Source organism: Oncorhynchus clarkii, chromosome 3 (genome assembly GCF_045791955.1).
Source record: "Oncorhynchus clarkii lewisi isolate Uvic-CL-2024 chromosome 3, UVic_Ocla_1.0, whole genome shotgun sequence".
NCBI classification, from domain to species: Eukaryota; Metazoa; Chordata; class Actinopteri; order Salmoniformes; family Salmonidae; genus Oncorhynchus; species Oncorhynchus clarkii.
Window position 1 is genome coordinate 70509981 of NC_092149.1, and position 141725 is coordinate 70651705.

General features: G+C 44.2%; 9 protein-coding genes and 1 non-coding gene across 17 annotated transcripts; 2 read left to right on the forward strand and 8 right to left on the reverse strand.

Annotated features, from left to right (window-relative positions):
• Positions 1 to 1278: 1278 nt before the first annotated feature.
• LOC139403004 (large tumor suppressor kinase 2) lies at positions 1279 to 23486 on the reverse strand. Of its 2 annotated transcripts, XM_071146794.1 has the most exons (10): positions 23278 to 23486; positions 18778 to 18902; positions 18259 to 18666; positions 7306 to 7438; positions 5167 to 6689; positions 4544 to 4786; positions 4073 to 4412; positions 3778 to 3960; positions 1950 to 2056; positions 1279 to 1825 (listed from the first exon to the last, which is right to left on the reverse strand). In XM_071146794.1, exons 3-10 carry the CDS (start codon positions 18613 to 18615, stop codon positions 1304 to 1306), a joined length of 3408 nt encoding a protein of 1135 aa, XP_071002895.1. In that variant the 5' UTR covers positions 18616 to 18666; positions 18778 to 18902; positions 23278 to 23486; the 3' UTR covers positions 1279 to 1303. The 2 variants fall into 2 exon arrangements, with proteins under 2 accessions (XP_071002895.1, XP_071002894.1); XM_071146793.1 differs by having other exon boundaries at positions 18259 to 18902.
• Positions 23487 to 43186: 19700 nt separating this feature from the next.
• LOC139406111 (spindle and kinetochore associated complex subunit 3) lies at positions 43187 to 47380 on the reverse strand. Its single transcript, XM_071148586.1, has 10 exons — positions 47137 to 47380; positions 46959 to 47023; positions 46672 to 46843; positions 45603 to 46047; positions 45138 to 45429; positions 44833 to 45015; positions 44526 to 44711; positions 44244 to 44335; positions 43969 to 44099; positions 43187 to 43763 (listed from the first exon to the last, which is right to left on the reverse strand). Exons 1-10 carry the CDS (start codon positions 47240 to 47242, stop codon positions 43597 to 43599), a joined length of 1839 nt encoding a protein of 612 aa, XP_071004687.1. The 5' UTR covers positions 47243 to 47380; the 3' UTR covers positions 43187 to 43596.
• Positions 47381 to 51936: 4556 nt separating this feature from the next.
• Positions 51937 to 55937, reverse strand: LOC139406112 (potassium/sodium hyperpolarization-activated cyclic nucleotide-gated channel 1-like). The gene is made up of 10 exons (XM_071148587.1): positions 55607 to 55937; positions 55166 to 55352; positions 54354 to 54458; positions 54106 to 54249; positions 53750 to 53911; positions 53568 to 53661; positions 53270 to 53397; positions 53006 to 53152; positions 52476 to 52713; positions 51937 to 52153 (listed from the first exon to the last, which is right to left on the reverse strand). Exons 1-10 carry the CDS (start codon positions 55789 to 55791, stop codon positions 51978 to 51980), a joined length of 1566 nt encoding a protein of 521 aa, XP_071004688.1. The 5' UTR covers positions 55792 to 55937; the 3' UTR covers positions 51937 to 51977.
• Positions 55938 to 59932: 3995 nt separating this feature from the next.
• LOC139403630 (cytochrome c oxidase copper chaperone-like) lies at positions 59933 to 61763 on the forward strand. The gene is made up of 4 exons (XM_071146970.1): positions 59933 to 60051; positions 60528 to 60648; positions 60761 to 60870; positions 61549 to 61763. The coding sequence occupies exons 2-3, from the start codon at positions 60536 to 60538 to the stop codon at positions 60843 to 60845; spliced, it is 198 nt and encodes a 65-aa protein (XP_071003071.1). The 5' UTR covers positions 59933 to 60051; positions 60528 to 60535; the 3' UTR covers positions 60846 to 60870; positions 61549 to 61763.
• Positions 61764 to 61975: 212 nt separating this feature from the next.
• LOC139403535 (popeye domain-containing 2-like) lies at positions 61976 to 73420 on the forward strand. Of its 4 annotated transcripts, none has more exons than XM_071146964.1 (5): positions 61976 to 62883; positions 63215 to 63701; positions 64836 to 64944; positions 65053 to 65661; positions 72538 to 73420. In XM_071146964.1, exons 2-4 carry the CDS (start codon positions 63331 to 63333, stop codon positions 65611 to 65613), a joined length of 1041 nt encoding a protein of 346 aa, XP_071003065.1. In that variant the 5' UTR covers positions 61976 to 62883; positions 63215 to 63330; the 3' UTR covers positions 65614 to 65661; positions 72538 to 73420. The 4 variants fall into 4 exon arrangements, with proteins under 4 accessions (XP_071003065.1, XP_071003064.1, XP_071003059.1 ...); XM_071146963.1 differs by having other exon boundaries at positions 61976 to 62812; XM_071146958.1 differs by having other exon boundaries at positions 61976 to 63701.
• On the reverse strand, positions 72948 to 78033 carry LOC139403519 (phospholipase A1 member A). Its single transcript, XM_071146956.1, has 11 exons — positions 77563 to 78033; positions 77145 to 77355; positions 76832 to 77009; positions 76632 to 76740; positions 76076 to 76177; positions 75815 to 75907; positions 75423 to 75578; positions 74893 to 74982; positions 74612 to 74720; positions 74302 to 74457; positions 72948 to 74190 (listed from the first exon to the last, which is right to left on the reverse strand). The coding sequence occupies exons 1-11, from the start codon at positions 77630 to 77632 to the stop codon at positions 74100 to 74102; spliced, it is 1365 nt and encodes a 454-aa protein (XP_071003057.1). The 5' UTR covers positions 77633 to 78033; the 3' UTR covers positions 72948 to 74099.
• Positions 78034 to 78438: 405 nt separating this feature from the next.
• LOC139403614 (hydroxy-delta-5-steroid dehydrogenase, 3 beta- and steroid delta-isomerase 1) lies at positions 78439 to 79963 on the reverse strand. The gene is made up of 3 exons (XM_071146969.1): positions 79793 to 79963; positions 79514 to 79678; positions 78439 to 79364 (listed from the first exon to the last, which is right to left on the reverse strand). Exons 1-3 carry the CDS (start codon positions 79941 to 79943, stop codon positions 78556 to 78558), a joined length of 1125 nt encoding a protein of 374 aa, XP_071003070.1. The 5' UTR covers positions 79944 to 79963; the 3' UTR covers positions 78439 to 78555.
• Positions 79964 to 80914: 951 nt separating this feature from the next.
• On the reverse strand, positions 80915 to 95244 carry LOC139403493 (kelch-like protein 9). Of its 2 annotated transcripts, none has more exons than XM_071146954.1 (9): positions 95043 to 95244; positions 94394 to 94447; positions 93572 to 93911; positions 92803 to 92935; positions 87555 to 87751; positions 86399 to 87221; positions 86162 to 86275; positions 83331 to 83539; positions 80915 to 82855 (listed from the first exon to the last, which is right to left on the reverse strand). In XM_071146954.1, the coding sequence occupies exons 1-9, from the start codon at positions 95096 to 95098 to the stop codon at positions 82568 to 82570; spliced, it is 2214 nt and encodes a 737-aa protein (XP_071003055.1). In that variant the 5' UTR covers positions 95099 to 95244; the 3' UTR covers positions 80915 to 82567. The 2 variants fall into 2 exon arrangements, with proteins under 2 accessions (XP_071003055.1, XP_071003056.1); XM_071146955.1 differs by having other exon boundaries at positions 94394 to 94473; positions 95043 to 95126.
• Positions 95245 to 95987: 743 nt separating this feature from the next.
• LOC139403578 (2-Hydroxyacid oxidase 2-like) lies at positions 95988 to 112529 on the reverse strand. Of its 3 annotated transcripts, none has more exons than XM_071146968.1 (9): positions 112458 to 112529; positions 111314 to 111374; positions 99102 to 99254; positions 98808 to 98959; positions 98401 to 98690; positions 97839 to 98057; positions 97466 to 97624; positions 97309 to 97378; positions 95988 to 96944 (listed from the first exon to the last, which is right to left on the reverse strand). In XM_071146968.1, exons 2-9 carry the CDS (start codon positions 111331 to 111333, stop codon positions 96886 to 96888), a joined length of 1122 nt encoding a protein of 373 aa, XP_071003069.1. In that variant the 5' UTR covers positions 111334 to 111374; positions 112458 to 112529; the 3' UTR covers positions 95988 to 96885. The 3 variants fall into 3 exon arrangements, with proteins under 3 accessions (XP_071003069.1, XP_071003068.1, XP_071003067.1); XM_071146967.1 differs by having other exon boundaries at positions 98407 to 98690; positions 99102 to 99272; XM_071146966.1 differs by having other exon boundaries at positions 99102 to 99272.
• Positions 104497 to 104571, reverse strand: trnaa-ugc (transfer RNA alanine (anticodon UGC)). Its single transcript has one exon. It is a non-coding gene; the product is annotated as a tRNA-Ala (tRNA).
• Positions 112530 to 141725: the final 29196 nt, after the last annotated feature.

Genomic DNA, 141725 nt, shown 5'->3' on the forward strand with positions numbered 1-141725 from the left:
TGTTGTTGTTGCTACGAGTACTTACCCGTCACAACCATTCCCCTAGGTCTGATACTCAAAACAGAATCCTGAAGATATTTAGGGGTGAGTGGGAACAACACAAGTGGGCTTTATCCCACATCTCCTATTTGGAAAAAAAGTTAGTGTGAAGCTAAAAGGTAGGAGTCACAGCTGGGGAATGCCTAGACTGACATGTCAGACTAACTTTGAAAAATGCCGCGACTTACGCCGTGTGCACACAGGTTGCATTATTACATTGCCGTACGGTAAATTTTACGTAGTCTTCGCAATCCATGCACCGCATCATAACAAAAATAATCATGCTACACATTAGCTACATATTAGCAACTTCTTCGGTTGATTATCTACTTCCGTTCCCGATACCGCATGGCAAAGCAACAGCACAAGTTGGAAAAATCCAACACATGCATGCAACACACTACACGCAGCGACAAGCATCGCAACCGAGTCTGGCAGATGAGTCCCAGAGGTGAGAATTGCCTTCCACTGAAATTAATGGACTTCTGTCGGAACGCATACAGTTTTACACAATCGGTATGCTCAAGGCTTTAGGTGGGTTAGCTGCAGAGGACAACCCCATTGCTTCCTGCTAAATTGTGTAGTTCAACCATCCTTTAAAGTGTTCATGTGCGCATGTGAATTTGTATTTTGGTAACTTATTTTGTCACAGCTGTGTGAGAAGTGTTGCATTCTTCCCCTCTACCACCAGCTAATTCAGTCCAGACCAACCTGACGTCCAGGAAGTGTTTGTGTTAACTTCCTGGGGTAAGGCGAACCTGGAAGAAGAGATCTCTAAGACCCAAGGCGAAGGAATGGGATAGAGCACTAGGATCACCCATAGTAACGGTCCTAGTGTCAAACACTTATCTGAACACTTTTGTAAACTTCCACAGCGCAGCGGATACTTTAATTTCCATAGAATACCTATCTGTTCCTGTTCTGATTAATTTGCTTTCAGAACAGTCCTCTGGCTTCATTATCCAATCCCTAGCCCTTGTACAGTTAGTTGTTCTTGGTCCCAGATCAGGGATTCTTATTGTAGTCTTTGCTCACGCTGAAGATTCCACACAGTAGTGTCTGAATTGTTAAACAGATGTCAGGTCGTCCTATTCAGTCTCTCAAACACACACAAATATAGATGCACGCACGCACACGTACACACCCTCTGAGAAGAACAGCGGTAGATAGAAAGTTGCAAGTGTTGATTGTTGGAGAGAGAGAGAGAAGAGGGGGGGGGGGGGGGGGGGGGTAATAGTTCAGAAAGCCAACAGTCTGGGCTCTTCTACACATACACAGGCTCCCCCTGCTCTTCCTCCACCTCTTCATCTTCCTCCTCAGGGCCCATGCTGCTGGCTCTGCTACTGGTGGGAGGCCCCTGGCTGTGGCTGATCTCAGGGGGCTTGGGGTAGCGGAAGGGGCAGCCGTTGTCGTCAAAAAACCTGCGAAAGGTGAACTCGTAGAAAGCGTGCTCCGGGTGTTTCCCGTGTGGTGTGCAGAGGGTCTCCCAGGCCCGTGTGCTGTCCCCGCTGTCACTCCACGCCCCGGGACCCCCCTCCTCCTCCACCGGGTCGAAGTTGGATGTGTCCATGGGGTGGGCTATCTTGGGCCGGTAGGGGGCGGGCTGGGTGCGCAGGTTGCTGGAGAAGTCCATCTGGTCGAAGAAGGGGTGAGTCTTGATCTCGCCGGCGCCATTGCTCCCAAGACGCTCCTCAGGGGAGCAGCAGAGACGGCCGATGATGTCGACAGCCTCTGGGCTGAGCTTAACCTGCGGGGGCACCTGCAGTGTGCTCTCCCAGTTTATCACCTGAAGAAGAAAGGGAAGGGGGAGACTGTGAGGAAACAGTATGTTTCAGAGCTACAATTGATTAGTTATATCGCATTTCCACATTCTGTAGTTCAGCTGAGCCGTGAGTCGACAGACTACTAACCTTTATCTGTGTCTCGGTGGGTGTTGGGGCCAGGAAGGGTGGATGTCCCACCAGCATCTCAAAGAGGATCACTCCCACACTCCACCAGTCACACAGCTGGGTGTACCCTGCAGGGACAAGACCACAGCCGCTCACTAACAAGACCACAATGTGCTTCTTTATTTATCAAATATACAGTGCCTTGCGAAAGTATTCGGCCCCCTTGAACTTTGCGACCTTTTGCCACATTTCAGGCTTCAAACATAAAGATATAAAACTGTATTTTTTTGTGAAGAATCAACAACAAGTAGGACACAATCATGAAGTGGAACGACATTTATTGGATATTTCAAACTTTTTTAACAAATCAAAAACTGAAAAATTGGGCGTGCAAAATGATTCAGCCCCCTTAAGTTAATACTTTGTAGCGCCACCTTTTGCTGCGATTACAGCTGTAAGTCGCTTGGGGTATGTCTCTATCAGTTTTGCACATCGAGAGACTGAATTTTTTTCCCATTCCTCCTTGCAAAACAGCTCGAGCTCAGTGAGGTTGGATGGAGAGCATTTGTGAACAGCAGTTTTCAGTTCTTTCCACAGATTCTCGATTGGATTCAGGTCTGGACTTTGACTTGGCCATTCTAACACCTGGATATGTTTATTTTTGAACCATTCCATTGTAGATTTTGCTTTATGTTTTGGATCATTGTCTTGTTGGAAGACAAATCTCCGTCCCAGTCTCAGGTCTTTTGCAGACTCCATCAGGTTTTCTTCCAGAATGGTCCTGTATTTGGCTCCATCCATCTTCCCATCAATTTTAACCATCTTCCCTGTCCCTGCTGAAGAAAAGCAGGCCCAAACCATGATGCTGCCACCACCATGTTTGACAGTGGGGATGGTGTGAGCTGTGTTGCTTTTACGCCAAACATAACGTTTTGCATTGTTGCCAAAAAGTTCAATTTTGGTTTCATCTGACCAGAGCACCTTCTTCCACATGTTTGGTGTGTCTCCCAGGTGGCTTGTGGCAAACTTTAAATGACACTTTTTATGGATATCTTTAAGAAATGGCTTTCTTCTTGCCACTCTTCCATAAAGGCCAGATTTGTGCAATATACGACTGATTGTTGTCCTATGGACAGTCTCCCACCTCAGCTGTAGATCTCTGCAGTTCATCCAGTGATCATGGGCCTCTTGGCTGCATCTCTGATCAGTCTTCTCCTTGTATGAGCTGAAAGTTTAGAGGGACGGCCAGGTCTTGGTAGATTTGCAGTGGTCTGATACTCCTTCCATTTCAATATTATCGCTTGCACAGTGCTCCTTGGGATGTTTAAAGCTTGGGAAATATTTTTGTATCCAAATCCGGCTTTAAACTTCTTCACAACAGTATCTCGGACCTGCCTGGTGTGTTCCTTGTTCTTCATGATGCTCTCTGCGCTTTTAACGGACCTCTGAGACTATCACAGTGCAGGTGCATTTATACGGAGACTTGATTACACACAGGTGGATTGTATTTATCATCATTAGTCATTTAGGTCAACATTGGATCATTCAGAGATCCTCACTGAACTTCTGGAAAGAGTTTGCTGCACTGAAAGTAAAGGGGCTGAATCATTTTGCACGGCCAATTTTTCAGTTTTTGATTTGTTAAAAAAGTTTGAAATATCCAATAAATGTCGTTCCACTTCATGATTGTGTCCCACTTGTTGTTGATTCTTCACAAAAAAATACAGTTTTATATCTTTATGTTTGAAGCCTGAAATGTGGCAAAAGGTCGCAAAGTTCAAGGGGGCCGAATACTTTCGCAAGGCACTGTATGACCACTCCATTCCTTCATGTCCAGTATTGCCCTCACCTTTGCGCAGCAGCACCTCAGGGGCGATGTAGTTGGGAGTGCCCACCAGGGAGTGTGCCAGGCAGCGCTGGTGTTGCCGTGTTGCCCGCTGCTCCAGGGTCTGCAGCCGGTCGCCACAACGACAGTTGGACACGTCATCCCAAAAGTCACTGGGCTCCATGCTGTCCTGCCTGATGTGGCTCCCTGGAGAAAGGAGAGGACATTACATATCGATCATATCATATCAAGTAAAAGCTGTCTATAAAACAGCATATACACAGTGCAAAAACGTGTCCTTTGTCTTTCCCCTGCTCACCTTTCTGATAGTACTTGGAGTTGTGCGTCCAGCGGAAGCCAGTGCAGAGGCCAAAGTCGGTCAACTTGATGTGTCCGTCCAGGTCGATGAGGATGTTGTCCGGCTTGATGTCGCGGTGGATGAAGCCCATCTTGTGGACACTCTCGATGGCCAGCGTCAGCTCAGCCACGTAGAAGCATGCCAGCGGCTCAGGGAAGACGCCCATGCGGATCAGTAGGCTCATCATGTCTCCTCCGGGGATGTAGTCCATGACGAAGTAGAGGCTGTCACGGTCCTGGAACGAGTAGTACAGACGCACCACCCACTCGTTGTCTGCCTCCGCCAGGATGTCACGCTCAGCCTTAGGGATAGAAACACTTCACTGTCCAGTCTACACAACATGTAGAAATGTGTCTTTGGTGTAACAATAACGTTGAAATAACATGGAAACATCATCAGTAGCATCTCCTCAGCATGATCATTCATCTTTACCTTGACATGGGCCACCTGGTTGCGATTGAGCACGTCCTTCTTGCGCAGCGTCTTCATGGCGTACAGGGCTCCCGTGTCCACCTTGCGTGTCAGGCACACCTCGCCGAAGGCCCCGATGCCCAGTGTCTTGATCTTGACAAACATGGCCTTGTCCATTTTGGCACGGCGCAGACGGTTGTAGTTGGACTCCTTCTGGTTCAGCATCTTCCTCATCTGCTCCTGCTCGGCCTCTGATAGGCCAGCCTGGAGGAAGGGGAAGAATGTAGAAATAAAGAGGATACGTCACCCTGGTAATATCCTGTATATGTGCCTTATTACAATGATATTATATTTTATATATCTTGAAGTGTTTTATGTTTTGAATGTCTCCATTAACTGTTAATATAAGATAACAAGTCACTAATATATTACCTCACTAATAAAATGCTTTATTTTTTGTGTATTTCATAACAGTCTCAAAAGGGGGTCAAAATGACTGAACCCTGAGTAAATGTTTTTCTAAATGTTTTGGACAATGTATTGGACTGTTCTAGGTATTTAGGACAAACTAGCTGTTGTCTACAACACAGGTTCTCAGGGATAATCCTTTAGATTCATAATCTTTAGGTCTCTCCCTGTCTCACCTTGGACATCTCCTGCTCCAGCTGGAGCCTGCGGTTCAGTTTTTCCTGGTGGGTCTTCATCACATTCTCCACATGCTGCTCCATGTAGAACTTGAAGGCGAAGGGTGAGTAACTTTTAATGCGCGATTCCCTCTTCTCCTGATCACGCCCGTTCTTCCTCACCGGCACCGGCGATGTCTGGATCTGCTTCTTGTCCTTCACTGCCTTCTCTCCTTTTCCAGACTTGGCCTTCTCTTTCACCTGGCTCTCTTCTGCCTTTCCCCCTCCTCCTCCACTGCTACCGTGTGGCCTAGCAGGGGTGTTGAGGTCTGAGGCCTCCAGGGGCCCTGCCTCTGAAGAAGCCCCAGATATGAGCAGGGTTTTGGGGTAGGGAGGTGGTGGACAGCGGGGCTCCTGGGCAGGCTCCAGAGCGTAGGCCTCTTCAGGCATGTAGGCGAGGGGCTCAGATGCTTCCTGAGCGGCCAACCAGCCAGGGTGACACGGCCCCACAGCAGTCTTCGGCTCGGGCCTCATCACCCGGATGCTCTTCACCGGCTGCTGGATGGGGGGCGACGTCACCGCCGTGATGGTGTTGGGTGGACCCAGGGACGGGTCCTGCTTGCCGGGAGCTGGAGGTACCAAAGTGGGCCGGACGTTGTTGGGGGGCGCTGAGCGGTTGTTAAAGGAGTTGGTCCTGCTGGGGACTCGCACCTCTCCCCGGAAGGGCCCCTGAGGCTGGGGTTGCCTGGCTGGAGGGGCCCCCTCAGTCCCCTGGGGCCCGGCCCAGTGGTGTTGGTGCTGCTCATACAGGTCCAGGTTGAGACTGGCTCTGGAAGGCGTGAGCAGGCCCTGGGGGAGGTCAGAGAAATCTGGCCCCATGGCGGCGGCAGCTCCACCGGGCGAGCGGGACATCATGTGGACCTGGTGTGAGGTGGGGCTGGACTGCCGGGGGTGTGAATGGGGCGGTAGGTACAGGTTAGGGGGGTACCCTCCCCCGTTCTGGCCCATGGCCCCTTTAACCTGCATGTTGACGTAGTTGTCGGGCGCCAGCGGTGGCATCTTGTTCTGGAAGGATGCACTCCTCTTGATGCCGTAGCCCGAGGGCTCCATCATGTGAGGCCGGCCGTGGCCGTAGTCGTAGTGGGGTACGGGGATGGGGCCTCCTGGTGCCTGGGGCTGCAGGGTCTGGCCAGGGACGCTGTAGCCAATCATGGCCTGCTCCATGCTGCCTGGGTAGGCCTTTTGCGGGGCACCTGGGGGGTACATGGGGTTCCCTGGATTGTTCTGGGCGGCCATGGATGAAGGGTAGGCTCCAATACTGGGCGGGCGTCCCATGGGGTTAACCATGGCAGGGCCCTGTGCTGTGCCCGAGGGGGGGATCATGTAGTTCATGACAGGAGGGGCACCCATGTAGGGCCCCTCTGGCCCATAGCCAGCACCCTCATACATCGATGCCCCCATCTGGTGGTAGGGAGGCATGGCACCCTCACTTGTTCCCTCCAATGGTGGTCTGTGGTCAATTGAGTTTGGCATGCCCCCTTTGCCTGTGGACAGAAATTATAGTGGTGAGTGAGTTGTCTGGCAAGATGGCGCCGATAGAGATGGCAACTTCGCTTGAAGTCCTTATGAAACTGTTGTTTTTTTATGTATTATTTCTTACATTGTTAGCCCAGATAAACCTTGGTGGGTACTCCTTGTTATTACATACAGCCAGCAAGAACTATTGGATATCAGAGAGACGTCAACTAACCAGCACTACGACCAGGAATACCACTTTCCCAATGCGGCCATCAGATTGTTAAACAGCTGCCTACCTACAGACTTGAAATCGTTGGCCACTTTAATAAATAGAACTATCTATTCTTTACTATGTATTGCATCTTAGCCGCTCTGTCACTGCTCATCTATATATTTTGTACTTATATATTCTCATCCCATTCCTTTACTAGATTGTGTGTATTAGGTTTTGTTGTGGAATTGTTAGACATTACCTGTTAGATACTGCTGCACTGTCGGATCTAGAAGCAGAAGCATTTCGCTACACTCACAATAACATCTGCTAACCATGTGTATGTGACCAATACAATTTGAGTTCATATATTATTGCAATTTAAACTCTCTGTGCATATATTTAGAATATGTGTGCATGGGTTATGTTACCTGGCGAGGTCTGCTTGATAATCCGGACGATGAGTTCATTGCGTGGGTCCAGGTATCCCATCTTACTGATGTACTCCAGAGCAGCCTCAATGTTTCTGCTGCCCGTCTGCTTCAGAGCCCGCACCGCCATTTCCTGGTGGCAAAACAACAAATAAATGGTGTCTAACGGACATTATAAACTAGGTGGTTCGAGCCCTGAATGCTGATTGGCTGACAGACGTGGTATATCACGGGTATACCACGGTTATGACAAAATATTTATTTTTACTAATTACGTTGGTAACCAGTTGATAATAACAATAAGGCACCTCAGGGATTTGTGGTATATGGCCAATATACCACGACTAAGGGCTGTATCTGAAGAACAGCCCTTAGCCATGGTATATTGGCCATATACCACACCCCCTCGGGCCTTATTGCTTAATTAAGTAAATCAATGTGACTGATGAAGCTCGTCCATCTCATTTTGGGGAACAGATTGCATTGTCTCTATTATTTTAGAGCTAAACAGTGTATAGTGTCTTCTATTGTCATTGTCTCTTCTGCTGTAACCCACGCACACATCAGGTGACGATAAAAACAGCCCCCCAGCAGGCCTTGCACCTGCATCCTCTTCTCCTGGGGTCATGCACCAGCCACTTCCTGAGCCTGCCTCACACACACACACACACAACAACAAAGAACACAGAGAGCTGAGAACATACAACCTTTAACATTCTTTCAACATTCCAATAGTAGGCTATTTTTATGACAAGGACCTCTACAGTGATAGTTCAGCACCATACTCCAGTACTTATTTTAGTTTTTCTATAACGGTCAAGCAGGTTATCCTGATATTTTCACACTGGCTGATAGGCAGAGTACAAACAACAGCCATTCAACATCAGTGAGTGAGATGTGAAAATAAACATGACACAAGCTGTGACCGTTCTTTAACTAGGCGACAAGACACCCCATGAGGAAATATCCCTGAATAGCATAAGACGTCACTGGAAATGACCCTCAGTCAAGACAGGCATTCAGCCCACACCGCCTCCACTGGTCAGTTAGAGAACTCCAACCAAATACTTCTGCTCATCTGAAATGGCTCCTTAAGGTTGTTGTTTAAAACATATACATTAAATCAAGGAAATAAACTAAGGCCATTTTCAAAAGTGGACTGAAGTGGACTTTATACTAGTTTAAACGGTGTAATGCAGCCATTCCGTGTCCACAGATTTTGAGGCCGACCGGGTGCTTTCATTTGCAGGGAGGAAACTTAGTCAAACATAAATGTGTTTAAAAACAGGGCTGCATAGCAACAGTGGGCACATTCAACTCTCAGAGCCAGGAAACCGGAGCCACAGATATTCTACACATTCTGTGTGTGTGTGTGTGTGTGTGTGTGTGTGAGTGAGTGAGTGAGTATGTGTGTCCATCTGAGAGTGGGCCTGCCCATACGACTGAACCAAAATACACTCTTTCCCTCCCTCCCTCATAACACACACACATTTGCACACCCCTATTAGCGCTGCACACACACAACCAAATATAAACATTCATGTATGTTTATGGTCACTCTATGGTGACTGGCCTGGGCCTGTGTGTTGGATTCCACCATAGCTAAAGGAGAGTGCTGACTAGCTGCCTGGTTTCCATGCTAATGTGGAGACTTCAGTCCCTCAGAAACCTCAATCACTCTTTTCGCTCCCCCTTATCCTTTCCTAAGTTAATTTCTCTCTTGCTCACTTTCTCGCCCTTCTTCTCTGTCTATTGCTTTTCTCGCCCCCTCCCATCCCCCCTCTCCCTCTCTGCTCTGTGCCGAGACTGAAACTGGGTGGAGGCTGGCTGCTGTGGACAGCCTGGTGGTGCGTTGCGTTCCAACTCTGACCTCCAATGTCATGGTGACAGATGTTCCCAACATTCCACAAGCCAGGAAGCAAAGAATTCCAGATATTTGGAAATCTGTATTTTTCGGGGTCTGACTTTCCATTTCTAGGCTGGACACATTACATTTTCAACAATGCTTTTTTCTGATAAAATGAGTAATATAATATTACCATATGTCCCAGCTGCTTGCCGTAGTTTTGAAGTAATCATGAAAAACAGGCCTCATTTTAGGGCATTTTTCACCCTGCCAGCTACTATTAGTTCTATTGAGCACCGTGGCACCAACTCACCTTCCAAACATTCTATTCCCAGCCTATTGTTCTACGTCGCAATGCCTGCTTGTTATTGATGGCAATGAGACCTGCCCAAGTTGCTGGTAGTTAAAATGTAAACAACAACGAAAAATGACTCCTGGAACTCTGAGATATTCCCATTGTTTCCTATAGGGAAATATAGGTACAGTGGGGCAAAAAAGTATTTAGTCAGCCACCAATTGTGCAAGTTAAAAAGATGAGAGAGGCCTGTAATTTTCAGCATAGTACACTTCAACGATGACAGACAAAATGAGAAGAAAGAAAAAAAAAATCCAGAAAATCACATTGTAGGATTTTTAATGAATTTATTTGCAAATTATGGTGGAAAATAAGTATTTGGTCAATAACAAAAGTTTCTCAATACTTTGTTGTATACCCTTTGTTGGCAATGACAGAGGTCAAACGTTTTCTGTAAGTCTTCACAAGGTTTTCACACACTGTTGCTGGTATTTTGGCCAGGCCACTCCAGGACCTTGAAATGCTTCTTACGAAGCCACTCCTTCGTTGCCCGGGCGGTGTGTTTGGGATCATTGTCATGCTGAAAGACCCAGCCATGTTTCATCTTCAATGCCCTTGCTGATGGAAGGAGGTTTTCACTCAAAATCTCACGATACATGGCCCCATTCATTCTTTCCTTTACACGGATCAGTCGTCCTGGTCCCTTTGCAGAAAAACAGCCCCAAATCATGATGTTTTCACCCCCATGCCTCACAGTAGGTATGGTGTTCTTTGGATGCAACTCAGCATTCTTTGTCCTCCAAACACGACGAGTTGAGTTTTTACCAAAAAAGTTATATTTTGGTTTCATCTGACCATATGACATTCTCCCAATCTTCTTTTGGATCATCCAAATGCTCTCTAGCAAACTTCAGACGGGCCTGGACATGTACAGTGCCTTGCGAAAGTATTCGGCCCCCTTGAACTTTGCGACCTTTTGCCACATTTCAGGCTTCAAACATAGATATAAAACTGTATTTTTTTGTGAAGAATCAACAACAAGTGGGACACAATCATGAAGTGGAACGACATTTATTGGATATTTCAAACTTTTTTTACAAATCAAAAACGGAGAAATTGGGCGTGCAAAATTATTCGTCTGAATAATAATAATAATTATTCAGCCCCCTTAAGTTAATACTTTGTAGCGCCACCTTTTGCTGCGATTACAGCTGTAAGTCGCTTGGGGTATGTCTCTATCAGTTTTGCACATCGAGAGACTGAAATTCTTTCCCATTCCTCCTTGCAAAACAGCTCGAGCTCAGTGAGGTTGGATGGAGAGCATTTGTGAACAGCAGTTTTCAGTTCTTTCCACAGATTCTCGATTGGATTAAGGTCTGGACTTTGACTTGGCCATTCTAACACCTGGATATGTTTATTTTTGAACCATTCCATTGTAGATTTTGCTTTATGTTTTGGATCATTGTCTTGTTGGAAGACAAATCTCCGTCCCAGTCTCAGGTCTTTTGCAGACTCCATCAGGTTTTCTTCCAGAATGGTCCTGTATTTGGCTCCATCCATCTTCCCATCAATTTTAACCATCTTCCCTGTCCCTGCTGAAGAAAAGCAGGCCCAAACCATGATGCTGCCACCACCATGTTTGACAGTGGGGATGGTGTGTTCAAGGTGATGAGCTGTGTTGCTTTTACGCCAAACATAACGTGTTGCATTGTTGCCAAAAAGTTCAATTTTGGTTTCATCTGACCAGAGCACCTTCTTCCACATGTTTGGTGTGTCTCCCAGGTGGCTTGTGGCAAACTTTAAACTACACTTTTTATGGATATCTTTAAGAAATGGCTTTCTTCTTGCCACTCTTCCATAAAGGCCAGATTTGTGCAATATACGACTGATTGTTGTCCTATGGACAGAGTCTCCCACCTCAGCTGTAGATCTCTGCAGTTCATCCAGAGTGATCATAGGCCTCTTGGCTGCATCTCTGATCAGTCTTCTCCTTGTATGAGCTGAAAGTTTAGAGGGACGGCCAGGTCTTGGTAGATTTGCAGTGGTCTGATACTCCTTCCATTTCAATATTATCGCTTGCACAGTGCTCCTTGGGATGTTTAAAGCTTGGGAAATCTTTTTGTATCCAAATCCGGCTTTAAACTTCTTCACAACAGTATCTCGGACCTGCCTGGTGTGTTCCTTGTTCTTCATGATGCTCTCTGCGCTTTTAACGGACCTCTGAGACTATCACAGTGCAGGTGCATTTATACGGAGACTTGATTACACACAGGTGGATTGTATTTATCATCATTAGTCATTTAGGTCAACATTGGATCATTCAGAGATCCTCACTGAACTTCTGGAGAGAGTTTGCTGCACTGAAAGTAAAGGGGCTGAATCATTTTGCACGCCCAATTTTTCAGTTTTTGATTTGTTAAAAAAGTTATATCCAATAAATGTCGTTCCACTTCATGATTGTGTCCCACTTGTTGTTGATTCTTCACAAAAAAATACAGTTTTATATCTTTATGTTTGAAGCCTGAAATGTGGCAAAAGGTCGCAAAGTTCAAGGGGGCCGAATACTTTCGCAAGGCACTGTACTGGCTTAAGCAGGGGGACACGTCTGGCACTGCAGGATTTGAGTCCCTGGCGGCGTAGTGTGTTACTGATGGTAGGCTTTGTTACTTTGGTCCCAGCTCTCTGCAGGTCATTCGCTAGGTCCCCCCGTGTGGTTCTGGGATTTTTTCTCACCGTTCTTGTGATCATTTTGACCCCACGGGGTGAGATCTTGCGTGGAGCCCCAGATCGAGGGAGATTATCAGTGGTCTTGTATGTCTTCCATTTCCTAATAATTGCTCCCACAGTTGATTTCTTCAAACCAAGCTGCTTACCTATTGCAGATTCAGTCTTCCCAGCCTGGTGCAGGTCTACAATTTTGTTTCTGGTGTCCTTTGACAGCTCTTTGGTCTTGGCCATAGTGGAGTTTGGAGTGTGACTGTTTGAGGTTGTGGACAGGTGTCTTTTATACTGATAACAAGTTCAAACAGGTGCCATTAATACAGGTAACGAGTGGAGGACAGAGGAGCCTCTTAAAAGAAGAAGTTACAGGTCTGTGAGAGCCAGAAATCTTGCTTGTTTGTAGGTGACCAAATACTTATTTTCCACAATAGTTTGCAAATTAATTAATTAAAAAATCCTACAATGTGATTTTCTGGATTTTTTCTCTCTCATTTTGTGTCATATTTGAAGTGTACCTATGATGAAAATTACAGGCCTCTCATCTTTTTAAGTGGGAGAACCTGCACAATTGGTGGCTGACTAAATCATTTTTTGCCCCACTTTATATCTAGCAATGTGTATATTTAGACCATTTTAATCGTGAGAATCTCCTCTTTCTAATTATGGAAGGCTCGGCAGCGTACTCCATTGTCATTGATCGCCAGACCAGACATTTGTTCCATACTTCCTCGTTATGCAGACATAAGCACACTTGGCATCATCGAGGTGCGGATGTTTACTTTCTACACAAGGTGTTATTTTTCAGTTTCATCCTAAGAACAGATTGTAGTGGTAAAATAAAAAAGGGATACATTTTTTGGTGCCATTTAGGCCAAATGGAATTCTAAGCATCAGAAGAGGCTCTTCTTGACTCTTATGTGGCTTCCAGCTTACAATATCCTCCGCCACATTTGCACCCTTGTCATAATGGTTACAGCCACAAGCCAAGAAGTTATCCCAAACACATGCCAAAACATCTCAGACGGCACTGACAGTATGCACACACACTCAACTCTTACTCTGAGAGGAAGGCTGTTTTTTTATATTCATTTTCACTTTGACCTAATTCTGCAACACATTCCACTATGGGAAATGAAACCCATATGGGAGACCTTTAGAGAGCGGAGTCTGGATGGACAGGCCGAGAGAGAGTGACATCAATAGGCCTGTGGAACAACAGATAGCGCTCCGCCATCTTCTCCTTCTCACACACACACACACACACACACACACACACACACACACACACACACACACACACACACACACACACACACACACACACACACACACACACACACACACACACACACACACACACACACACACACACACACACACACACACACACGTCCTGTTAACCTCATCGTTAAATAAACACGGCAGCCACGTCGTTTTATATGGCGGCGGTTTAATACGCCTAGCGTGCATAAGATTTCCGTCTCCATTCCATTTCGCGGGGCCGGGCCTGCCCATAATACAGTAATACTGGAACCGCTGTACACATGAAGGAAGGAAGGTGGCAGAGGAGAGGAAAGAGCTCCTCCACACTCTGGTGGTCCTCCCTCGCTTCCCCACCAAAACATGCTGGAGGAGGAGAGGAGGTGGCGCGTCTGGTAAGAATCAGGCCAGAGGGCCCGTGGGAGTGGAGGTGGGTTGAGACCAAATGGGCCACTCACTACGGCGGCCATTACGGCTGTGGAATGTTGGGAAAACAAGGGCCCACGCTCAGTGGTCCGCTCAGTGGACACAGCCCTAGGACAAACACATACTCACAGTGACAGGTGACTGCCACATCGCTCATTGAGACACCATTACCTATAATCCATCAGTTTCAAAATCAGTAGGCAGGAAAAGAGAGAAATGTTTTGCCTGTAAAATATAAACGTGTACAATTATTTTAATTGTCAGTTTATCCTTCTGCTTGTGTCTATAAGCACAAATAAATATGTAAAGCTAATGAGAGGAGAATAAACGGAATATAGAATACAGAAAGAGAAACAGACAGAGAGATAAGAGGGGTAGCGAAAGAAAAAGTGAGAGACAGAGACACACCGACAGAGAGAGAGACAGCGAGAGAACGTGGCCAGATTGTCTGTGGCGACGCGATGGGAGCAGATGGAACTGTTCCACCCTGCTACCACTGAATCGCCACTTCCTGTTTGTATTGACAGTGCTCCCACTCTCTCTCCGGTCTGAGCCATTCAGAGGAACTAGAGGCCAAACCACACTTACTACACTGTAACTACACACTAACTACGCTATTACTACATGCTAACTACACACTAACTATACACAAACTAACTACACATTCCTAGTCCTACAGGAGCAGTAAAAATCTGTGTGTGTAATAACAAGAACAAGATCAAGATCAAGCCGTAGCAAAGGACACCTGCAAGCACACAACAGCTTTCTGATAACTCAAATCAATATGTTTATTGATGTGGCTTGCATCTCTCTCGCTCTCCCTCTCTCTCTGAAGTAACAGCTCATAATTCCACTGTGCTGGTGTCTGAGGAAGGTTTCTCAGTAGTTTGGTGCACGCGCTTGAGATAAGCATTCTTTAGATGCCGAGTGCTGCAATCCCAGGGCCTGTACTCAGGCCTGTCCTTAAGCCTTCAACCACAAAGGCATAGTACTGAGTCTGGTTATAGTGACCTGTCTCTGGCCAATCCAAGAGCTTTAAAACACAGAGTCAAAGCTGAGCCCTTTAAAAATGACCTCATCTTAGGCCAGTTATGAGTGTTTAAAGAGCGATTGAACTATGTTGCACAGTCTGATCCGTATTATTCAGAAAAACTCTGATATTTATCAATGATAGAATTAGCTTATTTTCCTGTAATAAGGCTTTCCATATCTGAACTATAGTAGTTTAGCAAAGGCTTTATTTCTTTAGGTGAAAGGTGAGCATGTATGAGCTGACATAATTTCCTGCGGAAACACTACCTGTCCTCTTCTCCCATTTCCTAACCTCTTCCTCTCTCTTTTTTCCTCTCCTATTCTCTCTCAGGTGTGAAGATGTTCACTCGCTCGTTCCGAAAGAGGATAAAGAAACCAGCGCCAAGCAGATTGTTGAATTCGACCTGATACAGTGGGGCAAAAAAGTATTTAGTCAGCCACCAATTGTGCAAGTTCTCTCACTTAAAAAGATGAGAGAGGCCTGTAATTTTCATCATAGGTACACTTCAACTATGATAGACAAAATGAGGAAAGAAATCCAGAAAATCACATTGTAGGATTTTTTATGAATTTATTTGCAAATTATGGTGGAAAATAAGTATTTGGTCACCTACAAACAAGCAAGATTTCTGGCTCTCACAGACCTGTAACTTCTTCTTTAAGAGGCTCCTCTGTCCTTCACTCGTTACCTGTATTAATGGCACCTGTTTGAACTTGTTATCAGTATAAAAGACACCTGTCCACAACCTCAAACAGTCACACTCCAAACTCCACTATGGCCAAGACCAAAGAGCTGTCAAAGGACACCAGAAACTAAATTGTAGACCTGCACCAGGCTGGGAAGACTGAATCTGCAATAGGTAAGCAGCTTGGTTTGAAGAAATCAACTGTGGGAGCAATTATTAGGAAATGGAAGACATACAAGACCACTGATAATCTCCCTCGATCTGGGGCTCCACGCAAGATCTCACCCCGTGGGGTCAAAATGATCACAAGAACGGTGAGCAAAAATCCCAGAACCACACGGGGGGACCTAGCGAATGACCTGCAGAGAGCTGGGACCAAAGTAACAAAGCCTACCATCAGTAACACACTACGCCGCCAGGGACTCAAATCCTGCAGTGCCAGACGTGTCCCCCTGCTTAAGCCAGTACATGTCCAGGCCCGTCTAAAGTTTGCTAGAGAGCATTTGGATGATCCAGAAGAAGATTGGGAGAATGTCATATGGTCAGATGAAACCAAAATATAACTTTTCGGTAAAAACTCAACTCGTCGTGTTTGGAGGACAAAGAATGCTGAGTTGCATCCAAAGAACACCATACCTACTGTGAGGCATGGGGGTGAAAACATCATGCTTTGGGGCTGTTTTTCTGCAAAGGGACCAGGACGACTGATCCGTGTAAAGGAAAGAATGAATGGGGCCATGTATCGTGAGATTTTGAGTGAAAACCTCCTTCCATCAGCAAGAACATTGAAGATGAAAAGTGGCTGGGTCTTTCAGCATGACAATGATCCCAAACACACCGCCCGGGCAACGAAGGAGTGGCTTCGTAAGAAGAATTTCAAGGTCCTAGAGTGGCCTAGCCAGTCTCCAGATCTCAACCCCATAGAAAATCTTTGGAGGGAGTTGAAAGTCCGTGTTGCCCAGCAACAGCCCCAAAACATCACTGCTCTAGAGGAGATCTGCATGGAGGAATGGGCCAAAATACCAGCAACAGTGTGTGAAAACCTTGTGAAGACTTACAGAAAACGTTTGACCTCTGTCATAGCCAACAAGGGGTTATATCCTTCCTGTTTGGCACTGTCAGGGGGTGTCATCGGATGGGGCCACAGTGTCTCCTGACCCCTCCTGTCTCAGCCTCCAGTATTTATGCTGCAGTAGTTTGTGTCGGGTGGCTAGGGTCAGTTTGTTATATCTGGAGTACTTCTCCTGTCCTATCCGGTGTCCTGTGTGAATTTAAGTATGCCCTCTCTAATTCTCTCTTTCTCTCTCTCTCTCGGAGGACCTGAGCCCTAGGACCATGCCTCATGACTACCTGACAGGATGACTCCTTGCTGTCCCCAGTCCACCTGGCCTTTCTAGGGAGTTTTTCCTAGCCACCGTGCTTCTACACCTGCATTGCTTGCTGTTTGGGGTTTTAGGCTGGGTTACTGTACAGCACTTTGAGATATCAGCTGATGTACGAAGGGCTATATAAATACATTTGACTTGTATATAACAAAGTATTGAGATAAACTTTTGTTATTGACCAAATACTAATTTTCCAGGCCTCTCTCATCTTTTCAAGTGGGAGAACTTGCACAATTGTTGGCTGACTAAATACTTTTTTGCCCCGCTGTATATCTGCTCTCCGAATTATGTAATAGAGGTCGACCGACTATGATTTTTTCAACGCCGATACCGATTATTGCAGGACCAAAAAAAGCAGATACGGATTAATCTGCCTATTTTTTGAAAATTGTTTTATTTATTTATTTGTAATAATGACAATTACAACAATACTAAATGAACAATTTTATTTTAACTTAATATAACACATCAATCAAATAAATTTAGCCTCAAATAAATAATGAAACATGTTCAATTTGGTTTAAATAATGCAAAAACAAACTTTTGGAGAAGAAAGTAAAAGTGCAATATGTGCCATGTAAAAAAGCTAACGTTTAAGCTCCTTGCTCAGAACATGAGAACAAATGAAAGCTGGTGGTTCCTTTTAACATGAGTCTTCAACATTCCCAGGTACGAAGTTTTAGGTTGAGGTTATTATAAGAATTATAGGAATATTTCTCTCTATACCATTTGTATCTCATATACCTTTGACTATTGAATGTTCTTATAGGCACTTTAGTATTGCCAGTGTAACAGTATAGCTTCCGTCCCTCTCCTCGCCCCTACCTGGGCGCGAACCAGGAACACATCGACAACAGCCACCCTCGAAGCATCGTTCCCCATCGCACCACGAAAGCCGTGGCCCTTGCAGAGCAAGGGGAACAACTACGGAACAACTACTCCAAGTCTCAGAGCGAGTGACGTTTGAAACGCTATTACCGATCATCGGCCATGATCGGTGTCCAAAAATGCAGATTACCGATTGTTATGAAAACTCGAAATCGGCCCTAATTAATCAGCCATTCCGATTAATCGGTAGACCTCTATTATGTAACCACTGTACTGTACTCTTGGCAGAGAAAGGTTGTAGTGTATCATTGAATTATTATGACAGCGAATGGGGATTTCTACCGCCACATTAGTATGTTAACCACTAACATACGTGACTATAGAGCCAGCATTCAAGCAGAGACATTAATACAGACCAGAGCAGTTTCTTCCACTTGAGAGCAAGCCCACACACACACACTCCCCAGTCCTCACCTGGTCACAGCCAGTATTGACCAGCTCCTGCAGCATCTGTCGGTTGACACCTCCAGCGGGGTGGGCAGAGCCAGAAGAGGGTCCAGTATTGTATTCAAACGGCCTGAGGGACTTGCGGATCTCCCTCAGAGCATTCTGGTAATTGTTGAACTTCTGAGGGGGCCGGGGCTGCTGCTGGCGACTGCCGGGGTCTTTGCTCTTGCTTTCGGCCCCGCGGCCCCCCTCGCCCCGGGAGCTGCCCCCGTGGAGGGCCTGGCTCATCAGCTTGGCCGGCTGCTTTAGCCCCTCCTTGATCTCCTGGAGGCGCTGGCGCGTGTTGCCCATGTACGGAGCAGCGGGGAACGTCTTGGGCCTCATGACACTCCCGTTTAAGTCTAAGGAACACACACTCAAATTCTCACCCAAAAACTGACACACACACACACACACACTAAGCTGTGCAAAAATATGTGAGTTTGAGATTTCTCTTTCTCGCTCTGTATTACTGTTTTTGTTTGTCTCTGTGTGGCTGGCTCCTACTGATAGAAATCCCACTGGCGTGCCATGGTGTTTGTGTTTTAGGGGTCACACTCCTCCTTATTCCAAGTCTTGTGAGGGGTGACAAGGGTACCCTTGCCCCAAACCGTTCTGGCTCCCATCTGCGCCTGTGGAACAAGATCAGAACAGAAAATGTTACTGAACGGTCACTGTAAGGGTACGGTGTGTGTGGTCGGGTTGTGGTCATGGTGGCATAGGGTCATATTAGTTACACATGTCTCCTCCACTGTGTGTGAAATGCTCCTGTGTGATCCAATATTAACACCCCTTTACGGTTTTATCTTCAAAACATTTTCTACATTCTATTGTGGCAGTGCTACTGTCCGTGGCAGAATATAGGAGGTATGAATGAAGTATGTCTCTGTGCACACTCATGTAGAATAAGCGGCAACAACAATGTATTATCACTGTGTAATCGTGTAACAGCTTTTGTGGTGTAAAACACCGTATTACACATTTTCAATTATGACAGTGACTAAAATACAGTTGTTTAGCTTGGACTGAGAGACCACCAGACCAGTATGCTTGGTAGGCCTTGAGGCCTGGGATAGCATTGAACAGTGGCATCCTCTTGGTCCATCTAAATCAGGACACTACTCTCACACTCTCTCTCTCTCTCATCATGGGTTGAAAAAGGCATTTTTGGGGTTTGGATGTTTGAGGCGTTTTCTGATACAATCACAGCACTCACTGTGAGTCTAGTTATCTGAAAAACAAACACATATTTGGGACGGTAGTGCCAAGCTCCACAACAAGTTGCCCAATCTCCAGAATCTTTAGCCTCAGTTCCCATTCTTGTGATGCTTTGAGGGCCACGTCCACCCATAGAGCATTCCATTCCACAAGTAACGACAAGAAAGCTCATATCATTCCATCACGGGGCAGAGAGGACCAAAATAAACAACAGAAATATGGATTTCCCCTAAAGAACAACAGACAGAGGAGGGTAGAGACACTGTCTCCTGAATGTTTAGAAAACACTAGTAGGAGCAGCTTCTGGCCAGCAGTTGGAATGGTAGTTGACATAGTACTGATGTGTACAGTGTATATTGTGTACAGATGAATCATTGATCACTCATGAACTGCACTTCTCTACCTGTATATGTCATCCTCTATGCTTGATTATGTGTTTTTATGTATGCACAGTGCCACAAACTAAATTTGCTTGCAAGGATAATAAAATTAATTTCTTATTTTATCTGACTGATTAGAGACACCTGTACTGTTAATCACACAGGATCTCCTATGAGAAACAACTGGCTCTGATGTTTGGAATGGTGGCTGCAAAAAGCATGATCCTCACAGAATGGAAGTCACCCACCTCCCCTTGCTTCAGTAGATGGCTAGCATAAATTATTAACACCATTAACTTGGAAAATATGTTTTTAGGACCACCAATTTCTTAAGGTTTGGGTTCTGTTTCTGAACCGTCTGGACAGAGACTGACTCTGACCACTGACTAGGATTCAAATATATTTGCAGAAAGTAGATATGATCAGTACAGTACATTATACAGTGCTCAGTAACACTTTATTTGGATAGTCCGGATAGTCCATTTGTAGAAAAAGACACATCTCAACTTCAACTGTTCAGAGGAGATGGTGTGAATCAGGCCTTTATGGTCAAATTTCTGGAAAGAAACCACTACTAAGGGACACCAATAATAAGAAGAGACTTGATTGGCCCAAGAAACACGAGCAATGGACATTAGACCAGTGGAAATCTCTCCTTTGGTCTAATGAGTCCAAATTTGATATTCTTGGTTCCAACCGCCATGTCTTTGTGAGATGCAGAGTAGATGAACGGATGATCTCTGTATGTATAGTTCCCACCGTAAAACATGGACAAGGAGGTGTGTGATGGTGCTTTGTTGGTGACACTGTCAGTGATTTATTTAGAATTCAAGGCACACTTAACCAGCATGGCTACCACAGCATTCTGTAGCGATAAGCCATCCCATCTGGTTTGCGCTTAGTGGGACTATCATTTGTTTTTCAACAGGACAATGACCCAACACACCTCCAGGCTGTGTAAGGGCTATTTGACCAAGAAGGAGAGTGGTGGAGTGCTGCAGATGACCTGGCCTCCACAATCACCGGACCTCAACCCAATTGAGATGGTTTGGGATGAGTTGGACCTTAGATTGAAGGAAAAGCAGCCAACATGTGCTCAGCATATGTGGGAACTCCTTCAAGACTGTTGCAAAAGCATTCCTCATGAAGCTGGTTGAGAGAATGCCAAGAGCGTGCAAAGCTGTCATCAAGGCAAAGGGTGGCTACTTTGAAGAATCTCAAATATAAAATATATTTTGATTTTTTTTTTTTTAATTGGTTAGTACATGATTCCATATGTGTTATTTCATAGTTTTGATGTCTTCACTATTATTCTACAATGTAGAAAATAGTAAAAAAAAATAAAGAAAAACCTTTGAATGAGTAGGGTGTGTACAAACCTTTGACTAGTACTGTAAATAAAACACTAACAAATTGGTAGGCCTACCTTTAATTGTTACTTCTGTAAAATGTCATTATCCTCCCTCTCATGAGGGAGAGAAATTAGAAACTATCTTAAAGATGTGGGTTTTTGTGACAAAATTACAAGGCACAAAGCAATGTTTCTTAAACTTACAGAAGGCAAATCATTTCTCCAAAACTAAATAGAAGAGTTGATATTCGTTGACAGGGGTCTTTACTTCAACATTATTGTGTGTTGATGTATGTATGATACCTTTTAAGACTATTTCTGGTAGATGTTGTCTAAGACCCCCTTTACACCTGTTTTACCAGAAATCAAAGCCTTTGCCTTTTCCTAATGTTTGGGATGGAACATGGTTGAAAAATGTAAATATAATTTAATTAATCAAAAATATACTCTTAGCTTTCATTTGACACCCAATTGGACATGCTCCTATGAACATCACGTTGGTGCTCACAGGTCCTTTTAGATGGAAATGCCCTGGCCTGTCTTTACCAATGAGGTCCTCCGTCTGCAATGCCTGATAATAATGTCTGAGTGGTTGTGGTTGGGATCCAATATTTAATTACATGTGGAGACACAAGTCACACAACGGTAACAGAAAAGTACAGAGGTCCTTTCAAACATGTAAAATATAAACACGTTAACTTGAATGCTACCATTCATCACTTAGAAGCTGTTGCTGTAGATCCAACCTAGATTTAGGTTGGAATGAAAGTATATTTATTTTGACGAGATTACTTTGATTCAAGTTATTTTAAATCAAGAAGTCAATCATGTAAACAAATACAGTCGGCTAATATCTGATCTCCTGATGCGAGATGTAGGTTTGCAATGAATGTTATACATTGATTCTATTGAAGTCAGATTCCCAGACAGTACAGACAATACTGTAATACAATAAGCCAGTATTATCAATTATCAATACTCACAATAGAGAACATCTGATCCGGTTAGAATATGACTTGTAAAATATATGCTACAGTCACAATTAAACGAATGGGCTATTCATTGTAATACCTGCATAATAGTAATTTTTTATTATCTAGCCTATATTAACATTTTTGTAACATTGTGTGCCTGTTATGTTGTTTAAAGGTAGAGCTAGAACAAGGTTCATACCTTGAACCTCGTGTGTTATTGCACACCTGAATGAAACTCATGGTTGCATCAGTGCCAATCTATTAGCCTGCTGTACTAGACGGATAATTTGGCATACACTACGCAAACTACTCTTAAACAGTTCAATTGTGGCAGTTATTTTAAGATACAGAAATAAAAATGTCAAAACGTAATTAACAATCTGTGAGAAGTTTCTGTTATTCAAAAGTTTATCAAACAGCATCATAAAAAAATCTGGACATTAAGAACAATGGTGCACATCCCACAAAAAGACAGTTGACTATTTGCAGCCCGTTTACAGAATGAGAGACCATTATGGAATTAAATAATTCACCAAACATTTAATGCAACCAGAAACATCCTAAGAATCCATATTCATCTCAAAGAAACATTTTAAAGACACATTCGTGTTTCAAAAGGTACATTATAACACTTTTAACACGTCATTTAAATATTATTTTGCCACGCTTAAGACCCCCTCCCATCCTAGGCTTTAGTGAAAACAAAACCATTGTAAAATGACATTTGTTTCAATATCCTAAACATATTGATCACGTCATGGGTTTTCTTGTCGAGGTTGTGATTAATTAGAACATTTCGAGACTGAAAAATATTGTGGGGCCTTCTCAACTTTGCGCTGGAAGTTTTATGATCTATCGGTGGATCAGAGCGCAACTCTGCAGCCTGGAGCAGCCCGACATTCCAATGTAGGGAGAATTTCAGTCCCAGCAGTCTCTTCCTCTGGCCGAAAGCTAGTCGCGTTGGAAGAAATCCGAGGCTTTATCTTCAATTTACATAAATGTCAGTACTGAAAAGAACATTTATCTTTGTGTTTTCATCAAAATAGTTAGGCTTTCCCAAAATATGATGAAGACTTGAACTTACCATGTGATAGAAGTATCATTCGGCTTTAATCCGAGAAAGAATCCAACCAAATACGCTTTTCGGGAAAACTTTATTTCCAATCCTTTGTTGCACAATCCATACGATAATGTATCGAACTTTCTCAACGGTAGGCCCGGGTAAATATCCTGAGAAGAGACTCCATTTTCCCCCAACTACAGGCAGAATTAGAATGCAGTACAAAGTTGGACACTTACTGCATTGTTAACATTCCTGGAGTCACGTGAGGGACCAATGCACGTCAGCACCGCACATATTCTAGGCGGGGCTTCCTAATAAAACTTGGCATTGATTCTTGCATCCAGCAAAAACCCTGGTTTTAATGTCTATGGCAAAACCATTGTAAAACAAAATGTGTACATTTTTAAGCAGAATCCGAACACTCAAAACTATTCAATATATATATTTTATTTTCATAGGCAAATAAACACAACCAATAACCCTTGACATCAAAGCCCAGGATGCTGACAGTTTGCCTGTCGATACTGTTAATCACTTTTTATTGATTCAAAGATTGTCTGCAATCGGTATGGACGAGGTGAAAGGTGTCCCACAGGGGTCGCTTTTTGGTCCTGTACATTTTACTGTGTATATAAACAATGTTGGTCTATCTACAAAACTTTGTGTATGCTATTGCCCCCAAGGTCGACCAGGCTGTTTCAGAGTTTCAATTTAGATGTACCAGATCTGGTACCTGGTCTTAGAAATGGCTAACTCTAGAGATCCCTTCAATCGGAGTTGGGTAGATCTGCTTTTTGGTTTTTTTGCAGGTTATGTGTGGAATGTCCAATGCACTTTAAAATTGGAGGAATTTGTGCCTCTAGGACAAGTGTCCCCAATTTTTTCTTGAGAGGATGGTCAGGCCAGAACATAATTATAAATCATTTGTAGGCCTACACTGCAAATTGACCGCAAGAAGCCCAAAAAACAGATATAGTAGTTGAAAAAAACGTTATTAAATTGGGATACGTTCACATATCCCTCTTGGGAACAGATACTTAGGAACAGATTTCCTCAATTAAAATCACTAAGTACCTGGTAATTTTATAGTCTTATGTCAAACAACAAAAATGTATATATATATATATATATACAGTGCCTTGCGAAAGTATTCGGCCCCCTTGAACTTTGCGACCTGTTGCCACATTTCAGGCTTCAAACATAAAGATATAAAACTGTATTTTTTTGTGAAGAATCAAGAACAAGTGGGACACAATCATAAAGTGGAACGACATTTATTGGATATTTCAAACTTTTTTAACAAATCAAAAACTGAAGAATTGGGCGTGCAAAATTATTCAGCCCCCTTAAGTTAATACTTTGTAGCGCCACCTTTTGCTGCGATTACAGCTGTAAGTCGCTTGGGGTATGTCTCTATGCAAAACAGCTCAAGCTCAGTGAGGTTGGATGGAGAGCATTTGTGAACAGCAGTTTTCAGTTCTTTCCACAGATTCTCAATTGGATTCAGGTCTGGACTTTGACTTGGCCATTCTAACACCTGGATATGTTTATTTTTGAACCATTCCATTGTAGATTTTGCTTTATGTTTTGGATCATTGTCTTGTTGGAAGACAAATCTCCGTCCCAGTCTCAGGTCTTTTGCAGACTCCATCAGGTTTTCTTCCAGAATGGTCCTGTATTTGGCTCCATCCATCTTCCCATCAATTTTAACCATCTTCCCTGTCCCTGCTGAAGAAAAGCAGGCACAAAACATGATGCTGCCACCACCATGTTTGACAGTGGGGATGGTGTGTTCAGGGTGATGAGCTGTGTTGCTTTTACGCCAAACATAACGTTTTGCATTGTTGCCAAAAAGTTCAATTTTGGTATCATCTGACCAGAGCACCTTCTTCCACATGTTTGGTGTGTCTCCCAGGTGGCTTGTGGCAAACTTTAAACAACACTTTTTATGGATATCTTTAAGAAATGGCTTTCTTCTTGCCACTCTTCCATAAAGGCCAGATTTGTGCAATATACGACTGATTGTTGTCCTATGGACAGAGTCTCCCACCTCAGCTGTAGATCTCTGCAGTTCATCCAGAGTGATCATGGGCCTCTTGGCTGCATCTCTGATCAGTCTTCTCCTTGTATGAGCTGAAAGTTTAGAGGGACGGCCAGGTCTTGGTAGATTTGCAGTGGTCTGATACTCCTTCCATTTCAATAGTATCACTTGCACAGTGCTCCTTGGGATGTTTAAAGCTTGGGAAATCTTTTTGTATCCAAATCCGGCTTTAAACTTCTTCACAACAGTATCTCGGACCTGCCTGGTGTGTTCCTTGTTCTTCATGATGCTCTCTGCGCTTTTAACAGACCTCTGAGACTATCACAGTGCAGGTGCATTTATACAGAGACTTGATTACACACAGGTGGATTGTATTTATCATCATTAGTCATTTAGGTCAACATTGGATCATTCAGAGATCCTCACTGAACTTCTGGAGAGAGTTTGCTGCACTGAAAGTAAAGGGGCTGAATAATTTTGCACGCCCAATTTTTCCGTTTTTGATTTGTTAAAAAAGTTTGAAATATCCAATAAATGTCGTTCCACTTCATGATTGTGTCCCAATTGTTGTTGATTCTTCACAAAAAAATAAAGTTTTATATATTTATGTTTGAAGCCTGAAATGTGGCAAAAGGTTGCAAAGTTCAAGGGGGCCGAATACTTTCGCAAGGCACTGTATATATATACAGTTGAAGTCGGAAGGTTACATACACTTAGGTTGGAGTCATTAAACCTTTTTTTAATCACATTTACGTAACCATTCAGACCCTTTACTCAGTACTTTGTTGAAGAGCTTTTGGCAGTGATTACAACCTCGAGTCTTCTTGGGTACGACACTACAAGCTTGGCACACTTGCATCTGAGGAGTTTCTCCCATTCTTCTCTGCAGATACTCTCAAGCTCTGTCAGGTTGGATGGGGAGCATCGCTGCACAGCTGTTTTCAGGCCTCTCCAGAGATGTTTGATTGTGTTCAAGTCTGGGCTCTGGCTGGGCCACTCAATGACATTCAGAGACTTGTTCCAAAGCCACTCCTGCGTTGTCTTGACTGTGTGCTTAGGGTCGTTGTCTTGCTGGAAGGTGAACATTCGCCCCAGTCTGAGGTTCTGAGCGCTCTGGAGCTGTCACATCCTGATCTGTTTCACCTGTCTTTGTGATTGTCTCCACCCCCCTCCAGGTGTCGCGCATCTTCCACATTATCTCCTGTGTATTTATACTGGTGTTCTCTGTTTATCTGTTGCCAGTTCATCTTGTTTGTCAAGTCAACCAGCGTTTTGTGTCTCAGCTCCTGCTTTTTCCAGTCTCTCTTTTTCTCGCCCTCCGGGTTTTGACCCTTGCCTGTCCTGACTCTGAGCCCGCATGCCTGACCACTCTGCCTGCCGTCCGGTACCTTTGCTCCACCTCTGGTTTACTGACCCCTGCCTGCCTTGACCTGTCTATTGCCTGGCCCTATTAGATGATTAAACCATTGTTAATTCGACGTTGTCTGCATCTGGGTCTGACCTTCATACCTGATAGTACGAACTGGCCATGACTGACCAAGCAGACCCGGGCCAGCTGCGTAACGCCATTTCCTCCCAAGGAGCCTCAATTGGTAGGCACGAGGAATTGCTTTGTGGTCTTATGGAGGGGGTCCAAACATGGCTGAACGCAATGACTGGGTGTTGGACATGCTGCTGGAGCAATTTCATGGGTTTTCTGTGGGGCAGCCTGCCACGGTGGTAACCCCACCTCCCCTCAATAACTCGGCAGTTAGCAGTGCCGCTCCACTGGCCACTCCACTTTCCCGTGAGCCCTGGTTACCTCCCCGGAAACGCTTTAATGGAGAGCCGAGCACCTGTCAGGCATTTTTAGCTCAGTGTGCCCTCAATTTCGAGCTTCAGCCCTCCTCCTTCCCCCCTTGGATAGCTCCAAGATAGCCTACCTCATCATGCTGATGTCTGGGAGTCCTCTCACCTGGGCTTCCGCCGTATGGGAACAACAGCCGGCCATGTGAGTGAGTCTGGAGGGGTTTGTGGGAGAGTTGAGGAAGGTTTTTGATGCCCCGTTCTCCAGGAAAGAAGCTGCCAGTTAGCTAATCCAGCTCCGGCAGGACGCCCGCAGAGTGGCCGACTATGCTGTGGTTTACCACACGTTGGCAGCGGAGAGTGGGTGGAACCAGGAAGCACTGTTCGACATCTTCCTGCACGGCGTCTCGGAGAAGGTTAAGGACGAACTTGCAGCTCAGGAGTTACCCACGGATCTTGACTCCCTCATCGCTTTGACCATCTGCATCGATGGGCGATTGTGGGAATGATGGATGGAGAGGAATTTAAATTTCGCTTGCACGTCCAGGGATTCCACCTCGCCTCTGAGTCATCTCGGAAGTCCCAGACGGTCCTGTTGCCAAGAGCACCCAAGGTTTCCCGACCTTCATCGAGAGTCACCGAAGACGGCAGAGGCACTGTTTCCCTAGTCTATACAACTAGGCAGAGTTGGCCTGTCGCCAGCAGAACGGTAACACAGGATCAACACAAGGAGCTGTCTGTATTGGGGGCTTTTGGTCATTTTGTGTCCTCTTTCCCGGTAAAAGACCAGGCTCACCGGTAGGAGCAAGTACTCTGGTGGGCCATATGGATAACTTTTCTGCTTCCCTTACATACCTTAAGGGAACATTTTGACATTTCGTGTATGGTTAGTGAGAAAGTCCATATTGGAAATGTACGGTCCCTTACTAGACGTCCGAAAACGTTTCTAAAATTCGCAGTCGGCGTCGGGCCGTGCGGACATTCGGTTTCCGTTTTATAAAATAATCAAATTTTGGTCAATTTTTCCGCTATCCCGGGAATTCCCACAAGAGGGCATAAGGAATCATATGGCAATTGTACTAAACATCACGAATCACGACGGGGCCTTATCTCGAAAACTGAAAATATTTTGAAGCCGAAACTTGGTGAGCGTAGGTTTGGCATAATGGGCAGTTGTCCCCGAACAAGATGGCGTCTAGGCCTCAACGGTTTTTGAGTTATGGCCATTTCTCTGGGATTAAAGGTCCAAAATGGAAATAGAGAAATTATTTTTCCACTTCACGTCAAAGTCAAGGAGCCTCCGGTGTCAATAAAAAAAGAACCAGCCATTTATCTATCGTCATTTAAGAGAAATCGTACAATGACAAATTGTGGATGTTCAAAGATAGGTGGGTTTTTTTTCCAACAGTTACAGATCCAGTTGCAGGGTGTTCATACGAATCTTTTTAAAGTGTGCTGCGGAGCTCTGCGAGATTTCTGTGATTTTCTATTTTTTTCTGAAATAACACACACATACTAAACCCTCCGTAAATAACTCAGTTCTTAACGTAAAGACTTAAAACTCAGGATTATGTAAAGGCATACCCCAATCAGGATATGAGTTTATTTATAGCTTCCTGTGCCAACCGGAAGTGCCTTAAATGGTGTCATAGTGGCTGTTTCCAAGGGTTAAAAAGGTCAGATCTTTTCAAAACTTCATATGTGTGATTAGGCAACCCACATAAACTGTAAGTCAGTCATTTCTCCCAACAGATGTCAAAGAAAAGCTCTCACACACACACACACAGCAAGGATGGAGTGACAAAGTGCGGTGCTTAAAGACACAGAGAGCAGGCAATGGCATTACCATAATCCTTAGGCCGTGCCGAGTTCAACGAGATATCCCGCTTGACTGTAGCTCGCTCGGTCTAGGCACAGCGACCATTAGAAAAGTAGGCCCAAAATGAAGCCTGCCCCACAACGTCATTTGATTTTGGGTGACAGTGAGAGAACCGTTAGGGTGAGAAGAAAAATTCCACCACAGGAATGTTCCTAAGGTCCTCCCGATCTGTGGATTCTGTAAAAGCATACCCCAATGAGGATATGTGTTGACTTATAGCTTCCTGTGCCAACCGGAAGTGCCATAATTGATGTCTCAGGGGCTGTTTCGAAGGGTTAAAAAAGTCAGATCTGTCCAAAACTTCATATATGTGATTAGGCAACCCCCATGAACTGTAAATCAGTCATTTTTCCCATAAAATTTCAAAGGAAAAATAAATCACACTAAAACACAACTTGGAAGGAGGGACGTATTGGGGTGCGTAGAGACAGACAGTGGCTGCAATAGTTAGCTTTGTTCGAGCTAAAAAAGAACCGTCAGACCTAGAGTTCCGAAACTTTAGAAACCTGTTCTAGACCTCCGGTCGATAGTGCGTGGTGAGTTAGGTGGCTCTAGAAGGTTCTCGAACCGAGAAACAGCCTCGTACATTTGCAATGACTTCAATTCATTTGGACCATTACGAAAATGACGACATTTAGAAAAGTTTCAGAGACACAAGACTAGGTGCATTGAAACCGGCTCGGCCCATAGAGACGGACCCCAATGTTTCTGTCCGATAGCTCATTCAAGGACCCCGTAGCAAGGCATGGAAAAAAGTGGATTTTCAGCACCAATTAGGGTTTTGCTCGGACACCAAATGACCTATCGAGCCGAAACTTGGGATTTGGGGTCGCCTCAGCTAGGCCAACACATAACATAAGAAATGGACCCGCAGCTAGAACGTAACTACGTGTTTTATGGTTTTTTATGGTTTGAACCGAAGGCGTTGTGAATTTTGGGCCAGCTCTGAAGTATGTAATAGTTGGCTACTAAACGAGTTGGAAAAAGTGGGTTTGGTGTCAGTTTGTATCAGTTTGGTGTCAGAATGATATCTAATTGACTGATGGACTCTTGTCCACTTCACTCTTGTCCATTTGCAATATGTTTAAACAGTGAGGTACCATCACCAAAGTGACATTCTGAAATCAACCCTAACGAGCAATTGAGATGAACCAGAATCACTGCCCAGCCATCCCGAGTTCATCGGGCCAGTCAATTTCACATTCCTGCAGGATTTTTATAGCATGACAAATTTGTGATGGTACCTGCCCATTGAACCATATTGCAAATGCACAGTGACTTTGAAAAAGTAAGAAAACATAAACAAATGGACATAATGAAATCACCATATTTGTATTTTTGGGTTACCAGTTGCACAACAATGCACGTGCATTTGCAATATGATTCTATAGTGAAAAAAACATCACCAAAGTGACATTCTGAAATCAACCCTAACGAGCGATTGAGATGAACCAGAATCACTGCCCAGCCATCCCGAGTTCATCGGGCCAGTCAATTTCACATTCCTGCAGGATTTTTATAGCATGACAAATTCGTGATGGTACCTTCCCATTGAACCATATTGCAAATGCACAGTGACTTTGAAAAAGTAAGAAAACATAAACAAATGTACATAATGAAATCATGAAAACAATGCGTATCCATCAGAATATTTTAAACAGTCCATAAAGCACTCAGGACGGCCCCCATGGATAGAGGGCCTTAGTAGGGTACTCCCATAGCGGGCATGGACAATAGGAGTCCCGGTAAATGCATTTACAACCATATTTTTTGGGGGGGCTTACCAGTTGCACAACAATGCACGTGCATTTGCAATATGATTCAATAGTGAAAAAAACATCACCAAATGGACATGATGAAATCAACACAACGAGTGATGGAAAGGAACAACTATCACTGCCCGGCCATCCTGTGTTCATCAGGCCAGTCAATTTAGCATTTCTGCAGGATTTTTGACCATGCCAAATTCGTGATGGTACATGCCCATTGAAACATATTGCAAATACACGTGCACTTGCAATATGATTCTATAGTGAAAAAACATCACCAAATGGACATGATGAAATCAACACAACGAGTGATGGAAAGGAACAACTATCACTGCCCGGCCATCCTGTGTTCATCAGGTCAGTCAATTTTGCAATTCTGCAGTATTTTTGAGCATGTCAAATTTATTTTGGCATTTGGCCAAAGAAAAAGTGACTTTTGACTTTTGACTTCCTATGAAATCATATTGCAAATGGACAAAACATATGCCTTGTGCACAAGTAAAAAAAAAAAAAAAAATGTATGATAATACAAGTTGACAAAAGTATAGTTTGAGCAAAGTATAGTTTGACTTTTGAGCATGCCAAATTCGTGATGGTAAATTCCCATTGAAACATATTGCAAATGCACGTGCATTTGAAAAGGGAAAAGGGCAGCGGTCCCAGCCGAACCCAGGGGGGGGGGCCCAGATAACTGGATGTTTGTGCCTTACACTGTCCGCTCTGCGGTCCTGGAGTGGACTCATTCCTCCAGGCTTGCCTGTCACCCGGGCTCTCGTCGGACCCTGGCCTTCGTGCGACAACTGTTTTGGTGGCCTACTATGCTTCCGGATGTTGCCGTGTTTGTCACCACCTGCACGGTCTGCGCACAGAACAAGACTCCTCGGCAGTCTCGGGCTGGTCTACTCCAACCACTGCCTGTCCCTCACCATCCTCATATCCACCGTCCCATATATCCCTGGATTTCGCCACCGGTCTTCCCCCGTCTGCGGGCAACACTGCCATCCTGACTGTGGTCGACTGATTTTCCAAAGCCGCCCACTTCATTCCTCTTCCCAAACTACCCTCGGCCAAGGAGACGACCCAGCTTATGGTGCAGCACATCTTCCAGATCCACGGACTCCCGGTGGATATGGTCTCCAACCGGGGTCCACAGTTCTCGTCCCGGTTCTGGAAGGCGTCCTGCACGCTCATTGGTTCGTCGGCTAGCCTGTCCCCCTGGATTCCACCCGCAGTCCAACAGCCAGTCGGAGCGAGCCAACCAGGACTTAGAGACGACTCTTCGCTACCTTACCACCTGGAGTCAGCAACTGGTATGGGTTGAGTACGCTCGCACCACCCTTCCTTGCTCTGCCACAGGTCTCTCGCCCTTTGAGTGTTCCTTGGGATATCAGCCTCCGCTCTTCCTCGAGCAAGAGGAGGAAGTCAGCGATCCCTCTGCCCAGATTTTCATCCCCCGCTGTTGCCGTACCTGGCAGAGAGCCCAGGCCTCTCTGTTGAAGACCACTTCCAGGTATAGGCAACAAGCGGATCGCCACCGGACACCCTGCTCCATGCTATCGGTTCGGGCAGAGGGTATGGCTCGCTATCCGGGACTTGCCCCTCCGGGTGGAGTCCCGTAAAGTTTCCCACTGTTTCATCAGCCCATTCCCCATCTCTAGAGTCATTAGCCCCACTGCTGTTTATCTTTTGTTACCCCATACCCTCCGTATTCACCCTACTTTCCATGTGTCTAGGATTAAGTCCGTGTCTCACAGCCCTTCGTTTTCTGTTTGCAGGCCCACCCCTCCTCCACGTGTCATCGATGGCCATCCAGCATACACGGTGAAACGCCTCCTGAGTGTTGGATCACGAGGGGTTTCTAGTACCTGGTTGGCTGGGAGGGTTATGGCCTGGTGGGGATGTGCTGGGTCCCCGCTAGAGACATCCTGGACCCAGCTCTCATTGCCAACTTCCACCGCCGGCACCCCGGGTGGGTAGCCTAGTGGTTAGAGTGTTGGACTAGTAACCGAAAGGTTGCAAGTTCAAATCCCCGAGCTGACAAGGTACAAATCTGTCGTTCTGCCCCTGAACAGGCAGTTAACCCACTGTTCCTAGGCCGTCATTGAACATAAGAATTTGTTCTTAACTGACTTGCCTAGTTAAATAATAATATATATTTTTTTAAAACAGGTATGAGCCCAGGCAGACGACGTCTGCATCTGGGTCTTAACTTCATACCTGATAGGAACAGGTTTTTATCAAGGATCTCTCTGTACTTTGTTCCATTAATTTTCCCTCTATCCTCTCCCAGTCCGTGCCGCTGAAAAAAGCATGAGGCTGCCACCACCATTCTTCACCGTAGGGATGGTGCTAAGTTTCTTCCAGACGTGATGCTTGGCATTCAGGCCAAATAGTTCAATCTTGGTTTCATCAGACCAGAGAATCATGTTTCTCATGGTCTGAGAGTCCTTTAGGTGCCTTTTGGCAAACTCCAAACAGTCATGTGCCTTTTACTGAGGAGTGGCTTCCGTCTCGCCACTCCACCATAAAGTCCTGACTAGTGGAGTGCTACAGAGATGGTTGTCCTTCTGGAAGGGTCTCCCATCTCCACAGAGGAACTCTGAAGTTCTGTCAGAGTGACCATCGGGTTCTTGGACACCTCCTGACCAAGGCCTTTTTTTAATTTACATGTTTTATTTATTTCACCTTTATTTAACCAGGTAGGCTAGTTGAGGTCAAGTTCTCCTTTACAACTGCGACCTGGCCAAGATAAAGCAAAGCAGTGTGACACAAACAACAACACAGAGCTACACATGGAATAAACAAACATACAGTCAATAACACAATAGAAAAAGTATATATGCAGTGTGTGCAAATGAGGTAAGATAAGGGAGGTAAGGCAATAAATAGGCCATAGTGGAGAAATAATTACAATTTAGCAATTCAACACTGGATTGATAGATGTGCAGAATACGAATGTGGAAGTAGAGATACTGGGGTGCAAAGGAGCAAAAACAAAATAACAGTATGGGGATGAGGTAGTTGGATGGGCTATTTACATATGGGCTATTTACAGATGGGCTATGTACAGGTGCAGTGATCTGTGAGCTGCTCTGACAGCTGCTGCTTAAGTTAGTGAGGGAGATATGAGTCTCCAGCTTCAGTTTTGCAATTCGTTCCAGTCACTGGCAGCAAAGAACTGGAAGGAAAGGCAGCCAAAGGAGTAATTGGCTTTGGGGGTGACCAGTGAAATATACCTGCTGGAGCGCGTGCAACGGGTGGATGCTGCTATGGTGACCAGTGAGCTGAGATAAGGCGGGGCTTTACCTAGCAAAGACTTATAGATGACCTAGAGCCAGTGGGGTTTGGACGAGTATGAAGCGAGGGCCAGCCAACGAGAGCATACAGGTCGCAGTGGTGGGTAGTATATGGGGCTTTGGTGACAAAACGGATGGCACTGTGATAGACTGCATCCAATTTGCTGAGTAGAGTGTTGGAGGATATTTTGTAAATGACATCGCCGAAGTCAATGATCAGTAGGATAGTCAGTTTTACAAGGGTATGTTTGACAACATGAGTGAAGGATGCTTTGTTGCGAAATACGAAGTCGATTTTATATTTAATTTTGGATTGGAGATGCTTAATGTGAGTCTGGAAGGAGAGTTTACAGTCTAACCAGACACCTAGGCATATAGAGTAAAAGGAGTAAAAGGAGCAGGTTTCTGGGTGCGGTAGAATAGATTCAAGGCATAATGTACAGACAAAGGTATGGTAGGATGTGAAAACAGTGGAGGTAAACCTAGGCATTGAGCGACGATGAGAGAGGTATTGTCTCTAGAGAGGTATTGTCTCCTTCACCCCCGATTGTTTAGTTTGGCCGGGCAGCCAGCTCCAGGAAGAGTCTTGGTGGTTCCAAACTTCTTCCATTTAAGAACGATGGAGGCCACTGTGTTCTTGGGGACCTTCAACCAGGGTGACTTGTTGCTCTAAAACACAGATTGATTTGGTGTTCAGTAATAAACCAGAGAGAGTGACTAAATCATTCAATATGGTTACTGGGCTGTCTGATCATAATCTGACACGTATAGCCAGAAAGCTGTCTAAGAGCAGGTTTAACCTCTCTACTGTTAGAAAGCCGGATCAACTCAGAATACCTAAGAGTGAATTAAACTATTTTGAAAAAGCAATTAAGGGAATAAACTGGAATGATCTCTTGTCCTATACAGACGTGGAAGCTGATAGTCAGGTTTTTCTATCCACAATCCAGACTACAATAAATGGCTTCCTAAAGAAAATCAAATCCAAACCTGGCCAAAAGAGCACTCTTCCTTGGCTAAATGGAGAAATCTGGAAATTGATGAAAGAACGAGATTATGCTCTAAAAATAGCCCTAAAATCTAAATTAGAGCATGACAGACGTAGGTTTACCATGTTGAGAAATAAGGTGATGAAAGAAATTAGACAGGCCAAGGCAAACTTCTTTATTAACATAATTGGTGAAGCAAAGGGAAATTCTAAATTGATATGGGAGAATCTAAAAAAGTTAACAGGGAAAGACCATAGTAGCACTGCAAAAAGACTAGAAATCATGGTGAATAACAATCTAACACAGGATGCAGTCAAAATAGCAATAGCCTTCAATTCCTACTTTATTGACTCTGTCAGGGCACTGACACAGAACCCCTCCACTTGTTTCCTGGGCCCAGTGCTAGTGAATGACACTCAACCTGTCTTCATCATAAGGGAGGTTTCTGAGTCAAAGGTGAACAAGGTGATTAGCTCACTAAAGAACTCTAAAGCCAAAGATGTGTTTGGGATGGACTCTAGCTTTCTTAAAAACTACAAAGAGTCACTCATTGGCCCCATTACTAAGGTCACCAACACATCTATTGGTCTCGGTGTGTTTCCAAGGGTATGGAAGTCGGCCATAATAACGGCCATCTTTAAATCAGGCGACCCTGCTGACGTGAGTAACTACAGGCCCATTAGTATACTACCTGTGGTGTCAAAGGTTGTTGAAAAGTGTGTAGCAGAACAACTGATTGCCCACCTCAACAACAGCCCCTTCACATTACACTCCATGCAGTTTGGCTTCAGAGCGAAACACTCCACAGAAACGGCCAACTGCTTTCTTCTGGAAAATGTGAAGTCCAATATGGACAAAGGGGGTGTTGTGGGGGCTGTGTTTCTGGACCTAAGGAAGGCTTTTGATACTGTTAACCATGAGATTCTCATCACAAAATTGTCCAAGTTAAACTTTTCCCCTGATGCCTTGAGATGGATGAAATCATACCTTGAAGGCAGAACTCAGTGTGTCAGAGTGAGCAATGAGCTGTCGCCCACTCGTAGCTATGATGTGGGCGTGCCCCAAGGGTCAATACTGGGGCCCCTCCTGTTCAGCCTGTACATTAATGATCTGCCTTCTGTCTGTACTGGGTCTGAAGTTCAAATGTATGCAGATGATACAGTGATATATGTGCATGCAAAGAGCAAACAACAAGCTGCACAAGAACTCACTACTGTAATGGTCCAGGTTACAAAGTGGCTCAGTGACTCGTGTTTGCATCTCAATGTGAAAAAAACTGTTTGCATGTTCTTCACAAAGAGGGCAACAGATGCTACTGAGCCAGATGTCTATGTGTCAGGGAGAAGCTCCAGGTGGTATCCGATTTTAAGTGCCTTGGCATCATACTTGATTCCAACCTCTCTTTTAAAAAGCATGTGAAAAAAGTAATTCAAATAACCAAATTCAACCTAGCTAATTTCCGATTTATACGAAATTGTTTGACTACAGAGGTAGCAAAACTGTACTTCGAAACTATGATACTCCCCCACTTAACATACTGCTTGACTAGTTGGGCCCAAGCTTGCTGTACAACATTAAAACCTATTCAGTCTGTCTACAAACAGGCTCTCAAAGTGCTTGATAGGAAGCCCAATAGCCATCATCATTGTCACATTCTTAGAAAGCATGAGCTCTTGAGTTGGGAAAATCTTGTGCAATACACCGACGCATGTCTTGTATTCAAGATCCTTAATGGCCTGGCTCCCCCTCCACTCAATATTTTTGTTAAACAGAAAACCCAGACATATGGCAGCAGATCCACAAGGTCTGCCATGAGAGGTGACTGTATAGTTCCCCTAAGGAAAAGCACCTTTAGTAAATCTGCATTCTCTGTGAGAGCTTCCCATGTCTGGAATACACTGCCATCAGACACACATAACTGCACCACATATCACACTTTCACAAAATGCTTGAAGACATGGCTAAAGGTCAATCAGATTTGTGAACATGGTCCCTAGCTGTGTGTTGCCGCTTTCCATGTTGTCTGTTGTCTGTAGCTTGTGAGGTGTGGAAACACTTTGTTGCTTTTATGAATTTTGTCTTGCTGCTTTTTGTTTTATGTTGCTCTGTCTGTATGCTACGTCTTGCTTGTCCTATGTTGCTCTGTATGCTATGGCTTGCTTGTCCTATGTTGCTATGTCTTGCTTGTTCTATGCTGCTATTGTCTATGTTGTAATTTTTTTTTAATAACCTGCCCAGGGACTGCGGTTGAAAATTAGCCGGCTGGCTAAAACCGGCACTTTTACTGAAACGTTGATTAATGTGCACTGTCCCTGTAAAAATAAAAAATAAACTCAAACTCAAACTCAATGCTGCAGAAATGTTTTGGTACCCTTCCTCAGATCTGTACCTCGACACAATCCTGTCTCGGAGCTCTACGGACAATTCCTTCAACCTCATCGCTTGGTTGTTGCTCTGATATGCACTGTCAACTGTGGGACCTTATATAGACAGGTGTGTGTCTTTCCAAATCATGTCCAATCAATTGAATTTACCACAGATGGACGCAAATCAACTTGTAGAAACCTGAGCTCAATTTCGAGTCAAATCGCAAAGGGTCTGAATACTTATGGAAATAAAAATGGAAATTAATCAATTTCAGAATAAGGCTGTAATGTAACAAAATATGGAAAAGTAAAGGAGTCTGAATACTTTCCGAATACACTGTGTATATATATATATAAAGTACCAGTCAAAAGTTTGAACACGCCTACTCATTCAAGATCAAGATCAACATCAACTGTTCAGAGGAGACTGCGTGAATCAGGCCTTCATGGTCGAATTGCTGCAAACAAACCACTATTAAGAAAAGAACACCAATAAGAAAAGAGACTTGCTTGGGCCAAGAAACACGAGCAATAGACATTAGACTGGTGGAAATCTGTCCTTTGGTCTGATGAGTCCAAATGTAAGATTTTTGGTTCCAACCGCCATGTCTTTGTGAGATGCAGAGTAGGTGAACGGATGATCTCCGCATGTGTGATTCCCACTGTGAAGCATGGAGGAGGAGCTGTGATGGTGTGTTTGTGCTTTGCTGGTGGCACTGTCAGTGACTTATTTAGAATTCAAGGCACACTTAAGCAGCAAGGCTTCCACAGCATTCTGCAGCGATACGCCATCCCACCTGGTTTGCGCTTAGTAGGACTATCATTTGTTTTTCAACAGGACAATGATCCAACACACCTCCAGGCTGTGTAAGGGCTATTTGACCAAGAAGGAGAGTGATGGAGTGTTGCATCAGATGATCTGGCTTTCACAATCAACCCATGGGATGAGTTGGACCACAGAGTGGAAAAGCAGCCAAAAAGTGCTCAGCATATGTGGGAACTCCTTCAAGACTGTTGGAAAAGCATTCCAGGTGAAGTTGGTTGAGTGTGCAAAGCTGCCATCATCGCTACTCTCAAATATAAAACATGTTTATTTTATATACATTTTTTTACCCCCTTTTCTCCCCAATTTTGTGGTGTCCAATTGTTAGTAATTACTATCTTGTCTCATCTCTACAACTCCGTACGGGCTCGGGAGAGACGAAGGTCGAAAGCCATGTGTCCTCCGAAACACAACCCAACCAAGCCGCACTGCTTCTTAACACAGCGTGCATCCAACCCAGAGGCCAGCCACACCAATGTGTGGGGGAAGCACCTGGTGACCTTGGTTAGCGCGCACTGCACCCGGCCCGCCACAGGAGTCGCTGGTGCGCGATGAGACAAGGATATCCCTACCGGCCAAGCCCTCCCTAACCCGGACGACGCTAGGCCAATTGTGCGTCGCCCCACGGACCTCCCGGTCGCGGCCGTCTGCGACAGAGCCTGGGCTCTGCGACAGAGCGTGAACCCAGAGTCTCTGGTGGCACAGCTAGCGCTGCGATGCAGTGCCCTACACCACTGCGCCACCAGGGAGGCCCATATAAAACATATTTTGATTTGTTTAACACTTCTATGGTTACTACATGATTCCATATGTGTTATTTCATAGTTTTGATGTCTTCATTATTATTCTACAATGTAGATAATGGTAAAAATAAAGAAAAACCCTTGAATGAGTAGGTGTTTCCAAACCTTTGACTGGTACTGCATATATTCCGTGTGTGTATATTTACACTACCGTTCAAACGTTTGGGGTCACTTGGAAATGTCCTTGTTTTTGAAAGAAAAGCAAATTTTTTTGTCCATTAAAATAACATCAAATTGATCAGAAATACAGTGTAGACATTGTTAATGTTGTAAATGACCATTGTAGCTGGAAACGGCTGATATAGACTCTTTTTTTTCCTACTGTGTTATTGACTTGTTAATTGTTTACTCCATGTGTAACTCTGTGTTGTCTGTTCACACTGCTATGCTTTATCTTGGCCAGGTTGGAGTTGCAAATGAGAACTTGTTCTCAACTAGCCTACCTGGTTAAATAAAGGTGAAATAAAAAAATAAAATAATAATTTTGAATGGAATTTCTACATAGGCATACAGAGGCCCATTATCTGCAACCATCACTCCTGTGTTCCAATGGCACGTTGTGTTAGCTAATCCAAGTTGATAATTTTAAAAGGATAATTGATCGTTAGAAAACCCCTTTGCAAATATGTTAGCACAGCTGGAAACTGTTGTTCTGATTAAAGAAGCAATAAAACTTGCCTTTTTTCCTTTGAGTATCTGGAGCATCAGCATTTGTGGGTTCGATTACAGGCTCAAAATGGCCAGAAGCAAAAAACTTTCTCCTGAAACTTCTCAGTATTCTTGTTCTGAGAAATGAAGGCGATGCGAGAAATTGCAAGAAACTGAAGATCTCGTACAGCGCTGTGTACTACTCCCTTCACAGAACAGCGCAATCTTGCTCTTATCAGAATAGGAAGGGAAGTGGGAGGGCCGGTGCACAACTGTGCAAGAGGACAAGTACATTAGAGTGTCTAGTTGGATTAACAGACGCTCCACAAGTCCTCAACTGGCAGCTTAATTAAATAGTACACGCAAAACACCAAGCTCAACATCAACAGGGAAGAGGCAACTCCGGTATGCTGGCAACTCCGGGATGCACAAAAAGTGTCAAATAATTTTTTCGAAAATGTCCTTTCTGAATTTAAAAGTAATCCTCGAAGTAATCATCTAGTTTTTCAAAAGTATCTGTAATCTGATTAAAATATTTGTGTTGGTAAAAACAGTTGTAAAACAGTTTTGTAATCCCTTACATGTAACGGATTACATGTAACCTGTTACTCCCCAACCCTGCCTATCAAGTACTTCAGAGTGTTGCTCCCCACCGACGCCCCCTGCTGGTTCAAGTCAATTCAATCATCTTTATTGTCCCGCAAAAAGCAATTGTTGCTGGGCTTAAATAATGACAGGTAGGGACCTCCCGAGTGGTCTAAGGCACTGCATTGCAGTGCTAGCTGTGCTACTAGAGATCCTGGTTTGAGTCCAGGATCTGTTTCTGGAGGCCACGACCGGGAGACCCATGGGGCGGTGCACAATTGGCCTCATTCTAGAGCTACGACATAACAGGATTTTTTTTTTTTGAGTTCCCTGCTGTCTTGAAAGCACCATAAATACAGAGAACGGCAGATTTTGATGACAAAATTTGCCCACAAAGTACCGCCACGCCAGCTGTGAGCACAGCACAACAAGGTGAGTCCAAAAATTTCTTGTATGCTGCTGCATAAATTACGTAATATGTCAGGGAGATATGTGTACTGTAGCTAAGAAAGTAATACTAAGTGTATGTTGTGTAGTAGGCTGTTAATAGCGTAGTAAGCTGTTAATGTGCCTCACCCTAATAATTTTGTCTATTTTCACCTCTTAATTTCACCTACTGTTCTGACTTGGTGGTGCACATGTAGCCTATAACCTGTTTTTGAGAAATGTAATCAGTGAATATTGTAAGAGCTTTCATTGTCTGCTTAAATGCCCCCTTTATTTATCCTACGGTTCTGACCTGGTGTACAGGGAGAACACTGTAAGAACGGCCCATGTTCTGAATTCTGTCGCTGTACATTTCAAAAGTTCTGAACAAATAGTTGTAATGAATACGTCCATCCTAGCTGACTCATTAATGTCTTAATCGAAATTACGGATTGCCTCTTATCCACGTGTCGTCCCCTTATGCTATAGTTTGTACATCTCAATTGTCAGTAGAAACCACATTTGCAAGTCAGCCATATCAGCTATGTTTTTTTTTAAAGGCAGTAAATGAGGCTGAATTAACTGTTTCGCTGCCAGACAAGGCTCTGCTGATAGCCAGGTGTAGCAGTGGTAAGGTGTTGGGACTGCTGTTGGGACTGAAGGCCCAAACAGTTTGTGGGCACCGTTTGTCACCATTATAGTGCAATTAATGTATTGTTTAGTGTTGTGTAGTGGCTTTGCTGACATGCATCCCACATTTTTGTTTTGTTTGCCCCACCAAGATTAGCATTCTTAAATTGCCACTGGACAGAACACTGAGCCAATCACAGCACAACTAGAGAACATTGCCAACACCTACGCTCAGTACACTGGGAATCGTCAAAGACACCGGGAATCTTCACTTTCAACTGATCTTCCTCAACATTTAATTCCACCTACGTTATCACTCCTTTCAACGGTGTCCAGCTCTGGAGAGCAAAATAAGTCACATTTCTTGTCCCTAATTACGTGATCTGGAGCGCCACTCCCTCTGGGCTTAAGAAACACAATAAATCATCACTAGTCCACTCCTAGTTACCTTCACCAACTCAACAGTTCCCAACCTCTTCTCCACCCAACCACCACATATGGATCAGCCAAAATGCAAGGATCCATTCTCTCCACAAATTGTACTCCCACAAGGCCAGAATCATCCTTTACATCCTCGGACCAAGGCCCGACCTCAGTGGTTCTCACTGCAGGAACTTCATCCACTCTAGTCAGGTTCCATCACTGAGCTACAGGAACACGTATCCCTCTTTTTGCACTTGACGCCAACCTTCCTCTACACACTGCTTCCCTCTAAACTCAACAGTTATCACTGCACCTGCCACTAATTCATCCTCACTCTCCATTTCCTCAAGTTCTACCACAAGTTCTGTAAAATCCCTCATTCCATATTCCCTCAACCATTCCCAGTTTCCTTTTTTCCCCTTGTCCATTATCTTCTCCTTCACCAGATCTTTCAGAAGGCCTGTGTAATCCCAAACTCCATGTTTATTCATAATATGCCCCACTTTCTTCCTTATCCTCCATCTTCTCCAAATCGCTCCCGTCCTCCAAACATTTCTCCCTGGACAACCTCTCCAACACCATCCTCCATATGGGAACATTCCTTCAAGTGAGCCCCAGATTTACACCTGGTAAGTATAACTATCGCCAGGGCTGTATTCATTCAGCCAATTCTGTTGCAAAACATTTCTTAAGCAAGCAGAATGAAACAGAGGGACCTACCTGAATGTCCAATAGAAACACATTTTAGTTGCAACTGGCAGAATGAATACACCCCAGCTGTACAGAATAGACACTAGAAAAGGTCAGTCAGAATACCTTAAATTACATTCAGAATCTGTCAAACTATTTCATTTAATTCAGGTTGGACGCCACACTGAAAGTCTTGTGAAAGGTCTAACCCTGATGCAAAAAAACCCAGAGCATATTTTGCCTTTGCTATAGTCTACACAGACCCTAAAACAACAAGGTTACAGGTAACTGATGATTGACATTCAGAGCTGCCCTGTAATATCAATGAACAGCCACAGACAACACTGTAAATATTGTTACTATTGATTTGTTTCAGGTTGAAGGATATAGGCAACGCACTGCCCGGATGGAAGGGTCCAGATGATGCCATGACCTTACAGTCCCAGCGATTTCAGATTGGAGACTACCTGGACATCACCGTCACCCCTCCTAACAGAGCAACCCCTTCTCCTGGGGCACGAGACCCTATTGATACCAGAAGGCCTGCCTGGGGTTCAACATGTCCCCCAATTGCATAGAAGTAGGAGATCAGTGTTATTTTATTTACTGACGTTTTTTTTTTTAATCATCAAATTGTTATGTAGAAATTAACCATACTACCATGTCTTCCTTTGGGATTTTTTGTAGTTTGTGTATGCATTTTATAATGCTCAATTGTCTCACTTGTTATAATTGATTGCTATATTGTTAAAAAGATCACTCAATCCTGAACTAAGCCATGTTCATAATTATGTATTTATTAGTGAGATTACACACAGACCAATTATACACATAGAAAACTACGAAAATGCTAAATCGACTGATTATTCATGCATTTTGAACAGAAGGACCTACACAATTAAAAAGACCAAGGCAAAACATATGTACAGTTCTCAAAGGTGAAAATAAAATAATGAATCAATTTTGGGCCTATTCTAGCCTGAGTGCCGGGCTGTTTCGCTAACATTTCACTCCTTGTACTCTGTCATATGCCAATGTTTAGCATGACAGCAGTGGCAAGGAGTGAATGATAGCTAAACAGACTGGCACCCAGGCCTATTCAGGGGAGTCAATACATAGGACCTCACTCAGTAGTGTTGAGCCCTTTGGGAGGTTTAAGAAGGCAGGGAATGTCATTGTACTTCAGATCAGGTCTTTGACAGGACCTTGTACATGGCGCTGGTTCCTACTCCCTGCACATGCTCCAGCCTCTTTAACTCAGTCAGACACAGGAAGTACATGGGGGCCTTGGTGCCCACCCCAGTGATCCTCTTCAGTTCCTCCATCAGAAACCATGCAGGGCCCGCATCACCACCTGAAGGAGGAGCAACAGCGTCACAATAAGATGAATTTCAGAAGGACAGTCACTTAAGTTCCTGAGAGTGGCATGGAATGCAATGAAAAAAAATGTAAACTGCACCCTGAGTGGGCATAGTTGTGTGTCTCCACTTGAGATATGAAAACATAATTTCAGTGAGTTAAGTTTTAATGGTTTACAAAAGCAGTAAGCCGTGACTAACTGTGGCCTCGCTCCTCTTTGGCACCGTTGATCTTCTGAATGGCCTGGTTGAGGCTGGACAGTGGAATCTGTCTCAGATAGCTTGGAAGACTGAGGAACTCCCTCTCGGACACCACAGCCAGACTCTGAGCCCTGGAGGAACAACACAGAGAGAGCAGAGGTATGACTAATAATTTCAAGTCAAGTAATCTATTGATATTGGGGACAGTTTAGCTTTTGAAGATAAGCTAATAATAACCATATTCTTCATTCTTTGTTGACACCGTAAGATTTTACCTGTTCCCTTTCCCTGTTGCAGTGTGGAGGGTTGAAGGCTTGAGGTGTGGCTGAACTACTGCTGTGGGGAGCTTCTTGCTCTGGGAAATAAGCTGCAAGATTAAAGAAAAACCCATCAGAACCAGTCAGCACAGTAGTTATAATTACAACGCTATCTAAAAGTTTCAAACATTCACACTTAGTAATACAGACAAAGCATTTTTCTCCACTGTCTGGACAGGGAAGGCACAGTTCCCATATCTACTCCATACTCTGAATCCCACAAGTCTCCAGTCCACTCACCTTAAAGATGTCCTGTGTGACAGAGCTTAGGTCCGGCATCTCAGGGGTGGATGGCTCGGGGTAGTCCCCTCTGACCCGTGGGGTCCCCAGGTTGAATGTCTGGGTGGGACCATCTTGATCCAGGAAAGAGAGAGGGGGCTCTCCTGACCCCATAGTCTGCTCTCCATTGGTTCCACCGCCACCCCTCTACAGTCAGGGAGATGAGACAGTGAGGCAAAATATATACACTCAAACTTAACTATACCAACATCATCAGCAACAGGGGGAAAGTAAGCACTCAAGGGCCTTTATAGCGGTTTCAGCTTACATAGGGTAGAGAGCTGCCCAGAAAAGACTCCAGGCTTGGCATCTCTGGTGTAAGTTTTTCCTCTGTACATCCAATGATTGATATCTCTGACACATTATATGACCAGGCTTGACTGGAGCCTCTATTGGAGGTTGGAAGTTCTGAGTGATCTTGGTCTTGATCTGCCTGTGTGTTTCTCTCACCCTGTAACAACATGACAGTTACTCACTATATTTGAGTGAAATTTGTAGTTTATGGTCTATGGTCTCCATAAATAGATAAAGGCATAAACAAAGACACGTTGACCAACTGACAGTAACACACACCTTTCTGGTGCTAAGGAGTCTGTTGATGTATGGTGTCTCAAATGCTGGGACCTCAGGGGTGGCTTGGTGGTTGCCAAGGCGACAGGGGGACTCTGGGTCAATCTCTCCCTGCAGAGGAGGGGACAGAGCGTGTCGCTGAGACTTTGTTATCTTCAGACCTGGGGTGCAAAATACAGGCGGCTCGGGGGACTCCATGGTAGCCAGGCTGTACATCATGGAGTTTGATGGTGGAGTGGAGAGGACATGTGCCGGTCTCTGTGACATTGCTCCCAAGCCCAAGGACACTGCTGAGCTGTTAACAAAACAGCACCATTCATAAGACTAAGAGCACAGGACATTCTACTTAAGAAGGCTGACTTATTAATTTTTGTAGGAACTTGGGTGAAACTTTGGAAGCTGTTAACCAGCCAAGTAGTGGATTTGAACGTCAATCAGATACAGACAGAACAGTATTATACTACACACCTGAGAGGCTTTGTGGGCTTCTTGCGCTGCAGGTCCATGGTGAAGTCATTGTTGAGACACACAGTGTGTTCCGTGAGGCCAAAGTCGACCATGCGGGGGGTCAGGAGGTCGTCATCTTCGTCCATACGCAAGGTGCACTTGGGCGTTTTGGGCATGGGCGGCTGCATGGCTAGGACTAGAGACGGTAGAGGGAGGGTCATCATGGGCATGGGGGCCTCAGCGCTGGAAAACACTGTTCCACCCAACACCCTCTTCAGGTGGATCTCCGACAGGCCGAAGTCAGAGAGCTGGGGGGTGCGCAAGGGGTCAATGAAGGGCGGAGGGGGCATCTTCAGAGGGGTCACTGAGGTGAGGTATCCCTCTCCTTTCTCCTGGTCCTCCTCTCCTCCCTCGGTCTCACCGTCGTCCTCTTTCTCTGAAGCTTCTGCCTCCTGGCCGCTCGACTCTGTGGGAGAGAGACAATATATCTAGATAAACCAACAGGTCAGGAGGAGAACATTCAGATAGAAATGGGCAATTCCACAGTAACATATTGATGCTGAAACTCAGATTTTACACATTAAAATGTCAAACAAAAACCAATGATTGCAAAGTTAAAAATCATACAACTACGCATAAGGACTAATTTGTGCCGTCATTCTGTTACCAAACTTTGCATCTGCACTGTTCAAGTAAATTTGTTTTTGTCAAATCTTCTGTTGAAATTGTTACAAGTCCTTTCGCATTGAACAGCCTCAATTAGTCAGGCATAGACTACAACGTGTCGAAAGCGTTCCACAGGAATGCTGGCCCATGTTGACTTGCCCATCCACCCTCTGAATGGCACACATACACAATCTCAAGGCTTAAAAATCCTTATTTAACCTCTCTTCCCCTTCATCTACACTGATTGAAGTGGCTTTAACAGGTGACATCAATAAGGGATCATAGCTTCAACCTGGTTAGTCTATGTCATAGAAAGAGCAGGTGTCCTTAATGTTTTGTACACTGAGTGCATATCAAGTAAACCAAACCAAATACTGAATGATTGACATACTACGTGAAGTGTTAAATAGAGATACTTTCCTACCTGACTGTTTCTGTGTGCTCTTAGGCGCTCTGTAGCCATATTTTTCATAGTGTCTCATCAGTCTCTGGATGTCCTCTGTGGTCCTCTGCTTCAGCACCATACACATCTTTATAAAGCTCCTCAAATCATTCTCCCCTGCCTGCTGGCGCACCAGCTGCTCCTTCACCTGGCCCTGGGCATGCAAAACAAGCCAGTTATGTAAATATCTGTATACTAATGAATCACATAGCTATATAAGTTACACAGAGCTGTTCAAACAGCTCAGCAGGTGCTAAATTGACAGTTACCTTGAGTCCCCTGACCTCGGAGTGCAGCTCTTGCAGAACTCCCACTGCACCCTCAGTGCTATGATCTGAAACACGATTTTACAGTACACAAGAATACACTAGTCACTGGTGGTGCATTGAATGACTAGACACGTTAGCCGAAATAAAATTTGCGTGGAAGTCTGTTTCATAACGTTACCTTCATCGTCGTAGTTCTGGTGTGCCTGTTGAAGACTGGCAGTTTCGGTCTCCAAATTCACGGCTAGGTTTCGCAACTTAGTGAAAAAACGTGCCGACGAGTCCATTTGTTTGCAGATATGTTTCTAAAAGTAGTATTATCTTCAACGGCAATATAATCAATTTTCGCTGTCTGTTTACGTTCATACAAGTTGAAACAGGAATATTTTTCAAATTTGGCGCCACATCCGGAACCTAACGGAAGTAGGTTTATTCAGGACTCTCAAAACCAAAGAAGAGAAAGCATCTCGAGCTAAATGCAATTCTGCCACCTGCCGTCCTTGACGACATCGATATATACAGTATCTTTTGTCAACGATATGGTCAAGAGATCATTTTAGAATAATTATGTGGTGGACTCACAAAATAATCAATAAGCAAACTTCAAAGCCAAGAGTTTGTAATACACTTCCAAAGGAACATTTTTATTTTTATTTTTTTTATTTCCCCTTTATTTAACCAGGTAGGCTAGTTGAGAACAAGTTCTCATTTGCAACTGCGACCTGGCCAAGATAAAGCATAGCAGTGTGAACAGACAACACAGAGTTACACATGGAGTAAACAATTAACAAGTCAATAACACAGTAGAAAAAAAAGAGAGTCTGTATACATTGTGTGCAAAAGGCATGAGGAGGTAGGCGAATAATTACAATTTTGCAGATTAACACTGGAGTGATAAATGATCAGATGGTCATGTACAGGTATTATATTGGTGTGCAAAAGAGCAAAAAAATAAATAAATATAAACAATATGGGGATGAGGTAGGTAAAATTGGGTGGGCTATTTCCCGATAGACTATGTACAGCTGCAACGATCGGTTAGCTGCTCAGATAGCAGATGTTTGAAGTTGGTGAGGGAGATAAAAGTCTCCAACTTCAGCAATTTTTGCAATTCGTTCCAGTCACAGGCAGCAGAGAACTGGAACGAAAGGCGGCCAAATGAGGTGTTGGCTTTAGGGATGATCAGTGAGATACACCTGCTGGAGTGCGTGCTACGGGTGGGTGTTGCCATCGTGACCAGTGAACTGAGATAAGGCGGAGCTTTACCTAGCATGGACTTGTAGATGACCTGGAGCCAGTGGGTCTGGCGACGAATATGTAGCGAGGGCCAGCCGACTAGAGCATACAGGTCCCAGTGGTGGGTGGTATGAGGTGCTTTAGTAACAAAACGGATGGCACTGTGATAAACTGCATCCAGTTTGCTGAGTAGAGTGTTGGAAGCTATTTTGTAGATGACCGCCGAAGTCGAGGATCGGTAGGATAGTCAGTTTTACTAGGGTAAGTTTGGCGGCATGAGTGAAGGAGGCTTTGTTGCGGAATAGAAAGCCGACTCTAGATTTGATTTTAGATTGGAGATGTTTGATATGAGTCTGGAAGGAGAGTTTACAGTCTAGCCAGACACCTAGGTACTTATAGATGTCCACATATTCTAGGTTACATTTGTAACATCCATGAGTAACATTTTTTCTATACCTCTTCAGTGCGACACAAACAACAACACAGAGTTACACATGGAATTTAACAAGTGTACAGTCAATAACACAATAGAAAAAAAGAAAGTCTATATACAGTGTGTGCAAATGGCGTGAGGAAGTAAGGCAATAAATAGGCCATAGTAGCAAGTAATTACAATTTAGCAAATGAACACTGGAGTGATAGATGTTCAGATGATGATGTGCAAGTAGAAATAATGGTGTGCAAAAGAGCAGAACAGTAAATAAAAACAATATGGGGATGAGTGCAGAGGAAGGTTAGAGCTGGGAGGTGGAGGGACCGTCTGACAGATGAGTAATGGAGCACAGTAATGGAGCACAGCAAGTTTACAAGTTATTCTGAATATCAAAGGTATGTACAGTGGATATGGTAAGCTGATATTATGGTTAGTTAGTAGATATTGGCCTACTGTATCAACTACAGTGGAGTATTGGCCTATAATTTGTATGCCTCTTCTTTCCTCAGCACCAGAATCAGTTGGCTGTTTCACAATGAACATATATTTATTAAGTAAATCCATCTAGTTCTAGCCATGGCAATGTTTGGCAAGGTGCTGGAGCCGGTGGGCTACATGCAGACCATGAGGACCCTTGTGGAGGGCATCTGTACCTACCTGGGTGGCAGTGCCTTAGCTGACGAGACAGACCTTGCCATGAAGAATCTGGACTACATAGACCAGGAGCTGGGTGCTGTAGGGCAGGGCCTTCTGACTGGCCAAGAGGTCCATCTCCTGGAGGACGACCTGGCCGCGGTCTACTACCAGCTGGGCGTGGCCGTCAGGGCACAGTCGGAGTTCACCAAGCGGGAGACAGAGGTGTCCTCCAGTACGTCCTGGAGCACCGGCTGGCGAGGCAGTTGACAATGCTCCACAGCAGGCTGATGGGGGTGTCGGCACTGACGGACCAGCCAATCCTGCTGGAGGAGCTGGTCCAGAGCCACAAGTCCAACCGCTGGGAGATGAGGGAGTTCTGTGTCCAGGTCAGTGGGGGTCAGGGCGTGGTCAGCCATCAGCACACAATGCCCAACAGGCAACAGTTATAATTATGTTCAACTCTCAATATCTCTAACCATTGAATGTGTAAATAATTTGCACACAGTGTATGGAGTTTAACACAATTAGACATGAAGTTCAAAGAGCAAAATTGTTTGCCTGGGAGCCATGCTTTGTCCAACTGTCAGACTAAAATAGTTTGTAAAATAGACATGAAGTTAATGGTTTTCTAGCCTGGTCCCAAATATGTTTGCGCTCTTGCCAACTCCATTGCTGTCATTGTCAAGCCAAAATTTGTTGGCATGATAGCACAAACACACTGGTACTCAGGCTAATGATTTTAACCCTAAATGTTTTACCCTAAAATAGTTACAGGTTGTGTTGTTATTCAAAATATTTTGCGATAATTGTAATGCAGTTGCATATCCAAAGCTCACCCCTATCTAGTCCAACACTTGGTACATCACACCGAAAAATTAGGTCAGATGTCTGTTTGCATTGCTCTCCTAAGCGAGCAGAAAATGTGTGTAGAGAGAAAACCTTATTTCACCTTGGTAAAAATACAACCACATCTGTTATGTTAACCTTGGATAACTTATCAGGCACAAACATAGCAGCAAAATGTATGATGCTTGATACTGATTAAATACCTGCTATTTTAGGCACTCTATGATCTTGAAGAATCATCCCAGCCACTGCTGTTGCAGCAGATTTTTCAAATCATAAATAGCTTTGTGCTATGCTTCTCCAAATGCTGATTCTACAAAATGCCGTCTGTTCAGTATAGTAGCACACCATCATCCAAATGGGCCAACACTCTACCATTTTTTGAATCTACTGAACATGAGTCATATAGTCACAGCATAGAACTTGGGTTTTGTTCTATCAGCCTCTCTTCCCTTTCCTTGCAGGTGAACTTTGTCCTGGGCACGGGTCTGCTGTGCCTCTTCACCCAGGCCTTGCTGACAGGCCGAGACCAGGCCCTGCTGATGAAGACCTGGTCTGATCACATTGGCGCCCTCTACGGGAAGATGAAGACTGATAGGGGGCGCTGTTCGGGCTACTTCCTGCAGCAGGCGGAGAAAGATGTGCGTCAGCAGCTGCAGGAGGTCATGCAGAGGCGTTCAGCCCTCGAGGAGGCAGCAGCTGGCATCTTTAAGATCCTGGAGAACAACTACGACTGGCTGCGCTGGGCTGTCATGGTGCACTCTGCCGTGGGGCCCTTGGATGAGGACGGGGGCAGGTCCGGGGGACCACTCTACAGCCCAATCACTTCCTGTCCGTGTTGTCTGAGGCACCCTGCCCTCATGTGGTGGCCTGCTACCGTGACATGCCCAGCTCGCTGGATAAGAGCCGCATCCACCAGCTGATCATGGACCTGGAGTGAAAAATCCCCAACCCGCCTCCAGATGTGTACGCCTCTATCGAGGAGGACCCGGGGAAGGCCCGATGGTACATGGCCTCTCGCATGCTGAAGAAGCTGCAGGAGGGTCTGTGCTCTGCGGTGGACATCCCCGTGGTGCCAGACAATATGGAGATGAAGTGTAACTCCCCCCAAGCATCCTACTACCTGTACGGGTACAAACACAGGCTGGCCTCGGGCACCGTGTGTGTGTTTGGATAAGAGAAAGGGGGTCTGGCTAGGCCTGCGGGCTGAGGCTCAGCTGCTGCAGTGCTACATCTGCTGAGGCTGGACACACATGAATGCACTACTTTTAAAAAACTCCAGATGTTCACAGGCAACTGAAACCATGTTTTCCTCTTTATTTCTGCTGTTTCATACCGGTAGTTTCATAACCAATTTGCCCTTGTATTATGTCTTTTTATCATTTCTTCACAATAAAGGAAATTAGAAAAACAAAAAACAGTTCTAATACTATTTCTTCACAATAAATACATTTTCAAAAACGTTTTTTTTTTTAGCATTACATGTCCCGAAATACACTCTTACTTAAAGCAACAATATCATATACTGTTTTGGATCCACCCAGAGAGGATCTAGAGTATAACTATTAGTAATCCAGACTAAGGGTTGTATGATGCACAGTTTAACAAATAAATAACAATGAAATCTTTATATATATAAAGTATAATACAATTTTAGACCAGTCTACACAATACCAAGTCTGAGCTACACAATACATAAGTGGTCACAAATCCTGGTCATGGAGAGCTCCAGGCTGCACAGGACTAAAACACCTAGTTCTACGAACAGAATAAGATGTGTTAGTGCTGGGCTGGAACATAAGCCTGCACATCCTGTACCTCTCCAGAACCAGGCTTAGTGACCACTACTGTTGATAAATGGCCGCACTGTACTAGAGATGTCGCACATATTCCTTGTCCTGCTGTGAAAACTTTTCCATGTCTCTCCTGATATCAGGGAAGCCCTGTAGAACCATCTGGAAGCGTTCTGAGGACAGGGAGAAGAGCTGGCAGGTGGTCAGAGCTTGAACCGTGGCCAAACGCTTTCCTTTGGTCATGAGGCAGGTCTCTGTAAACCAGTACGGCATAGAACAACACAATATAGATTTATTACACAGCATATCAACTAAGCCCACTGTTCCTTGTCATATCCTGCATAGTCCCAAGAGATGAAATCAGCAAAACAATGTAGAACAGGAGAATAAGAATAACAACTGTGGGGGGTTGGGTCTTTTTCAATTATGTAAGAAAACGGATGGGGGATGAGGTTTGACAATCAGAATTTCTAGATTACCCAATCTCTTGTGTGATGAATAGAATGATAGTCTGAACAAATGAATGAAGGAAAAAATGAATGATGCTGGATTGAGCTACTCGGATCTGAGCCTGACCTCCAAAGTAGTCTCCATCAGCCAGTTCCTGCGAGAAGGAGTCTGTCTCCACCAGGACCTGGCCGTGCTCGATGAAGAACATGCGGTCTCCGGGTGCATTCTGTTGGAAGATGACATCATCCTCTTGGAAGACTTCATGCTGAAACTGGAGGAGAACGGTGTTCAGGAAGTTGACGTCTCGGTTCTGGAACATGGGTACGTTGTTCAGCAGGCTCAAACACATCACTGTCAGAATCTCCTGTATCACACACACAGAGCTTTTTTTCAGATCGTTTCATAATAAAGTTCCACAAATAGAACATTGACAAACAGAAGTTCCACAAATAGACGGGCAGGTCCCACTACTAAACAAAGGTGTGATAACCAAAGGAAACCATAGGTAAGTAGAATGTAGTTACGTACTTCATGTAGTTACGTACTTATACTTATAGTGGTACAATTATGTAACTATTGTATAAGGTCTGTGTAATGTACAGTAGGACCTAAATTGTATAGAATAAAATAGAATAGAATATGATCGACTCAAGTACCTCTCTCAAAGCTGAGGAGACTGAAATTAGAAAGTTCTTTTCGTCAAACCATCTCCCCCCATATCGGGCCCCGTAGTACTTCTGGATTCGAAGTCGAAGGTCGTTAGGAAGCTTCAAGAAGGTCATGTAGTCGTCTAGATGATTCATCTGTGGATTATCAGACGTGGTGGACTTTGAATGATATGCCATGTTATGTTATCGAGTTTGAAGCCGAGTCGTCGGTGTTAAAGCCAAGGCTTTACATTTCCATTATACGTAGTATACCTTATCTTTGTAGGCCTTTGCTGCTTGGTCTACGTTGGTTATGATGGCAGCAGCGTTGGCCACCAGTACAGTGTACATTAGAGCCCCAGACAGCATACTGGTCATGACCACCCACAGCTCCACCTCATCTAGGGAGCAAAACACCCGGTACACACATAAATACAGTGTAAAACTTGGCTATTGAACTCCGGGCACTACAGTCTTGGAATAGCACGGGTCTAATATACTGTATGAGTATATATGAAAGACATGCTCTATTGTGTCAACAGAATATCAACAGGTTATCAGCAGTCCTTACTTGTTGGTGACTCGTTGGAGCCATAGGAAATTTGGATCATATGAGAGAGAGCACGAAACACTCCAAAGGAATACTTCTCACCGACCGTGGCATTCTGGAAAATATCACATTGTTTATATAGGGTGAACTAGCCCTTTAAATGCAGCCAAAACCTTACACGTCTCAGTAGGTGTGGGGCTTACCATCAGCTTCTCTTGTCTGACCCAGCAGTCAGATGGGAACTCCTCCAGCATCGGGACAAAGTACTGGATACAGCCGTTCCAGTGGCACAGCAGAAACATCATCATAAACAAAGACAGTATGCGGAAGAACAGCTGAACATACTCCAAGTTGGCATTTGAAACCTATGGAGAAAGAAACAAAGGCACTCAATTAAAGATGATTGGACTGCAAAGATAATCTAGAAGTAATGTGTACACCAATCAAAGTTATTCTCCTGTCCTTCTTTGTATTCATTTTTAGCCAACTGTATTTGTAGTACAAGGTTTGACTTTGTGGTATTTTCAGCATTGGGAGATGGTAGCATACCAGAACTTACCTTTTCAACTTCATTGAAGAAGCGGACAAGCCTGGAGACTCTGAGGAGCCTGACAAGGCTGATGATTCGGACAAACATGAGGATCCGCACCATTCTACTGGCTTTGGAACCTGAGGTGGAGGTGTCACTGTGGGATTGTAACTCCTGTCACAATAAAATACAGAAATAAAAAAATATTAAAAAAATGTATTGATCTTACAATAGACTGGAACTAATGTATAACAGCGTGATGATGGATTTATCATTACCGCAATTAATAGTATGTAGCCAATTGGGAATGCTGCAATCACATCTGGTATGAACCAACTCTTTAGATAAATCACACGGATCTTTTTGATGTCCAGTATAGCCACCTACGGAATTGAAAAACAGACAGTAGATTTTCAGTTGATTGTTATTAGTGCTTGGCAGCATTCCTCAGACAAATGAATGAATACTTCAACAATGCAACTGAAGCTAAATGTTTGGGGATTCTGGCCAAAATGAAACGAGACAGTGATGCCATCCAGAATGTACGTCAGAAGCTACTAATAGAGAAGTGCATTACTATAAATTTGACAGGGTCGTCAATTGGCCAAACTTTCAGATTAATATTTTACACCAGTTTGGCATGAAATTGAAACAGAATAAGACACAACCTGGTGCTTGATCAGCCTCTTTACATGCGTATTTCCTTATGAAATAAAAAGTGTCCACAGTCATGTTTCATCATGTTTCATCATCTGTGCACAGTGCACTTCAGAACATATTTACTAAGCATCTTGCTCCCCAGTAAAGTTTACGCCTATTATTTTCATGTGAGAATATAACACAAAAGCAACCCTAATCTGTATAAATAGTTATCTCTGAATCGTTATCTTAAAAGAAATTCAATTCGCTCCTGCAAATAACAGCTGCAGGTTTAGCACATGGGCCAGGGTTTCAATTAAGCTGTCCCTTCACATGCACTGAAACGAATACAGAAAGGGCAGATTGGGTTTGCATGCTTGTGGAAAGGGATTATACAACTATCGCAGAGTGGGTCTGGTCTGAAAATAGAGTAAAGTCAGCGCCTCATTACCTCACTGTCCTCAGAGATGATACCCATGCGAAAATTCAGAGCCACATCCATCAGAAACAGAGTGTCTGAGAAGACATTGAAACCTTCCCAGCCCACTCCACTGTACCCGTCTAAGAAAGCTATCTCCATGGGGATCCCAATCAAATTCAGGAATGTGATGGCAACCATACACATGATGTAGTAACTCCTACAAGACACAATAACAAAGGGTATGTACATGATTAAAGTCATGCACACACACATTTCTTAGAATCACTGTTAGAAACACCCTTTAGTGTTTTCTTTGGCATATACCTAAGGTCTTTGCTGTTTTTGTTAACTTTGCTGTGTTGTTCTTTGATAGACAAAAATGCCAAGACCTCCCTTAGGTCTAATTTTGTTGTGTTGTTCTAGGACAGACAAAATGCCAAGGCAGCAAAAACAGTAGCTGGAGAAGAATACCTTATGGGGCTGAATGGGTGGATGACCCAGACTCCACTCTGCAGCTGGCGTATACATTCCTTCTCCACAGCTATCTCGCTGCCGTACACAGATAGAGACTGCCTGTTCAGCTGAGGCAGAAATACAGCTTTCCAACCACAGGTGCTGGCTGTGCGTCTGCCGACAGGGGCTTGGGAGTTTTCCATGCCAGAAGGAGCACACGGTTATTCTGTTCAGCTGACTGCGCTGGCCATCCTTCTCTGGGCTGCTGAAGAGTCGAGTCTAACTTTGCTCTAAACTGACCTGTCTTTTTGGTCACAGGGTAATTTTCCATCACAGCTCCTGTGGACGGGGCTTATTGAGGCGGTGTGGTGGGAGGAGAGCGGCTGCCAGACTTTCCTCTCCCCCTCTCTCTCTCTCTCTCGCTCCCTCATCCTTTCTCTCTCTCTCCCTCCCGGCTCATCAACTATTCAGTATCTCCGCTTCATGCAAGCATGAATCAAGCCCAGTTAAAAGACAAGGCTGGATCACATTAATACTGAATACAATGGGTGGTTTTGAATATCACAATTATTGTCATCTGAACTACACAACTAGCAGGGCACAGGGTGAGGTTTAGTAATGGTAACAGTAGACTATTGAATAATTAAAATAGTAATTTAACCAGGACAATAGTTACATGTTAAAACTATAACAGCAAATTAGTTATAAATTATAGGCTAACAACTTTCTTGTTTTTTATTGGTTTTGGTATTTTAACATATTTTGTGCACACATACTTATCTGGGATGCTATCTCATGGGATCTGTGTATGTCTGTATATTACATTACAATGCTATTTCTTCTGGCTAAGCTCCCAGTAAATGCTTGATGAGGGTCAGATGAGGTCACAGTGTTGTCAGAAATGAAAGCTTACTAGTGTAACCGGTAAAAGGAATGAACTCCTGCCAATCCAATTTAAGTAAAGGTCACACAAGACAAAATTACACTCATTCCAAATAACATGGTCGATATCAATCGACTGGCCTAATGTATTTTTATGCATTCTATTTTTGATGCAACCTGAGTACCACAGGAGGTTGGTGGCACCTTAATAGGGGAGGACTGGCTCGTGGTAATGGCTGGTGCATAATTGGTGGAATGGTATCAAATACATCAAACACATGGTTTCCATGTGTTTGATGCCATTCCCTTACTCCGTTCCAGACATTACTATGAGCCGTCCTCCCCTCAGCAGCCTCCACTGCTGAGTACATCAAAAATGTATTTCAAGACATGCCACATCCAAAGTTACACTGAATTTTCTCGTGTTGGTTTGCCTTTATGAAAAAGTTATTTTAGTATACAAGAAGAATGTTGGATTTTTTTTCACATGCAGTCTTGTTTTAATCTTCCATAACAATATGAATGGATATAGCATTTTCTTCTTCAAATTGTTTTTATTATATTGTCAAAAAAATTCTAAATGTAAGAAATGAATCCACAGTTTACAATATACAGCATACCAGTATCTGTTCATTTTATTTACAAAAAATGTGTAACATTGTTTGGTTCTACATTGTTTTTTAAACTAAGTGTTAGTGAATGGTGTTGTGCGAGGCCCCTTCACTCAGTTATCTCCTCAGTTTTCCCTCTGCATATCTTTAGGTTTGGATTCACTCTGTTGTTGTGCCTCTGAAAAGAAGAAAGGTATATATTCTTTGAATGAAGAGTGAGTGTTACATTTGTTGAGACATAAAGCAGCAGAAGAGGGGCTTTAATGAAGATAAAAGGTTCTCACTCTTTAGGTCCTCTTGGCGCTATTGGGCAGTCATCTCCAGATCTTTCCTGACGTTAGGGAAGGCCTGTAGGACCTACTGGAAGCTGTCTGCGTGCAGGGATAAGAGCTGGCAGATGGTCATAGGTCACACTGTTGCCAAACGCTTCCTTTGGTCAGGAGGCAGATCTTTGTGGGACAGAGACAGACAAAGCAGTGAGTCACTGCAGTCAGACCAGACTTACATTTCAAAGCAGCTGTACCAACTTTAGACCTGGAGAGCTACAGTGTGCAGGCTTTTGTTCCAGACCTGGTTCAGCTAATCATGGTCTTCCTCTATGAAGAAAATGGAACTCTAGAGACAGACACACATGTCCAGGGATCTTCTAATCGGCATGTTTGCATGGGCAGGAGTTTTGGCACCAGGTGGTAAATTGGTTAATAGATCAATAACAAAGAGTGTTCCAAAACTATCTGGCAATAACAGCTAGTTTTCTGTTTTCTCTCCCCACTGAGAACACTCCCAGTCAGTCCTAGCAAAATTATTTATTGATAAAACTATTTTTGTCAATTTTAATGGGAAACTATTACAGTAAGATACTTAATTATTACCCAGAAATGATTTTATACTTATATACAGTACCAGACAAAAGTTTGGACACACCTACTCATTCCAGGGTTGTTCTTTATTTTTACTATTTTTTACATTGTAGAATAATAGTGAAGACATCAAAACTATGAAATAACACACATGGAATCATGTAGTAACCAAAAAAGTGTTCAACAAATCAAAATATATTTTATATTTGAGATTCTTCAAAGTAGCCGCGTTTGCCTTGATGACAGCTTTGCACACTCTTGGCATTCTCTCAACCAGCTTCATGAGGTAGTAAACTGGAATGCATTTAAATTAACAGGTGTGCCTTGTTAAAAGTTAATTTGTGGACAATCAGTTGTGTTGTGATAAGGTAGGGGTGGGTAACAGAAGATACCCCTAGTTGGTAAAAGACCAAGTCCATATTATGGCAAGACCAGTTCAAATAAGCAAAGAGAAACAACAGTCCATCATTACTTTAAGACATGAAGGTCAAGAACTTTGAAAAGTTCACACACGGCTTGTTCGACATTGCAGCCGATAGTGCAGGCAACTACCAACTGACTGATCTACAAATCACCATGCACCGTAAATAACTACTCATTTTTATTTGTAGATCATATTATTTGTCATACCCGTGGTATGATATGTTTTGTCATGTTTTGTCATACCCGTCTGATATAACACGTCTGTCAGCCAATCAGGACTCAGGGCTCGAACCACCCAGTTTATAATAGGGTCATAATACCTACCAGTCAAACAGGGAAATGGTTCGAATAGTTTTTCCAGCTTTCATTTTTCCCAAAGGGGATTTTAGAAACACTTCAAATAAGGGCTGTGTTTTGTGTAGGCTTACCCTGCCGTGACGTTTTGATAATCGTGTAAATCTCTCTTTTATCAATATATTCGGCTGTATTTACCCCCCCAATAATTATGCTATTTAGCTGGTAATGTGGCTATCATAAAGAACTCCAAATACCATGGTGATCTGGACGAGACTGCTGAAGCGACGCAAAGGTTAGAATCTCTGGATTAACAATCTAATGCTAGCTAAAAGTAATAATTAATAAATTGGCAAAATGTCTTTGACAATTCTGTTAACTGTCTTATGCCAGTTTTAAATTGACACAATACCTGTTTAGCAAAGGTCTCAGCAAGAGATGACATGCAGGAGCTTGCAGGGATTTGTAGTCTTGCATTTCTACTTCAATGCCAAGTATCATTTTCAAATATGAGAGTAAATAGAAGCTGAATATATTGATAAAAGTTACCTTGTCTGGGAGAGATTTACATGGTTATCAGAACGTCACGCCATGGTAAGCCTACACAAAACACAGACCTTATTTTAAGTACTACTAAAAGCGCCAATGGGAAAAATGAATGGTGTATAAACGATTGGAACCATTTCCCTGTTTGACCGCTAGGTTTTATGGGTATTAAGACCCCTCCACTGTGCTGCTCTATACAGTTTTGACGCTTTCCAACACAGCCATTGCAGATATAAATGCTATGGACGTGATTCCTCACTCTACATAGCATATTTATATCTGAATTTAACAAAATGTTGCGTCCTGCTGAACGCGATCCAGGTAAAGCATGTATGTGTAGCCGATGTGAAATTGCTAGTTAGTTAGCGTTCGGGCGCGCTAGTGGCGTTTCAATCGGTGACGTCACGTGTTCTGAGACCTTGAAGTAGTGGTTCCCCTTGCCCTGCAGGGGCCGCGGCTTTTGTGGAGCGATGGGTAACGATGCTTCGAGGGTGACTGGTGACTGTTGACGTGTGCAGAGGTTCGCGCCCAGGTCGGGGCGAGGGGACGGACGCAAAGTCTACACTGGCCTAAATTAAATGGCATTTCCTCATTGGAAAATTAAGTCTAAACCATTCCACAATATTTGTGCATGAGAAAACGTCAACACCACATATTGGAATTCCATTTGGGATATTTATACAATTCAATTCAATTTGTTGCAGCTCGGAAATTAAAACTACATGTCCCAGAAACTTAGCGCAGCCATTTAAAGACATGCCTGGTTCAACCATGTTGTATAAGGAAGGACAGAGTAGGACATACGTGAATCGGAGTCGCTGTGCAAGAGGGCTTACCAGCTAGTTAAGTATGTTACATAAAGTATTATTTCCACTAGTGTGCTGTTCGTTAATAAACGTTGTGGGAGAACTGTAAGAGTTTTCAGTATGAGTGATATTTTTCCAACATCTAGCTAACAGTAGTTGTTAGCTGGTCGGCTATAGCTAGCATCCCGGACGTGTGTTTTATAAGCCAGAGCCCATTCTTTCACAGGTTGGATGGTTTGGGGTTTCCTAGCAAAGAGCTAACTTAGTTGGCTATGATTTTGGCATTTTAACTTCAACGTGATATTATAGCTAGATAGTTAATCTAACACAAACTGACAGCTACTATAGGAAAGTGTTAGTATTGAGTTAATAGCTCTAGCTACAATGTTGCCATCAAATTGGGAGCTACTATAATATATTTAGGAATATTAATAATGCATGTATCAGTATCCCCTCGTGCAAAGAGACTCGTTACGTTGTTCCCCGTTTATTGTCCCCAATTTTCACTTTCTTACAGCCAGAAAAATGTCCACCATATCTGCTGCCAGCGTCGAGCCCGTTGCAATTGAGGGCACGGAGAAGAAACCAATGAAACCTTGTTGTGCGTGCCCAGAGACGAAGAAAGTTAGGGATGCGTGGTATGTTTACAATTTCTTTGAACTTGAATTGCATTCTTGTAAAGTGAAGGTATTTCGTGAACTCTTTGTTTTTGGAGTATGCAGTTGCTGATGACCATTTCCTATGTTTCAGCATAATTGAGAAGGGTGAAGAAAGTTGCACAGATCTCATCGAGGCACATAAGGATTGTATGAGGGCGCTTGGATTCAAGATTTAATATAACTTTATATAATGAGTCATTGGTAAGTGTCATGCCCTGGAGCAGAACTCTCATTAATTTAGCCTCTTGTGTTGTGAAAAGAACATTATGTCCTAGATGCAGCTCATTGCAATAGGAGTGGGTGTGGCACTTGAGGGAGGTATGTATTGAATTTGCTTGTCTGGTTTATCATGGATCCTCCAGTGGTTTTACTTGTATGCTGCAGTTCAGCTTTGCAGTGACCCAATGACTGCAGACCTGTCTTTTGCATGTTTTTCACTGTCCTCTGTAGGGTCATGTTACCCTTTGTCTTTTCTGCTAAAGTTGATCAAACTGCTGATGTGAACGACTGCTGTTGTGTTTATTATTTATGGATGGCAGCAAAGAACTTTTGGTGTTGGTGCAGTACTTGTTTCTCTGGGATTGACTTGAAGGAGGTCCCGTGAAGCTCAGTTGTTGGAGCATGGTGCTTGCAACGCCAGGGTTGTGGGTTCGATTCCCACAGGGACCAATATGGAAGGGGGAAAAAAGTGTGAATGTATGCACTCACTACTGTATGATGCTCTTAGCGTCTGCTAAATGACTTAAATGTAAATTATATAAATGATGCTTGCATCAGGATTGGGGACAGGTGTGTGTATATTACCATTGTTTTTCAATATTCTGATCAGTATTCATTTTTATTTCTGTTAAAGTTGACACTAATGTTCTCCTCTTGCAGTGTTGTTGCTGGCTGGCTGTCTTATAAAGGGACCTGGGATATTCCTCGTGTTTTTATTTATACCTCAACATGAAAGGAAGATGTGATCGCTGCACAGATGGTCATGATGGAAGATATGTTCCACTGAGTGATGTGTTTTTTAATGCTCTGAATTTCAGAATTATGTGAATGTTGTTCTGCTGATTTGAGTGACATAAATATCCTATGCAATTTGACTCGAGTACTTGATTTTATATGGCAGGATGAAACGCAATTTAATTAATTGTACAGGTAGGAAGTGTTAGGGATGCAATATTATCCTAATTTTATGCTAAACCATAGACATAACTATACATAACTACAAAAAGGCCGGCTATACTTCCTGTCACCCTGCAAAAACGTCCTGGTATGACGGTCCTTTGCTGTTCTGACGACTGGTGACAACTGCTCTGGTATGCACTTTGGCTTATAATAACTTCTGCTCCAGCCAAAACTTGGCACATCTGAATTCTTAAAAGGAATTGGATTGCTCAAATGTTTGTGGTAGAAAGTATTGGGGTGCTGGATTCCAAAAGCCATATATTTAAATAAAGGAAAAGTCCACTCTGGAATATTCTTTACCTTTGAATGTATTATTTTTTAACAGCAGAGGTCAGAGCAAATGGATGCATCTTATGTGGTGTGAAGGCATGTTCTAGTCTGACAACTTTTTGTGTCTCGATATCCCAAGGGGTATGATCAAAGCCACTCACTTCACCCGACCCCTATTCCAGTGACACTTGGACTAGTCCTCTGACTGGGCATGGTTGTCAACTATGGGGGAAGGGGGTTCATTATGTAAACCTGATCTACTCTGTAATTCTACCTATTTCAGAATCTCTAAATATGTACCCAACAGAGCCCCTCTAGCCCAGTGAGGTTTAGGGGCAAATAGTGATTCTGGTGAAAACATTGTTTAGGTCTGGCCGAACGGAGAGTTCTTCTTGGTGTGACTTACCTGGAGGCATGACCAGAGCCGCTCTATATGCACCCAGGAGAGTCCTGAGCATAAAGTGTTCACTGTACCCTGCAATTACATCTGCTGCTCTGCACATGTGACTAATAAACTCTGTCACATCTCACTCCTCCCTCTCTCCAGCAGTGTTATGTTAAGTAGCTGGTCTGCTTTCTGTCTGTGGCTGTACTCCTTGGGTTTCAATTCCAAACATGGTTATCTTTCTAGGGGACTCTCTCCTCTCTCTCTCCCTCTGCTGCCAACTGTGAGCACTCCAGAGCAAACAAATGGGTGAGGAGAAATAGAAAATCTATAGACGGACAAATCATTGAAGGGACGAGAGGGAGGGAGAGACGCACAATGTGAGAAATCCATTCCAATTGTGTTTGGTGTAATAACCGAATAAAGACACATTGTGTACTCCAGCTGTATGTAAGGAAAAAGGGAACACATTTTTTTCAACGTTTTCTCAGTTTTGACTGAACTTTTGCGAAATAGACCAACTCCAGTGACAATTGTTCAGTCTCACTGATAAAGCAACAAAAACTTCAAGATTTAGTGGAGGACAACCTTTTTCTACCAGCTTTGACCTCTGGTATCTTTTGTAAACTTTGGAATATAACACATTTTTTAAACTTATTGAACAACCAGATGTTTGGTTTGGAATAACAGCATCCCTTACCATGTGTGCAGACAACTCTACCCTGTTGGAGGCGGTTCTCTACGGCCATCCACCATGCGATGGCTGGACCAACAACACTGAGGGGGCCTTCTACCACCTGGGCAACACCGTCTTGTTTCTTGGGTACATGGGAGGCAGCGGCGCCTATGGCTGCCTGTTCATATTTGGTTTCCTGACGATTGCCTTCACCTGCCTGGCCCTGTGGGGCTGGATGACCATGTGTGGGGTGGATGTGTTCACCTGGAACTTGCTACTGCTGGTGGCCTGTGTGCTCCAGATCTGCCACCTCGTATACAGGCTGCAACAGGATGGCCTGGCCAGCGAGGAGCTGTTGGCCCTCTACTCAGCCGTCTACCAGCCCCTGGACGTTCCCGTACAGGTGTTCAAAGATATTGTGGGGGCCTGTGAGAACAAAGTGCTAGCACTAGGGGTAGAGGAGACGTATGCGGTGGAGGGCAAGACGCCCATCGACCAGCTCTCCTTTCTGCTGTCTGGGAGGTGAGTGAGGGAAAGGTGTACATTCCAGTGTTCATTCTTGGTAGTATGCTACTGTAGATATGGGAAAAGCCTGGAGTCTTGTTTTAGTTAAGTTGCTGGAGTAACAGTAAATTGTAGTTGGAGTTAAATTGCTGATGTCAGATTGCAATTGTCATGTTGTTGTGAGTGTTCCTAGTTAATGTTCTGAGTGTGGTTAGTGTTCTATTCCCCGCATAGTGCTTTATCTCTTGATCTGTCTGTCAAACAACAACAATGACCCAAACTAGGGCTCATGGAAACCTTAGAGAGGGATATTACTTACCAACGATATAATTAAACATGGAACACTTTCAAGAGGTCATGTGTCCTAAGGAGTGACTCCGTTGCTTGTTGGCTAAGATTGAATTTAATGTGTGTATGTTGGGTTTGGGAAGGTGTGGTTATATTATCCCATCCCCAGACGTTTGTAAAATACAGAGTATTTGTGTCACTGACTCACTGTAGTGTACTTGCTCCCCTTAGTGGCAGGGTGCCAGAGCTGGGTCAAATACTTTACTTTCAAGTATTTGAGGTGTACCTGATTTAGCTAATTTGGGACTAAACCATTGGTTCCATTGTACCAGGCAAATTAAATGAAGCGCTGTTCAAGTCATTTAAACAATATAATGTATTTCACCCAGGTCTGGTGGCTGCTGCTAAGTTGTTGTGATAGCTTTATATTTGGTGCTCTCCTGAGGTTGAACTCCTATACGACCTCTAAAATTAAATGTTCATACACCGGGATAGCTAACTATTGTTCGCAAATAACATTTGTTGTTATAAGATGACGTCTGTTTATGCCATTTTTATGACTAACAATTCCAGGTTTCACTGACTTCAAATGAATGCCATAAACATGAAGTCATACCTGAAAGAGCACTGAGGGAATGTCTGTGACTTGTAAACCAAGAATATATGTTTTTCTCTCTTGGATCACTTCCCTTGAGTTTTGAGGTTAAGGACAGAGATATTCATGTTAACTTGTTTCAAGGTTTTGGATCAAGTCTAGTTATGTGTATCTTCTCCCTCTCTCACTTCTCTCATCATCACCTATCCATGCTTTCTCCCTTCTCCTTCTCTCTTACTAACCTTGTCCTTTCCTGCTCTCCTTGGTAGGATCCGTGTGTCTCTGGATGGACAATTCCTCCATTACATCTTCCCCCACAAGTTCCTGGACTCTCCTGAGTGGGAGTCTCTCCGACCCAACGAAGAGGGGAACTTTCAGGTACTGGACAAATGCTCGCTATTCATTCATCCAGTCATTAATTGATTTATGAACATTCAGCCTTTCCCTTCACTCTCACCCCTGACCATCTATCACCCTGAACCTCAGGTGACCCTGACAGCGGAGACGGACTGCCGCTACATCTCATGGCGTCGGTGCCGCCTTTACATGCTTCTGTCCAAGGAGCGCTACATTGCCCGCCTCTTCTCCATCATGCTGGGCAGCGACATCGCCGACAAGCTCTACTCACTCAACGACAAGCTCTTCGCAAAGAGCGGCGTGCGCCTCGACATCCGCTTGCCCAGCCTCTACCACGTCCTGGCCCCCTCCTCCCTGGGCAGCGAGGGTGAGGTCTATAGCGGCAGTGGTAGTGGGAGTGCCAGGGACCAGGTAGCCCCAGTGGAGCAGCAGGAAGCAGCAGTGGAAGATGTGGACCCGGTTCCAGCCTACCAGAGGTCAGAGCCTCCAACACCCCCCACCCCCCGGCTGCAGATCCGAGAGAAGACCCCCACCCCATCTCGGCCAACCCCCTGCCAACCATCCCAGCGCCAGCCCTCAGACATGGAGATGCCATCTGGTGAGGACTCTACCAGCCTGGTCCTGGAAGACTTTGCGGATATGACCGGGTCCTTAATGGATTATGGGAGTGAGAGGGATTATTTGAGGTAGATGGCAGGTTGCTGGAGCTAACACACTGGGCCACTACTTAAGATACATGTAAGTACACCTGTGTGCAGTGAGAGGGTGGGCTGGGCAGGGGTTGCGTGTGTGTTTTACTTGCTGTGTCCACTCACTAATCCAGCTTTGAACTGGCCATGCCATGTGGTAAAGAACCTCATTTCAACTTTGCAATGATTTTCTGTTTTTTATCTGACATATTCAATCTATCTTATACAGAGGCTATGCACTGCTTGCTCTTTCGCCTTCTAAAATTATATGAAAGTTTAGAGAGTGAGTTAGTAAAATCGATACATTTTTTGGTAAAAATTAATGAGCCTGAGAGGAAGAACATTGGATTGATCAAAGAGTTGGCAGAACTGGGACACCTCGCCTCTTGAGTACCCACCCAACCCCAAAGGCCTCTGTCTCTTGTTTCTAAAGTTTACCTTCACTCCATCTCAATGTAGATCTGAAGCCTCAAACTCTCCACCCCCAAAACTTTAGCTGTTCTAATTCTTTACATGTACACTCCCCTACGTATTTATTTGGACAGTGAAGCGCAAACTTTTAATTTGGCTCTATACTCCAGCATTTTGGATTTGAGATCAAATGTTTTATGAGGTGACAGTACAGAATGTCACCTTTTATTTGAGGCTATTTTCATACATATCTGTTTTATCGTTTAGAAATGAAAGTACTTTATGTTTCTAGTCCCCCCATTCGTAGGTGTCACACGTATTTGGACAAATCCACTTATAGTGTATTACATTTGGTCCCATATTCCTAGCACACAATGACTACATCAGCTCATGACCCTACAAACTTGTTGGCTGCATTTTCAATTTGTTTTGGTTGTGTTTTTGGATTATGTTGTGCCCATTAAAAATTAATGGTAAATAATGTTGTAATTTGAGTCACTTTTAGTGTAAATAAGAATAGAATATGTTTCTGAACACCTCTACATTAATGTGGATGCTACCATGATTACGGATAATCATAAAGGAATTAGTGGCAAATAGTGCATTCAGAAAGTATTCATACCCCTTGATTTGTTCCACATTTTGTTACAGCCTGAATTCAAAATGGGTTAGATTTTTTCCCCTTACCCATCTATACACAATGCCTCATAATGACAAAGTGAAAACATGTTTTAAGAAATGTATTGAAAATATATTGAAAATTAATGACAGAAATATCTTATTTACATATGCATTCACACCCCTGAGTCAATACTTTGTAGAAGCACCTTTGGCGGCGATTACAGCTTTGAGTTGTCTTGGGTGTCTATCAGCTTTCCACATCTTGATTTTGAGATTTTCTCCCATTCTTCCTTGCAGATTTTCTCAAGCTCTTAAAATAGTTGGGGAGTGGCGCTGAACAGCAATCTTAGTCTTTCCATAGATTTTCAATGGGATTTAAGTCTGAGCTTTGGCTGGGCCACTCAAGGACTTTCACATTCTTGTTCTGAAGCCATTCCAGCATTGCTTGGGCTGTAAACTTGGGGTCCTTGTCCTGTTGGAAGGTAAATCCTTGCCCCAGTCTGTTATTTGCATTCTGAAGCAGGTTCTCATCAAGAATTTGCCTATATTTGCCTCCATTCATTGCTCTATCCTTACCAGTGTCCCAGTTCCTGCTGCTGAAAATCATCCCCATCGCATGATGCTACCACCACAATGCTTCACGGTAGGGATGGTGTTAGACGGGTGATGAACTGTGCTTGGTTTTCTCCAAACATAGCGCTTTGCATTCAGGCCAAATAGTTCAGTTGTCTCATCAGACCACAGAAACTTTTGCCTTATGCTCCGAGGCTTTCACATGCCTTTTTCTAAGGAGTGGCTTCCATCTGTCCACTCCTGTAAAGCCCAGATTTCTGTAGAGACTGTTGTCCTTCTGGCAGATTCTCCCATCTCATCCAAGGAGCAAGGTACTTCTTGCCCAGATGCTCAGTTTGGTCGTACGGCCAACTCAAACCAGAGACTGGATAGTTCCATTTTTATGTTGTTAAATTTCCCTATTAAGGAGACCACTGGGCTCTTGGAACCTTTCAGGACTCTAGAAATGGTTTTATATTCTTCCCCAGATTTATGCCTCATCACAATTCTCTCGGAGAGGTACAGACATTGTACTTCATGGTATAGTTTCTGTTCTGACATGCACTATCAACTGTGGGACCTTATATAGACAGGTGTGTTTCTTTCTAAATCTTGTCCAAACAATTGAATTGGCCACAAGTGGACTCCAATCAAGTTGAAGCGACATCTCAAGGATGATCAAAGGAAATTTGATGCACCTGAGCTCAATTTGGAGCGTTATAGCAAAGGGGTGTGCATACGTACGTAAATAAGATATTTCTGTATTTCATTTTCAATACATTTTCTTCAAACATTTCTAAAAACCTGTTTTCACTTTGTTATTATGGGCTATTGTGTGTAGATGGCTGAAAACAATCTATATAATCCCCCAAAATGCTAACTGACCCTGTTATTGGTAACCGTGAGAGGTTAGCATGTTTTGCTACAATAAAAGTGACAAAATACATTATTACCATTCATTGCTATTGGGCACAACATAATCCGGGCACAACCAAAACAAACTGCAAATGCATCCAAGTTTGTAGAGACACAAGCTTGATGTAGTCATTGTGTGCTCAGAATATGAACCAAATACCAAACTTTTGACTAAATTTAATACACTATAAGTGAATTTGTCCAAATACTTATGACACCTTCAAATGGGGGGGACAGATTCATAAAGTGCTGTAATTTCTAAACGGTAAAACAGATACATATGAAAATACCCTCCAATAAATGGTGACATTCTGTACTGCCTCCTCATACAGTGCATTATGAAACTATTCATACCAATTGACTTTTTCCACATTTTATTACATTACAGGCTTATTATAAAATTGATAAAATAATAGTTTTTCCTCATCAATCTACACACAATACCCCATAATGACAAAGTGAAAACAGGTTTTTAGAAATGTCTGCAAATTTATATAAAATAAAAAAAACAGAAATACCTTATTTACATACACTACCGTTCACTTAGAAATGTCCTATTTCTTTGTCCATTTAAAATAACATCAAATTGATCAGAAATACAGTGTAGACATTGGTAATGTTGTAAATGACTATTGTAGCTGGAAATGGCTGATTTTGAATGGAATATCTACATAGGCGTACAGAGGTCCATTATCAGCAACCATCACTCCTGTGTTCCAATGGCACGTTGTGTTAGCTAATCCAAGTTTATCATTTTAAATGGCTAATTGATCATTAGAAAGCCCTTTTGCAAATATGTTAGCACATGTATATGTTAGCACATGTTGGCCTTCTATAGACTAGTTGAGTATCTGGAGCGTCACACGGAACCCAAGCCGGCTGCGTGCGTGCGCCATCGTGCATAAATGTATTTAGCCCCCTCCACACCAAACGCGATCATGAAACGCAGGTTAAAATATCAAAACAAACTCTGATATTAATTTGGGGACAAGGCGAAAAGCATTAAACATCTATGGCAATTTAGCTAGTTAGCTTGCACTTGCTAGCTAACGTTAATTTGTCCTATTTAGCTAACTTGCTGTTGGTAGCTAATTTGTCCTGGGATATAAACATTGAGTTGTTATTTTACCTGAAATGCACAAGGACCTCTACTCCGACAATTAATCCACACATAAAATGGCCAACCGAATCGTTTCTAGTCATCTCTCGTCCTTCCAGGCTTTTTCATTGTTTAATTTATATGGTGATCGCATCTAAACTTTCATTGTATTACCACGACTACCGGCAAAACAGTTAGTCTTTCAATCACCCACGTGGGTATAACCAATGAGGAGATGGCACGCAGGTACCTGCTTCTATAAACCAATGAGTAGATGGGAGAGGCAGGACTTGCAGCGCGATCTGCGTCAGAAATAGGAATGAGCTCTATTTTAGCCCTTGGCAATGCAGACGTTCGTCTGCGAGCAGTGTGGGTGCAATAATTGAATAACATGGATTTCTAAATTTATTTTGCGACGCTCGCTCACGCGACGTGTCCGGGCTGGTCAGCATGTCAGCATTTGTGGATTTGATTACAGGCTCAAAATTAAAGCTATTCTATGCGAGAAGTTGCTAAGAAACTGAATATCTCGTACAACGCTATGTACTCCTCCCTTCACAGAACAGCGCAAACTGGCCCTAACCAGAATAGAAAGAGGAGTGGGAGGCTCAGGTGCACAACTGAGCAAGTGGACAAGTACATTAGAGTGTCTAGTTTGAGAAACAGACACCTCACAAGTCCTCAACTGGTAGCTTCATTAAATAGTACCCGCAAAACACCAGTCTCAATGTCAACGGTGAAGAGGCGACTCCGGGATGCTGGCCTTCTAGGCAGCAAACTAGACACTCTAATGTACTTGTCCTCTTGCTCAGTTGTGCACCGGGGCCTCCCACTCCTCTTTCCATTCTGGTTAGAGCCGGTTTCCATTCTCCCGGTTGCGTCACAGGTCGGTATCGAACCCGGGTCTGTAATAACGCCTTAGACTGTTGCGCCACTTGGCAGGCCACCATTGATCATCCTTTATGTTTCTACCTGGAGTCCACCTGAGGTAAATTAAATTGATTGGACATGATTTGGAAAGCCACACACCTGTCTATATAATTCCCACAGTTGTCAGAGCAAAACTCAACCCATTAGGTCTGAATACTTATGTAAATGTATTATTTCAGTTTTTATTATTAATACATTTGCCCAAAAAAAATCAAACAGTCTTTTTTTTTTGTCGTCATAATGGGGTATTGTGTGTAGATTGATGAGGGGGAAAAAACAATGTAATTCATTTTAGAATAAGGCTGTAACGTTACAAAATGTGGAAAACATCAAGGGATCTGAATACTTTCCGAATGCACTGTAGAAAACATTTGATCTCAAATCCAAAATGCTGAATATAGAGCCAAATTTAAAGTTTGAGCTTCACTGTCCAAATAAATATGTAGGGGAGTGTATATTGCAGCTTCTCCCTCACTCCTCTCCCAGTGTGTGGCCTGCCCTCTTAGTAGCTAACGTCCTGCTGAGGATGGGTGGAGAGTGTGTGTGTTTGGATTGTGTTCGTTTACCTAGGTTAGACTGCCCTTTTCTGCCTGGATTCAGGCCAGAGGAAAGATACTTTTGTGCTACAGTTTATGAAACCGTTTACAAAGCCGTTTACCTCACAGTGACCCTGATAGCTTATGTTGGTTCAAACAGATGGGGTACCATCTGTATGTATGTTGGAGGTTTGTAGTTTGGAACAGGAAGGGGAGACAGCAGGGTGGGGGTGTGATGCTGGCAGTCAGCTGTGTGTTTTTGTCTGACAAGGATTAGAGCCTGCTGGAAACTTTTGGGATATCCTGGCAGCCAGAGATCCAGTGCCATGCACTTAATCCACGTGCCTACCCACTGCCCCCTCCCTAGCTATCCCAAAATCCTCCCTGACCCAATCGCGGGTCAGATCGTGTTTCGGGCGGAGAGGGGGGTTGGATTCCAGGATAGTTGCTGGGTAGAGGGTGGAGGGCTCTGGCTCTGCTGTCATTGTAATAGCTGCTGACCTTCATGTACAGTCTATGGTCAGTTAGCCAGTGGCTACGGCAAGCAGAGGGGTGAGGTTCCGAGAGGGGTGAGGTATGAAAGAGGGGAGAGGGATGTGGATCATGTGAAAGCAGAGACCAGACACGCTTAGAGAACAGCCCATCACTCCACTATCATTAGCTAGGTTTCCATCCAATTGGCGACAGATTTTCATGCGAATATCCTAAAATCTGCATAAAAGATTCTCCCACCAGAGATGTTTCCATCAAAGAAACTTATTGTGGATAAAAGGCTGTGCGTATTAAATAAAAAAAAATGCAAGTGAAATGGGTTTCTATTGTATTTTTATCTCTGCTGATGGTTTTGTCACAAAAACTGTTGTGTTATATAGCAAATATGCCCACTCTGATCTTGACACATGTGCTCTATCCAGCAGCTCGCAGATGAAGTGTGGTCAGGCTACTTACATGATGAGATTATTATGGATAATAGCGAGATCATTTTTTTTGTCAAATGACAGCCAAGCATGATCATTATGTCACCAGAATAAGACCCTCGATATTCATTGGAAAGGAGCAGCAAGCTCATCACCGTGCACTTTAACCACCCTCCCACTGGGCAAAAAATGGTTGAATCAACATTGTTTCCAAGTGATTTAAATTTAAAAAAGGTTAAATCAACATGGAAAACTGATCTGATTTGCAAAAAGTCATCAAGTCATCAACATGAGGACATTTCATATTTTTTTCACCCAATTTTTAACCTTAATCCAATGACATGGTGATATTTTTTGTTGATTTCATGTTGAATTCACGTTAGTTGACAACTCAACCAAATGTAAATCATAACTAGACTTTGAACTGATGTCTGTGCCCAGTTGGCTGTGAAATACATAACTGATTTAATTTTACTTACACAAAAAGATCCCACCATGTCAAACGAACAAATTCTGTCGACATTTATAAAATTGTATCGGCATTTCCTATTTCCATCAGCCCGGTTGTGACTTTTTTCATGCGTCAAGTAATTCATTCGCATTAAATGGTTGGATGGAAACCAGGTAAGTGTCACATCACAGGTCAATATATCCCTCATCTCTCACTGTTAACCAGTTCGAGTGTCAGGAATGTGAAGACTATGCCAATGTAATTCGACCAATGGGAGCTTTCGTTGTGAGATCATCTTGCAACCCGACACTATACTGTATTTGAGCTGTAAGGCGTGTACATAACATTTAGGTGAAGATTAAACACTCTCTATACTTGGACAAGGTGAATATGAACTGCCTGCCATTAGGTATGTTGCCGTAGTAACAGTTCAGCTTGTGTTTCTTGACAGTTCATGATAGACTGACCAGTTGTCAATGACCAGTGTTCTCAGTTGATTCCACAGAAGAGGAAACCACTGGGAGTCTACCATTGTGATACCAGAGAGGGAGAGCTCCCTTGGCCCCTACCGGACACCTCTATGCTGTGATGGTTTCAACCGGATTGGAAACAGTGGACACGTTCCAAGATTTTTTTTTACAGTCAGGCTATGCAGATTATCAGATGTCACAACACCTGGCAAAGTGTTTAACATCTCAGGAACCACATTAATATAATTTAGCATTCTTCTGAGATGAGCAGTGCGACTGCAAAAAAGATGCCCTGGAACACAACCATCACTGCCCTGGGTGGAATCAGACCTCCCCAACACCAAATCCCACTCTCTCACCTTACCTCACTTCCTCTGGTGTCATCTGTGCGTGACAATATAGGAAAGAGTGAAACCCTGGACACTGGACAGAATTATGTTATAAATCTGAATTTATTAGTTAAGGTCACAGACCTCTTTTTATTATTTCACTCACATGTCTCCCATTCATCTGGATGGAAAGCCTTTTGATGTGGATATTGTGTTAGATAGGACTATGATTCAACATTAAAGCAATCATGTGTATTTTATTTTTTAACAACCGTGGTTGGGTTGGCTAGGCTAGGGGCACGTTAATCGTGTTTGTTTGTGCAGACATAATCTGAGAGAATAAAGTTTGACAGACAGCATGCTAGAAAGGGATTTATCTTCATACTCACATTTTCCAAAACACGATTCCAAATTTAACAGGCATTTGTTTATGTGAATGTGAGATGTCTCACACATTGTACATTTATTTAGTCATTAACATAGAACAAGAGTGTTATGTTTTTGTAAATAAAAATGGGACTACATATACATATATTTTCATGGGGCCAATGTTTCTTGATAAAGCTCTTGGTGAAAATGCATTCCTGTCATTTTTTTGTCTGTCTCCTCTCTCCTTCATCCTCTGTCAGAAATAATATTGTCTCCAAGTTTATCATCACGAGGCACTCAAAATCAGTTATCACAGTTGCATATTTGTTGCTGAATATGTTTCTCACCCTTGCTTATCAGAACTCAGAGAGTTAAGCCCTTGAGTACAGACAAAATTCACACATTCCAGAGTTACCCTTTTATTGTTTTGCTTCAACAGAAGCTCTGAATAAAGTAACATTCAGCTGCGTCGGAATGATTATGTACATCAATACTAATGCTGTTAGAATATACTAAAGAAATGTAAAGAAGTAGTTTGGAACTGTTCTGGAATCTGTTTGGCTGTAGGTGGTCCATCAGTAACATATGACTAGGGTTATAGGATGGCAAAGTTTGTGTGTAGCTGTTTGCAATGGGAGCTATTAGCTGCATGTGTGTGTTTCTGCGTGAGCTAGTCCCAGTAAAACTCTTCTAATTTCCTTTCCTTCATTCCCAATGATAACTATAAGGATAGGCTTCCTCCTTACTGCTTAGACCTATCAAAGCATTCCACATCATTGATGATGAAGGAAAGGAGATGAGGAAAGGACACCGTTTCAGACTATTGGGAGGTTGCTAGAGAGAAAGAAACATGCTGGTTCATAGGATATGTGTGTGTGTTTACTACATCAGTAATTCTCACACAACTGTACGAAATCATGGTTCCATGGAGATCCTCGCCTTACGTTTATCTTCTTCACGCACAATGGCTCCACTTCTCTGAAAGAGAAACACATGAGTTACAGTGTCATATGCATGCACAGGAATGTTGTGTGTGGTGTAGGTAAGTGTGTGAAAGTATGTCTGTTAAATAGATGAAAGGACTTATACCCGACAGAGGGGAATTCTGATATGCAGACAGACACAACGTGGATGTCTCCCTGCCTGTAGAAGTGCGCTCCAGTGTTCTTCAGCTGGATGGAGTCTATCTCACACAGTGGCACTGGGTGGGCTATCACCCTCCTGTACATGGTGCCGTCTGTCTGTCTGAAACAAACACACGCACACGCGCACACACACACACACACACCTGTTACTGAGAATATAATCCATGTTTACGTATCATACTGTGAACAGCTGTGAATCATGCTGTGTATACATTTTTTTGTCTCTAACAGTGAGGGTTAGTGGTTGTACCTACAGCCTGAGTCTCTGCTCTGTTTCAGGATGTCCCCCAGTCCTCAGGATCACCTGCACCTCGGCACTCTTTTCCAGGAGGAACACCTCCAGCTGCACCAGGATGTGATGGGCTGGGGAAGAGGAGGAGGGGACGGGATGTAACTTGATCATCATCACATGAGATATTGCTGTATTTAACCATTCAACTGTGGGGTCAAAGTAGTGGGCATAATGAACATCCAACAATTGTCTGATGGACAGCCAGTCTGTGTTTTTACATAGAGGTAAATGTTGGCTACTCACCACAGAAGGGAGGTGCAGAGGTTGTCAGGAGGAAAAGCTTCTTTGGTTGAGGAAGAGGAAAGACTGTTAAACCACTGTTCTCCAATAACCCTGAAACACACAAGGACACATGCACATACAAAAGACAGAGAGAGTAAGATGTAAAATAGCCATTCCTATCACAGTTATGACAGACGAAAGGCCTCCAGAGTACATTTACTGCTTTATCTGTATCAGTCTGTCACTGCATCAGCAGCGCCAGTGTGCCCAGACCAGACATGACATTAGCTAGGTCAGACAGTTGCCCTATCTCTCACCGAGTGAAACTTGACTATAGTAAACATGGAAAGTGTGCTGGGAAGTTTGAATATTACCAAAATATCCCATGTAAACATGTTTCACGTGATCAAAATTGTTTGTGCATAGTCTACTCTAGGCTACATGTAAAAGGTGGCTATTTATAATATTTACATTCGTATGACCAACGTACTCACAGACAGCAGGTTGGTATAATATCTGGGGAAATAGTTTAATGTTCATGATGTCCTTACCTATTCGTGGACATCTGCCTGGGCAGCCTAAACAGCGCCCCTTGAGGAAGTCCTCATAGCTGGAACAAGGGATGCCAGTCAGTGGGCAGGTCCCGTTCAGTGCGCTTATGTAGACGTGGAGCGCCCTCATGTGGTCACATATCACATAGCTATACACTGGAAAGTAGACAAGAACTGATCACAAACGAAGATTCTCAGGTAGCCAGAAGCTTACCACTAAATAGCCTATAGGCTAGTAAACATAGTGCTTACTGTTTAGTTAGGGAATAATCAAAAACATCAACAGTTGTTTAAGTTGAAAGACATGTCTGAAGTTTATATTGAAATTCATACACACTTAGGTTAGGCCTCTTTGCCAATGAAGCATTTTGGCGTCAAAAACACGTACTTACTTGATGTAAACCTGGAGCGCGAGCAACCTGCCTGGTCCATCCCGCCATTTAGGAAGAAGTCTACATGGCCGACAGAGATGGAGATGCCAAAATCTGAGAGAAAAGGATGATAATTGATGTCGAATGGCTGATACCAGGACATTGTCATATTGTCATTCCAGTGAACAGTGAGACTTTTGAAATAGAGTAGGCCTAGATGGAATGGTAGCAGAAATCTCTTTGCAATAACAATGATTATTTGTGTGTAGCCTATTCTCTCACAGTCGGAGTCAGTGTGGATGGCCTCCACAAACAGTGCATCTGAGGGGTCAAGACGGTCAAACGTGTCGGCTCTTTTAAACATGGGTCCAGCCGGGTCCAGACCTACAGCAGGAGATACAGAGGTCAGTGGGGGATAGATAAAGTACTGCATCAGCGACAGTGATGACAAACACAAATATACACACACAGAGCGCCTGTGAACTACTGCACTAAAGCATTCAGACTACTTCATATCACAGCGCTGAAGGCCTCTACTGAGACAAAAACATCAGCGATAGTGTACAGACAGACAGTCATATGTATTATTGTGTCATTGTGTGACTTCAGAAGGGTAACAAATTCAGCTCACTGCCTTTCAATATCAGCTGTTGTTGTTTTCCAGAGCTATCTCTCTCTTTGAAAGCCTAATTCAGTCAGATTGGCAGAGATGAGAGGGTATGTGATTGACTGGCCTGCTTTGTGGTGACCAGTCTCTGTCTGGCCCTGTTGAGCCCTGTTCTGCAGACAGAAGGTGCCCTGTGGAACTGTTAATGGGTCAGACACAGATGGAGCTCACCTGTAATTCTTCCTATCTTGCCCTTGAACAGGGTCCCCACGAATCCAGACACATGTGCCCCAAGACTAACCCCAATGAAGTGAAATGACTCCAGTTTGCATCCATGGTTCTGTGGGACAGACATCAGACCTCCTTTATTTTCATTACTTTTAACTTAATTTGCTGTCAGTGTAAACATAAACAAATGAGGAGGCCCTGACCTGGAGCTGGTTGATGAGGACAGAGATCTGGATGGCCACCTCCTTGTAGTTCTCCACCACCATGTTGTAGGCGAGTGAGGCCCCATAGACCCAGTCCACCACCACCACGTTGGCATCCTGCACCCGCAGCAGAGCCTGGGCCAGCTGCTTCACCCAGGATGGCTTACTGCCCAGAGCCCTGGGAGGGAGGGAGGGAGGAAAGGGGAGGTGGAGGTTGGGAGGGAGGGAGGGAGGGAGGGATAACTTATATGTTTTATGTGTAGAATATAGATATACCTTGCCAAATTTTTGACCTCCCTCCCTTATTCCTTACCTGTATCCATGGACAATTATCTTGGTGGGTTGGGAGGAGTTGAAGTAGGTGTTGTTGCTGAGGAAGTCCTGAACGAAGAGGCTGGCACAGTCTGTATTCTTGCGTGTCAAGAGCAGGTACTGCACCTGTAGCTTGCTGCCCTGCTGATGGTACTCCAGCCAGGTCGTGTTGTTGAAGTCAGCACATTCTGATCTGGGCTCCTCATCTTCCCCTGCAGGTTCAGAGGAGAAATGTCCATAAAGAACCTGGAGAACAACACCAACAACAACAACAAATGCACCATTTGCACAAAATAAAATCTTCTTTACATCTACAGTGACATGGCATATGCTATAATAAATATGCTTAGAGGAAGGTTAGTATATTAATTTAATAGTATTAGGAAGAAGCTTCTGCAGTAGAGATGAGTTGTACTTACCGACTGCAAATATAATGTAGAAGGCTAGAATACTGAGAATAGTTTGCACTGTTTTCAGTTTCCAGCCCATTGTCTTGAAAGAAGAGTATCAAGAATGGTAACTTGGCTTTACCAGATAGGTTGGTGAAATGTGTTAGTGAACTGTGCCTCGGATCCTTAGCTTTGGAAACTGTCTTTTCCCTCTCAGCAGTCCTTGTAGCTATGCAATAATTCACTTTGGTTCTAGAAATGTCATTCAACCCTCTACTGGTCAACAGTGGCCACAAAAGGGCAGGAATCTACTTAAGAGAATGAAGTTGAACACAACGTTATTTCACAATGCCTGGCATTGAAATAGTTAGTTACACAGTAACAGAGATGGGGGGTTGGGAGAATTTCCTTCCCTGCTTTCTCGCAAAGCTCAGCTGGTACAGTAAACTAGCCTTATGAAAACTTACCCAAATACCTCTCCTGCTCCAGTCGTTCGCCAGTGTGTTGTTTAGGACCCAGTGCTTAGTCTATATGGGGGGTTGTGAATCCATTACCTCACTGGTGATCAATACCTGTTTGTTTTAATACTAAACTCTGGCTGTCTGAGGGTGACATTCTCACTGTGTCTCATGGTGAGTTCATTTCAGTTTTGGATTCAGATTACTCTACCCTTATACTCATCCATGTGACTATATAGATGGACCTGCAACTCTAATCAGACTGTAGTAGTTCAGCTTTTATTTAAGAAAATAATACTCCTCTCTGGAGAACAAGGTCAAGGACATGTAGGCCTATTGTGTCTGGGATTGAGAATACAGTGTCAGTCTCCATCTATTTCTGATGAAATCAAATGGGTCAGGCTGAGTGGTCATAAGTGAGAACAGACCGGGAAAGAACATGTTCAGAGATTGGTTTTCACACAACTTTAATATCAACTTTTACAGAGTGCAGTAATGAGGATTAGACACTTGGACTGGGGATGGTGAGCTATATGTTATGTGTTATTAGCAGATCGTGGGGCAATTATTTAACCTTTATTCTCTCTCTCTCCTTGGGTAACTGGGAAGCCACCCAATCCATGGTCCGCTTGCGTGCCTCCTCCCAGCTGTACCGTGGAGCGTACCCCATGTCCCTCTGAGCCCTCTGATAGGAAAAGCTGAAGGGCGTGTTCAGCATGGTGAGGAGCTGCCGGTTTATGGGCGGTGTGAAGCGCTTGAAGGGGCAGAGCAGTATCTGCAGCATCTCCATGAGGAAACAGAGGAGGTAGAGGACTGGGATGGGCAGGATAGGCTTCTCCTGGATGCTGAAGCCCAGCGGCGACAACACAGCATGGTTGAAGTCAGAGTAGCTGACAGGCGGCGTGTCATCTGAGATGTAGTAGAAGTTCCCTCCGATGGCGGCTCTCCGCTGGGGGTCTCGCAGGGCACGGGCGGCCTGGAGGTGGGCCAGGGCCGCATTCCCCACGTATACAGGGTTCACCTGGGCCTCCGGGCGGGAGGTCCGGTACAACATATCCCCGTTCCGAATCCCGTCTCCCATATGGCCCAGCAGGAAACGGCAGCCCTCTCCATAGATGTACATGGGTCGGAGGGCGCAGGTGGCCAGCCGGCCCCCATTCTGGAGCACCTCACCCTGGGCTTGCAGGGTGACCTGCTCGGCCTCCTTCTTGGTCTTGCTGTAGGGGAACTTTAGGGAGCATGTGTAGGGTGTGTTCTCATCACCGTTGATGATGGGGTCTCCGTTGGCGTTGGGGCCGGCGACCTCGATGCTGCTGGTGTAGATGAAGGACACCACATTCTCCTGGACGCACGTCTCCAGAAGGAGCTGGGTTCCTGAGAAAGATGTCAGATGAATGAGTACATCAGCAGGGTCAATTCTGTTTTCAAGAGGAGCTCAAGTATTTGAAAGTATTGGGCATGTGTATTTCACACAGGTCTGCTGCCAATCCCAACCCAAAGCTTCAGTAAAAATCTGATCATACCTTTGACGTTGACCCTGTGAAGCTCACTGTATAACACCTTCCCGGTGACGTCAATGAGGGACGCAGTGTGGAAGACCAGCGATGCTCCCTTGCACGCTCTCCTCAGCAGCTCACTATCACTAATGTCCCCCTCAAATACACTTACCAGCGTGTCCCCTCTGATCTCTGACAACAAACCAATCAGAGAAGAAACAAACCAAAGAAAAGTTGTAAAATATCAATATTTACACTAACCCTAGTAGTGAGAGAGAAAAAAAGGAGAGCTGGTATAGTATTTACCTTCCAGACACTGTATGAGTTGTGGTCGGACATTTATGTCCAGCATACGAATCTCTGTGAGCTTGTCTTCCTCCAGCAGCAGCCGTACCAGCCTCTCTCCCAGGAACCCACAGGCTCCTGTCACCACACACACATCACCTTGCAGAGACATGGCCCAGTCCAAAATCTGAAACTACTACCCCTTTCAGAAAACTCCCTTTCCTAAGCACTGGGAATGACCAATGCTCCGGACTTTGTCCCGTCCTAAAACCCCTCTGCTATCCCGAGGGCATGACAGACACTAACTTAACACCCCTCTCCCCTCTCTGAAAACTCCCTTTTTCTAGCCTGAGGGAATGTGCTAGAAGTGCCGGTAACTGCCACTCTGGGGTGAGAAGTGAGGCAAGGTCTACAGGCAGGCATACGCAAGAGAGGGAGGGAGGACAGGGATGTTTTAGTTCCCAGTATCTGCCAAGGACGGCTGCCAAGGCTACAGGTCACAGACCAGCCATGGAAAACAGAAGACTTGAATGTCAAGGCGACGTCTGACTAACAATTAGTTTTTGTCATCAGATTTAGTGGCTCTGGCTGGTTTATTTTGACAGGCTTGGCCACTGATTCTCTACATGCACTATAAAACATCTATATATTCACCCTGTGTCATTTATTCCAGATTTGAAACCTAATCCGGATCTGCATTAGGATCAGTTTGGTCTAAGTAGCATGTGTTGAAGTAGTTTTATCCTCTCATAAACTGCCAAATGTATGTGATTGCAGGTGGTTTTGTGACATTTTGAACAGCTGAAGATTCTAGAGTAACACACTGGACATGTCTGTTATGGGATGGTTTTAAAAAGATGGTTTAGGTGTCTATTGAGTTTGTTTCCAGTTTCATAAGCTCTCCATCTCCCTGTGATAACAGACGTGTTAGTAGACCTTGGTCTGGTATTAGGGCCTCCCTCTCTGCTGTCTTATCTGGAGGAAGAAGGATAATGTCACTGTGCCAAGGCCACAGCTGAAACATGCAAAGACCTCCATGTTCAACCCACATCCCTTCAACTCAATCAACCCCTCTAGACTAGTTAGTGGGATGACATGTTAGATTGTGTGGTGTTTGGTTTGACTTGAAAAGGATGATTCATAGTATGCATTTTAATTTCTTAAAATACACTAGTCATTCATATACAATACAAAATACTATTTTATCAATCAAACATAATTTAAGCTATCATTTACAGTTTGAAAATACAATGCCAAAAGTTAAAAACATAAGTGTTCTACATTAAAGAGCATAGCAGAAGTCACTCAGATACAACGATAGTTCCAACAAAATAGACTCAAGGAGTGGAAACTAACAGTCAGTCAACTACATGTACAGTCAGTCAGCTACATGTACAGTCAGTCAACTACATGTACAGTCAGTCAACTACATGTACAGTCAGTCAACTACATGTACAGTCAGTCAACTACATAGCTGAGACCCAGGGATTTGAACCAAAATGATTTCCCAGTCATATTGTTCTGAAGAGAACCACTTTGTTGTTGTTCCGTTCCACTGTTCTGACCAGAAAAATAAAGTTCTGAACTGGTTTGAACCCCCCCCCCCCCCTCAAAAAGTACTGGTTTAAATCATTCCTTTCTGTTTTTATTCATTTTATTTTCATTTGACCCCCTTTTCTCTCCAATTTTTGTGGTATACAATTGTTAGTAGTTAAGATCTTGTCTCATCGCTACAACTCCCGTACGGGCTCGGGAGAGACGAAGGTCGAAAGCCATGCGTCCTCCAAAACACAACCCAACCAAGCCGCACTGCTTCTTAACACAGCGTGCATCCAACCCGGAAGCCAGTCGCACCAATGTATCGGAGGAAACACCGAGCTCCTGGCGACCTGGCTAGCGTGCACTGCGCACGGCCCGCCACAGGAGTTTCTAGTGCGCGATGGGACAAGGATATCCCTACTGGCCAAACCCTCCCTAGCCCGGACGACGCTAGGCCAATTGTGTATCGCCGCATGGACCTCCAGGTCGCGGCCGGCTGCGACAGAGCCTGGGCTCGAACCCAGAGTCTCTGGTGGCACAGCTAGCACTGCAATGCAGTGCCTCTGTTTATTTTTTAACCTGTGAAATCAACCGTTTTTTTTTTACATTTAGCTCATTAAATTACTTCACCAATCAGTGTTGATAGAACAGGCAAACTAGTTGTTTACATGCGTGATGGACAGAAATGTAGCCTATAACGGAAGATGCAACTGATATTTTACTGGTGGGGAGAGAGGGTTGAGGAGGAGGCTTGAAGATCTGGGCATCTTGTTATGACATGCATTATCTGAATTAGGTCCACAGAATTATACCTATGAGTAGCGGCTTGTATGGAGAAACTGACTGTCCTTTGAGCTAGCTTGCTAACAAGCTTGAGCTAGTTAGATAACAAACTCGTGTGTGTAGAGCGGCAGAGTGAGGGCTTTCCATAGATACTTTGTTGCATTTTTTTGTGGGACAAAAACAAAATGCCAGGAAAGTAAAATAACGTTATTAACCGGTTGCCATGCATTTAAAAAAATAACGGTTCAGTTCCGGAACAGTATGGATCACTTTCATTCCCGGTTCCAATTCTGTTCTTTGAAATGTTTTGTTATTTTCCGGTTTTCTGTTGTGTTTCCTGAACCAGTTCCAACCCCTTGTGGGACCTATTCGAGAAATTCTACTGCACATTTTCCACTTCTCCCACAAAAAAGTCACACTTTCCAGCATCTCAAACACAGAGAAGCTAAATCTATATGTTCTTGATCTCAGCTTTCAGTTCTTGGCAGTGTCCAGCGGGCACTCCTGCATCTGGCCGTCGTCCACGGCACCCTCAGGCAGATGCACAGTCATGGTGCAGGCCCGGATGCCGCCCAGGGGTTCCAGCACATTGAACACCCGGTCCCACTCGTCCTTCTCTGGGTCGTAGCGCTGCACGATGTCCACCATGCAGCGGCTGTTCCAGGAGTAGCCCCCAACCACATAGATCTGGCCCTGGAGCACGGCCACCCCTACATCACTCTGGCCCCGTGGCATGGCCGCCACCACCGTCCACTGGTCCACCTGGGGGAAGATATAAAACGCAGGTATGAGAATTCTCAGAATTCCGCATTTCTCCAAATGCCATTGGTTCCTTGTTTGGTTGTAATTTTCACCCAACCCAGAAAGTTCCTAAAACTTTAAGGGAAAGGAGGATACCTAGTCAGTTGTACAACTGAATACATTCAACTTCCGCATTTAACCCAACCTCTGAATCAGAGAGGTGCAGGGGGCTGCCTTATTCGACATCCACGTCGTTGGCGCCCAGGGAAAAGTGGGTTAACGCCTTGCTCAGGGGCAGAATGACAGATTTTTACCTTGTCAGCTTGGGGATTCGATCCAGCAAACTTTTGTTTACTGGCCCAATGCTCTAACCACTAGGCTACCTGATCATCAAACTCAGGACTTAAGTAACAGTTAGGATTAGAGGTTTCGGAAAAGTGGTAAAATTGCTTATCATATTGTTGGGACCAAAATCAGGGCCTTTGCCTTGTTTCACCTCAGGGCTGTAGAATTCACAGTTAAGTACGTCATCATAGTCGCTGCTGCCCCGGAAGTGGTTCCCTCCCATCACATAGAGCCTATCGCCCACTGTGCACATGCAGTGTAGGCCACGCAGTTCCATCATGTCGGCACGGCGACTCCATGCGTCAGTCTCAGGGTCATAACACAACAGCTCCTTCTGGAACGTGTCCCCTGTGATTCCGCCTGTTGGATCAGTGAATTGACATTGGTTTCATTATTAGATACTGTAGATACTATGACAACATGTTTACTAAAATACTATTTTATGTCTACAAACTAGTATACTATGGTTTTAACAAGACAAACATTTTAATTTCAATCCATATACCAGAGTTTTATTTTGGGATTTTATTAGGATCCCCATTAGCTACTGCTAAATCAGCAGCTACTCTTCCTGGGGTCCACACAAAACACTAAACAGAACATAATACAGAGCATTAATAGACAAGAACAGCTTAAGGACAGAACTACATACATGTAAAATAAGAATACATTCATATAAGTAGGCCTTAACATTCCATGCATCATATGCTCATACATACATGTTAACGGCAATACTGCAGCCATTCATTTTTTCTCCTACTTTCTAAGCAGGCCCTGATATTCTAATCTCACAGCACCAGTGTTCTGTAAACAACAGAAAATCTCACAACATTAGGAAGACACACTGTTTCACACGATCGGTGTCCTTGCTGCTTTCGTCTGACGTCAATACTATGCATAATCATGTGAAGTTCCACCGAGGTCGTTGACTCCAGCTCACTTCCCCTGACTTTAACAGATCCATGGAGTTCAAGGGGAAGGCAGTGTAACTTTGGTAGTAAATGTGAAGGATGGACCATGAGAAGGAAAGATTGATGGTGTAGGGAACTGAACTGTGAGCCGGTGGTCAGGTGCTTTCCTATACATACTGTCAACCACCAGCGTAGAGTGGGATAGGAGCATTAATGTGAAAAACAGAAATGTTTAGGTCTGAACAGGAAGGACGTGGTCTGGTGCTGCGAGCTGCAGAGAGCTCTGGCCATTACCCAGGCTCCCAGTTTCCGGTCTGGAGTGTGAAGTCACGAGCTCTGCTGGTCGGCTACTGTGTAGCAATGTAGCAGTGTCGAAAGCCCTAGTCTGCCCTAGAAAGCCTATGTAAATTACGATTGCCAGAACGGTCAAACACAAAAAATGTAGACAACCGTTTTGGCCTCTAAAATGTGTTTATTATGATCAAGTTCGATCCCCACTGTGAATTATTTTAAAATTCGCTAGAAATCGAGATATTTAATTAAATGGTGATCCATTCTTGACTACTACATTTGTAGTCACACAGGACCACATGCTGAAACAGAACAATCAGGGGCTGGCAGGCTACAAGGAGACTCCCGGTTGACTCGCTCAGGCAGGAAGAAAACGACTACATTGACCATGATCCTTTGCTTGCTAGGGCCACTTTCACCATGATCCTTTACAATTTTTTGGTGCAATTCAGCCCACATGAGGTTGGTGGCACCTTATTTGGGGAGGATGGGCTCGTGGTAATGGCTAGAGCAGAATAAATGGAAAGGTATTAACAACATCAAATACCCTGATGAACATTATACCCTGATGAACATTATACCCTGATGAACATTATACCCTGATGAACATTATACCCTGATGAACATTATACCCTGATGAACATTATACCCTGATGAACATTATACCCTGATGAACATTATACCCTGATGAACATTATACCCTGATGAACATTATACCCTGATGAACATTATACCCTGATGAACATTATACCCTGATGAACATTATACCCTGATGAAGACAGCTTGGCTGTCGAAACGTTGATAATTACATTTTTGCATCTGAGCTCCTAGAGTGTGCGGCTCTCTTTTATTTTCAAATTAACAACATCAAACACATGGTTTCCATTTTGCTCCATTCCAGCCATTATTATGAGCCAACCTCTCCTCAGCAGCCTCCATTGATTGCCCCATTCAGCAATATGGTGGCTTCAAATTCAAATACTTCCGGCTTTATGCGCAATCGGGAGTTTTCCATAGGAATACATGGATGGCGTCAGCGCTATCACTATCTACTGGTTTCAATGTCTATGCCATTAACCCATTACCAGAGGAGGCTGGTGGGAGGAGCTATAGGAGGACATGCTCATTGTAATGGCTGGAAGGGAATAAAGGGAACAGTATCAAACATATGGAAACCACATTTGACTACATTCCATTTATTCCATCCCACCAGCTTCTTTTGCACATTACACCCTCCTCTACATGTTCCATAACACATCCAATGGGATCCACCTGCTTTTTGGGCTCAAACTACTAAACCACTGTTTAAATGATTGCAGATTAAAAATGATACATTTTCTACATGCACTTTCAAAACATGTGTTCAGAATAAGCTGTTTTCTGGCTATCTGTGTGCAAGACTTTTACACAATTGCTTTTCAGAGAGCTGTGGTTAACCTCGTCGGAAAATAAGTATACTCTGACCCATTTCAACCAAAGGTCTTTGTGTTTCCTGGCCCTCATAGTTGCTAGGTGACCGACATAGAAATCGACCAAGATTAGAATGAGAACATTCCAGAACTACTATGTTTTGTTAAAGTCTATCAAAGCTGTTAATTGACAAGAGTCGATTAAAACATGTCAACAACACAGCCTTTGTTTGAATTCATTAACTCATAACCTCTCCAGTCTGAGCTGATTTTATCAGGGCAACAATCACAGTCAATTCAGGCCTTCACATTGTAGGTTTTAACAGTTTGGTAAGTTTGTAATCTAACTACCAGTGGTCTGAGAAACTCACCTGAGACATACATCAGGTCACCATGGACTGTCCCAGCATGCCCGTAGTGGGGGTCGACCATGGGAGACACGAATGTCCACTCATTCCTTCTAAGGTTGTAGCACTCCATGGTGTCTAAAGGAGTAAAAAACTAATTTACTCAACATGCACCTTAAAGATCATAATCCCTTGGAATTTATTGATATTTCTGTGTAACAGATTGCAGGAAAAACCTATCCAGTACACTTAGTGACTCACCAATCTCTCCTGAGGCGTTCCGGCCCCCAACAGCATACAACTTCCCTTTCAGGGTGCTCAGGTGGAAGAAGGTTCTCTTCTCATTGAGCGAGGCCACCTGCAACCACCGGTCGAAGCGCGGGTCGTAGAGGTAGGCGCTGTCCACCGCTGTCTTGCCCTTGGTGTCGTAGGTGCTCTGGCCGCCTACGATGTAGAGAAAGCCCCCAAGCAGGGCAACGCCGTGCTGGTAGCGGGGAACCTCCATAGGCCTCAGCGCCCTCCAATGGCCGATCTCCTCATCATACAGTCTCAGCTCCCTGCTCACCACCAGCTGCTGCTTCATCACCCCGCCCAGCGCCAGCAGGTGTTTGGCGTCCGACCGGATGCGCGTGCGCTCCGTCTGTAAGGAAGGCTGGAGGAAGGGCATCATCTGGTAGTTGCTGGCCTCTAGCAGGAGGTTGACGCAGGCCGTGTCCGAGCGCATCATGGCCGCTCCGCCATCATCGTGCCCCTCATCCTCCTGGGAGATCTCGAGCAGCTCAGTGGGGGTCATGAGGGGGAAGCGGACCTGGCTCATCAGGGAGTAGGCGGCGGAGCGGCGGGTGGGGGGATCGTGGTCCAGCCAGGAGCGGGCGATGCGGTACAGCTCCATCTCAGAGAAGCCCTTGAGGCTGTCGCTGGCCAGGGCGTTGGCCAGGCTGGGCTGAGAGAGCTGCAGGTAGTGGCCAGACTGTAGCAATGCTGACAGGTTCTGACATACAAACTTCCCAATGTGGGCCTGTACATCCTCCAGGAGCAGGTCCCCGGCGATGCGCTCCACCTCCATACAGTTATCAATGGTGATCTGCCACACAAACAGGTAAACAGACAAGACTGGATGAACTTGTGAAGGGTCTCCTGTTTTTACATCTGCCAAACTTTCCACTGTCTCTTCAATCCACCCATCCACCTGCCTGTTGTTTGTGGGGCGGCAGGTGGTTAGCGCGTTGGGCCAGTACCCCGAGCTGACAAGGTAAAAATCTGTTGTTCTGCCCTTAAACAAGGCAGTTAACCCACTGTTCACCGGTAGGCCGTCATTGTAAATAAGAATTTGTTCTTAGCTGACTTGCCTAGTTAAATGAAAAATGTTTTTTTATTTTTTATGTTTCAGTACCAGTAGGTATCCGGATTCACTAACCTCAGTGCTGAGCAGCTTGTTGCAGAAGCCGAGGACGGGGAGGACCTGGAGGAAGTTGGCAGCCTCCAGAGTGTCCTGCAGGTTGGTCATGCTCAGACTCAGCCGGGATGTGTAGATGAACTCTATGATGTTCTTCAGACCTGTTTTACTCACCCCATGGAGCTTAATCTCCCTCATATCCTGTTCTCTCATACCCCCTAGAGAGAGGGAGCGAGGAAAAGGGAGAGATATAGAGGGTGGATGCTGTTACAGTTAATGGTGTAAGAGTGCAAGTATATTTTAACATAGTGAGATGTAAAAATAGGATGTTTTAAGTCAAGGTGTCAGTGTCCTTGTCTGGAATTTGTTTCTTACCACATTTCCCCTTTATGGTGATTGGTCTGAGTGGACGTGATGAGTGCAAGTACAGTAAGAGAGAGACTTTATTAGCTCAGCCCTGAACTCGTCTGTGAAACAATCTTACATACTTAGGATCATTGATCCTTTGGGAGCACTCGCCTTTTAAAGCTATCTTTTTTGCAGGTGCATGGTAACAGTTGAATAAAATGAGAAAAAAAGCAGGAACCTGCACAAGGCTCTTGATAGTATCACTGCTCTTTAATAAGCTATATGTATCGGCCTCACGGTCTACCTCAGAGCTTTGGTGAGTTTTTTAAATTAGCACCCTTATGTAGACCTAGCCCCACCCACATCCGTTCCACGCATCGAATGGGGTTGAAGTCGAAGGAAAACAAAAAAGTGCTACCAAATATAACAATATGCATTTCATAAATATTCTAATAAAGTGTGAACATAAAACACGTCTGTAAAACCACAATGAGGATATCGACCTACCAAGCAAGTTTTCATAAATCATTGGGTACAGCGCAAGAAAAACGTCAGCGTAATCTGAAATAGGGGCATAATTCATGTTCAAATTTTCAACATAACATACATTGGCATTTCATCATTAAGACCTTTAGGAAATAATGTCTGGAGGGTGAAAATCCCAAAACATTCTCTTTTACTCAGAGTATTATTACTATCACCTCCCCTGACTGATATCTAAACTTTCTCTATGCCACAAAATCTAAAAGGTAGAAAGGTCATGTTTTAGGTCATTAAAATGTACTGCGACTGGATAATCCCTGTCGTTTCTCCTAATTGAACTTTTATGTTCAATGATTCTCTCTTTGAGAGAACAAGAGGTTTTACCTACATGACACAGCCCACATGGACATTTAATAATGTAGATAACATGGGTGGTGGAGCACGTAATAATGTCATTTATTTGGAACCGTTTTTCTGTATGTGGGTGGCAGAAATATTCACACTTCATCATATTGTTGCACTGTGCGCAACCTCTGCATTTATAGCTGCCATTCGGAAGAGGGCGTAAAAGAGCCTGTCTGATTTTCTTTTGTGGCTGGCAGTTCAGTTGGCATGGACCAATTTATTGTGTAAATTGTGACCTCTCTTATATACAACAAGTAGTGGATTATTAAATTCAGCCGGCAAAGCTGGGTCCGATAATAAAACATGCCAGTGTTTCTTGACAGCATCTCCCACGTTTCACGAGTTCAAAGTACAGTATATGTGGTTGTGAACATTACAGAGTGTTCTTTAGCTCTAGTTGGCCTTTTTTTGTAGCAGTTCATCTCTGTTTTCCCCAATGGCAAATTAAGAGCTTCATCCACACATTGTGGAGAATAGCCTCTTCTAACATGCTGACCAAACCGGACACGTCGCGTGCGCAAGCGTTGCAAAATAAATTTAGAAATCCATGTTATCCAATTATTGCACCCACACTGCTCGCTGCGACGCCAAGGGCTAAAATAGAACTCATTCCTATTTCTGACGCAGATCTTGCTGCAAGCCCTGCCTCTCCCATCCCATTGGTTTATAGAAGCAGGTACCTGCGTGCCATCTCCTCATTGGTTATACCCACATGGGTGGTTGAAAGACTAACTGTTTTGCCAGTAGTCGGGGTAATACAATGAAAGTTTAGATGCGATCACCATATAAATTAAACGATGAAAAAGCCTGGAAGGAGGAGAGATGACTAGAAACGATTCGGTTGGCCGTTTTATGTGTGGATTAATTGTCTGAGTAGAGGTCCTTGTTCATTTCAGGTAAAATAACTCAATGTTTATTTCCCAGGACAAATTAGCTAGCAACAGCAAGCTAGCTAGATAGGAAAAATTAACGTTAGCTAGCAAGTGCAAGCTAACTAGCTAGCTAAATTACCATACATGTTTAATGCTTTTCGACATGTCCCCAAATGAATGTCATTGGTTCAGAATTTATTTTGATATTTTAACCTGCGTGTCGTGATCGCGTTTGGTGTGAGGGAGGCAAAATAAATGTATGCACGATGGCGCACGATAACGCACGCGCGCAGCCGGTTTGGGTTCAGTGTTAGAAACCTATTGCCTATAGCCTAACCTATAGGTGTGGAGGCCTGAAGGGCTGTAGTTCCTGGGAGAAAGCTATACACTCTCAGGCCCAAGGAGAGGGCAGGCAGGCGTGTGGGCCTAGAGGCCTGGAGTCAGAGGTCACCAGGTCAATGGGGGCCTGCTGGAGGTCAGGAAGGCCCAAGGGAGAAGTTCCAAGTGAATAGGTGTGTGAGTGACACTGTCCTTCACGGGGGCAGAGCAGGCAAATGAATGTAAAATCGTGTGAGATAAAAATTGACAACAAAAGGGTATGCAATGTGTAGGCCCATTGAGTGTACATTCTGAATCTTGTTTGAAGTCAGTAGGTCACATGACCAAGGAGCTATTGAAATTAGAAAGTTAAAAACATTAATGTAAAAACTTGTGAGATGAAAATGGACAAACTCAAGGGTGTGCAATATAGAAGGGTAGTCAGTGGACATTCTGAACCTTGTTTGAAGTCAGTAGGTCACATGACCAAGGAGCTATTGAAATTCAAATATAAAAAAAGTTTGTACTTTGTTTACATTCTCTAATTCAACTGGGAATACAAAATGCTGCTCACATTTCCACATGTTTATTAGCTTTTCAAAGCTAATTAAGGGTCAAATAGTGAAAATAAGACCTGTGCAATTTTTCCAACATCATGACACTTATTTGGAGTCTGTGGCTCAAGTGGTTTGAAAGCTATTCAGGATTGAAAGCGTGAATATCCGTTGAATATCCAACCTGAAACTGTCTTTACCTGGGTACATAAAGGTTAGCATAGCTCGGAGCGAATGTGGAGTCCATCTATGTTCCATTTGTTTGGAGATAGTGTTCATCATCAGACCTGAAATAGTAAGACTCTCGACATCTAATGTGACCAAAATACAGTCTTCTGTTAAACCCGTTATTAGTGAAATCTTGTTTATGAAGTCTACAGTCTTTCACATATGATGGCAATGCTTGCACATTCATTTTAATAAAAGAGTCTATGAAGTTCGACAATGGCTCTAGCATTGAGCCTATTCCTGCAACCACTGGTTTGCCTGGATAATTGCCTTGTTGTGTTTTAGGTTTGTGTAATTTCGACAAAATGTACAGGCATGGATGTATGGCACATTTGCAGCAAGGATATTCATATTCAGGTTTTGAGATAAGGTTATTTAATAGGGCTCCAGATTAGAGCATATATCCCTTTGGAACACCTGTGTGGGATCAACACTCCGTTTTCTATAGAAACGTTTATTGCTGAGTTGTCTCTGAATCTCTTCTTTGTATTTTTCATAGTCTAAAACGACAACAGCACCCCCCTTGTCTGCAGGTTTAATAACCAAAGATGAATCTTTCATTAGTTCATTAAGTGCCTGTTCTTCTGTTCTAGTGAGGTTCTTCTGAATGTAGTTTGTTTTTCTCGTATGTACTGATGTAACCGATGTGAAATGGCTAGCTAGTTAGTGGGGTGCTCTCTAATAGCGTTTCAATCGGTGATGTCACTCGCTCTGAGACCTTGAAGTAGTTGTTCCCCTTGCTCTGCAAGGGCCTTGGCTTTTGTGGCGCGATGAGTAATGATACTTCAAGGGTGGCTGTTGTCGGTGTGTGCAGAGGGTAACTGGTTCGGGGTGAGGAGAGGGACGGAAGCTAAACTGTTACATTGGTGCCGTGACCCGGATCACTGGTTGCTGCGGAAAAGAGGGAGGTCAAAAGGGGGGTGAGTGTAACCGATGTGAAATGGCTAGCTTGTTAGCAGGATGCACACTAATAGCGTTTCAATCGGTGACGTCACTCGCTCTGAGACCTTGAAATAGTTGTTCCCCTTGCTCTGCAAGGGCCGAGGCTTTTGTGGTGCAATGGGTAACGATGCTTCGAGGGTGGCTGTTGTCGGTGTGTGCAGAGGGTCCCTGGTTCGAGCCCAGGTATGGGGCGAGGAGAGGGACGGAAGCTAAACTGTTACACTGACATGGCATCTTGTTCGACTATAATTGAGGAGGTATTAATTGAGGAGTTGTTAACCATAGGACCATAATTTGCTTTTGGGCTTAAAATGGGTACCAGTTCTTTGTTGAGTTTCTAGGCACGAAACAGTGTTTTGAGAAAACACGTGCTTAAGTTGACTTCTTGCGAAAGAACATAAACAGATCTACTTTCGTATCAAATGGTTTGTCTGCACATGTAGGTACAAAAGAGAGGCCCTTAGATAAGACTGGGTTCAAACCAGGGACCCTCTGCACACACCGACAACAGCCACCCTCGAAGCATCGTTACCCCTTGCGCCACAAAAGCCGCGGCCCTTGAGATTTGCGCGTCAGACTTTTTTGGAGAGGTTAATTACTGATTCCTGCTGTAGCTCCGTGTCCACGGCCTGTGTTCCTGGTCCCCTCTTTGACCACTTGCATCTCCTACATATTTTCCTTCGTGGAGCCTTGTTGTGCTGCTTTCAGATTACTCTGACATTTTTTTTGCGCTGTACCCAATGATTTATGAAAACGATGTCCACATTGTGGTTTTACAGACGTGTTTTATGTTCACACTTTATTAGAATATTTATGAAATGCATATTGTTATATTTGGTAGCACTTATTTGTTTTCCTTCAACTCCAACCCCATTCGATGCGTGGAACGGATGTGGGTGGGGCTAGGTGGAGGGTGCTAATTTAAAAAATCTCTGAGAAGGCCGTGAGGCCAATATGTAAAGCTTATTAAAGAGCAGTGATACTATCAAGAGCAGTGGGCGGGTTCCTTTTTTTCTCATTTTAAAACAATCACCAGTGAAATAATTTGACATATAAAAACATATTGACATATTGCATGAATTGAAAGCCCTCTTTGAATGTGATTTATCACAGACTAACCAGTGAACATGGCTTTGAAGTAGTTGCTGGCAGAGGCCATAATGACTCTGTGCACGGGGAAGGTGTCACTGCTGTCCCCAGGCACCAGGATGACATCACACAGAGTCTCATCACCACGGAACAACTCAAACCCCTGGAAGGAAGAATAAGATTCATCTTCCATCAATCGTCTCGATCCGCTCCATGTTAAATGATGTTAGCAACCATTCAGATAGATTACTGAAATAATCGTCCCAGGATTCTTTTTCATCTCGGCAACCCTCACAGCTAAATAATCCTACGAAAAAAACACTATAGTATACTGTAATATTTTTATACATAGTATTTACTGCAGTGTTTTTGTGGATATGACTGTAGTATACTGTAGTATTTACTGTAGTGTATTTATTGGGATATGGATATTGGGGAGGGGAATGGGTGGATTATATGCATATTAAACATGTGCGTATCAGTACAGTGTGTAGTATAGTATTCTACAGTATACAACACAATTCTACAGTAAGCACTACACGATCGAGGGATACGACCGTGTGTAGTATAATATTCTACAGAATACCACAAAATGATATTTATAAGCACTACATGATCGAGGGATGTTACAGTGTATAGTATAGTATTTTACAGTATACTACAGTTTACTACAGGACACTATAGAATTCTATAGTAAGTACTATAGTATTCTATAGTAAAATGTAGTATTTGTTATGTGGATAACCCTATTACAACTTTAATATCTCTGCCTGGTGTATGAGGGCTGGTTGGGTTATACCTGTAGGACTGTGGTGCCATGCTCATTGCTGCTGAACCACCTGGTTAGAGGCCTTGGAGGGAGGGTTGGCTTCAGGCTTATATCAGTGGGTTTCGGGGGAAGCTCCAAGGGTTTAGGGGCTGGGGCTGTAGGGGTTGGAGGTTTCGCTGCTGGGGGAGTGGGACTGTCAACTGTGGCCGGGGCTGGAGCTGGGGCCGGGGCTAGGGGCGGAGATGTGGCTGAGGGTTGGACAGGTTGGGGTGGAGGTCTGGGTGGCTCTCTAATAGAGCCTCTGCTCCCCAGACGAGACAGTCTCCTGTGAAACCTCCCCTGCACACTCTCCTTCTCCTCTCCACTGCCCCTGGAACACAACGACAGGGGTCTGAGAGCTGCTGTATCATCCTCAGCTACAGTATAAGTTAACTCCACCCTTTATCACATTAATCTGTCTATGACATTGTTTTTCACATAAACTCATATCTTCAGTGCTGAAAAGTGCATATATTGGATTTTTGTCCCTTTACATTAAGGTTTACAGTGGCTCGTCTTTTGAATTCGCACATTGATTCATATACAAAAATCAGGGGCACAACTTTGGTTTTAGAAGTGTGGGGGCATAATTATAATTTTAAAAATTATCCTATCGGAGAAACATTCCAAACAGCCTACCCGACTGCTCGGAGGCATCTGCATGGCCCTAAAGCACACCGTTGTCTCATTTTGTATCACATTCCAGTTATACAACTGGGGGGGACAAAAATACCATTTCAGAATGTGGTGTGAAAGTTGTGTCCCTGACAAAATACTTAAACCTAAAAATGACAAATATTTGGATCAGCCTACCCCATCTCAGTTGGTGTCTTGCTGGATGTCCTGCTGCCCTTCTGTGAAAGGTTCCTTAGAAACAGAGACATGAGACAAAACTAAAACAGGGCAGGATTAAATTGATGTTTAGTCTGTCAGTACAATATACTTTTCTATTCTCTCTTTCAGAACCTCTTCACTCTGAACAAGCTACAATTTGGGAAATGAAACAGTTGAGTATGTCTTTGTTTCATACATAGGTTGTCTGGTACTCAATGCTGTATAGTATGACTCACTTCATCAGAACAGGCCCAGGGCTAGAGGTGCATGTTTGCAATGTGGGACTTTCTTGATCATATCGTTACCATACTGTCTCTGTGTTAGTGTATACATGTACGTGTATGCTGTAAATGTTAAGACATTCCCGTAACTTCACACAACATTTATGTTGCTATGGTGTAACTTCAATACTTCAACACATTTGATGTTTCTAGTGGATTACAATAGTATTTTTTTTTTTTACATCTAACAGTAACCTCTGAACTTACACCTCACTACATATTCATAATTTCTGTTTATATTCTGTTTTTGGATCATGGATGTTTCTGTGCAAGACTTTGTGCTCTATATCAAATGTACACACTTTACACCTGCATTAACAAACATGCGAGGAAAGGAAGGAACCTACCTTGAAGTGATTATTTTCAACAGGTTCTCCCTAACCGGACGGCCTTCTTCCGGCATACACACATAACCAACATACAGCAATCTGTTTAATGCTTTACAGATCACTAAATGTCTTCCTGCAGCAGCTGGATGCAGATTGGAACCGTTATGTAGAGCGTGGTAAACAGCAGCACAGTCAGTTTCTCACAGCTAACCGAGAGCTCAGCCACTTCCTGTGTCAGTTCTCTTTCTCGCTCATTTCGTTTAACCCTCCCCACCCTTTTGACACATTAGGTGTTGTAAAGACAGATGCAGAGATGGAAGAGAAAGCGAGACATCCCACATGCAATTCGTTTCTGGTTCATATACAGACAATGAACTAAGCAGAACAGACTCAGCTGCTAATGCATTGGTGCCTAAGGGAGAGCCACCCCCATAAGCAGACCAAAACGGACATTTTTTTTTCATGGTAAACAACCTGGATGGGACATCTTCATTTAACCAACATCTTTGACAGATGTATACAATGACTTGTTGCTCATCCTTTCAAACTCCAGACTCCTATACTGTACTTCTTTAGTGTCAAATAGGGCACTACAGTGTCTTAAATTTATATATTTAAAAATTATAATCTCATGTTTCAAATAATTAGTATCTAAAGAAATGTGAGTTCAATTGTACGGGGAAACAAATAGCAAACGCCATTTTTTGTATCAAATCAAACTGAATGAAATATAAGAGGCATGAAGTCATCTAAAATATTATATTTTACTCACTATTATATTTTACAGTAGTTCTCAGAAATAAGAATAAATAAAAAAGGGCATCTCAATTCAAGTCAATGATGGCATGGGTGGACTGGCAGCCATTGAGTGTACCCATGCCAGGAAGTAAAATCAGGAAGGATCCCTTCAATCTGTGCTGTGATTTGTTGAGTCAATTCAACTGACATTATAAAAAAACTCCATTGCATGAGCCACATCAGTTAGCATCATTTTAATGAACATTCTACATTACCACGGCACTCCAGAATCAGTTGATGGAACATTCCAAAATACCATGGAAATTATTGTATCTTAACACCAGGCAGCCATTGCAAGTGTACCCATGAGTTTACCAATCAATTGCCAGGGTTAGCGCTTCCAAGTCCATTCTATTCATTCTTATTTCTATGAGTTGTCATGTCATTGTGTCTCCAGGGTTCTGAATCAAATCACACTGTTGTTCTCAGAGGATTAGGAACTGGAATACCAAATGGCCATGTTACATCACTCTATCAACCAATCAACCACACTCCTCTCACTGCTGCATTCACAACCGTATTCCACCTCACCATCCAGAACAGTTATTACAATCAAACCAGAAGGGATCAATCATTAAACCCTCAGATCTGCTTTGACTGAGGGATCTCTGTTAAACATTGATCTTAAGGCAGAACACCTTCACAATTCCCTAAACTTTAGTCACTGTATCAGAGACACAATATCAGGCCTCTCAATCATACATGGGTTAACACTGGGCCTGCAGCCATTGAGAGTTAGTAATAGGTTAAACGGCATGATCTATATCATGTCAACATATCTCAGCTGAGTGATAACCATATTTTGCTGGTTATATCATATGGAAGCTGCTTGTATTGAAATGTCCAGTTATTTCCCCACAAGAATTCAGGCAGCCACATTGGATTCAACTATTAAAGTTGAGGATGTATTAGATTGATGTCAGATTCAGTTCATTATGATTCATGTGACAGGTATTGTTTTGTTGTCCCAAATTACAGTTTAGTTCGAAGTTACTGATTGCGAAGATAGCTCCGTTTTGTTGCTTCGTCATAGTCGTCTGGCTGGTTCTGGCGCCCCCTGCTGTCAAGTCAATTTAGAGAACTGGATGAGGTTCCTGTTGATCTCAGCCACGTTTCTGCACCCTGGGGGAGGAAAGACCAACAAAACGTTTGTGTTGCATTGTTATGAGGTTGATGTAATGATAGCTAAGGGTTTTTAATCTCAGACTGGAAAATATATAATTACAGATGTAGAATCTTAATTTGTTGCTAAGAATTTTCTTGCACAGCAGGAAATGCAAATGTGTAGTGTATTTGAGGTTTAAAAAGTCTTCTAAAGATTGTCATTTCCACTTCAAATGTATCAACCCTTACAACAATGTCCATTAATTATAATTCACATAATAATTCACATTTCCTATTGCTGTAGAATTATTTTCCTGTTGTAGCAAACTGGCTCAAATTAATATCCTTCATTTATATGCAAGACGTTTTGTTCCTCACTCACCAGACAGAGCCATTGACAGACGGAACTCATCGTTGAGGATCTGTAGTACCTCCCTCACCCCCTCCTCACCCTGAGTAAACAAACACAGGCAGCAAGACAGTCGTTACTCTCAGTATCTTAACTTAATAGGTTGATGACACACAACGTTAATACTTACTTTATAGGCAAGGCCCCACACGGCTGGCCTCCCGATGAACACACACTTGGCTCCCAGAGCTACGGCCTTCAGCACATCACTACCGGTGCGAATTCCCCCGTCCAGATACACCTCGATACGCCCTTGAACCGTATCCACGATCTCAGATAGGGCATCTATCTGAGAGAGCAGAGGGAGGTAGAGAAGAAAAGCCTACTTAGCCATGACATAAAGGACAGTAAATTTAAGGACTCCTACTGTACAGTAGGAGTCCTCAAATGAACAGCCCTTTAATATCACCATTTCATTAACTAAATATTGTTTGGCTTGCTGATTGTAGAGTGAAATAGAAGGGACATGAGGACGAGGTGGTGTAATTTGTCCCCGTTCTTACTGTGGCGGGCCCCCCGTCCAGCTGGCGTCCGCCATGGTTGGACACGATGATGCCCTGGACGCCGTGCTCCACGGCCAGCTCAGCATCTTCCTTGGTCAGGATGCCCTTGATGATGATGGGAAGGCGGGTGAGAGACTGCAGCCAGTATACGTCCTTCCAGCTGATGGAGGGGTCCAGGGTGTTGGAAGGGATACCATACTCTTCAGAACTCGCAGCCTCCTACAGACATAAAATGCAGTACACAAACATACAGTACAGTAACATATACACACAGAAGGACGCCTCAGGGGAAATGCATTCGTTGGATTTATTCAATCATTCAAAAGCAGCTACTGTCTCTACTATGCGCACTATGGGCTAGTTTCCTGGACACAGATTAAGCCTAGTCCTGGACTAAAAAGGACTAAATGTTCAATAGAGATTCTTCATTGAAAGTACTTCTTAATCCAAAATTATGATTAATCTTTGTCCGAGAAATGGTCCCAATATGATTTTACGGTTAAATCATTACTGTTAAAAATATTTAATCTAGAAAAGAAAGCAAAAAATATGTTTATTTTACCATTACCTGGATGACCCCGTCAAAGTTTTTGACCTTGAGGTGCGGCGGGAGCTTGAACTGGTTGCGTATATCGTTGCGCCGCTTCCCAGTGTAGGGCACGTCGACGGTGAGGACCAAGGCTTTGTAGCCCAGGGCTTCCACACGGTGAACGATTGACTCAGACAGCTTCCTGTCCCGGTACACATAGAGCTGGAACCAACGGTAGCCGTTAGGCGCTGCAGCCACGATCTCCTCCACAGAGCAGGTGGAGTAGGTACTGGTGATGTAACAGGTGTTCACTGCCTCCGTACCTGAGGAAAGAGAGAGAGAGAGCTTTTGAGTTGATCACCCCTAGGATACACTGACAACAAAGCTATTGCTCTGCAGCGCTCAACCTCTACAGCTGTTAAACCCCTCCTAGTCCTCACCCCTAGCAGTGGCCATCTCTCCCTCATGCCAGGCCAGGCAGTGGAAGGCAGTGGGGGCGATGCCTACAGGGAAGCTGATCTCTGTGCCCTGCACCGTGGTCCTGGTGTCACTCACCGACACATCTCGTAGAATCCGTGGTCGCAGACGGATCCTGGGACAGAGACAAATGTATTATTTTGAGTCACATTGTTACCAGATCTTCCTAGCACTCCAGTTTGACGTGTGGTGTTGAGTGGTTTTTGTGACATTGAATTGTATGTCTTGTAGTTTACAGGACAGGGAGAAGCACCTACCGTTTGTAGGCCAGCAGATTGTCGTCCCTGGTGCAGCACTCGTCTGCTCCGGCTGCGTAGTAGTCCCAGGTTGCCTTGGAGAGGTGCTCTTTGGCATACTCCTCAAAATCTGTGAGACATACCATAGCCATCTCAGCACAGCGGATCCCCTCTCTGTGGGATATATGATCACTGTCAGGGACAGCAGATGTAAAGCAATGTTGTCAATTACACTATCAGGTAAGCCTGTCTTAAAAGCAGAACTGGAGAAATTGTTATGGCATTGGAGATTTAACACAGTAAAATCACTGTACATTGTTGTGCAATTGAAACACATCATAACTGCAAACAGCTTCTGGTGCATATTTCACAAGAATACAGTGTGGAAATGTTTTTGGCTCAACAGCGAGTCTTTTGCGCTGCTGGGATGGTGAATTAAACTAAGCTACACAGCATTACACACTGCTGTAAGGGATTTCCTCCTCTTCTTCTGAAGAGGAGAGGCGAAAAGGATCGGAGGACCAATATGCGGCATGGTAAGTGTCCATGGTTCTTCTAATACAAAAATGTACACATGAACTGAATACAAACACAATGAACGAAACCCAAAACAGTACCGTGTGGTGAAAAACACAGACACGGAAACAAACACCTACAAACAGTGAAACCCAGGCTACCTAAGTATGATTCTCAGAGACAACTAATGACACCTGCCTCTGATTGAGAACCAAACTAGGCCGAAACATAGAAATACCCAAATCATAGAAAAACAAACAAACTCGCCCTGACCATACTAAATAATGACAAAACAAAGGAAAAAAAGGTCAGAACATGACAGTACCCCCCCCCCCCCAAAGTTGCGGACTCCGGCCGCAAAACCTTAACCTATAGGGGAGGGTCTGGGTGGGTGTCTGTCCGGTGGCGGCTTGGCGCGGGCCCCACTTAACCATCGTCTTAGTCCGCCTTATTGTCCGCCTCCGTGACTTTCTAACCATGGCAACCCTTCTCAATGACCCCTCTGGGCTGAGGGGCAGCTCTGGCGCCTCTGGGCTGAGGGGCAGCTCTGGCGCCTCTGGGCTGAGGGGCAGCTCTGGCGCCTCTGGGCTGAGGGGCAGGCGGGAGACGGCGGGAGACGCCGGGGACAGGCGGGAGACGCCGGGGACAGGCGGGACCACCTGTAGGGAGGAGACAGAGACAGCCTGGTGCGTGGGGCTGCCACAGGACCCACCAGGCTGGAGAGACCTCCAGGAGGCCTGGTGTTAGGAGGCACCTGAAGGACCGGGCTGTGGGGGAGCACTGGAGCTCTAGTGCGCAGCCTTGGCACCACTCCCCCAGGATGGATCACTACTCTAGCCCGGACCCTCCAGAGTGCAGGCACAGGTTGAACCTGGCTGTGGGTAAGCATGGGAGATCTAGTGCTTACTACGCGCACCTCTCCCTTAAGCTCCACTCCCACATTTGCCCGGCACGAGCGGAGCGCAAGCATAGGACGCACTGCACCCTCCCAGCGCCCCGGAGACACAGCACGCAGAGCCGGCGCAGGATACCCTGGCCCGAAACGGCGTACCGGCGACCAGACACGCTGAGCAGGTACCATACGTCCTGGCTGGATGCCCACACTCGCATGACACTCTCGGGGGGCTGCCCTATAGCGCACCGGGCTATGGGCACGTACGCTTAACCGCATAACACGGTGCCTGACCAGTAACGCGCTGCTTATAATAAGCACGAGGACTGAGCTCAGGTCTGCTACCTGGCTTAGCCCCACACCTCGTGTGCCCCTCCCAATTTTTTGGGGGGGCTGCCTCTCGTACCTGTCGCACTGCCGTGCTGCCTCATATCGCCGCCGCTCAGCTTTCGCTGCCTCCAGCTCTGCTTTGGGGCGGCGATATTCCCCAGCCTGTGCCCAGGGTCCCTCTCCGTTCAATATCTCCTCCCATGTCCAGGAGTCCTGTGATGCTGGCCGCTGTTGTTGCTGCTGCTGTCGTCGCTGTCTTTTACCACGCCGCTTGGTCCTTGGTTGGTGGGTGTTTCTGTAAGGGATTTCCTCCTCTTCTTCTGAAGAGGAGAGGCGAAAAGGATCGGAGGACCAATATGCGGCGTGGTAAGTGTCCATGGTTCTTCTAATACGAAAATGTACACATGAACAACTGAATACAAACACAATGAACGAAACCCAAAACAGTACCGTGTGGTGAAAAACACGAAAACAAACACACAGTGAAACCCAGGCTACCTAAGTATGATTCTCAATCAGAGACAACTAATGACACCTGCCTCTGAATGAGAACCATACTAGGCCGAAACATAGAAATACCCAAATCATAGAAAAACAAACATAGACTGCCCACCCCAACTCGCCCTGACCATACTAAATAATGACAAAACAAAGGAAAAAAAGGTCAGAACGTGACAACTGCATTGGAAATACAGCTGGGCTTGGATCTGTACGCACAGAGATGACCTCAAATAACCTAAAGTTAATTAAGGACACAATACAAAACTAGCCAACTTGTCAACACCCATGTTTATTGTAAATATTCCTAGTGGACTAGTACAATACTAAGCAATTATCACAACAGAGAAATAAATCTACACAATCAAAATGCCAGAAAACATAACAGTGCAGTCATATTCATCTTTTTCCATTTCTAAAAAATAATTACAGCAGCCTATGAATCTCATTGTCTTCATTTGAGTAGTTGAACTATTATAGACCCCCCCCAGAGGAAGTTGACGCCACTACTTCTTCTTCTTCTATGATATCATGGTGGTCCGCAAACAAACGTTTAAGGTGCATGCCGCCACCTACTTTGCTGGAGTGTGCAATCAATCATGGTTTGCTTAATTCTGTACTACTAAGAAAATAACATTAAATGACCAAATAAATCCCTACTAACTTCTACCATTTCAACAGTAACATATGCTATCCCCAATAACTATTTTGTCATATCCACTATAACCTTCAACCTGGCATTTGTGCTTTCCACAAACCGAGTCATGTTGATAACCTTACCAATGAAAACTATGTTCACTATCAAAGTGTCAAAGTGACACAGCCCATTCATTCCACCAATCTGTTTTACAGACTCTGCATATGATACATCATGAATGATTATATATCTCTGAGCCTCTCTCTGCACCTGGCATCCACCAAATGCTGCAATTACAACACTTGGCATATTGCTTCCACATTCACCGTAATCATGTTCCTCTCCACCTGTGGCACATCTCTTCTTTCCTTTACACTGAACTGCTACATGACCCATGCTTTGGCATTTAAACACTGCCATGGGGATGGGACAAATTCTCTGACATTGAAACTATCTGTACTTTTCCAGGTAAAATCTTTTCAAACCTCAGCAGCACTGGTAAGCTTTCACTTCGTTGACTTTCTTTTCTACGGATCAACCCTTTGGCCTCTATCACTCTTCCTCCCTTAACATGTTCTTTAATATCATCTATGGACATAGATATTGGGACCCCAGTGATGACTCTCCTCAACCTAGAGTAAGCACAAGGGACATGGCTTTTAATCTTCTTCCAAATAAGCTTTTCCATTTGCAGAATCTTCCCTTGCCGAGCCTGGCTACCACAAAATATTAACAATGTACCTTTTCCAATGAACCGGGCTAGTTTGACTTCACCTATCTCTTTCTCTACGGCATTGGATAGGATAGGGTGTATGCCAGTATTTCAATGTAATGTCCTGTCCTAGAGAGGAAATGTATGTTTAGGTTTCATCTCCGAAGAATGACGAAGGCTACTTATACATATTCACAAATTAGGTGTTGGAATTTTCATGTGGATTTGATAAACATCAACAAATAGGGCACTGACAGCTGTCAGTGTAGCTAGCTAGCATACTAACCGAATATAGCTGATTATACATATAATTGGTTATATCGTTATTTCCCATAGGGCGGCGCACAATTGACCTGGCGCCGTCCGGGTTTGGCTGGGGTAGGCCGTTATTGTAAATAAGAATGACATGCCTAGTTAAATAAAGGTTCAATAAAAACATTAATACAAAATAAATGTCTTACTTCCCATTCTCTTTGCTGATGATACCAATTTGATTTTATCACACAAGAATTTTGATTCACTAATTAATGAAGCCAACTCAGGCATGACCAAATTTCTGAATGGTTTCAGATAAACAAATTATCTTGAAATGTTAAAAAAAAATCTAACTTTATTGTTTTCAATAGTTAGAACAAAAAATATTGTAAAAAAAAAAAAAAGCCAGAATCCCAAATGGTAGGACTGATATGGATCAAGTCACATCCACTAGATTACTCATATTTCTTATTGATGACCAGTTGTCCTGGAAAGATCATATTCAGTTGGTCTGCAGCGAAGTGATGAAATCTGTTGGTGTCATCAGGAAGATTAGGGGTTTGGTTCATCAGTCTTGCTTCCTTACTCTTTACTATAGCTTAATTTACCCATATCTCATTTACTGTTATATTGTCTGGGCCAGTAAATATTTCTCCTACATACAAAAATTACTCACCATACGAAATAAATTTGCAAGACTAGCCACCTCCTCTTATTACCTGGCTCTATCTGCACCTTTGTTTAAGAAACTTGAAATATTGTCTATATACGACATCAATGTACGCCAATTGTGCATTTTCATCTACAAATACTCATGCCTCAAAAACAGTTCACCTAAACCCTTCTATGGATTCTTCCAGGTTCATTTTGAAATCCATCTATATAACGCAAGCCGCTGCGATAACCTTCACCTTCCTCTCTGTCGCACCTCACGTAGTCAATTCTCTATCAGATACAGAGGTACCATACTCTGGAATTCTTATCTTCACATTGCCAAAATTCCCTCAATAACGAAGACTGGGGGTCAGCCTGATGAACCAAACTACTCAGTAATCTCCTCCATATAGCCCAACTCTCACACACTCACACCCCCCCCACACACACACATACACACACACACACATAAAAAAAAACATATGCTGTTTTTTTGTGATTGCTGATCAGTTTATTTGTACATTTATGATTGGTGGGTTCTGTTATCTGTTTTATCTTTGTACTTATCTATTGTATATTGTTTTGTGGTTTTTATATAATCCTTTGGACTTCCAAACCCACCTGCACACCGTTTTTTATTGATTTGTTTTAAACCACTGGTCTATCTTTGTCTTTGCCATCTATTGCTATTTTAAGTTTTGGCATTCTCCATAAATTGCATCCGTGAATCTGTGATTGAAAGAGTTAAAAAGAACAAGATGAAACTCTGGTCATATTGATAACTATTGAAAGATTTGTGTTTTTCTACATTATAAAGGACATGGTGCAACCTTTGGTAGGTAGGCTGCAGTAAAGCATTTTATACTTAGTAGACACTTTTATCCAGAGCAACTTATAATTGTGAGTGCATACATCTTTGTACTGGTCCCTGTGGGAATTGAACCCACACCCCTGGCGTTGCAAGCACCATGCTCTACTAACTGAGCAACACGGAACCAAGAAAGCCCATGCTCAGGGTTCTTACAGGGGAAGTTAAATGATAGACTACAATGACTTTGCTCATGATCATGCACGCCACAAATGACATGTTCAGTAATTACAGTGCTTTCAGAAAGTATTCACACCCCTTGACTTTTTCTACATTTTGTTGTGTTACAACAGCCTGAATTTAAAATAGATTAAATTTAGATTTTGTTGGTCACTGGCTTACACACGATATCCCACATTGTCAAAGTGGAATTATGTTTTTCAAAAAGTTTACAAATCAATTAAAAATGAAAAGCTGAAATGTATTGCGTCAGTAAGTATTCAAACCTATTGTTATGGGAAATCTAATTAAGTTCAGGAGTAGAAATGTGCTTAACAAGTCACATAATAAGTTGCATGGACTCACTCCGTGTGCAGTAATAGTGTTTAATAAGTAATAGTGATTTTTGAATGACTACCTCATCTCTGTACCCCACACATACAATTATATGTAAGGTCCCTCAGTCAAGCAGTGCATTTCAAACACATATTCATCCACAATGACCGGAGGGGGTTTCCAATGCCTCGCAAAGAAGGGCATGTATTGGTAGATGGGTAAAAAAAAGCAGACATTGAATATTCCTTTGAGCATGGTGAAGTTATTCATTACACTTTGGATGGTAATATCAATAGATCCAGTCGCTACAAAGATACAGGCGTCCTTCCTAACTCAGTTGCTGGAGAGGAAGAAAACCGATCAGGGATTTTACCATGAGGCCAATGTAGACTTTAAAACAGTTACAGAGTTTAGTGGCTGTGATAGGAGAAAACTGAGGATGGATCAACAACATTTGAGTTACTCTACAATACTAATCTAATTGACAGAGTGAAAAGAAGGAAGCCTGTACATAATACAAATATTCCCAAACATGCATCCTGTTTGCAACAAGGCACTAAAGTAATGCTGCAAAAAATGCGGCAAAGCAATTAATTTTTGTCCTGAATACAGTGTTATGTTTGGGGAACACTCCATATTTTCAAGCATAATGGTGGCTTCATCATGTTATGGGTATGCTTGTAATTGTTAAGGACTGGGGAGTTTTTCAGGATAAAAAAGAAACAGAAGGCAGCTAAGCACAGACAAAATCCTAGAGGAAAACCTGATTCAGTCTGCTTTCCACCAGAGACTGGAAGATTAATTCACCTTTCAGCAGGACAATACCCTAAAACACTTGGCAAAATCTACACTGCGGTTGCTTACCAAGAAGACAGTGAATGTTCCTGAGTGGCCATTTTTTGCAAAAATGTCTAAAAACATGTTTTCACTTTGTCATTATGGGCTATTGTGTGTTTTTAAAAAATCTATTTTTAATTCAGGCTGTAAGACAACAAATAGAATAAGTCAAGGGGTATGACTACTTTCTGAAGGCACTATATACTGTAAGTGTCACGTTCTGACCATAGTTCTGTTATTTTATTCTTTGTTTTAGTATGGTCAGGGCGTGAGTTGGGGTGGGCAGTCTATGTTTGTTTTTCTATGTTGGTTTTATGTTCGGCTTAGTATGGTTCTCAATCAGAGGCAGGTGTCGTTAGTTGTCTCTGATTGAGAATCATACTTAGGTAGCCTGGGTTTCACTTTTGGTTTGTGGGTGTTTGTTTTCTGTGTGAGTGTTTGGTCCACACAGTACTGTTTCGGTTTTGTATAATTCACGTTTATTGTTTTGTATTTCAGTGTTCAGTTCGTTTCATTAAAGATTACATCATGAACACTTACCACGCTGCGCTTTGGTCCGATCCTTACTCCTTCTCAGACGAAGAGGAGGAAATCCGTTACAGAAACGCCCACCACAAGAGGACCAAGCAGCGTGGTAGCGGGCAGCAGCAGCGGCCGAAAACACAAGACTCCTGGACTTGGGAGGAGATTTTGGACGGCAAAGGACCCTGGGCACAAGCAGGGGAATATCGCCGCCCTAAAGCAGAGCTGGAGGCAGCGAAAGCGGAGAGGCGCCGGAATGAGGAGGCAGCACGGCAGCGCGGCTGGAAGCCCGAGAGGCAGCCCCAAAAATGTCTTGGGGGTGGCACACAGGGAGTGTGGCGAAGCCAGGTAGGAGACCTGCACCAACTTCCCTTGCTTACCGGAGAGTGAGAGGGACCGGGCAGGCACCGTGTTATGCAGTGGAGCGCACGGTGTCCCCGGTGCGTGTGCATAGCCCGGTGCGGTACATTCCAGCTCCTCGTATCGGCCGGGCTAGAGTGGGCATTGAGCTCGGTGCCATGAAGCCGGCTCTACGCATCTGTGCTTCTCCTCAGGCCGGCGTACATGGCACCAGCCTTACGCATGGTTTCCCCGGTTCGCCAGCACAGCCCAGTGCGGGCTATTCCACCTCGTCGCACTGGCCTGGCTACGGGGAGCATTCAACCAGGTAAGGTTGGGCAGGCTCGGTGCTCAAGAGCTCCAGTGCGCCTGCACGGTCCGGTCTATCCGGTGCCACCTCCACGCACCAGCCCTCCGGTGGCAGCCCCCTGCGCCAGGCTGTCTCTTCGTCTTCTCCCTACAGGTGCTCCCGCCTGTCCAGCGTTGCCGGAGTCTCCCGCTTGTCCGGCGCTGCCGGAGTTTGCTGCCGGAGTCTCCCGCCTGTCCGGCGCCGCCAGGGCCTTCCTCTTGCCCGGCGCCGCCAGAGTCTCCCGTCTGTCCTGAGCCGCCAGAGTCTCCCGTCTGTCCTGAGCCGCCAGAGTCTCCCGTCTGTCCTGAGCCGCCAGAGTCTCCCGTCTGTCCTGAGCCGCCAGAGTCTCCCGTCTGTCCTGAGCCGCCAGAGTCTCTCGTCTGTCCTGAGCCGCCAGAGTCTCCCGTCTGTCCTGAGCCGCCAGAGTCTCCCGTCTGTCCTGAGCCGCCAGAGTCTCCCGTCTGTCCTGAGCCGCCAAAGTCTCCCGTCTGTCCTTAGCCGCCAGAGTCCTCCGTCTGTCCTGAGCCGCCAGCCAGGAGCCGCCAGGAGCCGCCAGCCAGCCAGGAGCCGCCAGGAACCGCCAGCCAGCCAGGAGCCGCCAGCCAGGAGCCGCCAGAGCCGTCAGTCAGCCAGGCGATGCCGGAATCGCCCTTCACTCCGGAGCTGCCGGAGTCTCCCGCCTGTCCGGTGCTGCCGGAGTCTACCGTCCATTCGGGACCCGTGGCGAGGGTCCCCAGTCCGAGGTCGGCGGCGAGGGTCGCCGCTCAGAAGAGGCCACAGGGGCGGTTGAGGAGGCGGACAAAAACTATGGTGAAGTGGGGTCCACGTCACGCGCCAGAGCCGCCACCGAGGACAGACGCCCACCCAGACCCTCCCCTATAGGTTCAAGTTTTGCGGCCGGAATCCGCACCTTTGGGGGGGGGGGTGTACTGTCAAGTTCTGACCCTAGTTCTGTTATTTTATTCTTTGTTTTAGTATGGTCAGGGCGTGAGTTGGGGTGGGCAGTCTGTTTGTTTTTCTATGTTGGTTTTTGTGTTCGGCCTAGTATGGTTCTCAATCAGAGGCAGGTGTCGTTAGTTGTCTCTACTTGATAATCATACTTAGGTAGCCTGGGTTTCACTTTTGGTTTGTGGGTGTTTGTTTTCCGTGTGAGTGTTTGGTCCACACGGTACTGTTTCGGTTTTGTATATTTCACGTTTATTGTTTTGTATTTCAGTGTTCAGTTCGTTTCATTAAAGATTACATCATGAACACTTACCACGCTGCGCTTTGGTCCGATCCTTACTCATCCTCTGACGAAGAGGAGGAAATCTGTTACAGTAAGTTTCTGGAATTTTCTTTCAAGGGTGCCATTTCACCCTTTACACACTTGTCGTTTCTAGCTGTTACACCAATCAAAGCAGGGGAGTGAATAGTGAAGCAAAACTTTAGTGGTCAAAACCTTTCATCTTGGGGTGACGGCGGGATCATTACACCCAATTATACCATTTATAAAATGTTCACATATATATATATATATATATATATATATATATATATATATATTTATTTACACTGAACAAAAATATAAATGCAACATGTAAAGTGTTGGTCCCATGTTTCATGAGCTGAAATAAAAGATCCACGAAATGTTCCATGCACATAAAAGCTTTTTCTCAAAAATGTTGTGCACAAATTTGTTTACATCCCTGTTAGTGAGCATTTCTCCTTTGCCAAGATAATCCATCCACCTGACAGGTGTGGCATATCAAGAAATTGATTAAACAGCATGATCATTACCTTGTGCTGGGGACAGTGTAAGGCCACACTGAAATGTTCAGTTTTGTCACACAACACAATGTCACAGATGTATCAAGTTTTGAGGGTGTGTGCAATTGGCATGCTGACTGCAGGAATGTCCCCCAGAGCTGTTGCCAGAGAATTGAATGTTAGTTTCCCTAACATAAGCGGCCTCCATCGTTGTTTGAGAGAATTTGACCTCATGTACAACCAGGCCTCACATCCACAGACCACTTGTATGGCATCATGTGGGCGAGTGGTTTGCTGATGTCAACGTTGCGAACAGAGTGCCCATGGTGGCGGTGGGATTATGGTATGGGCAGGCATAAGCTACAGACAACAAACAAGATTGCATTTTATTGATAGCAATTTGAATGCACAGAGATACCGTGACGAGATCCTGAGGCCCATTGTCATTCCATTCACCTCATGTTTCAGCATGATAATGCACAGTCTCATGTCGCAAGGATCTGTACACAATTCCTGGAAGCTGAAAATGTCCCAGTTCTTCCATGGCCTGCTTACAAATGTCACCCACTGAGCATGTTTGGGATGTTCTGGATCAGACTATTCTCAATTTAATCTTGTCTTTACTAATATGTAAAATGAGTTTTGATTTAGAATGGCCCCTTATCAAATGGTCAGGAACAGGGGCAGAGGAAGAATCCATGTAATCTGTATGCACTGGAATAGAGAATGAAGGCAGCACGCTTTCCCACCGTCTGGTTTTCAATGATGCCTGGTAGGCTACTTCGGTTTTATAGCAGATCATGTGCTTAATATGAGCAAGCTGACAAATAAATATGAGAACTTATTTAAATCCAAGCATCAACTACTGTGTGAGGAGCATGCTCTGCGCGACAGGTTATATTCCGCCCAAACTGTATACCATGGCCTCTCCAACCCTGTTCCTGCATCTACCCAGTGCTTAATTTGGGAAACCAAGTCAAATCTGTTTTGTTGTGTTAGGCTTGAAAACAACATTCACAATTACCATGTTTAACACTCAGTTTCAACCTGCTGTTGGGCTTCTTTCTTCAAATTGGTCATCACAGTGGGGTGAGTTTTAAAAGTGTGATACTGTTTTGAAGACAAGTGATTGATGTGACTTTTGCTAGCATTTGCATTGACATCAGAGTGGTTAGAGGGACAATAGAGTGCTTGAGTACCAGGCCATTAGGAGCTGATGGTAGTTAGCAAGTTGGGTACGTACTACCAATGCATGTCCAGATTCCAAGCAGGAGATTACTGTGACTCAATGGTCACATAGAATTTTACTGCGGTCTCATGACTGTGGTGTTGACTCATGACTGTGGTGTTGCGTAATACTGTGACTAGAACAGCCCTAGTGCAAAAATACAAGTTTGCACCCACTATTTTAATTTGCTCTATGGCTCAGGCGGCCAAGTGGACACAAGGCTGTTTGACTCATCTCAGTCATGAAGAGGAAGAACTTTGCAGCTGTTTCTGACTAATAAACAACGCCATGCTGGTGGATGGTAGCTCAGTTCTGAAACTAAATGTAGGCTGAAAAGAATTGGGATGTAATAGCATAAGAAAAAACACTGCAATCACATGGATTTGCAGGAAGTGGGCAGGTCAGATTTGTCACTTAAAGTGAAAAAATATCATACTTTGTCTAAAACGATGACTGATTGATTTAAATCGTTGTGCAACAGCATGGGTAAGTTCTGGCCATCCTCTTTCAGTGAGAAAAAGTGGATTTAGACTGGTCTGGACATTTAACAGGCAGTATACATTTTTTTTAAATAAATGTATTCTTCTAGTCATTGACATTTCATGAAATGTCAATCTGCAAAAAAACTCACATCAATAGAGGTGCTCATGTGAGCAAAACAGCGGAAATGCAACACACACAGCAACATGTCAAATGACATTATGAAGGGTCTACTAATATCATTCTGATACAACTAATCACTCTAGTCCTCAGTGACATAGACACACACAAATCCATTCGGAATTGTCTGGTTAACAGAGCAATGCAGCTCAGAGTTAGATCTAATTCCAATTTTGTGATTGTGTGCTTTTGTGTGAGTTAAATAAAACTATCATAGAGATTAACACTGGCAGTGAGTGTGACCCCGCTGTGACCTTTGGAGTTATTGTGCTTACAGAGGCTGGAATTGTGCTGATGGCACAGCAAGCCATAGAGAAGGGAGGGTGGTTGCACATTACATACTACAGCACAGATGGGGACATACATACTAGGCCTACACATAAAACACACAGAATGTGGCAAGTCGCAGCATGGTCAGTAACACACAGCACTACAGTACATGAATAGCAGGGTGGTCAGTGACCTAGACCTAGAGTACATTGCACACAATAACTTGAACGACTACTGTAGTCTACATACCAAATTATCACAGGGTTGTTAGTGACTCCTCAACTGACATAGGTTTATCTTTGAGTTTGCCTGACAGAGATTTATATTGTGCAATTTTATCTGAGTTTACTGTGTGTGACTGTATCTGACAGTCGCTGAGTTCACCTGCTGACCTGAGTAGCCATCCATGGAGAATCACTCACCGATTACAGCTGGTGCTCATTGTCTCTGAATGAACTTCAATACTCCTGGCAGAGTCATAACCTGGAAGAAAATTAAGATACAAATTATTTTTCCCCAGATTGAAAAGCAAAAAATATATAGTCAACCTTCAATAAAACAATGTCAAAAAACACAAATCATAAAAACTCAATGATGCTTTTTGTTGTGCGGTGTGTATAACTGTTGACTGTACATCTCCCATGCTGTGATTGACAACAATGTGATCTATGAACACATGAGGGCAGTGCAATACAGAATAAAGGGATTATAAACAGAGCTGCTCAATCTCTACCTGTATAATATGCCAGGCTATCACACATTCAACGAGAGAACATGACATGTGAAATACCCACTGTTCAGCCATTCAAATGAAAATGGCTGTTGACATAATACTGTATCTCAAGTGGCCTACTGTAAAATGATTTGTGTTGAATTTTGAGGCCTACATTAAAAACCCTTAGATTAGGTGACATCAAAAAACGCTACATTAGTTGTTTAAACAATGATCATACTATTTCCCATCAATTATGTCTTCTATAGAATTTGTAAGATAGACTTGCAGGTAAGGTTCAGATCCGATCAGTTCTAAAGTAATGATTCTCCACAAATATCAGTCAAGTTCGATGAACATGATGTTAAATGAATGTTAACCTGTGTCCTATAGATTGTGAATGATAAATTACCTCCCTCTCTACACCTGTCAATGTTGGTCATTTAGGTGCTCTCAATGGGAGTTCAAAGCACATTGTTATGGTACATTTCTAGAAGAGCAACTGTGTGTATTATAATAAACATCTATGTTAGATAGCATACATATAACAGAAAATAAAATGACAGTTTGAAAGAAAATTCACGGTTTGGTTTACTGTAGATCACATCACATGTAAATGATTATGACTTCAGATGTTTTGATATTTATCAAAGAAAGCAGCTACATATCAGTTTCCAAAGATACAGGAAGTGATGGTGTTACTGAGCAATGCACATCTTGTACATTTAGTTTAGTGTCTTCTTCCCTCTCCCTCTCTCCCTCTCTCTACTATGTTGATAGATGTAGTCCTACAGTAGATGATGTAAAAAGGCCCTGGGGGAAACCACACAGGAGGAATATGTGAGGTGTCTTACCTTGTCCTTTAACCTGTCCTAGTTTGCTCTCCAAGCCTGTCACCTTTCATATGACACAAGTGTGCAGGGCAGGACAGTGTCAGGGGCAGGGCAACTCTAGCTCCACTCCCCCTCCACTCATTCACACACACTGGCTCAATACTAACCTCCCCTGTCAGCAGTATGGGGCCCCTGTTCTCTCTTTGTACATGCCTGATAAAGGGTGGCAGATAGGATAGCATAGCAACCCTTCTCTTCAATTGTATTGATGGGTGTATGGATGGATGGGTGGGTGACTGAATGAGTGAGTGAGAGTGAGTGGGTGAGTGGCCGACAGTCACATTACTTACGAGATAGTGTGCGTGTACATTCATGTGTATCCTGTCCTCCTGGTTACAGTTGAATGACTACCGTTTTTTGGATTCTTGATTCATTATTGTCTTAATCTTTTCATGTGCACAGTACCCTGTTGACTGTAAATCATTACTGTCAAAGTCCTCTGGAAAGGTCCTACAAAGGTTGGCTGTATACCCACACTACACATCTTTTCACTACATAGAAAGGAGGATGGAGTAGAGAGAAAGAGAGCGAGAGAGAAACAGAGTGATTGACACAGAGAGAGAGTAAGAAAATAAGAGTGAATTCAATAAATGTCACAGCGTCTGAACTTGCCACGAACGTAACAAAATTCCCTGAAATGTTGTTCAAGCATTCTAAAACAGCAGCGGGAGTAGTGGTGCTAAATTAGATTTTGTCTCTCTATTTCATTACTACCTTGGAATTCGGTTCATTCTTAGTCAATTTTACCGCTGCAGTAACAGAGCCAGCTCTCTTAAAACAGCTCTTTGCTGAGTGTTTTATTTGTTTATATTTGAAGACTGTGAAGGTGCAGGCCAGGGGCTGGGGGTTGAGACTGGGGTTGGGACTCTAAAGCTTTGGCCAAGTCTCACACGTTGGCGTCCCCTCTGAGGGCCATGGGGAGGTGGCTCTGTTACCTGCTCTAAGTGAAGTGTAAATTGTGTTATTCCACAGCTGGCTCTGATGCCTATCACTGCTTCTATCTCGCTCCCAACTCCTCAGACGCTTTAGGAGAGGAGGGGAGAAAACCTCTTCCACATGTTGTCTCTCCCTCAGGCTTTTGCTCGGCTAGCCCAGAACATGTTTGTTGAATTGTTAAGGTGTTCTCCTGCCCTGGCAAGCATCCTCAACTCTTTCTATACCTCTGTCTAAGTTGCCCTCTTTTTCTCAGTTTGAGAAAAAAATAAAGGACTTTGTAGACTTTGTAGGTTTGTAGTCTCAGGTGTTTGGGTCTCATTGTTTCATTCCACCTTGCATTGAGGCCATAAGGCTGGCTGTTAATTACAGTTCTTAGATCAGGGAAAAGCAGTATGTGACCAGGGACTAGGGGTCAAATGTGTGGCAGATTTCCCACCCAACAGATTGCGTTGTGAACTGGACATGCAGTTGACTAAATTGTGAGGGTAAAAATTGGGAACGAAAGACGGTCAGATTTTAGGCCAATAAAAGTTCTTAAACGTTTTACTCTGATAAAAAAGAAAATAAATTGGAGACCTGTTCTAAGAATGCAGCAATCAAAATAAACACATTATACAGAAATCCACAATGCAGTGACAGCAGGTGTAAGCCCCATCTGTTACACAGGCACAGATATACAGTAGTTGTTTCTCTGCTTCTCTACTGTACAGTGAACAGTAGAGTGAAAAAGCCCTAAAGTGAACACATGAGTTGCTGTAAATGTCATGTACTGGATGAATGATGGATGTCTCCAGTGTTTAATGCCTGGGAGAGACAGGGAGCATAACTCACAGTTTAACTGACAATGAGCCGTCATGATTCATCTATACTCTGTATTCTCACTCCTCTCATCTACAGTATCTGCATGGAATACTTTCCAGCCAGCACATTTGGTTCCTTGGAAGCTGTAGGAATGTAGGTTTTTGGTTTCCAATTGGTTCCGGGAACGAAGCCATACATTTCCCGACTGGTAAAACTGATAGTTTTAACGTTCTGAGAACAGAAGTGAAAATTTAACATTAATCTATTGCTTGCAGGGAGGTTCTGAGAATGTTTTACTATGGTTCCTGAAAGTTTTCCAGGGAGGTTTTGTTAACACTATTTGGAGTAAAAAAATAAAAAGAAACTTTCACTGAATGTTTCAATTTGACTTTTCATAACACTGCTAGCTTATTTTGGGTATACTTTATTGAACTCCAAGGACACATGACAATTCACATGAAATAGGACACATTCAATTAATTTCCTTAGGCATTAATTATGCAAACTAGGGCTGACCCCAATTAGTCGACTGGTCAATTGTTTGGTTGTTAGGCTGTTGTTCGATTGTTTTAGTCGAGCAGTAATACATATATACAGTATATATTTGCACCCATCGCAGTGAACTAATCCATTGTGGAGGCCTAGACTAAAAGCCAATTTATGCTTGATCCGAAAATGTGGTCGGAGGCTCCATATGGAGGGTGTGATGCGATTGCAGAGCCTCCAGAGGCATGCAGAGGCCAAATCAAGTTCCATACGGCTTCGCCATGCGCCTCCAAATTTTGTAACAATCTGCTCCGCATTGACATGATTGGTTGACGGAAGAAAACACAAACTCACTTCTTTGACAACAGCTCAGCACTGCTCCGCGAAGCGCAAGAAGTATGAATACCCTGACTTCTGCTGAGGCCGTATCACCGTAAATGCTGCACGGCCAATGCAGACGATGCGTCCAGATGCACAGTGCCGTCAGTAGAGGATGCCTGGTCATTCTTTAAAAGTGCCTTCCTCACCATCTTAAATAAGCATTCCCCTTTCAAAAAATGTAGAACCAGGAACAGATATAGCCTTTGGTTCTCTCCAGACCTGACTTTTCCTTGACCAGCACAAAAACATCCTGTGGCGTTCTGCATTAGCATCGAATAGCCCCCATGATATGCAACTTTTCAGGGAAGTTAGGAACCAATATACACAGGCAGTTAGGAAAGCTAAGGCTAGCTGTTTCAAGCAGAAATTTGCATCCTGTATCACAAACTCCAAAAAGTTCTGGGACACTGTAAAGTCCATGGGGAATAAGAGCACCTCCTCCTAGCTGCCCACTGCACTGAGGCTAGGAAAAACTGTCACCACCAATAAATCCACAATAATTAAGAATTTCAATAAGCATTTTTCTACGGCTGGCCATGCTTTCCGGCTGGCCATGCCACCCCTACCCCGGTCAACAGCCCTGCACTCCCCAGAGCAACTCGCCCAAGCCTCCCCCATTTCTCCTTCACCCAAATCCAGAAAGTTGATTCTCTGAAAGAGCTGCACAAATCTGTACCCCTACAAATCAGCCGGGCTAGACAATCTGGACCCTCTCTTTTTAAAATTATCTGCCGAAATTGTTGCCAATTGTTGCCAAACCCTATTACTAGCCTGTTCAACCTCTCTTTCATATCGTCTGAGATTCCCAAAGATTAGAAAGCTGCCGCGGTCATCCCCCTCTTCAAAGGGGGAGACACTCTAGACCCTAACTGCTACAGACCTACAGTGGGGAGAACAAGTATTTGATACACTGCCGATTTTGCAGGTTTTCCTACTTACAAAGCATGTAGAGGTCTGTAATTTTTATCATAGGTACACTTCAACTGTGAGAGACGGAATCTAAAATCCAGAAAATCACATTGTATGATTTTTAAGTAATTAATTTGCATTTTACTGCATTACATAAGTATTTGATCACCTACCAACCAGTAAGAATTCCGGCCCTCCTGTTCTCCACTCATTACCTGTATTAACTGCACCTGTTTGAACTCGTTACCTGCATAAAAGACACCTGTCCACACACTCAATCAAACAGACTACAACCTCTCCACAATAGCCAAGAGAAGAGAGCTGTGTAAGGACATCAGGGATAAAATTGTAGACCTGCACAAGGCTGGGATGGGCTACAGGACAATAAGCAAGCAGCTTGGTGAGAAGGCAACAACTGTTGGCGCAATTATTAGAAAATGGAAGAAGTTCAAGATGACGGTCAATCACCCTCGGTCTGGGGCTCCGTGCAAGTTCTCACCTCGTGGGGCATCAATGATCATGAGGAAGGTGAGGGATCAGCCCAGAACTATGTGGCAGGACCTGGTCAATGACCTGAAGAGAGCTGGGACCACAGTCTCAAAGAAAACCATTAGTAACACACTACGCCGTCATGGATTAAAATACTGCAGCGCACGCAAGGTCACCCTGCTCAAGCCAGTGCATGTCCAGGCCCATCTGAAGTTTGCCAATGACCATCTGGATGATCCAGAGGAGGAATGGGAGAAGGTCATGTGGTCTGATGAGACAAAAATATAGTTTTTTGGTCTAAACTCCACTCGCCGTGTTTGGAGGAAGAAGAAGGATGAGTACAACCCCAAGAACACCATCCCAACCGTGAAGCATGGAGGTGGAAACATCATTCTTTGGGGATGCTTTTCTGCAAAGGGGACAGGACGACTGCACCGTATTGAGGGGAGGATGGATGGGGTCATGTATCGCGAGATCTTGGCCTACAACCTCCTTCCCTCAGTAAGAGCATTGAAGATGGGTCTTCCAGCATGACAACGACCCGAAACACACAGCCAGGACAACTAAGGAGTGGCTCCGTAAGAAGCATCTCAAGGTCCTGGAGTGGCCCAGCCAGTCTCCAGACCTGAACCCAATAGAAAATCTTTGGAGGGAGCTGAAAGTCCATATTGCCCAGCGACAGCCCCGAAACCTGAAGGATCTGGAGGTCTATATGGAGGAGTGGGCCAAAATCCCTGCTGCAGTGTGTGCAAACCTGGTCAAGAACTACAGGAAACGTATGATCTCTCTAATTGCAAACAAAGGTTTCTGTACCAAATATTAAGTTCTTATTTTCTGATGTATCAAATGCTTATGTCATGCAATAAAATGCAAATTAATTACTTAAAAATCATACGTGATTTTCTGGATTTTTTTATTTTTTTATTTTTTAGATTCTGTCTCTCACAGTTGAAGTGTACCAATGATAAAAATGACAGACCTCTACATGCTTTGTAAGTAGGAAAATCTGCAAAATCGGCAGTGTATCAAATACTTGTTTTCCCCACTGTATATCTATTCTACCCTGCCTTTCTAAAGTCATCGAAAGCCAAGTTAATAAACAGATTTACCGACCATTTCGAATCCCACCGTACCTTCTTTTCCGAGCTGGTCATGGGTGCACCTCAGCCACGCTCAAGGTCCTAAACGATATCATAACCGCCATCGATAAGAGACATTACTGTGCAGCCGTATTCATCGACCTGGCCAAGGCTTTCGACTTTGTCAATCACCACATCCTTATTGGCAGACTCAACAGCCGTGGTTTCTCAAATGACTGCCTCACCTGGTTCACCAATTACTTCTCTGATAGAGTTCCGTGTGTCAAATCAGAGGGCCTGTTGTCCGGACCTCTGGCAGTCTCAATGGGGGTGCCACAGGGTTCAATTCTCGGGCCGACTCTCTTCTCTGTATACATCAATGATGTCACTCTTGCTGCTGGTGATTCTCTGATCCACCTCTACGCAGACGACACCATTCTGTATACTTCTGGCCCTTATTTGGACACTGTTAACTAACCTCCAGACGAGCTTCAATGCCATACAACTCTCCTTCCGGGCCCCTTCCAGGCTTCTGGGCCTCCAACTGCCCTTAAATGCAAGTAGAGATAAATGCATGCTCTTCAACCGATCACTGCACGCACCTGCCCGCCCATCCAATATCACTACTCTGAACGGTTCTGACTTAGAATATGTGGACAACTACAAATACCTAGGTGTCTGGTTAAACTGTAAACTCTCCTTCCAGACTCACATTAAGCATCTCCAAGCTAAAATTAAATCTAGAAATGACTTCCTATTCCGCAACAAAGCATCCTTCACTCATGCTGCCAAACACACCCTCATAAAACTGACTATCCTGCTGATCCTCGACTTCGGCGATGTCATTTACAAAATAGTCTCCAACACTCTACTCAGCAAATTGGATGCAGTCTATCACAGTGCCATCCGTTTTGTCACCAAAGCCCCATATACTACTCACCACTGCGACCTGTATGCTCTCATTGGCTGGCCCTCGCTTCATACTCGTCGCCAAACCCACTGGCTCCAGGTCATCTACAAGTCTCTGCTAGGTAGAGCCCCGCCTTATCTCAGCTCACTGGTCACCATAGCAGCACCCACCAATAGCACGCGCTCCAGCAGGTATACAGTGCCTTGCGAAAGTATTCGGCCCCCTTGAACTTTGCGACCTTTTGCCACATTTCAGGCTTCAAACATAAAGATATAAAACTGTATTTTTTTGTGAAGAATCAACAACAAGTGGGACACAATCATGAAGTGGAACGACATTTATTGGATATTTCAAACTTTTTTAACAAATCAAAAACTGAAAAATTGGGCGTGCAAAATTATTCAGCCCCTTTACTTTCAGTGCAGCAAACTCTCTCCAGAAGTTCAGTGAGGATCTCTGAATGATCCAATGTTGACCTAAATTACTAATGATGATAAATATAATCCACCTGTGTGTAATAAAGTCTCCGTATAAATGCACCTGCACTGTGATAGTCTCAGAGGTCCGTTAAAAGCGCAGAGAGCATCATGAAGAACAAGGAACACACCAGGCAGGTCCGAGATACTGTTGTGAAGAAGTTTAAAGCCGGATTTGGATACAAAAAGATTTCCCAAGCTTTAAACATCCCAAGGAGCACTGTGCAAGCGATAATATTGAAATGGAAGGAGTATCAGACCACTGCAAATCTACCAAGACCTGGCCGTCCCTCTAAACTTTCAGCTCATACAAGGAGAAGACTGATCAGAGATGCAGCCAAGAGGCCCATGATCACTCTGGATGAACTGCAGAGATCTACAGCTGAGGTGGGAGACTCTGTCCATAGGACAACAATCAGTCGTATATTGCACAAATCTGGCCTTTATGGAAGAGTGGCAAGAAGAAAGCCATTTCTTAAAGATATCCATAAAAAGTGTTGTTTAAAGTTTGCCACAAGCCACCTGGGAGACACACCAAACATGTGGAAGAAGGTGCTCTGGTCAGATGAAACCAAAATTGAACTTTTTGGCAACAATGCAAAATGTTATGTTTGGCGTAAAAGCAACACAGCTCACACCATCCCCACTGTCAAACATGGTGGTGGCAGCATCATGGTTTGGGCCTGCTTTTCTTCAGCAGGGACAGGGAAGATGGTTAAAATTGATGGGAAGATAGATGGAGCCAAATACAGGACCATTCTGGAAGAAAACCTGATGGAGTCTGCAAAAGACCTGAGACTGGGACGGAGATTTGTCTTTCAACAAGACAATGATCCAAAACATAAAGCAAAATCTACAATGGAATGGTTCAAAAATAAACATATCCAGGTGTTAGAATGGCCAAGTCAAAGTCCAGACCTGAATCCAATCGAGAATCTGTGGAAAGAACTGAAAAGTGCTGTTCACAAATGCTCTCCATCCAACCTCACTGAGCTCGAGCTGTTTTGCAAGGAGGAATGGGAAAAAAATTCAGTCTCTCGATGTGCAAAACTGATAGACATACCCCAAGCGACTTACAGCTGTAATCGCAGCAAAAGGTGACGCTACAAAGTATTAACTTAAGGGGGCTGAATAATTTTGCACGCCCAATTTTTAAGTTTTTGATTTGTTAAAAAAGTTTGAAATATCCAATAAATGTCGTTCCACTGTGTCCCACTTGTTGTTGATTCTTCACAAAAAAATACAGTTTTATATCTTTATGTTTGAAGCCTGAAATGTGGCAAAAGGTCGCAAAGTTCAAGGGGGCAGAATACTTTCGCAAGGCACTGTATCTCACTGTTCACCCCCAAAGCCAGTTCCTCTTTTGGCTGCCTTTCCTTCCAGTTCTCTGCTGCCAATGACTGGAACGAACTGCAAAAATCACTGAAGCTGGAGACTCATATCTCCCTCACTAGCTTTAAGCACCAGCTGTCAGAGCAGCTCACAGATCACTGCACCTGTACATAGCCCATCTGTAAACAGCCCATACAACTACCTCATCCCCATACTGTATTTATTTATTTATCTTTCTCCTTTGAACCCCAGTATCTCTACTTGCACATTAATCTTCTGCACATCTACCATTCCAGTGTTTAATTGCTAAATTGTAATTACTTCGCCACCATTGTTATGCAAGTGAGTGAGGACCCAAAAGCGGTTTAACAAAAACAGAGTCCTTTAATGTCAAAACACAGGGAAGACATAGATCCTCTAGAAATGTATATAATGGCAAAATAGACAACCCGCAGAGAGGGCGACAAATGAATCATAAAGTCCTTCTGATATTTACAGAAGAGTCCCCCTTCTTAGCAGCAGAGGAGAATAGCTGGGTTAGCGGCGACAGACTGCTGGTCTCTCTGGGTAGGCGCGGGTCGTAGAGGACAGAGGTACCTGATCACACGTAGCATCAGATGAACAGGCAGATTCCGACAGGACGGGACAAGGGTGAAGCAAACGAGACGATAGTTTGGTTTTGGCATGAGAAACTCAAACGAGAATCTGACAAAGACAGAAGCAGGAACAGAGAGAGAAATAGAGACCTAATCAGAGGGAAAAAAGGAACAGGTGGGAAAAGGGTGAACGAGGTAGTTAGAGAAAATGAGGAACAGCTGGGGGAAGGAGAGGAAGAGAAGGTAACCTAATACGACCAGCAGAGGGAGACGGAGTGAAGAGAAAGAACAGGAACAAGACATAATATGACAATACATGACAGTACCCCCCCACTCACCGAGCGCCTCCTGGCGCACTCGAGGAGGAAACCTGGCGGCAACGGAGGAAATCATCGATCAGCGAACGGTCCAGCACGTCCCGAGAGGGAACCCAACTCCTTTCCTCAGGACCGTACCCCTCCCAATCCACTAGGTACTGATGACCACGGCCCCGAGGACGCATGTCCAAAATCTTACGGACCCTGTAGATAGGTGCGCCCTCGACAAGGATGGGGGGGGGGGAAGACGAGCGGGGGCGCGAAGAACGGGCTTAACACAGGAGACATGGAAGACCGGGTGGACGCGACGAAGATATCGCGGAAGAAGAAGTCGCACTGCGACAGGATTAATGATCTGAGAAATACGGAACGGACCAATGAACCGCGGGGTCAACTTGCGAGAAGCTGTCTTAAGGGGAAGGTTCTGAGTGGAGAGCCAAACTCTCTGGCCGCGACAATATCTAGGACTCTTAGTTCTACGCTTATTAGCGGCTCTCACAGTCTGCGCCCTATAACGGCAAAGTGCAGACCTGACCCTCTTCCAGGTGCGCTCGCAACGTTGGACAAAAGCCTGAGTGGAGGGGACGCTGGACTCGGCGAACTGAGACGAGAACAGTGGAGGCTGGTACCCGAGGCTACTCTGAAAAGGAGATAGCCCGGTCGCAGATGAAGGAAGCGAGTTGTGGGCGTATTCTGCCCAGGGGAGCTGTTCTGACCAAGACGCAGGGTTACGAAAAGAAAGACTGCGTAAGATGCGACCAATAGTCTGATTGGCCCGTTCTGCTTGACCGTTAGACTGGGGGTGAAAGCCGGAAGAGAGACTGACGGAAGCCCCAATCAAACGGCAAAACTCCCTCCAAAATTGAGACGTGAATTGCGGACCCCTGTCCGAAACGACGTCTGACGGAAGGCCATGAATTCTGAAAACATTCTCGATGATGATTTGTGCCGTTTCTTTAGCAGAAGGGAGCTTAGCGAGGGGAATAAAATGAGCCGCCTTAGAGAACCTATCGACAACCGTAAGAATAACAGTCTTCCCCGCTGACGAAGGCAGTCCGGTGATAAAATCTAAGGCGATGTGAGACCACGGTCGAGAGGGAATGGGAAGCGGTCTGAGACGGCCGGCAGGAGGGGAGTTACCGGACTTAGTCTGCGCGCAGACCGAACAAGCAGCCACGAAACGACGCGTGTCATGCTCCCGAGTGGGCCACCAAAAACGCTGGCGAATGGAAGCAAGCGTACCTCGAACGCCGGGGTGGCCGGCTAACTTGGCAGAGTGAGCCCACTGAAGAACGGCCAGACGAGTAGGAACGGGAACGAAAAGAAGGTTCCTAGGACAAGCGCGCGGCGACGGAGTGTGAGTGAGTGCTTGCTTTACCTGCCTCTCAATTCCCCAGACAGTCAACCCGACAACACGCCCCTCAGGGAGAATCCCCTCGGGGTCAGTGGAGGCTACTGAAGAACTGAAGAGACGAGATAAAGCATCAGGCTTGGTGTTCTTAGAGCCCGGACGATAAGAAATTACGAACTCGAAACGAGCGAAAAACAGCGCCCAACGAGCCTGACGCGCATTAAGTCGTTTGGCAGAATGGATGTACTCAAGGTTCCTATGGTCAGTCCAAACGACAAAAGGAACGGTCGCCCCCTCCAACCACTGTCGCCATTCGCCTAGGGCTAAGCGGATGGCGAGCAGTTTGCGGTTTCCCACATCATAGTTACGTTCCGACGGCGACAGGCGATGAGAAAAATACGCGCAAGGGTGGACCTTGTCGTCAGAGAGGGAGCGCTGAGAAAGAATGGCTCCCACGCCCACCTCTGACGCGTCAACCTCGACAACGAACTGTCTAGAGACGTCAGGTGTAACAAGGATAGGTGCGGATGTAAAACGATTCTTGAGGAGATCAAAAGCTCCCTGGGCGGAAACGGACCACTTAAAGCACGTCTTGACAGAAGTAAGGGCTGTGAGAGGAGCTGCCACCTGACCGAAATTACGGATGAAACGACGATAGAAATTCGCGAAGCAGAGAAAGCGCTGCAGCTCAACGCGTGACTTAGGAACGGGCCAATCAATGACAGCTTGGACCTTAGTGGGATCCATCTTAATGCCTTCAGCGGAAATAACAGAACCGAGAAATGTGACGGAGGAGGCATGAAAAGTGCACTTCTCAGCCTTCACAAAAAGACAATTCTCTAAAAGGCGCTGGAGGACACGTCGAACGTGCTGAACATGAATCTGGAGTGACGGTGAAAAAATCAGGATATCGTCAAGGTAAACGAAAACAAAGATGTTCAGCATGTCTCTCAGGACGTCATTGACTAATGCCTGAAAGACAGCTGGAGCGTTAGCGAGGCCGAAAGGAAGAACCCGGTATTCAAAGTGCCCTAACGGAGTGTTAAACGCCGTTTTCCACTCGTCCCCCTCCCTGATGCGCACGAGATGGTAAGCGTTACGAAGGTCCAACTTAGTGAAAAACCTGGCTCCCTGCAGGATCTCGAAGGCTGAAGACATAAGAGGGAGCGGATAACGATTCTTCACTGTTATGTCATTCAGCCCTCGATAATCTATGCAGGGGCGCAGGGACCCGTCCTTCTTCTTAACAAAAAAAACCCCCGCTCCGGCGGGAGAGGAGGAGGGGACTATGGTACCGGCGTCAAGAGCTACAGACAAATAATCTTCGAGAGCCTTACGTTCGGGAGCCGACAGAGAGTATAGTCTACCCCGGGGGGGAGTGGTTCCCGGAAGGAGATCAATACTACAATCATACGACCGGTGCGGAGGAAGAGAGGTGGCCCTGGACCGACTGAACACCGTGCGCAGATCGTGATATTCCTCCGGCACCCCCGTCAAATCACCAGGCTCCTCCTGTGAAGAAGAGACAGAGGAAACAGGAGGGATAGCAGACATTAAACATTTCACATGACAATAGACGTTCCAGGAGAGGATAGAATTACTAGACCAATTAATAGAAGGATTATGACAAACTAGCCAGGGATGGCCCCAAAACAACAGGTGTAAAAGGTGAACGAAAAATTAAAAAAGAAAGGGTTTCGCTATGATTACCAGAGACAGTGAGGGTTAAAGGTAGCGTCTCACGCTGAATCCTGGGGAGAGAACTACCATCCAAAGCGAACAAGGCCGTGGGCTCCCTTAACTGTCTGAGAGGAATGTCATGTTCCCGAGCCCAGGTCTCGTCCATAAAACAGCCCTCCGCCCCAGAGTCTATCAAGGCACTGCAGGAAGCTGACGAACCGTTCCAGCGTAGATGGACCGACAAGGTAGTGCAGGATCTTGAAGGAGAGACCAGAGTAGTAGCGCTCACCAGTAGCCCTCCGCTTACTGATGAGCTCTGGCTTTTACTGGACATGAAGTGACAAAATGACCAGCGGAACCGCAATAGAGACAGAGGCGGTTGGTGATTCTCCGTTCCCTCTCCTTAGTCGAGATGCGGATACCCCCCAGCTGCATAGGCTCAGCACCCGAGCCGGCGGAGGAAGATGGTAGTGATGCGGAGAGGGGGGCAACGGAGAACGCGAGCTCCTTTCCACGAGCTCGGTGACGAAGATCAACCCATCGCTCTATGCGAATAGCGAGTTCAATCAAGGAATCCACGCTGGAAGGAACCTCCCGGGAGAGAATCTCATCCTTTACCTCCGCGCGGAGACCCTCCAGAAAACGAGCGAGCAAAGCCGGCTCGTTCCAGTCACTGGAGGCAGCAAGAGTGCGAAACTCAATAGAGTAATCTGTTATGGATCGATTACCTTGACATAGGGAAGACAGGACCCTGGAAGCTTCCTCCCCAAAAACAGAACGATCAAAAACCCGTATCATCTCCTCCTTAAAGTCCTGATACTGGTTAGTACACTCAGCCCTCGCCTCCCAGGTTGCCGTGCCCCACTCACGAGCCCGTCCAGTAAGGAGAGATATGACGCAGGCGATACGAGCTGTGCTCCTGGAGTAAGTGTTGGGCTGGAGAGAAAACACAATATCACACTGGGTGAGGAACGAGCGGCATTCAGTGGGCTCCCCAGAGTAACACGGCGGGTTATTGATTCTGGGCTCCGGAGATTCGAAAGCCCTGGAAGTGGCCGGTGGATCGAGGCGGAGATGGTGAATCTGTTCTGTGAGGTCGGAGACTTGGGCGGCCAGGGTCTCAACGGCATGTCGAGCAGCAGACAATTCCTGCTCGTGTCTGCCTAGCATCGCTCCCTGGATCTCGACGGCTGAGTGGAGAGGATCCGAAGTCGCTGGGTCCATTCTTGGTCAGATTCTTCTGTTATGCACGTGAGTGAGGACCCAAAAGCGGTTTAACAAAAACAGAGTCCTTTAATGTCAAAACACAGGGAAGACATAGATCCTCTAGAAATGTATATAATGGCAAAATAGACAACCCGCAGAGAGGGCGACAAATGAATCATAAAGTCCTTCTGATATTTACAGAAGAGTCCCCCTTCTTAGCAGCAGAGGAGAATAGCTGGGTTAGCGGCGACAGACTGCTGGTCTCTCTGGGTAGGCGCGGGTCGTAGAGGACAGAGGTACCTGATCACACGTAGCATCAGATGAACAGGCAGATTCCGACAGGACGGGACAAGGGTGAAGCAAACGAGACGATAGTTTGGTTCTGGCATGAGAAACTCAAACGAGAATCTGACAAAGACAGAAGCAGGAACAGAGAGAGAAATAGAGACCTAATCAGAGGGAAAAAAGGAACAGGTGGGAAAAGGGTGAACAAGGTAATTAGAGAAGATGAGGAACAGCTGGGGGAAGGAGAGGAAGAGAAGGTAACCTAATACGACCAGCAGAGGGAGACGGAGTGAAGAGAAAGAACAGGAACAAGACATAATATGACAATACATGATAACCATGGCCTATTTATTGCCTTACCTCCCTTATCTTACCTCATTTGCACTCACTATGTATAGATTTTTCATTTTTCTGCTGTATGTTTGTTTATTCCATGTGTAACTCTGTCTTGTTGTATGTGTCGAACTGCTGTGCTTTATCTTAGCCAGGTCGCAGTTGTAAAGGAGAACTTGTTCTCAACTAGCCTACCTGGTTAAATAAAGGTGAATTTTTATTTATTTTTTAAATGCACTTCTCTCTCCGGAATGCGCTCTCTCCCGCCAATTTGTGCACATTCATTGTTTCATAACATCATTGTGTGAATTGTTTGCATTTGATTGTTAGTGTATATCAATTCCCCTTTACATATATCACCAGTAGTACATTTACTGTTAATTCCTATAATTTCTCATCTGCAAAGTTTGTTACTTCTCAAAGTAATGTTTTTTCAACTCAAACAGCAAGCAACCAAAGTCTGTTTTTACATCCATTGATAATTGCAATAGTTCCTCAATATATTTGAAAAATCTTTCCAACTCTCTCCTTTTCGATAACCACTCAGCGTGAAAGGGAAAAATGTCATGCTCTGAACCAGTGGAAACATCATAAAACAGGCCTACCTGATTACTTCTTATCAGTGCCTGACTTGGACTGAAATAGGTTCCGGTACTCATTTTGGGTGCTGGTACTGTTTATGTTTAGGTGCAGGAGCTCCACAATACGTTTGAGATAATATTCTATAAGAGGAACAGGAGCTCAAGCAGTAACAAATTTGAGGTGCTGGTACTCAGCTCTGGTGAGCTCCTGCCCAAGTCGAGCATGGCTTCTTATCCCTTGCGCAAATAGCCTACAGCTGTGTCTGTCCCGAGCTAACTGGCACAGGAAACTCTGAGGGCCCAGCATATTTTACACAATGTTGTTAGTTCGCTATGGCAAGCTTCTGGTCGGACCCAAGTTAACAATTGATACAATGTTTCAAGTTTGTTGCAGACAGGCCATAAGTAGACAATGTGATTTATAGGATATTTATTTTTATCAGGATATTTTCTACCTGCAAATCAAATCAAATGTATTTATATAGCCCTTCGTGCTGATATCTCAAAGTGCTGTACAGAAACCCAGCCTAAAACCCCAAACAGCAAGCAATGCAGGTGTAGAAGCATGGTGGCTAGGAAAAACTCCCTAGAAAGGCCAAAACCTAGGAAGAAACCTAGAGAGGAACCAGGCTATGTGGGGTGGCCAGTCCTCTTCTGGCTGTGCCGGGTGGAGATTATAACAGAACATGGCCAAGATGTTCAAATGTTCATAAATGACCAGCGTGATCAAATAATAATAATCACAGAGAACAGTTGAAACTGGAGCAGCAGCACGGCCAGGTGGACTGGGGACAGCAAGAAGTCATCATGTCAGGTAGTCCTGAGGCATGGTCCTAGGGCTCAGGTCCTCCTCCGAGAGAAAGAAAGAAAGAGAGAAATAGAGAGAGAATTAGAGAGAGCATACTTAAATTCACACAGGACACCGGATAGGACAGGAGAAGTACTCCAGATATAACAAACTGACCCTAGCCCCCCGACACATAAACTACTGCAGCATAAATACTGGAGGCTGAGACAGGAGGGGTCAGGAGACACTGTGGCCCCATCCGATGACACCCCCGGACAGGGCCAAACAGGAAGGATATAACACCACCCACTTTGCCAAAGTACAGCCCCCACACCACTAGAGGGATATCTTCAACCACCAACTTACCATCCTGAGACAAGGCCGAGTATAGCCCACAAAGATCTCCGCCACGGCACAACCCAATGGGGGGGTGCCAACCTAGACAGGAAGATCACATCAGGGACTCAACCCATTCAAGTGACGCACCCCTCCTAGGGACGGTATGAAAGAGCCCTAGTAAGCCAGTGACTCAGCCCCTGCAATAGGGTTAGAGGCAGAGAATCCCAGTGGAAAGAGGGGAACCGGCCAGGCAGAGACAGCAAGGGCGGTTCGTTGCTCCAGAGCCTTTCCGTTCACCTTCACACTCCTGCAGGCTGCAATGTTTTTATTTGTTGGCTTTATGTAGGCTATTTTTACATAGTTGGCAATGGCAATATAAGTTACTTTTTAGGTTTGTATCATTTTCATTTAGATTTTTATAGAATTTTGATTAACCACATGACAGGAGAGTAATGGCAGAATCTGCGAAAGCTAGCAAGAGCGGGAGGAGAACAGTTCGGTCAGGTGAAGTTTTTTCTTCTTCTGGTTATCTTGATCTCTGGAGCCCTCTTGAGGCATTTGTCTTATTCATCAAACTGTAAACTTTAAGCATCGGACAAGGTCAATGCATATTGTTGATTTTATTAAAACACATAGGGTGTGTATATATATGGAAAAATACACATTTAAAAAATTTGACCAATTGATTGGTTGAAAGAACAGACAACTTTCTGTCGACCAATATATTTTTTTAGTTGAGGACAGCCCTAACGCAAACACATATTTTGTTTTATTGTGACTCGATATCAGTGAGAGTCAAACAAATAATATTGTTGTCTATCAATGTAATGAGTCCACTGCACCACCAAGTTGAATATTTCTTTTTGCCAGCAGCATACCACCCTGCATACCACTGCTGGCTTGCTTCTGAAGCTAAGCAGGGTTGGTCCTGGTCAGTCCCTGGATGGGAGAACAGATGCTGCTGGAAGTGGTGTTGGAGGGCCAGTAGGAGGCTGGCCTCTGGTCTAAAAAATATCCCAATCCCCCAGGACAGTGATTGGGACACTTCCCTGTGTAGAATGCCGTCTTTCGGATGGGACCTTAAACAGGTGTCCTGACTCTCTGAGGTCATTAAAGATCCCATGGCACTTATCTTAAGAGTAGGGGTGTTAACCCCAGTGTCCTGGCTAAATTCCCAATCTGGCCATCAAACCATCACGGTCACCTAATAATCCCCAGTTTACAATTGGTTCATTTATCCCCCTCCTCTCCCCTGTAACTATTCCCCAGGTCGTTGCTGCAAATGAGAATGTGTTCTCAGTCAACTTACCTGGTAAAATAACAGATACATTTAAAAAATGCCATGTTTTGTTACACATACATAGCACTTAATTTTAGTCTATTCAAACAGACCCCATTTAAAATTAAACAAGCACTCATTAAGATCAGGTGTGGCCAATTACTGGGCGCATCCAATACACATGATCACACTTAACAAGATAGAGAATAGTGAGATTTTTGTTGATGCTGAGAATGGAATGTACAGTACCAGTCAAAAGTTTGGACACACCTACTCATTCAAGGGGTTTTCTTTATTTTGACTATTTTCTACATTGTAGAATAATAGTGAAGTCATCAAAATGATGAAATAACACATATGAAATCAAGTAGTAACCCAAAAAGTGTTAAACAAATCAAAATATATTTTACCTTTGAGATCATTCAAAGTAGCCACCCTTTGCCTTGATGACAACTTTGCTGGAATGAGTAGGTGTGTCCAAACTTTTTCCTGGTACTGTATATGTTTTTAAATAACATTCTTAGAACGCTCTCTGAATGTTACTAAAGTTTTCTTGTGGTTTTCATGGAAAGTTGTTGGGACAATTTAAGAACATGACTTCAAATAGAACCTTGAGGAAACCTGTAGGAAACGTTATGCTGAAGTACTGATATTCCCACAGAAGAACATTGTTTCTTAACATTCTTGGAACAGTTTGAGAACATGACTTTAAATAGAACCTTGAGGAAACCTGTAGGAAACATGATGCTGAAGTACTGATAATCCCACAGAAGAATGTTGTTTGTTAACGTTCTCTGAACTACCAATGTCAAACCAGTTGGAGAACGTTCTTAGAACATTACTATTACCTAAAATTGAAATTAAATGTAATCGTGTTTGAACTTTTAGGAAAAGTCCTGGTAAAGTAATGAAAATTCCTTACATGTGCTGAGAATGTTCCAAAGCCAAGCACCTATCCTGAACAATTCCCAGAAAGTTGTGGGAAGGTTGTATACAAAATAACCATAGGACAACCACGCTCTCATCAAGATATCAGAAACATATGGTTCTCAGAACGTTATGTGCTAGCTGGGTTCATACTGCTCCCTAAACTGTCACAATATTTTCAGGTTGTTTTCAGGGTTCTTTCGATGTTCTAAGAAAGGTTGGTTGGTAGTGTTCAGCACTCTGGGCAGCTCTCATGTGGGACAAGGGGTAACTTTTAAATGTCTTTGGACAAAAGTAGTACAGTGTATTCCGTAGGTGTGTGTGTGTTTCTCAGGCCTGTCTGTTAGGCCTGTGTGTGTTAATGCCATCTGTTATGTCCTCTTATCTTAGTCCACTTTTTTACTGGGATGAATATTTGTGCGTGCCTCTAGAGACAGACAGGATGAAAGCAGACATGAACGACTTGAAAGACATGATGACGCCTGACTCGTTATAACTTTGGCATTCGTTGTAAATATCCTGGAATGAATCTGTCAGATCGTCCAAAATCCAGCAAGTTTCACTCCCAATTTTTTGATTTAGTATGCCTATGAAATAAGAGCAGGATAACAATGCTCCAGCACTCTCTCTCTCTCTCTCTCTCTCTCTCTCTCTCTCTCTCTCTCTCTCTCTCTCTCCCCTCTCTCTCTCGGTCTTTCTCTCTGTCTGTCTCTCTCTCTGTCTCTCTCTCTCTGTCTCTCTGTCTCTCTGTCTCTCTGTCTTTGTCTCTCTGTCTCTCTGTCTCTCTGTCTTTGTCTCTCTCTTTCTCTCTCCAACTTTCCAAGACTTTCCATGTCCTCTGGGCTAATTTGGTAGGCTTCAGGGTCAATCAGTTGCTGCTGAAATCTGAATCCACTTTGACATCTCCCCTAATCAACTCTCTGTGTACTCCACTCTCACATTATGCAAACTACTATGCGATACGCTGGACAATTTGACTCATTGGACCTCTGCCAACTCATACACTGTACAAGTGATGTGCTCTGTTTGTCCACATCTGTCTTGGACTTTTTTTGGTCTGGATTATTGATGCAGTCTCAAACCCAGGTCTGACTGCATCAACTACAGTTTATTTGGCCCAGCATGTTGGCTAGTCTGGGATCTTTAGTGCTTAAGCTGGAGCTGCCAATGTTTTCTGAAGTCTGACTACCTCTGAGAGAACGCAGTCATCTGGGATATAACAATCTGACCTTGATTGAGTTTTTAGTCAATTTCTAAGCACAGAGCTCATTGTCGTTTCACTCTCTAATAGTCTAGCACTTGAATATCTCTGGCTTTATACTCGTGGCGGTGCGAAGGCATCAATCTCAAGCATGGTTCACGTGTTGCGTTGCAATGCGATGTTGTGCTACAGTAATTTATCACAGGACTGAGAGAAAACCCACCTGATGAAAATCAACCAGTCAATTTGTTACAGCTGCACACAGAGACAGAAAGGCCATTTTTCAGAGCCCAATCACTCCCACGTCTCCACAAGTATATTTAGCTCAAAGAGGCAGAGGGAAGTAAATATGTTTTACTGGTTTTCTCTGTTTAACGATATGCAGCAGATGTGGAGGAAAGGCATGGGAACTCCGGCTTTTATGATGGCCCTGTTAGTGAAAAACTAATGACAAGGAACCAACGAGTCCTGTGACCTTTACTGAAGGGTCAGGGGTCAAAGTGGCATTGTTTCAGCGATTTTCAATATTAAATGAGTTTGGGACCTTGGTTATGGCCCCCCTAAATTTAAAAAGAAATGAGTCAACAGCTGTTTTGTTATGAAGACAAATCTGTTATGCCGCTTTGGGTTCAACAGGGGAGTCGATGTTTTGTGTGTATGTATTTGGAACCAAAAGTGGTCCCAAATCCCACCCTCCGGCTTCCACCAAAAGCTGTCAATCTCCTTTAATGCTAAAAAGATGAGCGATCACATGCTACACGCTACACACTCATACGCTACAGGCTTCGGCACAGCCTCTGAAGCCTGCCGATCTCTCCCCTCCAGAAAATAGAACCAGGGTGACAGAGACAAAAGCATATTTGCCAACTAGAAAGTGGCGCCAGATTTGCTTTACACAATTTTTTGTTTTATTAAACAAAGCATGAAATCCCCCAAATCAACAATATCTGATGGCAAATCAAAAACATGAGCGTTAAAGAATGTTGGAGAATGGACTTGTGGAAGGATGCAGTGCTCTGGTATGGTTTACCATACCGAGCCAGAGAACGGGAGTTTCATTTAACCGTTGGGTTAGTAACAGGCCTCCCAACACCGTCACACAGCCAGAAAGGAAGGCTCAGCTTCAGCAATAAAACAGGCAGCCAGAAGCACCCTGCACCAGGCTGCTGGGGGTGAAAATGAGATGCCACGTTGCTCTGTAGAGACACATCGATGCTCTTGGAATGAATATGCAGTTGAACTTGTTTTGAGTTTCACACTCTAAACGTGTTATTGATGAGAACATGAACCCACATGTGCATTAGCGCATTAGTGCAGTGTAAAGAAAATGTGTTATTGGCTTATCCCATTACAAATTTAAGTTGTGTTTGATTGAATACCAGTCCCCAGTATGGTGTGTAACAGGTGGAGAGAGAAAAATGGCGCTGACAGGTTAACACGCTCAGAAGGGATGTTATATTTTCTCTCTCTCTCTCTCTCTCTCTCTCTCTCTCTCTCTCTCTCTCTCTCTCTCTCTCTCTCTCTCTCTCTCTCTCTCTCTCTCTCTCTCTCTCTCTCTCTCTCTCTCTCTCTCTCTCTCTCTCTCTCTCTCTCTCTCTCTCTCGTTTCCCACTCCTCACCTTCTGTGCTGCAGCAGATCTACCTGGTCAGACCTCACTTGGATCTCTTATAGTACACTACAATCAATGTCCCCCAACCAGCTGCCCACTATGGCAGTCGACACCCCCAACCCCTCCACCTCACCACCCCCACGTCTCACTGACAGGTGAGGACAAAGTTCCTGCAGAGAGACAGAGTGTGCATGTGGCATCAGGTTTAACAAGCTGTCACTAGGCCTCAGAAGATGGAGAAATGATGATGATGGTGTGTGTGTGTGTGTCTGTGCGGGCTGCTCCAAAACACAGGACAGCAGAGGAAGACCTGTTTCCAGTTAAAAGCAGAAGCCCCCACAACAAAGGAATCGGCTGGGGGAGTCGTAACGAGAGGAATATCATTTTTCTTGGCCTGTGATCTGCCACTCTAGTGTTTCACTTTCAAAGCGCTGCTCGCTGGCAAAAGTCCTCGGTGCTGAATCTCTGTTGGAAGGAAGGAAAGCTCCCATCCACCCGCTCCGTTTTTCCAAGGAGAAAAACAATCCAATCTGCTCCTCCTATTCAGCCTGGCTCCGTGATAAAGACAGGATACAGAATAAAGGAAGCAGCAGGGTTGTTTGAGGCCAATATATCCCCTCTCCGCGGTCTTGGCTCAGCCAGAGAGCATCCTGGGGTAATCCTCAGATGAAGTGTTTAAGGCCACTGGGCTCTTTGTCTGGTTAAGACGTCTTAGAGGATTCCCTTCCTCAGACTCAAAGAGACAGAGGTTGGGTGGTTGGTTGGAGCCCCCCGGGGTTGCAGCCAGAGCTGCACTAAGTCAGGCGTGACCTCAGCTTCCGTCTGTCAGAGCCTACATCCTGGTTATGTCATTAGCATAGAAATAGAGTCACTAGGAGTGGCGTGTGTTGATGGATGCCAAGGGAAACCTTCCCCATTCATCTTTTGTCTCTGTTTCATAAATTTGCTTAAATTCACAAGAGGCTGAATGTATCTCACCAGAGAAAGCATCCCAGCGAACGAAACAGCGCCCCTCTTTCTGATGCTGTCTGGCCGAGAAGAGTATGACATTGTTTTCACCTGTAGCATTGAATGGAAGGGAAGCCATCAAACATTTGGCCTCCCTTGATAAAACAAATATAAAATAATAGCCAATCACCTTTGAGCTAAACTGAGTGAGCTCAGCTGTGAATGGTCCTGGCTCACCAAAAAAAGTGTCAAGTTTTGGATTTGGCTTTACATCAATCACATCACATCAGAAGCCAAACGTCATTGACAGAAAATGAATTGTTGCATCTGGTTGAGTCATTGTCTTCCGGTGACTAGCTAGCTAAAATCGCCTCTTTCCTAAATTATCCATGGATGGAGATAGGGATTTGGACATGCGGTTTTACTTAATTCTCAGTACTGACCAATGATTATAACGGTGATTCTGATCCAACCATAATTTCATACATTGTGAGCTTGAATGGATGGATGCTCAACATGTAGCTAGTACACTATTGTTAACTAGCTGGCCTGGTGCATCGTTGCCCATTACAGGAAATTAGGATAGCAAGCAAGGATTTTAGCCATGTAGCCTAGGACTACAAAAACTACACGTGTGTACTGCATGACAGAGTCAAAGACCGTTTAGGAAACATGAAAGAGGAGGATGGTATTGGAGTTTGGCATAGGGGTCCTGTGTGGCTTAGGTGGTAGAGCATGACACTTCCAATGCCAGGGTTGTGGGTTAGATTCTCAAGGGAGACCAGAACAAATTAAAATGTATGTACCCACTATTGTTAGTTGCTCTGGATAAGAGTGTCTGCTAAATTACTAAATGAAAAAATTAGTTTCTCTACAAGTAGGGTGAGTCAACTTGTTTTTGTACTTGCATGCACGCACGCATTCACACATACAAACACACACACACACACACACACACACACACACACACACACACACACACACACACACACACAAATCAGTACCATGGACAGCCACACCATATTTAGCTTACATTGATTGGACTAAATCGTTTTTGGTATCTTTTAGTTGTCAAAGTATTAGACTAAGCAGAGGTGATTTGATGATGAAATGGTGCTTTAATAGTGGAGGCAGCGCCTGTTTTCTTCGCGACTTGCGGTAACTCTTCGTGGTTCAAAATCAATAGTTGTTTAGTGGTCAGAAAAACATGAACTTACTTGACCATGCTGTAGGTCATGTAACTGTTTGTTACAGACCATGCTGTAGGTCATGTAACTGTTTGTTACCTGCAATATGTTTTGTGGACTTTTGTGGACCGGACAGATGTTGCTCTAATGAAACAAAGGTGTGGTTGAATTCATTCTGCAACTGTGTTATTGTCTCGGCCTTAGACCTATATATCACGGTGTCAAAGCATATGAACTAACAGGTTATAGAGTAAACAACACAAATATCACAACACATAGGTTGTAATACAGCTTTTTCCCCATGGCTTTGCTTCCCCGGTGATTTTATCCACGCATCACTACTACTACTACTACTACTACACTACTACTGGTCGCCAGATGAGCAACTGACTTTCATTGTTGCTCTTCGACAGAATCCTACTTACTCTAAATTGACTAGCTGGTCCATTTCTATACTGATGAATAATAATAATGATCACAAAGCCTGACTTAGGAAAGGAACTGTGGGTAAGTAAATGTTGAATGTCTTCAATACTCAGAGAAAGATTTGGACTTCTCTTTGAGAGAGGGTGAGGGGGGGGGGTGGAGCTCATGTGTTGACCAGATCTGAGGTTTTGACTCTATGCCCACCGTCGTTTAGAGTGAGGGATATTATTCATTGACTTGGTATTTATGAGCGGAAGGAAAAGCGTCTTTGATAGAGAACCTCTCCACTGCTGCTCTAGAGCAGAGATACTCATGTCCTGAACCTCCTGGCTCTTCCCCTCTTCATCTTTATCTTTATCCCCATTTAACTCTTGGTTAGAGCCTTTGCTGTTCTTGTATTCTGCTAGCCTGATGCTGAGTATGGTAACGTAGAATGGACTGAAGTGAAGCCACTGTGTTTGTCAAAAATGGGTGCTGACAGACTTGGAGATTTGGTACAAACAGTCCTCATACCAACAACCCAGCAAACATATCCACATTGTTACGATGTGGGCCCAATGCGGTCTAAAATATTAGTCCCATGTCTAAGCTGCCAACATTGGGCCAATGCACTTCAGCTTTACGTTGGTCCCCAAGGAATTTTCCCAGTGTGGCCAGCTCATATCTGGTGAAGGCAGCCCTCACTTTGCCTGAAATAAGCCCATCTTTTCCCAGCAAACATTTACATTTTAGTCATTTAGCATATGCTTTTAGCCAGAGTTAAGTACCTTGCTCAAGGGCACATTGGTAGATTTTTCAACTAGTCAGCTTAGGGATTCGAACCAGTAACCTTTCAGTTAGTGGTCCAATGCACTAGGCTACCTGCCGCCCACATTGGCATGATGTGGGCCCAATGCGGGCTAAAATATTGACCACATGTAGGCTGCTCACATTGGGCTGATGAGCTTTGTCTATTTAATAGAAATGTATTTATTTCTCATTTATTCATTACAATTAATTCAATGCATAAATTCCCTAATTTTCAATGGTCGGTGACAGTGTCTCGTGAAAGACTCTCATAAGGCCTTGTGTCAATCGAGAACTGTTGACTAAATCAGTTGTTCTCACATCTCTCCTCAGGAACCCCCAGGTGTTCTAGAGCCAGCACACCTGATTCAACTGAATTAATACAACAACAACACCTAAGGAATTTAACAATATAATATGGCTAACCAGAATAAAAAGCCTTGTATGGTTCTTCAGAAGGATCTACAAAGAACCTTTGAGATTGAGGGTTCTTTATATAACCATTCTCCATAAAGGTTATTTAAAGAACCATAAAACAGGGTTCAATATAGCCCCAAAATAGGTTGTAACAATAGCAGAACCCTTTTTTGGTGCTATATAGAATATTTTATGAAGGCTCTTTCTAGAATCATAAAGGTTCTACTTAAAACCTTATGAGCATGGTTCTTTATAGAACCTTCAAAAATGGTTATACAGTGCCTTTAGAAAGTATTCATACCCCTTCACTTATTCCACATTTTGTTGTGTTACAGCCTGAATTCAAAATGGAGTCAATCGATATTTTTGCCCCTTAACGTCAAAGTGAAAACATGTTTTTAGACATTTTTGCCAATTAATTGAAAATAAAATGCAGAAATATAAATGTTACATAAGTATTCACACCCCTGAGTCAATACATGTTAAAATTGCATATTGCAGCGATTACAGCTGTGAGTCTTTCTGGGTAACTCTCTAAGAGCTTTCCACACCTGGATTGTACAATATTTGCACATTATATTTTTTCAATTCTTCAAGCTCTGTCAAGGTGGTTGTTGATCATAGCTAGACAGACATTTTCAAGTCTTGCCATAGATTTTCATGCCGATTTAAGTCAAAACTGTAACCATGCCACCGAGGAACATTGAATGTCATCTTGGTAAGCAACTCCAGTATATTTGGCTTTAGGTTATTGTCCTGCTGAGATCAATTTGTCTCCCAGTGTCTGTTGGAAAGCAGACTGAGCCAGGTTTTCCTTTAGGACTATACCTGTGCTTAGCTCTATTCCTTTTGTTTTTATCCTAAAAAACTCCCTAGTCCTTGCCGATGACAAGCATACCCACAACATGTTGCAACCAGCATCATGCTGGTAGTGAGTGATTTGTTGTGTTGGATTTGCCCCAAACATAACGCTTTGTATTCAGGACATAAAGTACATTTCTTTGCCACATTTTTAGGTGTTTTACTTTAGTGCCTTGTTGCAAACAGGATGCATGTTTTGTAATATTTTTATTCTGTACAGGCTTCCTTCTTTTCACTCTGTCATTTAGGTTAGTATTGTGGGGTAACTACAATGCTGTTGATCCATCCTTAATTTTCTCCTATCACAGCCATTAACTCTATACCTGTTTTATTGTCACCATTGGTCTCATTGGTTAAATCCCTGAGCGGTTTCCTTCCTCTCCAGCAATTGAGTTAGGAAGGATGCCTGTAGCTTTGTAGTGACTGGGTGTATTGATACATTATCCAAAGTGTAATGAATAACTTCACCATGCTCAAAGGGATATTCCGTTTTTTTTACCCATCTACCAATAGGTGCCCTTCTTTGAGGGGTATTGGAAAACCTCCCTGGTCTTTGTGGTTGAATATGTGTTTGAAATTCACTGCTCGACTGAGGGACCTTACAGATAATTGTATGTGTGGGGAACAGAGATGAGGTAGTCATTCAAAAATCATGTTAAAAACGATTATTGCACACAGAGTGAATCCATGAAACTTATTGTGTGATTTGTTAAGCACAGTTTTACTCCTGAACTTATTTAGGCTTGCCATACCAAATGGGTTGAATACTTATTGAATCAAGACAGTTTAGCTTTTCATTTTTTAATAATTTGTAAAAACTTATAAAAACATAGTTTCACTTTGGCATTATGGGGTATTGTATGTAAGCCAGTGACACAAAATCTCAAAGTAATCCATTTTAAATTCAGGCTGTAACACAACAAAATGTGGAACAAGTCAAGAGGTGTGAATACTTTCTGAAGGCACAAGGGATCTGCTATGGTTACAAGCCATAACCCTTAATTGGCACTATATAGAAACATGTTGTGTGTGTGTAGCTCTACAAAACATGCCGTTAAAGACATACTCCAGTACAGCTTTGATTAATATGATATCAAAATATCAGCCATGTGTTATTGCTGTTGTTATAGTGTGAGTCACACATGCACAAAGACAATGGACCCACACAGACATGACAGAGTGTTGTTTCTGTTGTGGAGACTGCTCCATAGGGGTCCCCTGGTTTGTGTGCCAGCGACGGAAACCTCCAGGGGAAGTAGAGAGACCTGGACTTGGTTCACAAACTAACACTTTAACTATGTCTCAGAGAGAGAGAGAATGATTGTTGGAAAAAGAGAACAGAAGAGAGAGAGAGAGAGAGAGAGAGAGAGAGAGAGAGAGAGAGAGAGAGAGAGAGCAATCGAGAGAGAGGGAGAGAGAGAGGTGGAATGGACCAGACAAACAGTGTGGGTATCTACCAGACTTCAGATATGTTTCATGTTTTGATCCTCTGCTTATCCTGAGCCATCTCAGTCTTTGAGCTTCGAACTTCACAAAGGTGTCAGATACACCAGTAAAATGTGACGGCTCCACAGTCTCAGATAAAAATGTGAACACCTCTCATGCTGTGCTGAACTGTTACCTCTGGTAACACACATCTGTAGAGCACATTGAGTATCGGGGTGCTCGACTTCATGTGGACATCGATGTGCCTCGGGAGTCTGTCAGGCATGTGCGTGTCAGTGTGTGAACTGTATGGGAATGTACTATAGTGTGTTGATATGTGTGTGTGTGTGTGTGTGTGTGTGTGTGTGTGTGTTTGTGTGTGTGTTGTTCAACAATTGAGATGCAGCTGCACTCCTAGGCATATCTTTGTTTGTTAAAAAAAGTTACATTAACAAGTCAACACGTAACCCAAGACAGGAGACCCAATCGCAACTAATTTAGACAGCGAGGGAAGGATAACCACAGTGAGAATCCCAGATAGTGGGGTGAGGGCATCCCAGCATAGATGAGGAGAAATCGGAAAGATTGGAGCTGGCACCTCGCACTTGGAGAGAGCTCCAGATTGAAGGGGCCCAGCCCCGGGCGGTCTGTGCCCAGGCAGGGTGAGGGATTGTGGGGGAAAGGGGACCTGGCAGCTCCACTTCCTCTTGGCTCTGTGGAAGAGGCCCAATTAGGCAGAGTCTCCTCTCGGCTTTCCCTGGGTCTGGCCTGGCTGGCTGGTTCCTGGCTGGCTGGTTGCTGGAGCACTAAGAGACAGGAGGAGGATGCAGAGAGAAAAATCAAGACCAGATGAGAACCAATGATGAGAGGGAGGGAGGCAACAGAAATCATCAGTGCTGATAATCTGTATCTATTCCAAACAGACTCTCCTTAACTGTCTTGGTCTCTGTCTGGATTCTAGATTAATAATTGAAATCAACGCAGAATCCCAGGCCCGTGTTTAGGACTTACCTTAGATGTTACACTGATGGTGTTGACATGCCCGATCCACTGAGCTGTGTTGTGGACAGGTTCCAAAGACTCTGTGTTCACTCTCCTTCTCCATCTCTGTCTCTGTTCCTCTGGTGTTGATTGGAGAGGTAGAGTGGAAGCTGTGGAGGGGTGGGGGTGTCGATAGGGGTGGGAGTAAAGGCGTGGGGGTGTAGCTACCTCGGTCCAGTTTTTTTGTCTCGCTTTATTTCCCTCTTATCTCCTGTCTGTGATCTGGGCCTGTCATCTACAGAGTGTGCGTGATAGCTGGCAGTTTCCCCCCTCGTTCCTGATCAACACCCTGATTGGTCCTTCCTGGCGCTGACAAACACATGGAGACAAGGCTTTGAGGTTGGTGGTCCGCTACAATAAGAAACAAAGACAGACCTGGTCAGGGATATCAACAGTCTCACTCACTCAGACCTGGTCAGGGATATCAAGTCTCACTCACTCAGAGCTGGTCAGGGATATCACCAGTCTCACTCACTCAGACCTGGTCAGGGATATCAACAGTCTCACTCATTCAGAGCTGGTCAGGGATATCACCAGTCTCACTCACTCAGAGCTGGTCAGGGATATCACCAGTCTCACTCACTCAGACCTGGTCAGGGATATCAACAGCCTCACTCACTCAGAGCTGGTCAGGGATATCAACAGTCTCACTCACTCAGAGCTGGTCAGGGATATCAACAGTCTCACTCACTCAGAGCTGGTCAGGGATATCAACACTCTCACTCATTCAGAGCTGGTCAGGGATATCATCACCAGTCTCACTCACTCAGAGCTGGTCAGGGAAATCAACAGTCTCACTCATTCAGAGCTGGTCAGGGATATCACCAGCCTCACTCACTCAAAGCTGGTCAGGGATATCACCAGTCTCACTCACTCAAAGCTGGTCAGGGATATCAACAGTCTCACTCACTCAGAGCTGGTCAGGGATATCACCAGCCTCACTCACTCAGAGCTGGTCAGGGATATCAACAGCCTCACTCACTCAGAGCTGGTCAGGGATATCAACAGTCTCACTCACTCAGAGCTGGTCAGGGATATCAACAGTCTCACTCACTCAGACCTGGTCAGGGATATCAAGTCTCACTCACTCAGAGCTGGTCAGGGATATCAACAGTCTCACTCACTCAGAGCTGGTCAGGGATATCATCACCAGTCTCACTCACTCAGAGCTGGTCAGGGATATCACCAGCCTCACTCACTCAAAGCTGGTCAGGGATATCACCAGTCTCACTCACTCAGAGCTGGTCAGGGATATCACCAGCCTTACTCACTCAGAGCTGGTCAGGGATATCACCAGTCTCACTCACTCAGACCTGGTCAGGGATATCACCAGTCTCACTCACTCAGAGCTGGTCAGGGATATCACCAGTCTCACTCACTCAGACCTGGTCAGGGATATCAACAGTCTCACTCATTCAGAGCTGGTCAGGGATATCACCAGTCTCACTCACTCAGACCTGGTCAGGGATATCAACAGTCTCACTCATTCAGAGCTGGTCAGGGATATCACCAGTCTCACTCACTCAGAGCTGTTCAGGGATTTCACCAGTCTCACTCACTCAGACCTGGTCAGGGATATCAAGTCTCACTCACTCAGAGCTGGTCAGGGATATCACCAGTCTCACTCACTCAGAGCTGGTCAGGGATATCAACAGCCTCACTCACTCAGAGCTGGTCAGGGATATCAACAGTCTCACTCACTCAGAGCTGGTCAGGGATATCAACAGTCTCACTCACTCAGAGCTGGTCAGGGATATCAACACTCTCACTCATTCAGAGCTGGTCAGGGATATCATCACCAGTCTCACTCACTCAGAGCTGGTCAGGGATATCACCAGTCTCACTCA

Coding starts and splice junctions, on each gene's coding strand:
- LOC139403614 (XM_071146969.1), bottom strand. CDS start 79,943: ATGTCTCTGCAAGGTGATGTGTGTGTGGTGACAGGAGCCTGTGGGTTC. Junction 79,679..79,792: donor ACTCATACAGTGTCTGGAAG/GTAAATACTATA, acceptor GTTTGTTGTCAG/AGATCAGAGGGGACACGCTG. Junction 79,365..79,513: donor TCACAGGGTCAACGTCAAAG/GTATGATCAGAT, acceptor CATCTTTCTCAG/GAACCCAGCTCCTTCTGGAG.
- LOC139403630 (XM_071146970.1), top strand. CDS start 60,536: ATGTCCACCATATCTGCTGCCAGCGTCGAGCCCGTTGCAATTGAGGGC. Junction 60,649..60,760: donor AAGAAAGTTAGGGATGCGTG/GTATGTTTACAA, acceptor CCTATGTTTCAG/CATAATTGAGAAGGGTGAAG.
- LOC139406112 (XM_071148587.1), bottom strand. CDS start 55,791: ATGGAAAACTCCCAAGCCCCTGTCGGCAGACGCACAGCCAGCACCTGT. Junction 55,353..55,606: donor CACCCATTCAGCCCCATAAG/GTATTCTTCTCC, acceptor TGTGTCTTGTAG/GAGTTACTACATCATGTGTA. Junction 53,153..53,269: donor CAAAGGCCTACAAAGATAAG/GTATACTACGTA, acceptor GATAATCCACAG/ATGAATCATCTAGACGACTA.
- LOC139403493 (XM_071146954.1), bottom strand. CDS start 95,098: ATGCCGGAAGAAGGCCGTCCGGTTAGGGAGAACCTGTTGAAAATAATC. Junction 92,936..93,571: donor ATGGCACCACAGTCCTACAG/GTATAACCCAAC, acceptor TCTTCCTTCCAG/GGGTTTGAGTTGTTCCGTGG. Junction 82,856..83,330: donor GTGAATTCTACAGCCCTGAG/GTGAAACAAGGC, acceptor ATCTTCCCCCAG/GTGGACCAGTGGACGGTGGT.
- LOC139403578 (XM_071146966.1), bottom strand. CDS start 111,333: ATGAGCACCAGCTGTAATCG. Junction 99,273..111,313: donor ATGAGCACCAGCTGTAATCG/GTGAGTGATTCT, acceptor TGTCCCTGACAG/TGATCATATATCCCACAGAG. Junction 98,960..99,101: donor AATCTGCTGGCCTACAAACG/GTAGGTGCTTCT, acceptor TCTCTGTCCCAG/GATCCGTCTGCGACCACGGA.
- LOC139403535 (XM_071146958.1), top strand. CDS start 63,205: ATGTGTGCAGACAACTCTACCCTGTTGGAGGCGGTTCTCTACGGCCAT. Junction 63,702..64,835: donor TCCTTTCTGCTGTCTGGGAG/GTGAGTGAGGGA, acceptor TCTCCTTGGTAG/GATCCGTGTGTCTCTGGATG. Junction 64,945..65,052: donor ACGAAGAGGGGAACTTTCAG/GTACTGGACAAA, acceptor CCTGAACCTCAG/GTGACCCTGACAGCGGAGAC.
- LOC139406111 (XM_071148586.1), bottom strand. CDS start 47,242: ATGGACTCGTCGGCACGTTTTTTCACTAAGTTGCGAAACCTAGCCGTG. Junction 44,336..44,525: donor TCACACAGGACATCTTTAAG/GTGAGTGGACTG, acceptor TTAATCTTGCAG/CTTATTTCCCAGAGCAAGAA. Junction 43,764..43,968: donor CAAAGAGGAGCGAGGCCACA/GTTAGTCACGGC, acceptor CTCCTCCTTCAG/GTGGTGATGCGGGCCCTGCA.
- LOC139403519 (XM_071146956.1), bottom strand. CDS start 77,632: ATGGGCTGGAAACTGAAAACAGTGCAAACTATTCTCAGTATTCTAGCC. Junction 76,178..76,631: donor CAAGATAGGAAGAATTACAG/GTGAGCTCCATC, acceptor CTCCTGCTGTAG/GTCTGGACCCGGCTGGACCC. Junction 75,908..76,075: donor CATCCACACTGACTCCGACT/GTGAGAGAATAG, acceptor CTTTTCTCTCAG/ATTTTGGCATCTCCATCTCT.
- LOC139403004 (XM_071146794.1), bottom strand. CDS start 18,615: ATGAGGCCCAAGACGTTCCCCGCTGCTCCGTACATGGGCAACACGCGC. Junction 4,413..4,543: donor ACCAGGTGGCCCATGTCAAG/GTAAAGATGAAT, acceptor TCTATCCCTAAG/GCTGAGCGTGACATCCTGGC. Junction 2,057..3,777: donor TGAGGTGCTGCTGCGCAAAG/GTGAGGGCAATA, acceptor TTGTCCCTGCAG/GGTACACCCAGCTGTGTGAC.